We start from the raw sequence: 144179 nt of genomic DNA on the forward strand, positions 1-144179 counted from the left end.
ACACTACAGAGAAACAACTTGGTTTAGATCGACAAACTGCGCTCTGAGAACTACAATGCCACATGTTTCACTATCATAAGTTTATTGTTAATGAACAAAATCAAGGTGGCAGTTTCATTTTGAAATTTCTCACTGCAATCTCCACGCATGACGTCACAAATTTAATTATTTGTCATATTTTTGCGATATTGGCTTGATAAAATTTTTTTCAACTTCGTATGCTAGGTCTACAGCACCCACAGATGACAACATACCTTTATTTTATTGATGCGAACCTATGCAGAACTCACTAGACGCCCTCGAAATTCACGACGTCCCAGTGCGAGTGGTGCAGGAATCTCGAGGAGGAGTCTCCACCCGCATTTCCTTTTCAAGGTTTTTCTTGCTTGCCATGTGTTGTGTCGTGGTAAGAGTGGCGTTTTTAGAATTCAATTGTGAACTGTACTTAGGTTAAGTACCAATGCACATAAAACTGTTTTATTCTGTAGTGTCCCTTTCACCCTTCTGCCACGAAGCTGGTTTCTGCAAAACTGATTTTCAATATGCATGTTAGTTGCATATTGCAAATGACGGTTGTCAGGTACCAATTATTTGCCCGTGCACTGCCGATTGGTACTTCCTGGTTAGTTCGGACTGACAGTGACTGTTCCGGAAACGCGTAGGTCCTGGGTCCGATTCCCAGACCAGGATTAATTTTTCGACAACTAAGCTGTTTTCTTTTGAAAAAGATGTGCACAGATTTCAATGTGACTTCATCCTGGAAACGGACAGCTGTCAATTTCCCTTCCTTATCTAGGCATCTGTTTAATCTGCACCCAAACACTACGGCACAATGAATTGACTTTGTTGTAGTTGGGTCGGGACGCAACTACCAAAGACCGTACACCAGGGTGAATCCACACTAGGGGCAAAGAGAGTTCAACGCTTTTCGTCACATAAAAAAAAAATTTCCTAGGCCACATTTATTCACAGGGTTCAGAATGGCACACAGAGGACCCACTGTTTGCAGGGTGACCCGGGGGGCCACTGCATGCACATTCTTCGTCGGCAGACAACGCTGCAACATTTGGTAGAAAAACAGTTCCAGCACGGCACAACATGCTGGTCTTGCCACCACCCTAGCCAATAATGTGCACAAGACTGAAACAAAAAAGTGAGGAGTACAGATTTCAGAAAAACATGGCATAGCCAAATGCACAACACTTGGCAAAAAAGAATAGGACAAGTTATCTTGACACGTGTACTTACTTCGTTATAAAATTGGTAGTCAACAGTATTCGTATAATGCATAAGTTTCGTTTAGACACCGTCTAGAAACAAAGTTCGGTTTAGTGTAAAGAACAGATACTTCAACAGCATTTGAATTATCAGCTCAATAACAAACACCAATTACAATACGTGGCAGTCATTTCAAAGGGCAGGCAAATAAAAAATACACCCTGCCACGATTATCAATGACATCAGAAGGAACCCTAAAACACACTGATATCAGTTGACACTGACATGTTACCGTAATTACTCGAATCTAACGCGCACCTTTTTTCCGGTCAAGCGAGTTCATAAATCGCATGAGTGTTAGAATTGAGTTCGAAAAAAAAAAAAAAAATGAATACGGTCATTCTATTGCCATTGGCATTCCAAAATGGCCGCCCCCTACGTGCGTTGGCATGGCTCGTCTGCCATTTCTGCCTATGGGTTTCGCATGTATAGCACTTCGTACGTGTGCTGAGGAGTTCATCATCTTGGTGTGCATTAGCATCAAAGCATGGTAGGGCCTACTTCAAAAACTCACCGAGTGCACCACGATGCCACTTTTAAAAGAAAAATCATCACGTGTGCCGAAACGGACGAAAATCGGGCTGCATCGCGGTCGTTCGGAGTTCCCGAAACGTGCATGCGGGACTGGCGGAAACAAAAGCAGAATATTGTCAACAGCAAAGATTCACGCAAAGGCTTCAGCGGACCACAGCAGGGTCGCTTTCCGCAAATTGAAGAGCTGCTCGGCGAGTATGTGATTGAGCAGTGAGCGGCCCGTGACGACAAAACTGCTTCAAGTGCAGGCTATGCAGTTAGCCTTAGAAAAAGGGCTAATGCGGAGCCAGTTTAAAGCGAGCAGGTGCTGGCTAAGTTTATGAAGGGGAAAGGCTTTTCCTTCTGAAGGTGAACGGGCATATGCCAAAAGTTGCCGGAGGAGTACGAAGAAAAGCTTCAGTTTTCAGAGGTTCGTCGTAAACTTGTGGCACAACAACGGCTCCCTGCTTGGACAAACCGGGAATGCGGATCAGACGCCTCTTTACTTCGACATGCCTGGCACCACAACCGTCGAGGAGAAGGGGGCGAAGCAAGTTCGCATGCTGACATCGGGCCACAGTAAAACTAGAGTGACGGCAATGCTCCGTTGCACGTCAGATAGGCACAAGCTTCGCCTGTACCTCATATTTAAACGGAAGACGCTCCCGAAAGGAGTCTTTTTCCCGAGTGGCGTGAATGTGTGGGCCAACAAGAAAAATAGGTGCGCGTTGCAATCGATGTCTTACTTTTTTTTTTCGTCATAGAAACCCGGTGCGCGTTACAATCGAGGGCGCGGTAGAATCGAGTAAATACGGCATTTTGCAAGAAGTTCAGTCTATTTTCCCTATAATAAGCTCATTACTGGAAAATAGTCACGTTACTTTTGACGTTTGCAGAGACACCTCTTGCAACGTCACAGATTCGTTCAACATGATAAAATTCATCTATTGACAAATAATCATGTGGAACCCAAAAGATGTCGCTATCTATGACATTTTGGTGATCTGGTGTGGAACATAAAGGCATTGTAAACACTCTCACTTTCTGGCTCTTCTCAATGCAATAACAGACCGTATTGTGAACGGCTAACCAACTAAGAAAAGAGAAACCATTTTTATGCCCAAAACTGCAGTGCAGGCAGTATGTCCTTTGTCACAGAACAAAGAAAAAGAAAAGAAATTAGAATTGCTAAGGGAACGCAACAAACAGTAACAAATTTGTTTCACGCTCACATTGACCACTCAAGCTTGGGCAGTGATGCTTACAGGCATCAAAATAAACAAGGATGCACAAAAGGTGTGTAGCTGACACGGCAATTGAGCCCAAGAGAATGCTGTTGTCGAGCAAGGTAGACGCAAGTCTGCTGCTCCAAAGGTATGGACCAGTTAATGGCAAAAAAGTGCTCAGCACACGTCCCAGCCACAAATGGTATGAAAACATGATGGAAGATGCGTAAAAGATCAGGGCCAGTGTTACGCCTTGCTTCACCTTACAGCAGAAAGCTGACATTTTAGAGCATCCAGAACATCTTCCCTCCACCTTCCCTAATAATTGCTTGCATCCATTTTGCAAACAGGTTGGAGTTCTTCAGTGCCTCTCGTAGGTTGCGTCCTATAAACCAAATACACAAAATCTAAACTTCCATACTGCAATGCATTTCTATTACTCCTGGTTACGTGAACTGCACACGTATAATGCCCAGTCTTCAGAGCCATCAAACGCAACGTCGGCCCCGGGCCTTCGTCTGTCTTGTCCACACACCATTTGAAAAATAGAACCTGCACTTTTTGCCAATGAAAGGCAGTCGTAACAACAGATCTATTTTGCCCAAACAGCATGCGTAGCCACCGTTGCCTTTTGTGCGTCCTTGGTCTGGCAAAACATTGGGAAGCAGAAAAAAACAGGGCTAGGAGGTGGCAAGTACGGCACAACTGCGGGGCACCCCACACACGGATTTTCCAGCAGCGGGAGGGAAGCCAGTGTTTACGGGGCGCCGACACACCCCCGCGGTGATGTGCAAGCGAGGCCAGTTATCCAAACCGCCTTTACGCCGCAACTCCCTCAGCGTGGACCAGCCGGGCGCTGCTTTCTCGATTTCGCGCGTGTGCGTGTCTCCCAGCGGCATGACACCCAAGGGTGGCGCATGTGGATGCACTCACTAGGACCTCTCCTTGTCCGAGGCCACGCCGTTCTGCAGCGAAGTCTTCGTCGGCCTGAGCGTCTTTTGCAGAACATGAGCGTCCGCTGGTTCTATCCTCTTGTAGTAGTGCTCCTTGGTTTCGACAATCTTGAAGCCAAACTTCTTGTAAAACTCGATGGCACTCTCGTTGTTCACCTGGACATGCCTGCAAGACAGACGCACAAGGGTATGAACATTACAGGGCAATCCTGCAGTTGAACTTTATCATACATGGCAACCTTTTTGTCCCAAAAGCATATGATTATGGGAGACGTCGTAGCGAAGGGCTTCAAACGGTTTCATCTTCTGGGGCTCTGTAACGCACCCTGGCATCGTACCGTACATAAGCCACTGGCACTTCGCGTCTATTGAAATGCGACCGCCACAGCCAGCACAGAACTTGTGACCTTTGAGCGAGCACCTGAGCACCCTAACTGCCACACCACAATGGCAGACTTGTAGGAGAACTTCTGGTGGGCCTACTGTGTTATGCCTACTTCATAAAAAAAGGCTGCGCAGAAAATGACACCAGTGCCCTCACCCTCGTTTGTAAACGTCTTTTTACCCCCAACCTCTTACTTTCAAGTCAGAAATCCTGATTCAGTCATACAAAGAAGCTGAAAGTATGAAATCTGCTTAACTCCACTAGTAATAATCAACAGGAATGCCATTTCTGACTGTGTAATGCAAACGTTCACTACATACGCACAGCCTAGTGGCCACTTGTAATCTCAAGTAGTACTCAAAAACTTTGCATTCCACAAAAAATCTTATATACAAGTACTTTGCACTTGCGAGACCTAACATGTCCGGTTGTTGACAATGCATTAACAATACATGCAATCAACTTCGTATTTTTCGAATGAAGAATGAGCTGGACACCAACAAGGATGCATAAATTACAGATCTGAAGGGCAGCTCGAAGAGGGAACCTTTCAAAATTGCCTAGAAGCTTGTACAGCACTGCTCATCTGGCTTGCTGATGGTTTTTTTTTTTCTAGTGAAGTACAAGGACACCTGTAAGTGTGAGCTAAACGAAGCGACGATACTTACAGGAATATGCTGTCAAAGTTCCCGTCTTTTTTTACATAATTTAGAACATGCTGCACCATCGTTGTGCCTGAAATAAAGCAAGAAAGGCAATCAAGACAACGCATATTTATTGAAGTGGACAAACACAGAAGTAGTCCTCTTTCCGAGCAAATAACTACTACACCTTGTTTCGTCCAGTATATGACAACTATCAGCACAACGTAGCAGTAATCAAATACGTCAACGCAGGTATTGCATGTCACATCCGTGATGTTCCGCTATTACAAGCACATTTTCGCATTAATGTAAGCAACAGGACATCAGAGTCTCGCATGGTCATCAAGATGAAGTATTCTTGAGCCACTTCACTCAGTTGAAAGCAAACAGGTGGCCAGTGTTACCAAGTGCGCTGCCAATATAAAAAATATTCACCTAATTCTGCCCTCCTTCCCCCCCTCGGCTCAAGGCAAGACGCAGTGTGAAACTAAACTACTAGCGCGTTTACAAACAGCCCTCTCTTCCAAACGGCTGTCAGTGGGAGGGAATATCCTTGGTGAAGAATAACAGCTGTACTTCAACCGGTGCGTTTCAGCCTGATTGCGGAAGCTTCTGACAACACTCACCGATGCCTAATCTTCTGTACGGCGCAAGACAGCCCAGGGTCATGATGTAAAGGCGCCTCGTGTTTTCCGATGTGTCAATCCGGCAGCAAACGGCGCCGACAACGATGTCATTGTAGTAAGCTGTCGGCAAATAAGAGAGATTTCAATTGCGTTAAAACAGCGAGCAACGAAATACGAGGTCATATAGAAACGCAGCTTAAAAAAAAACGGAGTCGTTCAAGTCGTAGCTCACCTAATTTGGCTAGCTCTCCGGCCTCCAGAACATCCTTGTAAAACTTGTCGTTGTAGCTGACTGGGAAAACTACTTGGTTTAGTCTCTTTAACTGGTTGATGTTGTGAGGCGTGACATCACCGAGTTCGATTCTACATCCCCTGTCGAGAGAGAGGCACAGGTAAGCAGCGCGCACACGGTACGAAACGACGGGCTGCAAAAGTGATCTTCACCGCACACCATCGCGCAGATAGACGCGTTTCACAAGTCCGCTCGAGAATAACTGCAGTCGAGCGAGTGCTTTACCACGCTGAAACAAGCTAAACTCGCCGAAACGAACGCTCCATCGCCCCTACTCGTATTTAAGACCACGTGAAAAGAACTGACGGCACCGGCTGCGGATCAAACAAAAACACGTAAATAATCGCGGGAGTGAATTATTTCTCGTTTCAATTAAGCCTAACTCTAACGCGAGACTCCTATTGCACATGCTGGCGGCAAAATGACACCATCCGTGTTTGCATATGAGCGATCGTTTATATGCCTCAAAATTATCCGAGAAACTGTTGACGACATGCCGATTATATAATTTAAGAGCGTAGTTTTTATGACCGCGCGCTTTGCGCTTAAAAAGGAGACAGCATGACCTGGTTGTTATGAACCTATCGCCGTGCGCTTGGAGACCGTTATTTCTATTCGCAGCGTTGCGAGATGAAGCAACGTATCGAAATCACGCTCACCTTGACTTTGTCATTTTAATTCATTAAACCACCGGCACTCAGGTTCAAAAGAAACCAAGCGAACTAACACTCGCGCCAACATACAGGCATGTGAGATCGACTCGAGAGCTAGCGGAAGCTGACAAAAGTTACGGAAGTTCATTCATGCTAAAACCAGTATAGCCGCTAGAACACATAAGTTATAGTAAAAATAAAACCCAATAATAAAGTATAACGCATTTTGTTCGAAATTATTTGCAAAAAAAGAGCACAATATTGTAAATTCACGTTCAAACCTAAAAGTGAGTCTATGCGATTCTGGTCATGTGACTGCTCGCTCACTGCCGGCTGCAGCAGTAGAGAAGGTAGAGAAGAAGCTGCAGTCTGCGGTAGGTGTTGTCCGTTTGATGGTTGTTTGGTATTATGTTCTGGTTCTCGTATATGTAAACCGCAGTGGCTAGATGCACCTAGCGCTTGGTTCGATATGCTTAAAGCTTAAGCCGACCTCCGCTGGGCGCATTTGAACTTCGCATCGCATCGTCGTCTACACCTGCATTCACCGATCCGTCAGTAGTGCCAGCTCTTTCGCTCTGTTGTTTCCGCGCCACTGCATGAAAGCTCGCTTTATTAGAAGCGAGCATTTAACTTGAGCTGCGTCGCACCTGTGCTGTGAGCGAGTGCGAACCGGAATTCGTCTGCGACTCGCTCGTTCCGTTATCATTTTATGGCACCGAGCCTCCGCCGCGTTCGTAGAAATTAGTTTTCGGTTGGTATCCCCGCCCCCCCTTTTAACTGCGAAAACGGCGCACTTAACCAATCTTACCTTATGACTAGCCTGTTATTTGCGTGCTTTAGTTTAATGAAATAAGTGCCGAGTGCGTTGTGGGATGCTATCGAAGTCGGCGTAAACGTCCGCAGTTGCCGCTGTCTCTCAGTCATGTGACGAGCCGCTGAGCAAACTGTGCTGCAGTGCGATTGCGCTGAGTTGTAGTACATACGTTCAGTGGGCGCTTGTTTGTACTTGGGTGCCACCCGTAACGGTTATTTTAACAACTTTTTTAAGAAGTGGTCTTTCGAGAGATTCGTGGCTGCGCTGTGCCGCTTCGTGCCGGCTGAACGTGAACTCGTGACTTTTGCAGTAAACGACTGCTGACCTGATCAAGTCGAGATGTCTCTACCAAAGATCCAGAATGTAGAAAAAGAGTCACAGTTTGGATATGTGTATGCAGTGTCCGGCCCTGGTAAGTCGTGTTTATTATTTTTTTTGTCATCGGCATAATTGAAGCCTTATCTTCATAGAAAAGAAATATAATTCTGACTACAGCATAATCCTAACCACTGCATCAGCAAACACTCATGAGTTTATTCAAAAGAGCTTATGGAAATAGGCCCTTAACTGCGGAACCGTAATTCTACGGTAAAATGTGCAGTAAATCAGTGAAAATTGTTGAAAAAAAGAACATATACTAAGCTGTGAATATGAAAATGTTAATAGTAAAATACGGGGCATGCAAACACTGACACCAGAGAAGAGCAGGCACCATGGAAGCTGATGTTTGGGGCGACTTCTTCTGTGTCTGTATTACCGCCCTGTCTCTTAAACATGAATACGTACCAACTACCCAGCTCTGTTAATCTTAGAATATGAAAGACTGTGAATGCAATGTGTTCAATTTCGAATAAATTGGCTAGGCAAATATGGGAAATGTGCATACATAATATCGGACCTACAGAATAGCGTAAATGCAGTTTCCAAATGTAGAACTCGCAAACACCCTCGTCAGCAATGCCCCGCTGCGGTGGTCTAGTGGCTAAGGTACTCGGCTGCTGACCCGCATGTCGTGGGTTCGAATCCCGGCGGCGGCGGCTGCATTTCCGATGGAGGCGGAAATGGTGTAGGCCCGTGTGCTCAGATTTGGGTGCATTCAACTATGCATTCAATAAAAGTAAGAGGTTTGGTCATTTTTATTTGGAATTAACAAAAAAATTTTCATTGAGCTTGCGAGTGCGGTGGGGCTCTGAGGCAAAGTTAAGAGCTGTTCCTTATATAAAGTCCTCTCATTTTAATTATATGTTCTAAGAGCTCTAAACTCTGTAGTCTATACTTTTTATTGTGGCTTAGTGGCTAACACCCCCATATGCTACTTGTGCAGGTTCGACTGTTCGCTATGATCGTGCTTTGATTGGTTGCAACACAGAAAAGCCTGTGTACTCGCCTTAAAGTTAAGGAATTCCAGGTGGTCATTTAATCTAGGATACCCTGCCGTATTGTGTTTCATAATGGTGCCTTGCTTTTATCACATGAGACCTCAGAGCTTTATTTTATACGAGGTTAATAATGGTTTCATTCGCACCCAAGGGACAGCAGCTTCAAGGGAATTAAGTTGTGGTAAGGCATTGCCCTGACTTGCCTCAGATATGTGTTCTGTGGTGTTAATTTGTAACTGCCACCTTGCTCGTAGTGTGAAGTGTCTTAATGTGTTATTTTGTAGCAGCAGTGTGTCTATTGAAGGGACACTGCATTCTAACACGAAATTAGTTTACTGATAAATTATTCTTAATAACAGTTATAAATTTACCCCTTTAGGTTCATTATTGCGATAACAAAAAGACGCTGTAAAATTTTTCCAAGCAATCGTTAATTTGCCTTGTAAAATAGCTTATTGCCTCACGAATTGACTGCTGCAAAAAGTTTTAGAATGCAAGTGCGGGAGGAGTTGATGATTTGTCTTTGTCACATACCTTAAAAGCACACTCTCCTTGCATACCAATGAGAGCGCTGAAAGCTGCCCAAGTGGAGGGGATAGCACAGGGGAAGGAAATGTCATGCATTCGTCAGCACCTTGAGCGCTCTATTTCTTTTTCTTCGAACTACTTCGGCTTACCTTCAGTGTGATTATGCACGTCGCAGCCTCTTGCGGTGGCTGCCTTAACTATGCAGCTCAAATTAGCCAATGGCGGTGGACTTTGGGTTTATGGCATCGCATGTCGAGTGAAGAGGAACCACTTTCTAGCTGGCTTTTGAGAAATAATTGTAAGTTCTGGGCCGCATGCTGCGCCATAATTCTTGGCTTCCGTGTTCTGAGGAGCTTCGTGTAATGATTGGCACCATTTTTTGATCTTCTTGAAGTAGTTTTGCTAGGTCTTTGAACAAGGTTTGTTCTGGAAGATTATGCAAAAATCTCTGCACATCGATGTCACTTTGGTGCACAGATGTCAAGATATTTTTTTTCATGTTTTTGACAGACCGACCTAAGAAAATTTTCCGAAACTTAGCATGTTAGCTCTTTGGTTTTCTTGCAATTCATTTTTACCAAAAAGGGAAATGCAGACAGTGTCAAAATAGGATGTTGTGGAGATGTGGTGCAGGAAGGTCAAGATAGCGCTGCCACGGTTCTTTTTCAGCACGTTTTTTTCTGCTTCCCTAAGCTGCTTTCTTGCAGTGAAGTGATGCTTTTGTTGATGGGCAATACACTAGTACGAGAGAAATCATTTTTCTCCTTGGTGTCACTTTGAAGTTGTGTTTGATGACTGTCACTAATGTTGAGGTAACTTTTTCAGTCGTCACAGCGGAAAAGATGGCTGGAGCTGCCATGTACGAACTTGTACGTGTGGGTCATGAAGAGCTGGTCGGTGAAATCATCAAGCTTGATGGCGACATGGCCACCATTCAAGTCTATGAGGAGACCTGTATCCTTTTCCCTTGCCATTCAAGTCGTCATTACATTCCTGTCTAGACCTTGCTGGTCTTTGTTTGCCAAGGCAGTTTAAAAGGTTAAATTAGTTCCTCATCACTTTATTTCAATTCCACCTGGCTGCAAGATGCTTGGGGCAAGCACAGAGGATATGATCCGTATTCTGATGTTTCACTCTTGGGTAATGACATTGATTATTGTACCTACAAAAACCGGCTGTTCGCCCGCTCTATACGGATGTGCATGCTGCTGTACTCATAACTACACACGACATGCTTAAACAATGGTCATTCCTAAAGTTGCAGTAACTCTATGTACGAACATAAAGCGCCACACCTCGGAGGGTGGTCGAAATGCTTGCAAATAGTCAAAACGTTCTCAGCAGGGCGAATCGCTGCCATTGGGAGAACTTCATTTCTCTAAACATATGACGCTGCAGCTCGAAGAGGTTGGCATGTGACGCTGCAGTTCAGGAAGGCAGAATGGCCGGCATGATTTGTGCACATGACGTCTTTACGGTGACAGTCGGAACGGTATGATGCTCTGAACCTTTGTGAAATAGTGCCGGGGCCACTGCATGGGTTATTGTCCCACACTTCGGGTGAGGCCCCGCCGATCGAACATCGACGTGCGGCAGACTCGCAGGCTTCCACTTTACGCTTAGGCCTGCGACGCCTGAAAGGCCTCGAAGTGCCACATTTCTAATTTATTTGCAGGTTGGTAGACCCGTGCAGGGTTGCACGTGTGGTGATGTGTGGGCCCGACTGACGCACTCATAGAGCAGACACGGAAATTTGATTACACACAAACAAGCATTTAATTAAAACAAGGGCAAAGGCAGGAGTTAACAAAAATAGCAGAGGAAGAAAACTGATTGTGATGAAAAAGAATGGCTATAAAACAAACTGTGTCCTAAAAGAACACTACAAGAGGTACAAAAAAACACAAATACAGGAAATGTTAATAAACTAAAGACATGATGGAAATCGGAACAGATACAAGAAAAATTACATGAAAAGGATCATGGTCGCACTTTTGAATTTCTACGTGCGACGCAGTGCACACAACTACAAATATAAAAAAAAAGGCTGGTTATAATAAATTAACGATTTAAAAAAGTCACAATAAAAAGTTTCATACGGACCAGGCCAGCTCTTGGTGCACGTAGGGGAGTTGACGGGTGCCGCTGAAGATCTCGCCGGCTTGGTAGACGACGAGGGTGCCCGGAATTGCAGCAGTCTCAATACGTTGCGCGGGTCACTCCATGCTTGCCACCTACGCGACACCGGCGACCGCACTTGTTGCTGGCTGTACGTCAACTGCCTGTTCCGATGCAGTCTAAACTTTTTCAGGGGCGTACACGTGCTCCCGTTCCATCTGGGGGTAATTTCCTTTTTTTTTAGACCGCCTGTGCCCCTTTCGGTACAGGTGCAGGGAAGACGAGCCGGCGCCACACTGGGTCGTTAGTCACCGGATGTCGTCCTCCCAACACAAAAGCGCTCTTCCTTGGAAGATGGGGCCTGCAAACGATCCGAAAATTGGAGTCTTTTGTGACAGTCAACTATGCATTGCTATTTTAGTAGACAACTAAGACTTGATTGACTGACGTAAGATGATGTGAGCTGTAGAGTTGAGGGGAGGTGGGCCGGGAAATCTAAATTATGCTTTTTAATGCTGTCAAATGAACTGGGACGATCAAACAAGTCAAGGTATCTTATTGAATCGACGGCCAGGATTCTAAATACGCACATTGAAAATTTCAAAAGAAATTTCACAACCACTCTATTAAATTCAATTTTCGTTTAGTATACATTATTATTGCATCTCATTTGTTGAGCTGCTACACGGAAGGGCAAAGAGCGTACACGAACTTGTTAGTTGTCGTGGCTTCCTTGACTGGGCTCGAAAATCAAGCTGGACTGACTGTTGGTGATCCCGTGTTGCGAACGGGCAAGCCCCTTTCCGTGGAGCTGGGACCGGGCATCATGAACAACATTTTTGATGGCATCCAAAGGCCTCTGCGAGAGATCCACGCACTGTTCAACAGTATTTACCTGCCCAAGGGTGTGAGCACGCCAGCACTTAGACGAGACGTCAAATGGGAGTTCAAGCCGACCAACTTTAAGGTATGATGTTACCTCTCTTGCTTACTTCTTTGGGGCTGTTAGTGCAAATGCATGGAGGTGGTGCTGCATAGTGTGTTCCTAAGTCCTTCTTTTTTAAATGAATCTGGAACATTCTATAAACCTTCCCCCAGTCTGAATGGCTGCATCACTCACTGAGATGGAGGCAAAAAACTGGAGGCCTGTGTACTGTGCGCCGTTAGTGCACGTCAAAGAATGCCAGACAGTTTAACTTTTCAAAGATCTCCACTATGGCATCATTAGTACTTTGAGGAAGTCGTTGTTGGGAGTGTCATGTTAAATTTTGGCTCGATATTTTTGCCAGACTAATAGATACTTCAGCTATTCTGTAACGAAAATTCTCACACAAACTTATTTTATTGTAGTAAATGTACTCAAATTTTTCTGGGTGTTCATACGATTATGACAGTGCAACGTGTAAGGTTCTTTTTGAGCTTGAAAATTTGGTGTTGTAGTCCTTTTGAAGTGCATTTAGATTTCAGGTGAACCTGGTGCAAATTGAAGCACTTTCCCTGTGAGGGCATTTCTTGCTGTAGTTTCCCATCTGAAGCATCTCGTGCTTTGTCGCAGGTTGGCAGTCATGTCACCGGGGGTGACATTTATGGCCTCGTCCAGGAGAACTCGCTTCTGCAGCACAAGATAATGCTGCCACCCAAGTCCAAAGGTACCATCACTTACATTGCCGAACCTGGGAACTATTCTGTGGATGTAAGTATGTACACTTCAGTATGACAAATTAGAATATGAAATGTGTTGGCCAGGCCTTCTGAAAAAGTTGATATTGGCTCACATACTGTTCCAGGGCTCAGTGACACATTTTTTTAGTGCCTCAGTTTTTAAACGGGAAAACGTCATCCTTTATGTGTATTTTTTTTACATATTTTAATGCGAGGGTGTGAAAATGCTTTTCCAGCCGCTATGAACCAGCTTCTCGGCGTTTTTAGTGAATGTTGCAGTCCTTTGAAATTGATGCACGAAGCTGCAAAAGATGGTGTTTTACAGTTTCTCAATTTGAAACTTGAGCTCGCTGAGAAACATTTGTGCTGGGAATATAACGCACATGTAAACCGTTACCTTATCATTCATTCCACTTAAAACTTGTACCTGGATACTGGACAGTCTACTGAAAAAAGTGTTCATTCCCTGGCAACCAGTTTCGGTAAGCAAGTGGAACGACTGAAAACAGCTGGCTATCCAGATTGTGTTCTGGTATCTGTCGCTGTTGGGTGGAGGCCGGCGGGCAGATGTAGTCGAGCTCCGTTTTGTGCTCTATATGCCATTGGCAAAAAATTTCTGACTGAGAGGGGGGGAGGGCAATGTGCCACCCACTGGCGCGGTGTTACCCTTACGGCTATCCGCATTGTCTAATACTTCCGTTGCGCCTGTTTTGTGAGGAAGGTTTTGATGAACTGGTTGTATCATTGTTCTGCAATTTTAGGAAAAGATCCTGGAAATTGAATTTGACGGCGAGAAGAGCAGCTACACAATGATGCAAGTATGGCCCGTGCGTAACATGCGCCCGGTGACTGAGAAACTGGCCGCCAACAACCCGCTGCTCACTGGTCAGAGGGTGCTCGACTCTCTCTTCCCGTAAGAAATAACTTCGTTGTTTGTGTTATTGTATTGCCAAGGAACTTGGAGGGCACCACAAACAGTAGAGTAGAATCTGGATAAGAATTCGAAATATTCAAAAGCACGCAAAATATTCGTATCGTTCCAAATTCGTATGAACCAAAAACAACTTAAAGCTGATCATGAAGGTGAATAAGAACTTCATTGGTGTCAACCAATGAAGTTCTTGTAACTGCAGAAAAAAGTGCACAATGTTCTTTTGAACTTTCCTGCTTTCACCGCCTCTCAATAAAGTGCCGCGGTTTACTCACTTATGCTGCTGGTGGTTAAAGGAGCACTGACATGAAACTTCAGAATCGAGATGTTCCCTTCATTCGATTGCTCGGTGTGCATTGGTCCTCCTGGTCAAATTTGAATCTGGTCCGTCACGTGGAAGTTACATTATTTCAATGGCAAACAGAGTATGAGAGCTTAATGGAAATCGGAGTGCTCCTGCAACATCAACACTAGTGCTACGTGTTTGGTGTGATACATTCCACACATACCTGCCTGAGTGACGATGCGCTAGTAGCGATGACGGGTACGATCAGAGTGTTATTGTGGCGCCGACTGGTGTCAAAGCCTAGAAACACTCACTCGGGATGTATGATCTTCGTCACACCACTTTGAATAATTTTGTGAAATTACCTAGATGCATAAAACACATAAAAGATTGGTGTAAATATAACGCGAGCGGACGCAACGGCGGCGACAAATTTGGCCCGCAGAGCAACGGTGAGGCATGTTAGGGCATGCAGACCCATTGTTGCTGCACCTTCGACTTCTGGTGCTCTCGGTGATCATAATTCAAACCAGGCTCTTGATGAACGCGCCCTTGTTAACTCTTTCGTTACCACGACTATTCAAATCGATCACCGGTGATTGACACTTTTTGGTCATTGATTTTGGCATGTTAAATTTCTTTCTATAGCACCCAGCACTTCCTAGTACTAGTTAGTTCAGCCACTCAACTTTCAGAATTTTTTTGAGTTTGCAGACTTGGGCAACATAGCAATTTTTTTACAGACTTTTGCGCGAACCAATGTGCGTGTGTAGTTCGAAAAATGCACTAGGTTGACGAACTTGACAGAAGTGCGTGCCCCTCGTGATTATGCTACAGTAACATCGAAGTTCTGTAACGAAAAACTTTGCAAGGCCAATATGGAATTGATGTGTTAGCTTCACAATTCGACCGAGTTGAGCATTAATAATTGTCGAAAATTTATGCCAGCTAATCAATAGATAGCTGTTGCTAGAAAACAGGGGAAATAATTTTTACAAAAAAATATTTTCCAAGGTCCGCCGCATGTTTAAAATGTGCAGGTGGCTCTCACAGCCAGTTTCCGGCCACATTAGTATTTCTATCCTTATAGTATCAGACACAGGGTCACATCTAGTGTCACTAGTCACTCCTATTACACGGTCGTCACGCGGGCATGGGTGCGCATCAAGGCTGCAAAACACGTGAGCGGCTTGAAACTGTCTTCCGACCCCACCTGAATTGAGTGAGAACGAGCTGAAATTTCATGGATGACGTCACCTCAGCTTCAAAATTTATGGCGACGATGTTCTGCATCAGCCTGAGACATCCGGAGCCGTTCATGGGTCTGTTTTGTTTACATCCTCAAGTTATCTCTTCTGATGCAGGTGCGTATAGCTTCTGACCTTTGTGCGTAATCTTATAGTTACTCAGGTTACATGCGGGGTGCACACTTCGCTAGGGCACGGTGTGGTGGCACTGGCTGCAGAGCTTCTAATGGCAAGAAGGCTCCCCAGAGCACATCTTGGCCCTGACTACAGAGCAGTGCGAAACATTTTATAACTGCACGCAATATTGTCCTTTTTATTTATTATGATATACGCAAAGATGTAAAGGAATATGCTTGGATGCATATATTGGAACGCCAACCTATGCTTAATGAGGTGGCTCATGGAGAGAGGTGACACTAGATGAAATAGCGAAGTTCATTGGACATCTCATTTATAGAGGGATTATTCACATCACGGGTATTCATTTATATTGGAATACCTGGAGACTCTCATCGCAAGGCAACAAAATTTTACTGAGAAGAGTGTACAAGTACACCTGTCTCGCGAAAAACCAAGCAATGCTTCACCGCATGGCATGAGCAATGAAGCAGCACCTCTGTTCTGATTTTCTTTGTCTATGTGAAGAGAAACATTTTGTACGACTATAATTATTTTTATACTGTTTCTGGGTCATTTATCTGCAAAATGTATAGTTTGAATTTTCTTTGTTTTGAATATTTGTGCATATATAGTGTTTTTTTATTGCACTGTTTACCAGCTGATGATGAAAAATTTCATTTTTCACAATTGTGTTCATTCGAAAATATTTTTCTTGCTCTGCAACATATATTTTTTGGAAGGAGCATATCGTTTTGCAAAGTTTGGTATGCTACGATGCGTGCTGGAGTACTTTTTAAACTGGCAAAAAGGATCTTCCCGAGGCATATGAAAAACAATGATTCTCGTGCGGTAACGAAAGAGTTAAGGCCGTGAGCTTTGTTGTGCTGTGCAAGTAGTTCGCAATTACGCCGACGCTTTTTCCGCCATGCTGAATTAGCAGGTGTTTTTGCAAGTTCGCAGAACTCATTCGCAATACTTGTGTCCACGTGGTTATAATTGTTGATGAATTCGCCCTTGTGCTGTCAATTGCTAGCTTCCTGGTTTGCTCAATTGGTAGAGCGACCACCCCTGTAAAGGCGCTGGTCCTCTAATCGAGCCCAAGAACAAATTTTCGGGCTACCAAGAAGCTTTTCTTTCTGAAAAATTCATAAGGATCTCCTTGTGGTTTCGTGCTACAAATGGGTGGTTGTCTTCTTTCCCTTTCTTATGGCTGGTTGTTTGCATCACGTGGTTTGAGAGCTAGTGCAGCTGGTGTAGCCAAAGTCGCAAAGCAAAAAGGCGATCTGCGAAAGAAATTGGTCTCGGACTGATTTTCCTGGCCACTTAGGCCGCGAAGCAAGGGAAATCCTGGCAAGTTTTGCCGCATTCGCTCCCTTCGAGACCAAGTGTGAATGGCTCTTTCTCCCACAGACAAGCGACGTTGGGCTGTTTGCGTGCAGCGGTCAATCGCGCGTTCCTGTCATCCACGATGGCTGGGAAAACCGTTTGTATAACATCATGTCTCAGCGTATCTATATAATGTAGTTCATGTGAAGCAACCTTAAAATTCGTATCATTGGGAAATTTGCATCAACCGTAATCATATTATCAAGATTTTGCTGTATTAGTAAGTATGTAGTAGGCTTGTGCAAATATTCGAATGCTTCGAATATTCGAACGAATAGGGGGTATTTGAATTCGCTTCGATTCGAATTTGTTGAAAATTTTGAAGTATTCGCAAGGAACGAATAAATGCATACTAATCCGAAAGTACCGCCTGTAAAGGTGGTTTCACTGCGGTGTAGTGTGCTAAACCAGGAAAGAACCTATCCAGGAGAAATTCACTTTGCCGCGAAGCCCCCTTTCAAATTTAAAGGGGCCCTGCAACACTTTATGAGCATTGCAAGAAAACGCTGCTGATCGGTAGCCGAGGCTACCGAGGACACGCTAGCCAAACATTATAGCGCAGCACGCAATGGGCGATTCACAACAAATTCTCAGTCAGCTGAAAATTGCTCTCTTCTCTCGGCAAATGACTCCACAAGCTCAGAAAGCACGCAGGACGTATTTTCTTTTCTCGTGCTATTCCTCCCGGCTTAGCTTCCAGCACTTTCGTCGGGACAAGAAGAGAGAATTCACTTGCAGCGTGCGAAATATCTTTGCAGCTCCATGCGTACTGGAAGGATTCTAAAAATTTGTGGGGCAGTGTATTCATGCGGCAATAAGCTTCTTTAGCGAATTCATTCCATGGCTACTAGAAAAAGTGTCGCAAGGCCTCTTTAAATAAAAATATTACCCTGAAATCAATTCATTTTATGAAGCTTAAAAGCTTGATATGACTGCTTATATGCTCCAAGTATAATAAACTTAAAAATGTTACATACTGTAAGGGTTATGACTCGCATCCTGCCGAAAGTGAAATCCTGCTACTGCTCAGTTATTTCGATTTCTTTTGAACGAAAAAAAAGGCATTTGCATAAAGGCCCTATTTCAATTTTTAAAAAAATATTGTGCAGGTTAGTTAGGTCATGATAAATATGTCCGTTTTTCTTCATTTGTCATGTGTACTCTTCGAATTCGATTTGAAATATTCGAACAAAATCGCTATTCGCTTCGACATTAAAATTCACTATTCGCACAAGCTTAGTAAATATTGCACCTAGAGTTGAACGACATCATTGCGTAGTTACATCTGACGTAAAAAGCCCTTCATTATATTCAGCATTTATTGTAAGCATGTACTGCTCGAAACCTTGTTGATCAACCAGGCTGCAGATGCTGTATGTGGCAGTTGCCTTAATGGCGCACCACGTAGGTTGCTAGGGCTCCTTATCTTGCTGGTAACCTATGGTAAGTGCGAAAGTTAATCAAGTTGAGCTGGCCATTGTTCCCTGTGCTATCTGATCATGTTACTTCAATGTTTTGGAGGCACATCGAAGTGAAAGGCAGTGCAATGAGATGTTTTTTTTTACAAAAAGCGGCTTGTAGGTAAGAAAAATGGGCCTTGAAGTAACCATTGGGCGATCGTTAAAAGCTCTAATTTGCGGTAGTTTCTTCCTGTTCGGATATTTAAAACCTTGCAAAGACTAAGCATGTAGTTCTATAAGCATGCACAGGGTTCCACTTCAGGGAGGGCAAAGGTCAATCGCCGCACCTGCCACCCTATCATTTAAATTGCACCCCCCTCCCCCCGCCTGTCCTCTCTCGTGCAGACGCCTGTATATCGTTTGCACTATTTTTCAATTCAAGCTAAAGGGGGCGCTGAAACACTTTTTCAAGTAACCATAGAATGGATTCACTAAAAAAGCTTATTGCCTCACGAATTCAAAGCGGCAAAAATTTTATGAATTCGTCCAGTACGAGTGAAGTTGCTAAGAATTGCTGCACATTGAAATCGCGTTCTCTCTTCTCTGGTCTCAACGAAAGCGCTGGAGGCTAAGCAGGGAGGGGTAGCAGCGGCAAAGATAATATGTCACACACGCCTCGTGACCTTGAGCACTTTTTCTTTTCTTTTTTTCCTTGGAATGCGCGGCTTCTTTCGTGCACATGCGTTGCGGCCTACCGCGGCGATCCCTGTAACGATTGAGTGCGCCATGTTCAAATCAGTCGATGGCTGATAGATGGCCTTCTATGTGCAATTTTTGAGCCTCTTCTGCATTTCTCGAGAGAAGAGAAAGCAATTTTTAGCTAACTTTGATAATTTATTGTGAATTCCAGGCCGCATGCTGCACTATATAATATTTCGCTCTCGTGTTCTCGAGCCCGCAGGGGCGCCTGCGCAAGTAGGCGTTTGGTGTGTAGCGACACCACGGACCCGAGCTAACGGGAGAGTTTCGACTCCCTCTCACGCCTAGCCGTGCGTGGCTTTGCCGTGTTCGGGGAAAAGGGGATCCTGGGGGTTGAGCCGACGCTGGGTGATTGGACCGTGAAGGCCCCCCGGCAGAGGCAACACACCCCTTTGGCCCCGGCTTCACGTAGACGGCACCCCTGGGCTGACCCACCCAGGGGAAATCGGCAGTCGCCTTTTCCTATCTCTCTCTCCCTATATCTTCGTCTTTTGTTCTCACTTTACATCTTTCCTGTCTTCTCCTCACTTCATTTTACTTCCAATTTTTCCTGGCGGCAAGGGTTAACCTTGTGTGGCTATCCAAACTAGGGTAAACCATATTGGGTTATAGTAACTGCGTACTGCTGGCGTTGCGCAGACATGCCCTCATGCTCTGCCACGTCCCCTTGTTGGACTCCGTGGTGGGTGGTAGGCGCTGTTACCGAAAAATCCACATTTTCCCATGGGATCCTCGACCCCCTCTCTAACTGATCGTGCCTCGAAAAGGGTACGCACCGACGCAACTTTGCTACTTTGGCCTAAAAACAGAGAAACTTTCCCAAAATACCATGTCCTACACTGCGAACAATCATCTACAAAAGCTAGAGCAATCTCACCCTTCCTTGTAGCCAAGTGCTTGAGAGAGACCATTGGAACCGGTTATAAGGCCACGAAGATGGCAAGTGGTGATCTGCTTCTCGAACTAAAAGACAAAGAACAGTACAATAAACTCTCGCACCTTGTAGCCTTTGGTAACATCCCCGTCTCGGTGAGCGCACATCGTACCATGAATACAGTGAAGGGCGTGGTATCGGACGAAGACTTGATGACACTGAGTGAAGAAGAGCTTCTTGATGGATGGAAGGACCAAGGTGTGATACATGTCCAGCGCATCAAAATCAGACGTAACAACAATGAAATAGCAACAAAGCACTTGATACTCACCTTCAATTCAACCACTTTACCTGAAAGTCTCGAAACTGGCTATGTAAAACTCCATGTCCGACCTTTCATTCCAAACCCGAGGCGTTGTTTCAAATGCCAGCGATTTGGTCATGCATCTCAGAGCTGCCGAGGACAGCTGATGTGTGCTAAGTGTGGCACAACCGGCCACAGCGCTGATGAATGTAGTCATGACGAGGTCCTCTGTGCTAACTGCGAAGGTAGTCACCCCGCATACTCCAGAGCGTGCCCAGCCTGGAAAAGAGAAAAAGAAATAATAACTATAAAAGTTGAGGAAAATATCACATTCAGGGAAGCAAGACAACGGGTCTCGTTATCATTAGCACTAAAAACACCTTTTGCCGAAGTGGTGCAACGAGGGGCGGCACCACAAAGGCCCTTGGCAGTTGCCCGGACCGTGCCTAGCGTGCCGAGGCAAACGCCACAAGCCCCCATGGGGGGAGCAGCCTCGGCTGCCCCACCCTCCTTGAATACAGCCCCACCGAAGGCTCCTGTGAACCTTAGCAGCAGCCAGGGCACCACACAAACTAAAGAGGTCCCATCGACCTCTAGCCCGGTGGGGTTTAAGGCTCCGTCTGTCACGACGAAGCCTACAACGAAAACATCATCTGTCGCCTCTCCTGAGGCGATGGACACATCAACTGCACCGGCGCAGACTGCGCCAAAAGAGCGGCGGGGTTCCCTCGACCGCTCTAAAAAAGACAAAACGGTAATTACAGGGCCTTCTAAAGGCTCTGTAAGATAAGTCACTTCTCTCTTTAGACACCAGCCACACTCATTTCGTACACACAGCACTTCTTTACTCCCATAATGGAGACACAAATTATACAATGGAACGTCAGAGGACTACTTCGAAACCTCGACGATGTCCAAGAACTTCTAAACAAACATTCTTCAAAAGTGCTGTGTGTACAGGAAACACACTTAAAATCCAAGAATACAAATTTTTTGCGTCAATATGTTGTCTTTCGAAAGGACAGAGATGATGCTGTGGCATCATCTGGTGGTGTAGCCATTATTGTTAATCGAGGAGTAGCATGTAGCCATCTACCACTACTAACATCCCTAGAGGCAGTGGCTGTTCGAGCAGTTCTATTGAATAAGCTCGTCACCATCTGCTCCCTATACATACCGCCGCAACACCGCCTGGAAAAACATGATTTTCACTCTTTAATAGACGAGTTACCAGAACCTTATTTGGTTCTAGGGGACCTGAATGCGCACAGCGGTTTATGGGGTGACTGTCGATGTGATGCGCGAGGTCGTCTCATCGAACAGTTCCTCTTTTCATCAGGTGCTTGTCTGTTGAATAGGAAACAGGCAACATATTATAACCTTGCAAACAATACTTACTCCTCCATAGACCTCAGTATCGCATCTCCTTCACTTGTACCATTACTTCAGTGGAAAGTCATAAATAACCCATACGGAAGTGACCATTTTCCTTTGGTTTTGAGTACACCAATAATACATGAATGTCCTCCACATGTTCCCAAATGGCTGATAAACAAAGCTGACTGGGAACAATTTCAAAAAATTACTCACTTAAGTTGGACCGAAATATGCGGATTAGGCATAGATGAAGCTGTGCAGTACTTCACGGCCTTTCTTACTGACGCAGCAGCCAAGTGCATTCCACAAACATCTGGACTTCCCGGCAAACGACACGTCCCGTGGTGGAACGCTGAGTGTCAGAATGCGCGAAAAGAACAGAACAGGGCATGGAGGTTGCTGCGGAACTCGCCGACATCGGAAAACCTTGAGAGCTTTAAGAAAATAAAATCTCGAGGCAGGAGAACGCGTCGGCAGGCCAGAAGAGAAAGCTGGCACAAGTTTTTATCAGGGATAAATTCATATACACAAGAGGCCAAAGTCTGGAACATGGTCGGTAGGATAGCAGGAAAACAAGTACACACACTTCCACTCGTAAACACTCAGGGTGATACCTTGGAAGACCAGGCAAACTTCCTCGGTGCACACTTTGAACGGGTATCCAGCTCGTCCCACTATACTGACACTTTCCAAAAATACAGAAGAAGAATAGAAAAGCAGAAACTAGAACACAAATCCACTAGATGCGAGGCATATAACCAAGCTTTCAGTCTAGCTGAGCTCCGAACATCTCTAAACTCCTGCAGTACTTCTGCCCCAGGTTCTGACCGTGTGGTGTATGAAATGTTAAAAAACCTACCAGCCGAAACACGAAAAACCCTACTTTGTTTGTACAATGCTATCTGGTTTTCTGGCACTATCCCTACCTCCTGGAAAGAGGCTATTATTCTCATTTTGAAAGAGGGCAAGGACCCTTCTTTAGCTTCAAGTTATAGGCCTATTGCACTTACAAGCTGCTTGTGCAAAGTCTTCGAAAAAATGATAAACTGCCGACTCGTACATATCCTTGAAACAAACAATTTGCTCGACCCATTTCAGTGCGGGTTTCGAGAAAGCAGATCCACCACAGACCACCTTGTTCGTATCGAGGCACAGATCAGAGACGCCTTCGTCCATAAACAATATTTTCTCTCTGTGTTCCTCGATATCGAAAAGGCTTATGATACAACATGGCGTTTCGGAATCCTAAGAGACCTGTCCCACCTTGGTGTGCACGGAAGAATGTTTCATATAATCGAAAGTTACCTGTCAAACCGGACATTCCGTGTCCGTGTGGGCAGTGTGCTCTCCCAAACATTTGTCCAGGAAACAGGCGTGCCACAAGGTGGCGTGCTTAGTTGCACACTTTTTATTATCAAAATGAATTCTTTGCACTTGTCCATTCCCCGCAATATGTTCTATTGTACATATGTCGACGACGTTCAGCTTGGCTTCAAGTCATGCAACTTGGCCATGTGTGAGCGGCAGGTTCTGCTAGGTTTAAATAAGGTTTCCAAATGGGCAGATGAAAACGGATTTAGACTTAACCCACAAAAAAGCACGTGTGTCTTGTTCTCTAGAAAGAGAGGCATGCACTCGGAACCTGACATTCGACTGAACGGGCAACGTCTGTCCGTCAAAGCCGAGCATAAATTCTTAGGCTTAATCTTGGACAACAAGTTGACCTTCGTACCGCACATCAAATATTTAAAAACAAAATGTTTAAAATCCATGAATGTTATAAAAGTGTTGTCACGTACTACGTGGGGTAGTGATAGGCAATGCCTCATGAACCTCTATAAAAGCCTCATTCGCACCCGCTTAGATTATGGGGCCGTTGTCTATCAGTCTGCTACTCAAAGTGCCTTGAAGATGCTGGACCCCGTGCACCATTTGGGCATCCGCCTTTCTACGGGTGCTTTTCGCACCAGCCCCGTAGAAAGCCTTTATGTTGAGTCAAATGAGTGGTCGCTTCATCTGCAAAGAACTTACATGTCCTTTGTATACTTCCTTAAGGTGAAAGCAGACAAGATGCACCCCTCATACTCTACCATTAATGACTTGTCGAGCTCCATTCTTTTTCAAAACAGGCCTTCAATGAGGCAGCCCTTCTCAGTTCTCCTGAAGGGTCTAGCTGAGGACACTGGAGTGTCACTCGAACACAGTTTAATGGCTCCTGTAGCATACCCGCCACCGTGGCAGTGGCAGACTATAGACTGCGATGTCTTTTTTAGAGGTTACAAAACATGCGCCCATTGCCCATATCCGAACATATTTCCTGGAACTTCAACATAAATACACACGTCCTGAGTTTTTTACAGATGCCTCTAAGTCTAACTCCTGTGTCCTACGCTGCTGTCGGCCCTTCCTTTTCGGATGCTGGCCCTCTACATCCAGGCACAAGTATCTTCACAGCGGAAGCTTACGCGATACTTGTGGCAGCTAAACACATTAAACAATTACAAATACAAAAAGCAGTAATTTATACAGACTCCCTCAGTGTGGTAACGGCTCTGCACAGTCTTAAAAAACAAAAAAACCCCGTCCTTGTCTCACTTTACTCCATATTTTGCACACTCTACACAGTCAACCAACATGTTGTGGTGTGCTGGGTGCCAGGGCACCGTGAGATCCAAGGCAACGTGAGGGCGGATCAGCTCGCTGCATCCGTCCACAAAAACACTGCCCCTACACCCATATCAATCCCGGTCCTTGATCTGAAGCACTCTCTCAAACGAAACCTCAGGGACTACTGGCAGAGCAAGTGGGATACACACACACAAAACAAACTACACGTTATCAAGCCACACCTTGGCCATTGGCCACCAGTATCAAAATCACGTCTAACAGAGGTAACACTAACAAGACTCAGGATAGGACACATATACACGACACACACACATCTTTTGTCTGGTGGTGATCCACCATTGTGTGATAAATGTGGTGAGGCATTAACAGTTCTTCACGTTTTAATTCAATGTAAACATTTAGACACTCCAAGAAGACAACACTTCCCACTATCCTACCGACAACATATACCTTTACATCCTGCAATGTTCGTCGGTAGGGAACCGCTTTTTAGTCACAAATCATTATTAGCGTTTTTAAAGGAAATTCATAATTTTCATATCATATACCCGGGCATACTGTAGCACGACCTCTCTAGAGAGGTTTTTGCTGCGGTGGCTACACAGGAAAGCACTTGCCTCACGGCCCTTGCACGCAAGGGTACTAACGTGTGAGGTACTTGTGCTAATGCCATACATGTCCACCATCGTTTTTCATTATCACCAACTTTTGTCACCTATTCAAACCATGCACACCTTTCACGGCATAGTCATGATTTTATTGCTTGTATGTTTTTACCCGCTTTACTGCGAGGAATTTTATGGCCCTTATACAGCCGCTAATCACAACCATTGTCCACATTCCTGTCTCATGAACTGGCGCTCTTTGGCCATCAAATGGCCCTTGCGCCAAAAAACACCATATATCATCATCATCATCTCGTGTTCTCGAGAGCCTCTGCTACCAATCGGCAGCGTTTTCTGACCATGCTCAAAAAGGGCAGCATAGCCCCTTGAAGAGACAGCATCTTTTAAATAGTTGTGTCGGAAGTGAACAAATAAATTTGATTGCTTGTTGTATCCACTCATCAGTTGCATCCAGATTGCACCTGTGTTCGTTTTCGTTATTGCATATGGCTGCTGACTGTTGTATCTTAATAGAGCAACTCAAGGGAAAAAGACCTCTCCTCTTCTTTTAGTTCACTCCGCTTCGTATGCAGCCTGTTTGCTTAGTCCTATCAATAGAAGTCAGCTGCACTTAGTTTTAAGAGATGGAAAAGTAGTGCCAAGCTGTGTCTTGCTGGTGTTTGTTATGGTTATTAGAAAGTGAACCTGCTTGTTTACTTTTACCCATTGTCTCATAAATGTGGGGACTTCAGCCTTATTGCTTTCAAACCCTATAGACAGTGCTGTTGTCTGCATTAGCAGGTTATATCTCACCAGCCTATGTCAGTGCATATCTGGTGTCACTCGCTGGAGGCTGCCAAAGGTACACCTGCATTTGCCTAGGTGCAACCTATAATAGTGCGAGGGAGTGGCTAATATACCTCGCAAATTTAGACTTTTTCGAGAAATTCGGTTGTATTGGTTCATGGCTTCCTATCCTAAAGCCAAGTCACAAAGAATCCCAATTTTTTTTAGTGGTAAGTCATGCATTGCAGAGTTAGAAAAACAATTATCGAAGGTATCTCTTATTTTTGTTTTGTAAGTGTATCCTGCAACGGTTTTCTCTTTGGATCAACTCAGTAACATGTTGTAAGTTGCAACTTGTCAAAAATTGTTAGTACAAACTTTTGTCACATTTATAACATGTATAGAAGCTTAGGCTAAAATATTCCTGATGCAGTGATTAGATAGCAGGTTGCTGGTTTAAAATTACTAGCTGGCAGTGATTATATCTATAGGGTAGACACGATTTTATCGAATATGAATCGATAATGCTCCCTTCTTTTAATCAGTTTATATTGTAGCAGATGTTCGCGAAGCTTGCTCTAAGTGCATGCTTGCTGATTGTAAGATGGAACTCCTTTTTAGGTGCGTCCAGGGAGGCACAACTGCTATTCCCGGTGCCTTTGGTTGTGGAAAAACTTGCATCTCCCAAGCCCTGTCCAAGTATTCCAACAGTAATGTGATTGTCTACGTCGGCTGTGGAGAGCGAGGCAATGAAATGTCTGAAGTACTCAGGGACTTCCCTGAGGTAACCACCTGCACAAGATCCTCATTCAAGGCGTTATTACGAACTTGACAACTTGTAGGCCGTGCTTGGTGGCCCTTACCACACTCTTATGCACTGTAGCCATTCAGCCTAGCTAACCCAACTAACTTCAATTGAACTTGGCTACAAAACCTTTGAAGAATTACGTTTGATATGGACCTTTAGTTAGTAGCTTTCTAGGCTTAGATCAGGGCACACTGTTTCATTTCGAGAAGTTTCTAGGCAGCATAGTTACACTTTTATTCACCTAACATTGTCGTAGTTTGTAAACATGCGTATACAGTTAGCATACCTCATTGTATTGCTGTAAAGTCAGTTTAACGGTGAAGTTCTGTGAAATACAAGGTGCTAGTGCTACTTCCAAACTGCTCGCTGTTTTCGAGCCGTGCATTTCGATATTTCCATGTGATAACTGTTCATTGTTATTGCTGTTTTTCAGCTCAAGATTGAAAAAAATGGGAAGCAGGTGTCAATCATGGACCGTACTACGCTGGTTGCGAACACGTCAAACATGCCTGTAGCTGCCCGTGAGGCATCCATCTACACTGGTATGCAAGGAAACCACAAACCCTGTCTTTTTTTCTGCTTTTCTTTCACAAGTGTCGCAAAACATTTGCCTTCCTTTTATAAGATTGCCGTATCATTGGCAATTTTTTTTATAACTCATGTGTAGTGTGATGTGCTGTCACATGCGTGACTGTGTAGTGAGAGGTTTGCCAACTAGCTCTACCAACTAGGAATTCATTGCTGGAAACGAAATTGAGATGCTAAGTACTGGAAGTGCTGTTGATGCTGCCGCCCTTTCCTTTTTTTTTACTTTAAATGCAGGCTTTTCCTTCAAGCATAATGCTTTGTACCTGTGTGTGTTTTGTGTTTGCGCTACCGACCTCTGAACAGAGGTCACTGTTGCGGTGGCTACGTAAGAAAAAAACTGCCTCGCTGTTTTTAGACTCGAGGGCTTTGACGAGATATTTGTGCTGATGCCATATCTTCATAGCACTTGTCATTGACACCATATTATCATTATGTGTGCTACAAAGACCCGTGTTATGCGTTAATCGAACCATACAGGCGTGTGTTCAGTGAATGAAACTGGTTCGTGTTGCTTGAGTAGGATGTATTGCTATGAGAGACAAGGGGATTAAAATTGAGCTTGAATCCTCTACTGTGGCCTGTTGTAGAGCTTTATTGCACGCAACCTTATTTTCATTTATTATTTTTTTCCCCCAGGCATTACACTTGCAGAGTATTTCCGGGACATGGGCAACCATGTAGCTATGATGGCCGACTCCACCTCTCGATGGGCAGAGGCTCTGAGAGAAATCTCGGGACGTTTGGCTGAAATGCCAGCAGGTCAGTAAAAACTTTAATGAAAGAATCCTCTAATAGCAAAAAAAAAAACAAAACAAAAATATGGTTATGGTTCACTCTGTCAATGCGGGAAATGTCCCAGAGGAAGGGTGCTATCTCCTTGTACTTTTCCCGTTGGAATGTCCGTCTTCCAATGTGTTATGGAACTGTGTCCCATGGAGGAAGTTCATTTTAGGGACAACGAAGGAGCATCACCGTTTTGTTACAGATTGGTGGAACTGCAACGGTAACTCGTTACATTTACAAAGGAATGGTGTTCCTCTGTAAACGTCTTATGGAATTGAACTGACACATGCACACAGTATCACACCGAACAAGTGGCACTAATGTCGATGTCGCAGGGCAGTCTATTTTCCATTTTTTCTCCTTAGCTTTTCTACGCTGTTTCACGTCTAATGAAAATTACTTCCACGCGAGGGATGCCGTTCAAATTCGGCCAAAAAGACCTATGCATACCAAGCGATCGAATGATGGGCACATCTCGATCTTGAAATTTGATGTCAGTGCTCCTTTAATGAAACAGTTGAGCATCCACCAGTGCTGTGGGAGGCAGAGAATTGCTTCTTCCAGGCACTTACCTACTGGCTAAATAGGTACAAGTGCACTTCCGGCGTGGCACGCAGCGCGGATTGAAGTTGCTTGGGGGGCACCCACCCCGTAGGAAATTGGCGACATGGGACCGCCGGACCTAAAATTAAGGTCCTGTTCTTTTTTTCACGCTCACAGATTAGCACTATTTATTGCATGTGCCAGCAACCCTGTTGAGAATGTGGCACTGCCAGAGTGAATTCCACAGTTATGCGCACTCAATATAACAATATGCCATCCTTGAAGCAGTATGAGAAACGGATGTGAAATAGATTTCACGGTTCAATTGAAAGTGCAGCACATCGAAATCCGAATTTTGTATTCGCATTGCCCAAAGCCCAATACAGTGTTCATGCAAAAATAGGGTATCAGAGAAAAAGCTGCACATGTGCAGCTTGACTAGGCTCTGGTCCCCCGTATAGCAGCAGTGACAGTATGAAACATATTGGTATCAAAATTATTATTGTCCACAATGTTGTAACAAAAAAACAAAAATGGCAAACAGAAACACAGATTAACAACAGAAATAAATTTATATAGAATAATGAAAAAAAAAAACATGAACGTTACAAACTGTTGCTAAAGATACAAGAGATAGAAAATATGGCTAAAAACTACTAAGGAATCATAAGTTGTTCCGCACATTCATATGAAGACATGCATTACAAAGAGAGATCCAGCAAGCTTTTGTTAGCACTGTTTAAAACATAATTTTTTTGGTATAGCTCATTTAGGGTGAATGCGAATACATGATCAAGTTTTTTTCTTCTCCATAATGAGTACGCGCAAAAGGAACATGATATGGAGGGTGATACCTGAGAGGATGAATAGTAACATAGCGCAGCAGCACAGCTTTCTTTAGGTCAAGTTAGGTGTTAGAATGCTTCACGAATGCCTGAGGTGCAAACAACAGCAGCTGGGAATTCTTTGTTACAATATTAGCATGGATACTTTCACAAATAATGCGCAGTCCGACCAGTTCACTGGTATTTGGCTTTTTCGATATCCTCGATTACTTACACTCCCAGCTGTGTCAGTGGTCTGTTGTTGCGGCAGGAAAGAACGGCAAGGCGGCACCGCAAGTGCAGGCACGTGAGTAGGCAGCCATCGTGCGCATAGAAGTCGGCAGTCAGGTGCACCAAGTGAAAGATTCAATTCACAAAAAACTGTTTTCTTTTACTCCCTATATTATGCTAAGAATGTCGCAATTAGTGCTATTTTGGTATTCAACCATGGCAGGAATATCGCTGGCTCATATGCATGGTGTGCCTTATTCTGTTTGCGCCATTTATGCAACAGTAGGCCAATGTCCGGCCTAGAGAGACTGATGACGGTACCGAACCTGAATCAATTGCAGACTCGCTGTGTTTGGACAGTAGCGTTATGAATTATACAGATCGAATGACGCATCAGTTGACAGTGCAGTCAGCCTCCTGATTACTCGGCAGTGTTCTCAGACTCCCAAGTAAATTCTCTCTCCTCACTGTGTCAATGTTTCTTTTGGGTTGCATTTTGCCCTCTGATGTGATTCAGTGAGATCGTTTGGTTCATATTGAAATGTTGCTTTTGAGGATTTAGAATCTTGTTTTTCCATGCAGATTCTGGCTACCCTGCCTACCTGGCTGCTCGGTTAGCATCCTTTTACGAGCGTGCCGGTCGGGTCAAGTGCCTTGGTAACCCCGAGAGAGAAGGCAGTGTCACCATTGTGGGGGCGTGAGTATTGTATTTCTTCTTACATCATTGAACACTTCTGGGTGGGTGAGGGGGGTTTGTAGCAATTTTATATTGGTTCTGTGCGGAGTTATGTAAAAAAAGGAAATACAAATTTAAAACTGCTACTGCTTCACTGACATAGATACTTACCCTCCGACCTGCTATAATAAAGGGCGCAAATGAAAACGTGAGATGGCAGGCAATAATATACCATCCCAAGATTTTGCATTTGCTGACAAATGCTTGAACCTGCTTCTCTTACACAGCGCAGCCCAAGATTATTGGGAAACATGTTTGTTCTGCAGAGGATGTGAAGTAGGCCAACAGTAATGCTTACAATAAAAGCTTGTTAATTCGAACCGCAAGAGGAAGCCGCCTCAGTTCGAACTAACGAAAGTGAAGAACAATAGTACACTGCAAGTAAAGCATAACAATTTATTTTTTGAAAAAATCTGTGATCGTGGTGTGCCTTCTTTCCTTGAATGTCATAGCCTGCACTTTTTTGCTCTAACGAGCGAATTTGGCAGAAGGCCTCTTCTTCGCCTTCTTCAATACTTAAGAAAAGACGGGCGGCATTCAATTCAGCCATGACTTCCGCAGCAGAGGGCCGCACTGGTGCTTCGTCCTTCTTTTCGTCGTCACTGACAGCGACAGGTTCTGCTCTTCTCACCTGACATATTATGTCGCCATCCGTGAGGGCACCACACACCACTGCACTTAAGTCTACACCAACGTAGTCGCCGCAAAGCGGACGTCTTCTAAAATGTCCGCCCATGGGGGCGGTGACGCCGTGTTTGAGCACTAGTGGCTCGTCAACTGGCAGAGCTTCGGTGCTGAAGCCGCAGTGGCAAAAGCAATTTGCTATCGTAAGCGCTGTCACTTGCTCCCAAGCACGCACAAGCATGTGTAGTGCACTTAGGGGCATCACTTGGTACTTATTGCACAAAATAATTCGTTCCAACATATGACGCCGATAAAATGATTTTAAATTTCTAATTATGCACTGGTCCATGAGCTGCAGTACCGCTGTCGTGTTTGCTGGAAGGAAGGCCAGCTCAATGGCCTTCGTCTCAACGATGAGTTTATCAGCCGAACAGTTGTCCACAAGAAGCAGGACTTTGCGGCCACAGCGTTCGAACTTCTTGTCACACTTCCCCAGTCACTGCGCGAACAATTCCCCCGTAATCCAGGCCTTTTTGTTGGCCCCGTAGTCTGATGGGAGAGACCGGATGTTCTTGAAGCAACGAGGACTTCTAGATTTTCCTATCACGAACAGAGGCAACTTCTTGGTCCCGGTCATGTTCGCAGCAACCATCACAGTTATCCTTTCTTCCCTCCCGTGCACTTGTCCCCTTTACACGTGATAGTTTTGGCAAGCAGCAATTTGAAAAGTAAGGCAGTTTCATCCGCATTATGTCCTGCGGAGAATACTTCTCCATGTAGCCTTGAAGCATTTCGGAGCGCCAACCTTCACATGTGTCCATGTTGACGGCGTTCATTTCACCCGATACAGCACGGGAAACGAGGTCGTAGCGCTCGCCGAAACAGTGCAACCACCCATCTGAAGCAATGAAGTCATCGTAGTCTAGCTGCAGGGCAAAGTCCGCTGCCTTTGCCAGTATGACTGGGCCACTCAGTGGAATGTCCTGCGAACACATTTCCTTTATCCAAATGAGAAGCGCTTTCTCGAGGTCAGGATACTTTGCGGGCCGCAACCTCCTCCTTTTGCCTGCAACTTCTGCCTCTAAGGCGTCTTCAATAGTCCTCCTATTTTTTTTATATAAGTAGACAGTCGTTTTCGGTGTCCCATGTTTTTTCGCGATATCTTGCTTAGGCAAGAGTCCGGCGTCCACTTCCCGCAGGATATCGGCTTTCTCCTGAAGTGTTTTGGCACGGTATTTGCCGCGCGCACGCGCCATCAAGTTGAAGAAGCAGAATCGCGACAGATGGGAAGCTACTACCGGTGCTACCGCAACAAACTTTAGCAGAGGCCTAACACCAACACTAAGAATCGCGACAGTCGGAAGCTACTTTCAGTCACAACAACCGAGGTGTACGATGCACGCCCAAGACAGAGACTGCAGATAAGGCTGGGCGAAGCTACGATGCACCAGATTCGCTGTGTGCTGGTCATGCCATCTGTCGCCTAACAGCGACAACTACGCAGGATTTTCAAAGGATCAGAAATTGGTGCTTAAAAAAAAAACGAATCTTGGAGGTTACGTAGGACTGAGAGCAGGCGGCCGCCGAGAGAGAGATTGTGGGGGGAAGGGGGGAAGAGTAAGTGGCGCTATTTTCTGCACTCTGGCCTCCATGCCAGTTTCTCCGTTTTTCTCTTTGCTCCCTGTCAACGCCGCCTCGTAATTTGGCAGCCGCCCTATCGAGTGACGAGATAAGCCGCCGGCGCGATGGCGCATAGTTGAATTATTCCCTGCGGAACCTACTGGCGTTCGAATTAACAGGCTTTTTTATTCATAGGCCTGTATGGAGCTTGGTTGGACCATAACTTACAGTTCGAATTATTCATAAATTTGAATTACTGAAGTTCGAATTAACGAGCTTTCACTGTAATATGATTCTGCAGTGAAGTTCTTGAGAGCACACCTATCCACCATAATGGCTATGGTGCTGTGGTGCTAAGCACGAGGCTGTCAGATTCCTAGTGATGGTGGCTGCGTCTCAGCTATGCTAGTCATACATGCCAGATACCAAACAGTTGACATTCGTATCCCTGCAATTTATGTGAAGAATTTGTCCATTGAGTCCACATTCTACAAGTGGGACAAAATTTTGTGAAAGGACTTGCAAAGTGCATTGCTTGTAGGCACATCGAAGATTTGGCAGGATAACAAAGGGGCTCAAATGTGGTGTACAAAATATTTAATAGACGCCATTAGTGCCCGCAGCCAATGTATCGGTGCCAGGTGTTTACAATGGTTCGTTTTATAGTTAGGTCATCCCAAAGTATTACATGAGCTCAAATAATGTTTGTATATGCTGTACAGTGAAACTAGTGACAGTGCATCCTTTCAGATGAGAACATTGGGGGCACGTTTTCATAAAAACTGTTTATTACAGGAGCAGCAGGCATTGCGGCAAAATTAATTTCTAAATTAATTGGACATTTAAGGTGAGAAAGCCTGGGTTGGATCTCTGGCATTATTCATTGTTCTAAAAAGGTGTTTTCCCAAGATGAGGTGGAAAATGACCAAGAGTGAACAGTTTTTTGCCAATGTTCTGCTAGTTATTTTCTCACCATAACGTAGCAGGGCTGCCTCTAGCATTCATAAAAACGTGTAGGCTTTCCCTATCACCCTTGCATCAACAAGCAAAGATGTGTTGAAGGGAAAGCCATTAAGGCTATTTTCGATATTATCGATATTTTTTTAAGGTTGAGAATAAAGATTTGCTCGCACCTCCTTCAACTAAGTAATGATTTCATTAGCTCCCACTGGCAAGAATAATGTAATCTACTTTCTTTGCAGACGCATAAGGTCGTGCCGTGGGCTTATTAAGGCGGCCAGTACCCGTTTCTTGGGCAAGGCTGAGTGTCACTGCCTGTAACCTTATTTTTAGGATTATACTATGCCCAGATTATGACTGTTTTGCTTGGTTTCCTGAAAGTCGTATAATCAGGGTTTCACTGTACTTACATTCGCTTTCCCCATTTTTTTTCGATGCATTGGGTTTTATCAGCCAGCCCAGTTTATTGTTCCGTTTGCACTCTTTCTGTAATGGTTTGTTTCTGTAATATCACCCAGGGAGGAAATAGTATTAAGGCTTTGGCTACTGTTGTGTAGCTCTAGAAGAGGATGCTTGCATGTGTGAGCTCCTACCTAGTGGCCAAAATCAGTGGGCTGTTGTGCCTGTTGATAGTTTAACATCTTTGCCCACATCATATTTGGCATAAAAATGTGGGGCCATCAAAAGTGATAGGAAAGAGCGAGCGATATCCACATATGGATTGCCTGCCACGTGCGGCAGATTTGTGCACGTCAAAATGTGCCATGTGCATCCCTGGTGTGGGTTATTGGGATTGCACGTCTGTGGTGGTACTGACTGTCGTGCAAATAAGGAACGTTTTCTTGCCGTTTCTGAGATGGTTTTTCTGTAAATAGAGTACAGACGTCCATTCCATGGCTTTTCGATTTGCAGCGTCTCTCCTCCCGGCGGTGATTTCTCGGACCCAGTCACATCTGCGACACTGGGCATTGTGCAAGTGTTCTGGGGACTGGACAAAAAGCTGGCTCAGCGCAAACACTTCCCGTCGGTAAACTGGCTCATCTCGTACAGCAAGTACGCGCGTGCCCTCGACGACTACTATGAGAGGAACTTCCCCGAGTTTGTGCAGCTCAGGACAAAGGTGAGGCATTGCATGCCTATTCCGTGATTGCTTCTTCCTGCTCTGTATAGTGGTTTGTAATGGTTGAATCCCATGGCGGGATTTCAGGTGCGATTGAAGTGTGGCTAATTATATGCGAGCCTCATATTGACACATGCCCAGCAGCATCAGTCATGAAATCTCGCCGCTGTGTGTTACTACTTGGAGCACAAAAAACTCTTCTCATGGCACGTGCACGTCAGGCAATCTCCGTTCAGCGTGTAGTCACATTGCGTTTGATTTCCACAAGCGAGGTCTGGTGGCCCTTCACTCCACTCAATTCGGCGAAAATTTTACTTGGCTGTGCAGGGGTGTTCATTCAACAAAAAACGCCCGTTTGTGAACAAGCAGAGGCCGCTTAACATGCAGGAAGTCCACGGCCGCAGTTTTGCTCAAAATGTTTCTGCTTAAAAACTTTATTAATCAACTTGAGAAAATTAGGCGCAGTCATGACTACACGAAAATTATTTTTAGTGTTCTGTAGTTTAAGAGTAAAAAACTTGCAAAAAAGTCATGCAATTCATGTCACGGGGAGAAATGTTGTCTGGCAAACCAGTTAGCACGGAGTGGAAACACTGCTGCATTTTTTTCATGTGGGTGCTCTCGCGTTCGCAGCATTGTGGGCGTTTGCCGTGGGATGCTTTTTTTTGTCTGTAGGAAAATGTGCCTTGCGATTGTACAATCTACCTTAATAAGGGATGTACCATTGTTGACTTGATAAGAGCTGTGGAACCGCGCCAGTGTGTATATAGCCCTTTAGATACAATACATGACAAGCAGATGTAAGACCTGGTCTTGGCCAGTGGCATTTTCTCTTGGCTTGTGCAATACTGCACTGTCTTCCGCATCTGGGCCTACCGTGTCATTAATTTTCTTATGCTAAAGTAACAAGGGTTTGTTTGTCTTTTTGCATACTTTCTTTTAGTGGGGATAGATTGTACTTGAATTCTGTTGCCAGCAAGCTGAAGTATGGGCTGATGAATGTGAGCGCGTGGCTTTGGTAGCCCGCCATGGCAATGGGGGTGAAACACAAACACGTGTGTGTACTGAGATAAGGTGCATATTATAGAACCCTTGTCAGTCGAAAGTAATGACAAGACTCCACTATTCCATTCCCCATACTTCCATGAATTCAATTTATTGGTGTGAAAATTCATTGGGTCTTTTATGTCTCATAGCCAGAGTTGCTTCGGTACGCTAAACACGGCAAGCCAACCTTATCAGCGATGTTACAAATTGTGTAGAAGACGAGGAGCGAGTCTACATTTTTGTAACTGGCATTTAAGTTGTACGGGACCACATTGCTGTGTTTATGATTTCCTTCTCTTTCCGATCAAAGCTTGAGTCTGCACTGTCGCTCAGTATTCGTTTTGACATTTTTTCAACAGTGCCAGCAGATCCTGCAGGAGGAAGAAGACCTTTCTGAAATTGTCCAGCTTGTCGGAAAGGTAAGTTGAGATTTCCTGACTTGATGTCACTTTGCTTAAGCTGTCGCGCTTTTGTAAATTCAACTTGATGTATGAGATTTTCAGTATTGGTGTACGCGAAGTTCATTTGCTTGGCAGCTTTCATTTGAAGCAAGTAATACGACTGACAATTTGAAATAAGAGTGCATTGCTGTCTAATGGGAAAACTGCTTGCTGATGGAAGCATTTGGTGAATTTTGCAAAGCCAGGAAAGGCTAATCTTGAGTGAAAGAACTGCCTGTGGAACTGCAGGAAAAAAAAAAATTGAGAACAGTTTTTGTCTGTGTGTCTGGATGTGCAATTCATTGCTCTTCAGTTGTGTTGGTTTGCCTGAGGGGCAGCTGGGCGTCTGGGATTGTTGCTAGGAAAAAAAAAAGGACAGTGTGACAAATGTTTCTACAATTTAATGACGGTATACCATGATCTACCAATGCAATAAGTAATGCGACAAAGAAATATAATACTTACTTGTAAAAGACGTATGCTAATTAAATAATGAGTAAAAACTAAAAATATGGTTTCAGAAAAATATATGTTACTGGAAACGTGCTTCGGCATATCAAGAATGTTGCTTCCGGCTTTTTAAAAGATTTGGCCTTTTAGAAGGTTGTCAAACTCAATGTATATAATTTTTTGGACTTTCTACGGTTGGTTTAAATGACGTAGTAAATGGATTCTACTGTAGTTTCATAAGGCAGGGTACTGCAGAATACAAGTGAGAAGCAGTTCACAGTCACCGGTACTGAATACTACTGTGTGGATTCTGCATATATTTGTCGCGTCGTGCATTGTCATGAGCATCAACCATCAAAATTATGTGCAAGTTGATACAGCGTTCTGACGTTGTCTCCTCGCTGTCCCTGCACAGGCGTCCCTGGCGGAAACTGACAAGATCACGCTCGAGGTTGCGCGACTTTTGAAGGACGACTTTCTGCAGCAGAACAGCTACACCCCATACGATCGCTTCTGCCCGTTCTACAAGTCTGTGGGCATGCTGCGCAACATGATTGGTCTGTACGACCTGGCCAAGCATGCGGTCGAGTCGACTGCCCAGAGCGAAAACCGCATCACTTGGGCCCTGATCCGCGAGGCCCTCGGTGACCTCCTCTACCAGCTCAGCAGCATGAAGTTCAAGGTAATCTTTACAGCGGGAGCTGTTACAACAGCCATTTTCGGCTTTGTAATTGTTCGGTGCTGTAGGTGTTCGTAACCGCTATCATGCACCAGGAGAAAAGAAGTATAGGATCGAGTGGGATTTGAATCTAGGCCCTTTGCTTGAGATTTGAGTACTATATCACAGAGCCAGGCCGATGCTTTAAACTACCTTGTGAAATTACCTTATACAGACATCACGTTGAAAAAGGAATTGCATTAACAGATGCAATACAGTTGAAATCACTCACAACAATACTGAAGTGCTTCCAAAATTATATGAACTGACAATTGCCGCACGCAGGTTGCATGAAAAAAAGAAAAGCAAAATAGGCGGACGAAAGGCTGTTATGGGAAAACTGGCTATGCCAACTGACATCATGGATAAGAACGACAAAGCTGCCGATCTTTTTAGACATGTTTTAAATGTTTGGATGCTTTTGCGGGACTGCCGAGAACCCCGGAGGGCTAATGATATATGACGTTAGAAGCTTTGGATGCAGAAACTTTTCGAATTCTCAAATAGGGGTGTGTAAATATTTGAAATTTCTAATATTTTTCAAATAGTGTTTGCTATTTGAATCGATTCGCACTGCAATTTTTCTAGGCTTCTGCGAATAGTGAATTTTTAGTTCGAAGCGTACAGTAAGTTCGAAGCTAACAAAATTTTTGTGGTCGTAAACTCGTTGAAGTGTGGTAATACAATGATTACTTCATAAGGTGGCAGGGGGTCCTTAAAGTTTGATATGGAAGCAAGAGTGAACATATTCAAATGTATTTTGGGGTTATCACTCTAACCTGTTACCATCCTGGTACGATGACCACCACAGGAATACTCAAGCCTGAATTTTTTTAATCCTGCACGGGGATGATTTTTTTGTCCACTAGTTTTATTTCTGTGCAATATGTACAGATTTCTTCTGCAGGGTCGTGGCACAGTCGTGCGGACCGCACTATTTTTCTGTCATGAACATTACTTTCATTAAGTTGATTTGCCATATTGTACTTCATACTCTGTCATAGGACCCGGCAGTAGATGGTGAGAAGAAGATCAAGCAGGACTTTGAGGAGCTTTTTGAGAACATCCAACAGGCCTTCCGCAACTTGGAAGACTGAGGACCTCCCTACTACCAGCACTGCCATGGAGGAGCCAAAGAACTGTGTTGTCGATCGCTTGGCCCCATCAAAGCTTCTGGCGGCATTGTTTCCTTCAACCTCATTCCAAGTAGGCTCGTACCATACCTCGTGTCAGAATGTCCACGGACGTACGGGGCAGACAAGTCTGTGTGTATTAGATGTTAGTGGCCTGCCTTTAGCAGTGCGGAAGCTGTGAGCAGCAATACCATATGTTCTTTTTTTTCTGTTTTCATTGTTTTGGTGCTCGTCTGTCTGTGTACATACCTAAACAGTTCAGTTTTGTATATTTTTTATTCTAAGTTAAAGCAGCCTTTTTCTACTTTTATCATGTCAATTTTGTTACCTCATGTAATGAAGAGGCCTTTTGTGGCGACACTGGATTTGAAAGTGATATATTTGGACTCTTCCATTTACTTTTTTTTTACTTTGTGTCTGATAATGGAAGCGTCAAGAATAAAGTCTATATACGGATGTTGCAAGGCTTTGTGGTGTCTCTTCCATGATGAAAGCTTGACAATTGGTTTGGTGTGTTTACTGGTGGAAACGCTTTGTTCTTTGGGTTTCGGTTTTGTTCAGATCAGGAGTGTAAAAATGCACATGATGTTATTTTACTACGAACCAATTTGCTTGCATTAGGTGTTTAGAAAAGCTAGATTCTACAAAAATATTCCGATAAAAGCTGTTTGGCAGTGTTTTTCGCATTATCATTTCATAATTATGCACTCTGACCGGCAAGCTTCCCCTTCTGCTAAAGAAACCAGCACCATTAAATTTGGTTTCAGTCTGTCTCATTGCATGGTGATGTTGAGTGAAACATGGTAGGTTGCAAAAAATTTCACAAAAAGTCTTCTGGAGTTACAATGGTTTGTTGCAATGTTATTGTGCCGCAGATCGCAGAAATTGGTTATGTCATCACGTGACATCTCTTGGTCAACAGTGGGCCAATCCCGGAGACAGTGCAATGACACATGAGCGGCAGAAGGCTTTATCAGGCAGAAGAATACAGCAGTCTACTGAAGATGTCGAGGCAATTTAATGCCTCTCGCTCTGCAGTTCGTAACTTGCAGGAAATCTGGTCCCTGATTGCGTAACTTGACTTGCCGAGTGTGTAGCAGGCTTGCGCCTTCAAAGTGTTGCAGAAGGCGTTAAAGTTCTGCGAAATATTTGCTAAGGGCTCTAAAAAGTCTGAAACTTCTTTATTTTGTTCATTCAGAGGCGCAGTAACAATCGTCATTAGCCACAACATCCTTGGAGTGTGCAGCTAGGCAAGTGCGCGTATTGTCTTTCAGATGTTTAATGGTACATTGCTAGTCTGCATTCCTTTGAAAAAGGCACACACAGACAAAACTCTCATGAGGCATCCTAAGGTTCGATTAAATGCAAAACACATGTGCTTCCTAGTTGCAGTTAATTTGTCCTTAATGAGTGCAGCGTGCCTTCTGTAACGAGAGTGCAACACCTGCTGAATCTTGATTTATGGCGTATTCCGAATTCATGGTTAACCAAGCTTGATAACCGGCTCATTGAAATGCATTTTGTCTGTGCTTCGTTGACCGAGGAAAAACTGTGCGTGTTAGTGCGGGGAAAATAAAGCAACCTCTCCAAAAAGTGTGCTAACAATGTGGTGTCCTCAAACTTGCAAAGGGCATCTTGTCTGCTATAGTGCGGGCATTTGCAGTCATGTCGCAAATTCGGATGGACCTGTATTGATCCAAGTTAGTACAAAAACCACGAGAAAATTGTCTATCGCACTACTATGCCTGCCCAGTGTGCTTTCTCGCATCGCTTACAAAGGTAGGAAGAGGGAGCTGTGGCACAAGGAGTCAAGGTTTCTGTGTACATATAGCATGAAAAGAGCCACTCAGGCAGGTGTGTAACGTTACTCGGGAAATCGCGGTTCTTTATTTCCAGTACACAACTGTAAGATATGGGGTCGTGCCATGCTGAAACAGTTGCTTCTTGCAAAGCTAAGTGATAAACATCTTTTCAACACTGCATTATTGTCATTTATGAGGAGGAACCAGTGCAGGAAAAAAAGTTTTCCTCAAGGTTGCGGAAGAGAAAAAGGAAAACAGACCCCAGTGCGAAGTGCTGGTATGCATGCACAAATCAATTCTTGCACTGCACTTTCTCAGTGCTTATGTTACATATGTAGGCCATTCACAGTGTTTGTGCCAAATTACATGACCATCGAGTTAAGGCCCAGTGCACAAAGTACACTTTCTTTTACGAAAAAAGGATATAAACTTATTCAAGTTGGGATTTGAACCAGAAACATGTAATTTCACTTGACCTGAATGCAATTCGCACCAGTTTGTAATTATTTCAATTCTACTGGAAGCAAGTGTATCTTAATAGCACGCCGTGGTTCTAGTTGTAAACCCGCTGAGAAGCAACTGACTACTGACATGGCCGCTTGACGAAGACGCATGGTACTGGATCCAACCAAGATTAAACTGGATTTGTTTGGTTGTACCGTAAGTTGTGGATGGATTAAAGCACGGATTGAAAGCTGGAGTTGGACTATAGCTGGTGATAGTGACAGTTCTTGGACATTTACGAAACAGTGCAACGACAATGCGGACGAAGAGAAAAGGGGAGGGACAAACCACAGCGCTGACTCGCAACTAAATATTTATTAATTCACTTGAAAGGAAAAGAAAAAGACTGCTACACCTGTCAAAGGAAAACAAATATGGGGGACCCTTAACCTTTGCCTTTAACAGTTGAATGCAATAGCGATGTCCTGTCCCTAGTGCATACTTCAATTACTTAGGGCATACTTTTTTTTATTGTATGATGTTACTCGAGAACCTTAAATTGGGGATTACTACAATGTGATGATAAAGTTGAAAGTGGCTTGTGTCAGTGAAGCTTTCGCATATGGCTGCATTGTGTGTAATTAGTAGCATGCTTTAAACCACAAACAATTATGCATGTGAAATCTCTTCAAACTTGTTATGCACCCATTATGGTCTAACTAGCTAGCTGGTAGCTAGCTTAAAGATAATATGCAAAGTAACGTGTGTGCCCTTTGTAATAGGTGGCTGGCTTTAAGCCACGAATCTTTATGACAAGTCTGTAGCCCGGAATTTTTTTCGAGGGAGCCCAGGGCACCCTCGCCTGGCTACGAGCCTGCGTTATGATAATCACATGTTCTGTTGCCCTATGGCAATGTGCGCTTGTACCACGCAGTATTACTGCGATATTGCATATATGTTGTATTGTGAAGCGTGCATACTATGCACATGTGTTTGTGAAGCAATTTCACTGCATTTCCAAGCAGAGGAAGTTATTTAAACTGTTCTTCTAAGCAGTCGTGTGGCTGTGTGGTACAAAATCTGCTTGTCATGCAGACCGCGTAGATTCATCACTTTGACCTGGTAATGTTTCTTGTGTATTTTATCTGCATATCTTTCTCGAATTTTCAGACACGCACACAATGATAATCTTTCTCTCACAATAACCAGCGACGCCGACACCGGCATTGCTGTGAAACGAGCTATTTAGCGCTGTCGCGTTAGAACTGCAAATGAAGCAGCAAGCCAGCATTGCGTCTTTCAATGAACATTCAGTTGTGAGTCATTGCTGTGGTTTTTCTGCCCTTTTCTCTTCATCAGCGTCATAGTATTGTACTGTTTCAAAACTGTCCTTGTATACACTTGGTGCTATTTGAATTCTAATGAGATCCTTGACCTATTGTGCTGGAAACTGCTGGCAGCTGGGATACAATAGGTTGATGACTAGCAGTTAAGTAGTACTTATAGTGAATAGTAAGCAGCAAAAGCAGGTCCTGTCTGCACTGTCAAGGGGGCCCTACGATACAAATTAGGTGTGTTGTTTTTATCACTTCTAGAACTTCTTCTAGAAGTGATACTAATGACATTGTACACGTGGCAGTGCATAAAACCGCTCTGTTACATTCTTATTTCGAAGAACAAACTACATTACTTTAGAAATACACTCGCACACAATGGCTATTTTTGAGTTTGCAAGTGACGTTTCATTACATTGGAGTGACGAAATTAAATGAAGGGTAATGAAGCTGCAGGGAGCACTAGTTTGAATGACTTCATTTTGGGATGCATTTCTGGGTAATAAAAAAAGTGACAAAAACTAAAGACATCACAGAGTGATGCGCAAGCTCACAACGTTTTCAGTTCGTGCATCCAATAACTTTTGTATAAGCAAGCTGTAAAACAACAAAAAAAAAACAAGCAGAAGAAAATGAGCATGCAAAGTATATCAGTCTCAGAGTAAAAAAAAAAAAAATCTGTACGCATACCTTCTTTGATGAAAACTAGTCAGCAAATCAATCTTGTCGGCCCACTAGCCAACTTCAAGGCATCGAAAAATTGAAATTTTGCAAAGACTTCATGATTTCACCGCCAAATTGCAAATAACTCAATTTTGCCAAAGCTCTAAGACACTTCAAGGGGATCACAAAACCGAAGATTTCTTACCTCTATAGAAATAGGCGTGAGTAGGGTTCCCCTTCAGGGGGAGGGAGAGGGTGAAAGGTTTTCTCATTGTCCTACACCCCCCCCCCCGTCCCCTACCGAGTCGCATTTTGTCCTCTCATATTATGTCAAAGTGGGGCTGACTTTAGGTCCCCTCATTAGATGACCTGAGGGAGTCTCCCCACCCCCTTGTACACGCCTATGGTTAAAATTTACCTCTTTATTCAACGAGGCCAGAAAACTTTGGGTGCATCAAGGCTGGGACACACAGATGCGACATTTAATATTAAAAAATTGGTGCATAATGTACAGACCGATCTTATAAACACTGTTATCAAATCCATTGCAGTAGCCGAGTGGGTAAGGTGTTCAGCTATAAATCAAAAGGCCACTAGTTCTAATCACGATACTGGTAGTACTATCAGAAAAGAAAGTACCATTCCTTATTTTAAGAAACAATGCACCACCCCTTATTTTTAATCATGACTTGCAGTACTTAGCAGACCAAGTTATAAGTAATGCATCCTGTGCCGTGCTGGTAGAGGAGTGCATTGAGTGTTCAGTTCATTACAGAAAGGTTTGTGGTTCAAATGACAGAGCTGGGTTTCCTGACAGCAGGAAGTCATCCAGATATATACATTACTGCTGAAATTCAAATGTACGTGCTGTCACATAATTGGTGAAACTGGAAAGAAGTAATGCAGAGAACAATATTGTGGGTGGGCCTTATAGCCTATAAAGTTATGGCGGGTCAACCCCACCTTTTTTTTCCTGAAAAAGCTTGTTTTTACAAAAAAAAAAGAAAGAAGGGGGGACCCACACTATAGCGGTATGGAACCGTGAGGCCCGGTGTTCCCATGTCACCAAGTTGCCACAAGGTGGAGTATAACAAAATTTCAGAAAAAAAAGCTTTTAATGAATTTTACTCGGAGATTAGGCCGACAACGGGATTCGAACTACCGACATTCCAGTTATGAAACAAATACTGAACCTCTCAGCCACAGTTACTTGGAACTATTAAACCTGCAATGTTAAGCTGATATTCGTCTTTTAGATATTTCCAAACTGATAACCGCATATTACCGCTAATGAAACATGAAAAACATTGCCTGAACTGGTAAATCGATGCAAATATAGTGGCTCAGACATAAAAACGAGCCATTTAATTTGAACTATGCGCTAAAAAACACACATGTCTAGGTGCATGTGCGCTTCATAAACGGAAGGTCACTGGTTCGAATCCCACTGTCATCTCTATTTCCAACATGAATTCGTTAGAGGCTTTCAAATTTTATTTTCTGAAGTGACTCAATCCTTCTGCTTTTGAATCAAGTTACCTTCGGCAGGCACTAGGTATCGAACCCGGTACCTCATACACTGGAAGGAGACGCTCACACGTATTTTCCAACCTAAATGGTGCCTAGTACGTCGGTTTTCCTGCCAGACATGTCGAAAAGCAGCCGAAAAAGTTTCGGCCCTTATCACCCATGATAAGGCTCAACTTTTTTCTGACGTCACAGCTCAAAACGATGCACCGAACATGCGTAATTTGCGAGCTAAATGTTCCCTGGTATGTCAGCTTTCCCGCAAGACATGTCGAAAAGCAGCCAAAAAAGTTCAGGCCCTTATCACCCATGATAAGGCTCAACTTTTGTCTGACGTCACAGCTCAAAACGATGCACCCAGCATGCGTAATTTGAGAACCAATCATTCCCTGATACGTTTGCTTTCCCGCAAGACAGGTCGAAAAGCAACCGAAAAAGTTTAGGCCCTTATCACCCATGATAAGGCCCAAATTTTGACAGATCGAAACGATGCACCGAGCATGCGTAATTTATGAGCTGAACATTCTCTGGTACGTTTGCTTTTCCACAATACATGTCGAAAAACCGTCGAAAAGGTTTGTAACGCATGCTGGGTGCATCGTTTCGAGCTATGACGTCAGACAAAAGTTGAGCCTTATCATCGGTGATAAGGGCCTGAACTTTTTCGGTTTTCGGCTGCTTTTCGTTCTGTCCTGTGGGAAAGTAAACGTACGAGGGAACATTTAGCACGTAAAGTACGCATGCTATGCATCGTTTCGAGCCGTGACGTCAGACAGAAGTTAAGCCTTATCATGGATGATAAGGGCCTAAACTTTTTCGGCTGCTTTTTTTGACATGTCTTGCGGGAAAGCCGACGTACCAGGGAACATTTGGCTCGTAAAATACGCATTCTGGGTGCATCGTTTCGAGCTATGACGTCAGACAAAAGTTGAGCCTTATCATGGCTGATAAGGGCCTAAACTTTTTCGGCTGCTTTTCGACCTGTCCTGTGGGAAAGCCGACATACCAGGGAATATTTGGCTCGTAAAATACGCATTTTGGGTGCATCGCTTCGAGCTATGACGTCAGACAGAAGGTGAGACTTATCATGGGTGATAACGGCCTAAACTTTTAGGCTGCTTTTCGACATGCCTTGCTGGAAAGCCGACGTACCAGGGAAGATTTGGCTCGTAAAATACGCATTCTGGGTGCATCGTTTCGAGCTGTGACGTCAGACAAAAGTTGAGCCTTATCATGGGTGATAAGGGCGTAAACTTTTCCAGCTGCTTTTCGACATGTCTTACAGAAAAGCAAACGTACTAGGTAACATTTAGCTTGGAGAATGCGTGTGAGCATCTCCTTCCATTGTGGGAGGTACCGGGTTCGATACCTAATGCCTGCCGAAGGTCAGCTGATTCTAAAGCAGAGGGATGGAGTAACTTCAGAAAATAAAATTTTAAAGCCTTTAATGAATTTATGTTAGTAATGGAGGCGACAGTGGGATTCGAACCAGTGACCTTTCGGTTATGAAACGAACATAAAACTAGGCATGTGTGCTATTTTAGTCCTTAGTTCAAATGAAATGGCTTGTTTTTATGTCCAAGCCACTATATTTGTATCAATTTACCAATTCAGGTGAAGTTTTTTCATGTTTCATTGTAGGCCATATGCAATTATCACTTTCGAAAGATCTAAAAGCCGTACATCAGCCTAACGTTGCAGGCTGAATAGTACCATGTGACAGTGGCTGAGAGGTTAGGCGTTTATTTCATAATTAAAATGTCGGTGGTTCGAATCCCGTTGTAGGCCCGACATTCGACTAAAATTCGTTAAAGCCTTTTAGAGCTTTTTTTTTCTGAAGTTTTGTCATACTCCACCTTGTGGCAACTTGGTGACATGGGAAAACCGGGCCTCACGGTCCAATGCCGCGGTAGTGTGGATCCCCTATTTTCGTAAAAAGAAACTTTCTTTACGAGAAAAAAAAGGGGGGGGGGCGCTATAGCTTTAAGGGCCTATAAGGCGCACTCGCATTGTGGCTCTCCGCAATTCCTCTGTCGAGTTTCACAAAATATGTGACAGCACGTACATTTGAATTTCGGCAGTAATGTGCATGGATGAATTTCTGGTGTCAGCAATCCCAGCTCTGTCATTCGAACCACCAACCGTCTGGTGACGAGTTGAACACTGTGCTCACTCGCCTACCAGCACGGCAGAGGATGCACAGTTCACAGAACTTTGCTCACTACTGCAGGTCACGATTAAAAACAAGGAACTGCTTTCGTCGGGTTAGCTTCATTTTCCCATGTGACATTGCGACTTTCTCTTCTGGTAGCAGTACATGCACCGTGATTTGAACAAGTGGCCTTTCGGTTTATAGCTGAACACCTTACCGACTCGGCTACTGCCGCGGATTTGATAATAAGGTTTATAAGATTGGTCTGTACATTATGTACCCGTTTTTCAATATAGAATGGTGCAATTGTGCCGAACCTCTGTGCAAAGGACGTTTTCACGCCTCCTTGAAGAAAGGGGGGAATCTATAGCTGTCGGAAATGTTCAGTTTGGTGTATATTTCGCAATTTTTTTATAGTTCCGACAAAATTAATTTGCAAGTTCGTGTCAAAATGGAAAGGAATTTAGTAAACTGCAATACTTTGGTTTCTTGAAAATTGCTAGCGGGCTGACAAGATTGATTTGCTGACTGCCCTTCACCGAAGAAGGCGTTTGGACGTGTGTGCGTGCGGTGAAGAAAGACAACCAGACGGCGTGGATCCCGACTCTGAACGAACTTTATTCTTGTCTCTTCGCTGTTCTGGCCCTCGCCTTCCCAAAATCGCAAACATTTTTCGAGTGAGTGAGCTCCACGTTTAACGCGAGTGTTAGAGAGCACGCGTTTGGCAGAAATTGCGGCATCATTGGTTGTTAGTGAAAAATCATCTTGCGCGGAACCGGAAATCTAGAAAGATTCAAATGAAAAAAAATAATGAAAAATTCCGGGAGCAACGATCGAATTCAGGTAGTTTGCATGGCAAGCGGGTGTTCTACACCACAGCCAGGCGCCCTTTTTTCCCTCTGTCTCTCACCTAGATGGTATTTATTAGTAATGGGAATAACGTTTACACATAGTGTACAAAATACCCAAGGCTGCTTCGACAAAGGTACAATAGGCATTAAAAACAAATCCTACATTACAGTGTGTGGAACGGTATTTTAGTAGTGCACTTCATGAACTCTGGATACCAGTCCGGCTGAAACTTCAGTTATTATGAATAGCCGCGCGTCTGCTTTGTGGTATCGGGCTTGTTGTGTCCCGTCCGTAGGTAAAGCAAGGACGACGTCGGCTTCATGTCAAAACAAAGAGCAACATTTATTTAACCAAACCCGGTGTACGGCAGGATCGACCCAGGGACGAGCGAGACAGCATTCCGGGCAGCAGCAATCGATCAGCGTGGGTGAAGTCTCCATCCTTCGTGGCAGCCAAGGCGTGTTTCCCTGGGCAGCACGCAGGCTGACCCTTTTGAAGAGAGCAAGTGGCCCACGTGCTCTGCTTATGCGCAACAGGAAACGCTATCTCTGGATAGCCGGTTCGCGTGGACATCACTCATCCCACTCTCGAGAAGGCGGGCAGGGGACCGGAGGTCTGCTGGCTATATGTCCGGATGCAGCTGTGGTGAGGAATAACGAAAAACCAATAAATATTTCTTTCTCGCCACTAACGACAGTATTTACGTCTTGCGCGAAGCAATGAGGTGAACATAACAGCCCAAGGAGAAAGAGAGAAACAAGCACCAAGGGAAGAAATGCGCCACCTTCACAAACCCCTCTTTGCTACGTTACCGCGCACACATATTACAACTTGCTTGGTGTGGGTGGCCAGACTCCGACGAGCAATGTGGGGATCCTAGCAGTTGAATCTTGTGCAAAAACTGTTAGAGATCGGAGACATGAATATGGCCATACATTTCATTAGTCATTGAATCTCAACATGTACGAAAACTAGGATTTCTTTGTTATAAGGGTCGTCTCACCTGTGTGACAGTGAAGCTGAAAAATATTTCAAAGCGTCACTGAACGGGTGCGTGCACTTTAACATCAAATCAGCAAGCGCAAAATTAGTATTCGTCCGACGCTTACATTATTGTCCGCCCTGTTCCATGCAGGACACATCGACGTGCTGTCTGGCTTGTTGTACCGCGTCGGCCAGCTCGTCCCTCAGGTCATCTGCAAACTTTGCATAAGGTCTTCCAGTATGTGTTGCACGTGTCAAAGTCCTGCGGAAAACTCAATTCTTTGCCCAGGTGAAGTTGCGCAGGAGGGAAACCTGTTGACCGATTCACTGTCGTTCGAGTCGCAAATGCGATCTCTGCTAGTTTCAGATGCCAGTTATTGTGACGCTTGGTGTGCGTGACAAGCATATGTATAATATTTCGGTTTGCCCTTTCAGTGATGTTAACTTGTGGGTGATACACAGAAGTGCGCTTGTGACGAATACCCCGGGCGTCACAGGAATCTGAACACCTAGCTGGTGAAGTACGTTGTGTTGTCCATGATCAGCTGGGCAGGGAATCCAACCTGGTGAAGATTTCGAGAAGGCAGTCCCATAGTTTTTTCGCAATCGGCGTGTGCAAAGAAACAATTCGACCAATTTTGTGAAATGGTACGTCAGTGACAAAAAGCAGGTACTGGTTTCACTGTGGACTGATGGAAAACGAACCCATTACGTCACATGCAAATATTTGCCAAGGCGACATACTCAACTGATTGCATTGGTCCTAGTGGTAAACCACCTGGTGGTTTTGCCCTGAACAAGAACGCGCATAGCGTAACATATTCTGTTTCATGCCTGGCCAAGTTTATACATTACACAGCTTCTCGTAAGTTTTCTGCCCTGAAGAGCGGACAGCTAAAGCACTGTCGTGGTAGTACGCTATGGAGGGTATGCAAAGTTTGCGAGGAATAACTAAAAATGGTGATTCTGAATTACCTCCATCAACCTGGGAAAAATACCGGAACAAGAGGCCTTCTCCGAGCAGGTAGCATGCAGTCGGTCTGCTCGTCACTTCCTGTGTCAGCTGGATCACGAGCCACACGCGACAGATGCCATCGCTCTGCTGCGCTGTAAGAAACTCCTGTTTAGTCACCAAATTGCCCCAACGGGAATGCATAGTTTCAGGTGGCGTCGTTAATACACACACTGTTTCCGGCTCTACCTGGGTTTCAATAGACAACGACGCACGTGAAAGTGCGTCATCAACTGTGTTAGTGCTACCTTTGTACGCAGTGACAATTGTTGCGCTGAAACGTAATTGCTCATCGGGCCAATCGTCCGGGAGGGTTAGGTAACCGTTCCAGCCAAGACAGTGCTTGGTGATCAGTCGGAACCAAGTTACATATAAAAACATTCCAAACTTTAACACTAAAATTATTGGCTAGGAATTCCTTCTCTGTTACCGAGTTGTTGTGCTACTCAGAGTACCGGCGCAATCCTGTAAATATACTGCGCCAAGGCCATAATCACTTGCATCGGTCTGCTACAAAAACAGTTTGTTTATATCTGGCAGCTGAAGGGACGCGTTGCTGGTAATCACTCAAAAGCATGTCGAAAGCTTCTTGATGCTCACTATTCCAGAGTAATTCAGCGCATTTCTCCAGCAGTTGTGTTAGTGGTCGAGCGACATCTGCAATAAAATTACGAGCACACTGCAATGAAATTACGACAAACCGTAATCATCTCCAGAAACCTTTGCAAACTCGTAGTGTTTCGGGGCGACGGGAAATACGCTATAGCACAGAGCTTATCTGGGCTTGGCCTTAGTACACAATTGTCAACAACAAGCCCAAGCAGGTTGATCTTAGTAGCTATAGCTGCAATTTTTTGGGGTGAACTGTGAGACAGGCTGCTGACATGCGCTGTAGAACCCTATGCAAGTGTTCAAGACGCTCTTCAAACGTAAGCGAAAACACCGTCATATGATTAAGATACCAAAGTGCATAATTAAACTTTGAATCACCCAAAGCCATATTCATCGTGCGCTGATAGGGACTCTGACTGTTAGAAAGACCAAAAGGCATACGCACAAACTAAAAAAAAAGCCTCTATGGCATGTGAATGCCGTTTACGGGATATCACCAGGGTGAACTTCGATTTGCAAGTACCCACGAGAGCAATCTATAGTGGTGAACTTCGTATTTTTGGCATAGGATAAGAATCCTGCACCATGACCGCGTTGAGCTTACGGTAATCCACACAAAAACGTGCCGTATAGCGTCTTTGGTGCCAGTACAACTGGGAAGGCCCACCGACTTTCCGAGGGTAGACAGTAGGATTGGGCGTGTTGATATAACATGATAAAGAGTGATAAAAATAGCACAGCTCCGGGGTCAATCATATCGTACAGCGCTTTATCGAGAAGGGCTCACTTGTGCTGGCTCAGCGGTTTGTGGTTACAACGCCAAGGCTAGGCGTGTCACCAATGTTGATGCGATGCGCTAGGACGTTGGTCCTCCCGGGACGATCTGTGAACATTCGCGAGAACGGTGTCAGCACGACCTCCATTTGCTTCCGCTGGTGTTCTGTGCCCGTGAAGTTCCCGAGGGTCTGCACGACGGCAGGGTGGTCCGCATGGCTCCACGTCTTCCGTGCTTTCTGTTATCGGCATAGGGTTTCTCCACAAAGGCCGTTGTTTCCCACTGTCCGTGAAGGCGGTAGCTTCTTGTCGAAAAGTCAAGCGAGAACCCCCGCGTCTGCAAAAAAAAAAAAATCACGGCCGAGAAGCATTGGCAATGATAGGCCAGACAAACAAACAAATCGCTGGCGCTTCGTTTTCCCATTAAAGCTTAACCGCAAGCGAATACAAGCTTCAACGTTTGACACGTGGTTTGATGCCATTTCTAAATGAACAGTGGCATTACAAACTTTCAGCTTTTTACCTTTACACTGTTCCAGTAACGCGTCACCGATTAAATGAATTCCCGAGCCATTATCAAGAAGGGCTGGTATATGATAATTCCCGGCGCTAGCTAAACGTTCGTTGTGTGTTCTGGCAACTGCACCTATTGTGCGGCCAACAGTGGGAACGATTACACTGACCACCTTGTTCATCATCGGCATGTACCGGGCAGCGTTCCCCGCTCCTGGCATTGATGGCCATGGGCTGTGAAAAACTGCCAGTGTTAAGTGTCACTGGCCACAGCAGTTTCTCGAATGACCCGTATTCGCGCTACGGCGCTCAAAAAAAGTGCCGCCTCACATAAGCAGTTTACCCGCACTGGTAGCATACGACTTGCGCACGCCTGCGTTGGCCATTTAGTCTAACACTGAATTAACGCCTTTCGGCGGACTGGTCCCCAGAGTACCCTTTCCGGAGCACCTGTCCCAGACGGCTCGCGCGGGACTTGCGAACCCGGCATATCGGGACTGGGGGTCCAGCCGACTATGCTCTTGTACTTGAGTAAGGGCTGAGAGGTGTGCACTATGACGCTGCTCCGCAGAGACCTGCTCCCAGGAACAGCTGACCCCATACGATATCGAATGGGGCCACGCGCCGCCCTTGTTTATATGCAAAGGGGTCTATGGCACGGGAGGAGACAGCCGTGACTGCGCCTGAACTGGTCAGGTCGCATGAGGGACTGGCAACGGGGGCACGCCAAACTAGTGACGGCGCAAGAGCAGATAGACGCGGTGGCACGTAAGTGCTCTCAGCTAACAGGGCGTCCTGTACACCACGGGCCTCCCGTGCAAGATGCTCAAGGGTTCCGAATGTGCGCCCGTAAAGGAATGACCTGAATCTGGGACGCTTCTGTCGAATGACCCGAGCGACTCTGTCTCTTTCCGAGGCATTCGGTGCTGCTCGGGGATACAATTTCTGCATCGTCCAGACGTACTCGAGCAAACTTGAGTCCGGACGCAGGTTTCTCAGTTCGAGCTCACGCTGGACTCGCTGCTCGTGCCCAGGGGGCTGAAATTACTCTCAGAAGCGCTTTTCAAAATCTGACTATGTGGTGAAAGGCGATTGCAGCCTCCGGCATTGTCCTGCGGCATCCCGTAAAGCCAACGGCAGAATTCGAGCCATCACGTACGCTTCCGAGGCGCCAGTAGCTCTAGCATAGCTACTTCGTCTAGAAAGACAGCTACTCATTTTGTGTCGTCATAGCCCGTATATGTGGGCAGCTCAACCTGCGGTAAGAGCTGTGGTTCACGTACCCTTTGTAGCTCCACAGCCAAGCTGTCTACGCTGTCTATGACCGTGGTGAATAACTCAGCGACACGCTGAAACGTGTACAACTGCTGTGCCAGCAGCTGTTTTGCCAGCTGGAGAGATGAATCCGCCTTGTCGCCGGTGGGCAAGATCGTCCCGGAACGAAGCTGCTTGCCGTCTGTCTGCGCCATGGGGGAGAAAACAAAATAACGTGCAATAAAAAAACACACGCACCAAAAAAGTTCCTGTGGACGAAGGCTCGGCAACTAAAACCAAAGTCCGGACCTACGTCCGCCGTGCCATTCCTACGGGTAAGAGCAAAAATCCCTTTGGGTGCCAACTGTGGTTATCGGGCTTGCTGCGCCCAATCCGTAGGTAAAGCAAGGACGACGGAGGCTTCACGTCAAAACAAATAACAATGACTCAGTGGCGAGACAGCTACACAGCGACCATAATTCTGGGCGGCAGCAATCGGCCAGAGCGCGTGACAGTGTCCGTCTTTTGTGGCAGCCAAGGCGTCTGTCCCCGGAGCAGCACGCAGGCTGGCCCTCTTGAAGAGCGTAAGTGAGCCACGCGCAGCGCTACTGCGCAACACGTGGCGCTATCTCTTCATATCCGGTGCGCGTGTTCCTACTGCTTAGAAATTCGGTTAAGATAGCTTACCCTGTTTAGAAATGCAGTAAAGATCAACTGTACGTGCTTTACAAACACACACGCCATGTTGGCTTCAAAATACCGCATATCGCACTAATATTACGTGGTATAAGCGTATACATTACCATCGGGTGTCAGAACACGTGATTGTCGTAACGACTTCGTGGCTTAAAGCCGGCAAGCCATTACAAGAGGCACACGTGTTACTGTGCGTATTCCTTTAAGATCAAGTGGGTGCATAGCAAGTTCGCAAAAAAATTCACTAGCATTATTGCTTGGGGTTTATAGCATGCTACCGATTACACAGAGGACAGCCATATAGGAAAGCCTCATTGACACAAGACTTTCACCTTTAGCGAATACATTGTAATAATGCACAATATGAAGTACTTATAAATAACATCATACAGTAAAAAGTATGCACTAAGTTGTTAAGTGCGCACTAGGGACATGATATCGCTTTCACGTTCAAGGCGAAGCACAGATCCCTCACTTTTTATTGCCATCCTCTTTTGATATGTACACTATACCATTTTTCAACATTACTATGAGCTTTCCATCGGCTTACGCTTTTACTGAAGTCTATTCACGCACACATCAATGGCCTAGCGTTCATGTGTCACTTCAATATCCATCGATGAAAGGTCTGAAGGGGACGGGGGGGGGGGGGCTGCCCGATCAAAACCTGCAAGCTCTTTCACGAGAATTTCTCGATAAAATTATTGTGTGTGAGTGGCGTGCTGCCTGAAAATGTCGTTGCTGAATTGAAATCACTGATAACTCCTATCTGAAGGTGCAAAACCTACAGGAGTATTGTAGAGCACCAATTAAGTGAGATAATGGCGTCGAACAGCATTAGTATAATGGTAGACAGGTAATTTGAAGTTTACAGAATTTAAGTAAACTCACTCAGGCTCAAGTCGAGCCGGGAGTTTGTTGCAATGGTTCGCTCTGTTGCAACGGTTCCGACTGACTGCTCAGGGTGTTCGGGAGAAGTTCCGGATTTCCAAGCCCCAGGAAAATGAGACAGGCCAACAGTTTGCCGCCCGAATCTCCAACTATTTCCACCGCTAGTTGGAGATGGGAAAAATAAATAAAGATATTCGGAGACCTTGGAGACAGCATGGTTGCAGAACAGTTTCTGACATCTTGCCATCCGGGAATCACGGTCTTTCTTAAGCAACGCAACCTGAAGATGGTGGCGGAACTGACAAAGGAGGAAGGAAAAAGAAAAGGAGGAAATGAGTTTGAGCAAAAAGAGCAAAAAGTACAGGCTCGAAGTGCCACCAAATGTTTTCTGTGTGGCAGAGGAGGGCACAAAGTGTCAAGTTGCCAGTTGGGTCGTGCACGTGGTTTATCATCGCAGTGCGACAGGTGTGGACGTTGAATGCATACTGTGGAAACGTGCAGAGCAAGTTCAGACAACAAGGCTGCTTATGTGGTTGCAGGTGACAGTCATGAAAAAGATGACGATGTGAAGCTGGCGGAAAAAGCAGAGTACAGGGACGAGGTATGTGCTGTCTCAACGTATTTGCAGCCGCAACACGCAAACACTGGGATGCCCGTTGTAGAGGGAATTCTGCTGGGACGGAAGTGTCCGTACTCGGAGACACGGGCTCAAACATCGTTTTGACTAGGCAATCCATGGTCCCTGAGGCAGTATTAGCAGAAAGTGAAACGCCGATTCGACTGGCAGATGGAACCGTATGGAAAGTGCCTGTGGCACGAGTACTCATCTTGGTCCCACCGTGGTGGTCTATTGGCTAAGGTACTAGGCTGCTGACCCGCAGGTAGCGGGATCGAATCCCGGCTGCGGCGGCTGCATTTCCGATGGAGGCGGAAATGTTGTAGGCCCGTGTGCTCAGATTTGGGTGTACGTTAAAGAACCACAGGTGGTCAAAATTTCCGGAGCCCTCCACTACGGCATCTCTCATAATCATGTGGTGGTTTTGGGACACTAAACCCCTCATATCAATCAATGAGTCCTCATCTTGACCCCCTATTACTGCGGGTGGACCAAGAGCCGGTGTGCCAGGGACCCGACGCATGACGTCATTCTTGAAAATGTGCCATTGGTTAGAAGAGTAGAGAATTCGTATACGCTCTCAGGAGATTTCAACTAGAGAAATGGCAGTTAAGACGGAACGTGAGGACTGTCAGATGCAGAGAAAATGTGACGAAAGAAACGCGAATCAGCTCCCTGATCAAGAAGTGTATGCAGTAAAAGAAAGTAGGAAGAACATGGATCACAAAGATGCCTGTAGGAAAAGAGCACATAAGAATGGTAAGTTGGGCGAGTTGGTACTGATCCATGATGTAAGTGCGCGAAGAACGTTGGGAAACAAGAAGGAAGAGAAAAGGACAGAGAAGCGCACACTATCCAATGAAGTTTTATTGCAAAAACGAGGCTATATGTAATGCACAGAATATGGTCACATATTTTACCCGCACGTAAAAGTCACACCTAATGGTCACATGGAATAGTGTTCTATCCCTTAACGCTGCGTAGCGGGTGCATAGGAAGCTCGGAAAGATTTCACGCGCGCAATTGCAAGTGGTTTAAAGTATGCTACCCATTGCACAGAATGCAGCCGTATGTGAAAGCCTCACTGACAGAACTAAGTACGCACTAGGGACAGGCAATCGCTATCGCGTTCAACTCTTAACGGCGTACCTCAATGGTCCCCCAATTGTGATATTCCCCAGTTCGAAGCCGCCTTTTTCATCGGCATCATACAATGCGACACTATGATGATGATGCGCGTCGTGTTTTGGGTGGTCCAGAAAAATTTTTACCACCTGGCATTACTTAACGTGCACGCTTTATTCACTAATATATCAAGGTCACTGTCAACGCAGAAGACTTTCTACTTAATTTGTCGTGGTGGAATAAAAGCGTTATTTCAGAGACCATGCAAAGCTGACAAGGAGCACTGTGCATATCTGTGAAATTCAGACTCTGCTGAAAGCAATTGTTAAATGAACCAAGTAACCGATCGCTACGGGCTACTCCCCTCTTCTTCGCATCATGATGGCTTCTCATGAACATTTTGAGGTTTCAAACAAGCATTTGTGTTTCACCGTTCTTTCGCGGTGTTTCTTGAGATTATACCAATCGAAGTGCATAGACGTCCTTTACATATCTTCCAGAGTAGATTTTACGGGGAGTACTTTCGCCGAATTGCCACTTTTTGTGATACTGACTATTGTTAGACAAAGCAGTGCTATAACGAGTTCCCCTTTTGTTCACACAATCAAGAAATAAATGATGACGCGAAACCTGTGCGATTACAATAGTATCTATTAACAGAACAACGTATGTTACCGAGCTGTTATTCTCATATTCTATTATTCTTGATATATGAGCTACTTAGTTCTAACTGCCTTGTCGCGTCACCACAGGTACGCGCCTGTTATCGGTCAATCCGTTGTAATGTCTCTCTGTTAGCGTAGATTCACTCCGTATTCGTGTAAAACGTTGGATCATATATTATACAAACACATAATGGACTTTCTTGAGTCAAACCATATTTTAACCAATGCACAGCATGGCTTCAGAGGCTCTTTGAGCTCCGTCACCCAACTGAATTCACTCACGACATTGCGTACCATTTAGACTAGGGCCATCAAATCGATGCACTTTTTCTCGACTTCTTTAAAGCCTTTGACGCGGTACTACATTCTCATCTTCTGCACAAACTACGCGTCATCAAATTCACGTCTGGTTGATTGGATTGATATTCCTTCATAACAGTTATCAATATGTCGACTTCAGTTCCACAAGGTCATCAGTTCTGGAGGTAGGTTCTGGGGAGCCACAAGGGTCTGTACTTGGTCCATTATTATCTTTAGTTTATATAAATGACCTTCCAGAACATGTATCCTCAGACATTCGTCTTTACGCAGATGATTGCACTTTATATGACGTGATCTTTTCTGCAGGTGACGAAAAGCGTTTGAATGATTCCTTTACCTCATTTTGTGCTTTGTGTGAAAAATAAAAAATGAACATTAATTTCAAAAAGACTGCTGTTCTGTCATTTAAAAAAAGTAATGCCGCTCATTGCAACATACTCTTTCAATGATGTCTCTTTAGCAAGATTTATGCAGTACAAATATCTTGGTGTCAAATTCACTCATGAATTTCCATGGTCTACTCATATTGTCTTAACATGTTCCAAAGCCTTACAGCAGCTAGCATATTTTCGTCGAAAAACGCAAATATATTGTTCGCCCTATTATCGAGTATGCCTCCACGGTGCGGTCACATTACATACATAATCAGACTAGAAGCAGTTCAGAAGAAAGCTGCCCGTTTCATATTTCGCAGGCACGACCGCCACTTCTCACTGTCATTAGCCTTACAGGAGCTAAAGCTAGAACCTCTTTCGGTACGTCGTGACGTAGAATTATTAAAAATTTTGCACAACATAATCAACCATTCATATCGCATTTCAAACACAGCCTTTTTGTCATTTGCTCAGCATTCCTATACCCGTAACTTCCACGCGATCAATTTTGCTACCCTTTTTTGCACGCACAGATACATTCAAGTATAGTTTCTTTCCCCGAACAATACAATGATGGAAATCCTTACCTGGTTGCTTTCGATCACCACCCCTGAATGATTATGTTACTATTGTTGTTTAAAATAATTATGCAACAAAAAATTAATTTCTTTATTGTTACAAATGTGTTTTATTGTTATTTTATGGCTACTTCTTATGTCTCTTTCGGGATTTTTTGTCACTGTATAAACCCATTCATGAAATAGCCTTTTTACAGGGCTGTAGTATGTAAAATAAAACAAAATAAAATAAATATAATAGGTGTGTTTAGATGTGTCTCGTACACTTCAGTATTCTGACCTAAAGCTGTCACGGGAGCACAGAATGAACAGAAATGCAGTATTCAGTAGAATGCCTACAGTGCGAATCCCGCAAGTTACGTGTATCATATACTTCACCACAAAACGGCACGATAAGACCAAGGACCAGTAAAAAACGGATACAAGCGGCCTCTTCCACGTGTGCTTCTTTTACTGATGCTCTGTCTTTCTGCGCTATTTAAAAAGGAAGTAGGTCCCACCAGTGGCGTAACTAGGGGGGGGGCAAGGGGGTACAAGTGCCCCGGGCGCCACTAGGGAGGGGGCGCCAAGCCGAGTCCTCGGGTTGGCGCCCCCTGGAAAGGTTGTCAATGTTTTTTTCCGTAAAACCGCCTGGAAGGGGGGAGGGGCGAGGTTGTAATGTACGACTGGAAGTGGGGATGGTGGTGAAGGAAAGGGTTGCCGCAATGGCTTTTGCATCGGGAAAAGGATCCTCTATTTTCATTTTGCTGCGCTACCTCCGTGCCTTCCCATGACCCTCGGCTAAGCTTTGTTTTGTGCTCCGCAGCACTGGGTTAGATGAGTTTCAGCGAACCCCACCAGCCTCCCAAACCACTTACTGAAAGCTTCCCTGAAACCAACCACGTACGTAAACAAAATAAAATAAAAAAGTTCGAATGCACCTTTTTTGAGTAAGAACAGAAAACTCCAACGAAATAGCCGATCGTCCAACGACTAATCGTCCACGCAGCGGCGGAAGGAAGGGCGAATATAATCCGTGACCTCGGCACCAAAGGCTAAACAAAGGCGTTTATTCGCAGAGTTCTCTGGAGGAAAGACGGAGAAAGCGTGACACGACGGCGACGTTTGTTGATTCCCTGCATCGCGGGCGCCAGCAAAGCAATAGAAGGGCGGGGGTCAACGTTTCCCACATGCCATCCACCGCCATGGGCAGGTTCATCCTTTGGCCCAAAGAACACGCACCTGCGAAAAAAGCGCAGAGCGTAGTGTACCCGACAGCATGTGCCGACTGCCCCGCTTCGTACGTTGGAGAAACCAAGAACTTCCCTGAAAGAATGCGGCCGCACAAGGATGACCTCCATCAATGGAACAGCGAACGGAGCGAAACGGCAGAACACTCCGACCAGTTTAACCCCCATACCAGACCCGAGGGCGCGGTGTCTAGCTGGTTGCTTTGTTTTGTACTCACCCTGCATTCCTTGGGATGCACAAATAGCGCGAAAGCTTAGGTACGAGAAACTTGGGCCTGGGAAGCGCCCGTGCCGTCAAGATTTTTGCAGTGTGGACTGGAAGAGAACAATGACGGGTAAGGGACTTCCGGAAGTTTGAATAAAAAAAGAAAAATACTATACAAAAACGCGGGCGTAGCTCATCGAAATCAGAACTGGTGGCCCTTGGCCTCCGAAATGGCCCGCCGCGCGCCAGTAGGCAATCGCGGAAGCCTACATTAGCGCTTTTAATGGGGGGGGGGGGGATTTTGCACGTTTGTAACACCAGATGTTCCTTGGTCCACACCTGTCGTCCCGTGTTGGCCACCAAAAATCATGGCGCGTGCCTCACCGACGCCAGCGTGCATGGGCAGACTATCTACGCGGAAAAGGCCCATTCTAACAGCGTGCTTCTTCTAGCAAAGTAGATGCGCAAATTGTGTAGTAGTAGTAAATTAATCAGCCTTGCTCGCTCAGGAGCGTGAAGGCCGCCCACAACGCTACATATAAAATTTTTGAAAATATTTTTTTTTTACTTTTTGACCTTCGCACAAATAGTTTTCACCACCATGAGGAACTCAATAACCAGAAACGCAGCTGCCGTTGCATAGAGAAAGAAGCAAAATTTGTTTTCAAGACAGAGTTGATGGGTCTTATCAACTTTGTAGCAACTGTTATGTAGCAACTATCATAAAATGTCGCATAGTGAGACATTTTGCGAAAGTACTTTGCTTCATTTTACAAGTTTCATAGAATGTTACTTTATTGTTATTCAGTAAATTTCTACATACACGAAATTCATGCTCGAAATTTCTTCTTTGTAACGGTAATATTTGTCTGTTACATCTTCATGAACTTTCGAGAACGACGAGTTGTGAAACTAGTCCCTCCGTGTTGAATATGTTCTATATTTTTTGCCTCCTAAAGTTATATAGGCGCTTAAAAAGAAAACAAGGTTCCTTTTCGGGCTGCTTGGTGAGATGGGCATAAAATATAAAATATTCAATCAAATCGAAAATACTAATTTTCAGATCCGTGTCGATCTCTCATGGAATCACCCGTCTACGATAACAATGGTTAGGAGACAAACTGCGGACATGTCTGCCGTGTAGCTAGCATACCTGTAACCGTGGTTAGCCGTAGTGCTCGTGTGACAGAGGTATTAGTGGGCTTTAGTTGAAACTGGGGTATGCCAATCAAAGTACCAAGTAAAAAAACTTTTTTGCGCTACAAGAAAAATTCGAAGTTTTGCATCTCGCATTCTCTTTAAGGCCCTTCTTCCTGCCATGTACTCGCACCTAATGTTGGATCGCGAGTCTGCGAAATTCCGCTGAGGCAGACTGTCGATCGGCAGCGCACCTGTAGGCCGGTTGAAGTTACCGGCTGTCTCCTCGATGGGCCAGGATTCCACAAAAAGCTGCTTATAGTAATCGACCTCTAAGTAGACCACGCGGGAATTGTCAAATTCGATGCGGTTGTCGTTCACCACGCTGTGCTCAGGCAGCTCAGCGAGTGTATTCCTTTTTCACTGAAACTTGCACATGTCGTTTTTATGTTGCCTCAGACTCTCGGGGAAGTTCCCCAGCTGCATCGCCCGCGAAGGGAGCGTAACTATGAGCACGTGCATACCTGCGAAGTTCAAGTATTCTGAAAAAGGTGGGGGGGAGGGATTGCGCCGATTTATCTCCCCCCCCTCTTTTTGCGCCCAAAAGAAAACTGCGGGATCAATTAAATGCAATCTTGCTTTCGTGGCGAGATGTCGCTTTAAGGTATAAAGTCTGCAACCCCCTCCATCGCGGCAATAGCTAAAGCCGCGGCGAAGCAGCGGCCATTTGCACGTGTGGTGAAGTATATGATGCCGCTTTCTAACTCGCCGAGAGCAATCACATGAATGTGTGATTAGAAAGAAAAGGAAAAGGCACGTAATTTCTGCAGCCCTATAGGGAGCACGGCGCAGTGCCCTTCGTGACGACACCGCTTCAACACCGACAGAGTAAGGGCGCGAGAAATTGACCATTTGCAGAAATCTGCAAGGCGGCTTTCCTGCAAGGTTGTTTTCTAACCAAAAAGGAAAAAAAAAGAAAACTATCGTGCCCAGTCTGCTTTTCTCGCCCACTGTGCTTTTACCACTCCTATTCTAGTGAAGGCACGCGAGTGCGACAAAACGACTTTTTCCCCCAACAATTACTGTGTGGTTGTCCCACCTCTAACGAACCCTCACATCGCATGGAGGGCGAGGCACCTGTCGTTCGTAAAGAAGGGAGTGGGGGAAGGCAAAAGCACAATGAGTGAGAAAAGCAGTTTGCGAACGAGACCTTTTGGTTGGAAAACAACTTTGCAGGAAAGCCAGCTTGCTGATTTCCGCAAATGGTCAATTGTGTCTGCTTTTGTTTTGATGAATACCGGAGAGTTCATAAGTGAGAGTGGATCACGTGATTGTGAACAAACATTTGGTTATCGTTGATGCAGCCAATCAGTTGCCCTGTGTGTGTTACTTAGTAGGCCCTCTCACAGGGTGCCGCCATAGTCCTCTTTTCGCTTCCGTGCAACAGCCCAGGAAGGAGGGATTCCTATTGGTACATGCCCTTGGAGGCGTGGTCTTGGTGTTATAAAACTACAATGTTAGGGGTTATGGGTCGATCCAGAGAAGCGAGAAACGAGGGTCAGTCAACCGAACGAGAGTGGTCAATGAGACGTACATTCGCGAGTTAAATTGTTTAGCTACCCCAGAAGCTCCACAGGCATTGAATATTGAGTCTCCGGACCGAACAAGATATCCTAGAGGCAGGCCACAACCAGTCGCTACATGACTCCATTCCTGCAAACCCCGAGTTGAAATCCCAGCTCACTTCTCCAGAGTTTGTCACCACGACGAGGGACGTCTTCGCAATAGAACTTCTGCCTAGGTGTGAGTATTTTTTACCTATGTTATTCTTTTGCACATGGATTATTACCACTACGTTGACACAAACTGCTGAGAGTATAAAGGTGTTATTCTCGGGAAAATATACAGGTTGTCCCAACTATCATAAAACCCGATTAAAAAAATGAGTAACTCCGTTACGCGAAGCAAACCTAGTGTACATTGTTCCTAGTAATTTGGAGCAACCACTTATAATTCATTCATGCATGAGAATAAATTAATGAGTAATCAAAGTATTTATAATTCCGCAAGTACTCACCTGATTATATTCATTGGAGGGCATGTTTAGTTCAATTACTGTACAGCTTGAAGCTTAGAATATACTTACACATTTAGTTTCTCATATATGTATGCATAAAGTGTTATATATGTAGCCATTGATGAGGCTATTCATGTACGATAGTTTGTATGTATGTTCCCCTATGGAACGCCGGTGTCTCCACTACTATTGCTCTTTTTTATTGTAAATGTGCTTGCAATGATTCGTATGCTATAAACACATTTTCAAATTAATTTTTTAATTTTTTTTTGTAGAAGCCATCGCCTAGTTCTTCGTAATGTTATGTTCTTGCATTTCTTATTCCAATGCAGTTGCGTTGTGTGACGAATGTACTGTGTGGTGCTAGAGGCCTAGTAAGGTGACTTATAACGTCGCCTTTAGTATCCTGCGCCACGACAATCATCTACTGTCAAACAAACGAATAAATAAATAAAGTAATTGAATGTTGAAATTACATCTAACTGCGCTATTTTCAACAACGTATTGCATCCACATTTTTTTTTTCCTGTTGATAAAGAAAGCCCACCAAATATGAAAAGTGACGCGTAACCAGACTGCTGCGTACATCAGGAAGCAGTGCCCTCAAACAGGCTCAATGGGAGGTAGCCAGCGTCAAGAAATAGATGCAGAAAGAAAAAAAAAAATGTGCATGGCCCTTTGTGCCAATCCCCGGTCAAAGAAACACGCCGCTTTGAACTTACAGAGTCAGGCCGTAATCAGAACAGTGCTCCGGTCGCGTTATCAGTGGAACGGTTGACCGCTAGATATGAATAATTATAGTGACATACAGTTGAGCGAAAGGAATTCCTGCAAACTTGCAACGCATGTTGGCGCGCCCTGAACACCCTTGTCAAAATGCGGAACGCTGCTGTTTTCAGCGGACAAGAGGCAAAGCGGTTGCTTGCTGCTCTTTTTTTTCTTCCTCAGGGGGGCGCGCAGTCATATGTTATTTTCTGATTTCGCAGGCTTTTTTTATTGGCCGCAAAAATGAGAGCGCAATCAATGCGTTGTTGAAAATGGCGCAGTTGGATGTCGTTCGAACTTGCTTACTTATGTCTAATTGTTATTTTGATAATTACGCGAGTACTTGTCGAGTTATGAATTGAATTGTGACAACTTACTTAAACTACTTGACGAAGAAATAGTGGTGCGTACTATAGTGCACTGTCCACTGGGAATAATATGTGCGAGGTTAGCTTTGCGTACTACCATTTCTCCTTTTTAAAATCATGCTTCATGATAGTTGAGGTTTTTCTACTTGAACAACGTTTTGAGCAGTTGGGTTAACCGCGAGTTAACATACATTTATGGATAGAAAACGGAGCTGTGAAATTGTAAATCCACCTTAATATCAGCAACAATTCTTATAACCAAGGCCGATGATGCCACCGCAGTGGATCATTTGCCGTCACCAACCTTAATCTGAGAATGTACGTATATTGCCGCGAACTATGCCTTCTCGTTTGTGAGACCAGCGTTATCTGTGTGAACGATGTTGGTGGAGAGGATACGGCAAGGTATAAGAACGCTTCCACTAAAAGCGCAGGGACATTCGTTTTCCGCCGTCGTCGACCGGTGGGCTGTTTCTTCACCACCTGTGTTCCTTATCATTTTTTTGCACTTTTGCCGAGCACAAGTTCGCTCTAATAGAACTAGCTTTCCGAAAAACTCTGAATCGTTCCTGGCTACATGACAATACACATACATTGTGTCTTCGGTGACAGCAAGTGTTCAGGCGACTGGCCGCATAGCTGCATTGCTTGATGGCTAAAAAGGCATCTGAATGTATAGTGAATGAACGGCTCAAGGATTTTTTATTTTTTTCAGCCAAGCAAAGCCATGGACCGGGTGACAAAAACAAAAAGAAAAGAGAGCGGAGCTGAAGGACGCAAGAGGAGAAGGCTACAGGCGCAGGAAGCTGAGAAGTCAAAAAAGTTTTTCGCGCCATTTTTTGAAAAACCTGGGGCAAGTACTTCATCATGTCCTTTGGAAGTAGCTCCATCTCCTGCCACTTCATTAATGTCCGTACAACTTGACGAAGGAGTCGTTCACGAAACTTCTAAACACAGTATGCTATGCGCAGACAATCCCGGGGATATTGCAGTAGAGGAGGAGGACAACGGAACCGACATTGGACTTCGGCTGGTTGAGCCTGTTGCTCTGAAGCTAAGCAAACTGGATTCCACGAAGCACCCTCAACCTATCATCTCAGAACTCGTTCAGAAGCATGACCTAGGTCTCTTAAAATTTGACACTGGTACTGGAAAAGCCGTTGTGTCTGACGCTGTACGAACGGAAATTGTTAAACTCGGGGCCATGTATTTCCAAAATCGGGAAGGACCTTTCTTGCCAACAAACAACCGATCAATGACTAAGAGTTGGTTTAAGAAGAAATTAGGTGATGGTCGTGGTGAAGAAGTCACCCGTTCGTGGCTGGCCTACTCTCCTGCCAAAAAGGCAGCATTTTGCATTTGTTGCCTCCTTTTTTCCCGCTCAGATCACCTATCATCTTTGGAACAAGAGGGGGGATTCACCAAATGGAAGGCACCCGAGAAGATCACCCTTCACGAGAATGCAAAGAATCACCGAATGTGTTTCTCACAGTGGAAAGAAATGGAAAGAAATTTGATGCATACTACGGGAATAATTGACGCTGACCTTCAGTCACAGATGGAGAAAGAAAAGCACAAGTGGCGTGAAATTTTGACGAGAGTCCTCCACTGCATAAAATTTCTTGCTACACAGAACTTGGCATTACGAGGGCATCGAGAGAGTTTTCAAACCAGCCGCGAGAACAATGTCGGAAATTTTCTTGGTCTTTTGAAGTTAATTGCCGTTTTTGACCCCGTTATGAAGCAACACCTCACATACGTTGAAAGTCATCCAGGGTCCACTTCGTACCTATCGCCTTCTGTACAGAATGAATTCATTCACATGATGGCTGTCACAGTTCGCGAGTCCTTGCTGCGAAAAATCCGTAAAGCCAAATATTATGGCATTATGTTTGACACCACTCCCGACCAGGCACACCGTGAGCAAATGTCAGAAGTTGTGCGATATGTGGAAGTTGACTTTGATAAAAAATCTGTTTATGTTCAGGAGTCCTTCCTCGGCTTTATCCATGTAAAGAACAAAGACGCCGAGAGCTTCGTTGACGTGATACTTGGCAAGCTGGAAGAGGACAGAATGAACTTACAGGACTGTCGGTCACAATGCTACGACAACGCTGCCGTGATGGCTGGACAAAAAAGTGGTGTCAGTCAAAGAATCGCGGAAAAAAACAAACTGGCAATCTTTGTAAACTGCGACAACCACTCACTGAACTTGGTTGGTGTACATGCTGCTAAGGAAGAAGCCATGATGATGACTTTTTTTGGGACCATCGAAGCACTTTACGTGTTTTTTTCTCGCTCAACGTACCGTTGGGAGAAATTAAAAAATGCAGTGCCTGTTGTTGTGAAATCAGAGTCTGAGACCAGATGGAGTGCAAGGGTCGAAGCAGTGAAGCCGGTCGGTAGATACCTTGAGAAGATACTTGAAGTTGTTCAGGAAATGTCAAATAATGACCAAGAAACGAGCGAGACGAAAAGTGATGCTGCACTACTGCAGAAGCGGATATTAAGTTATGATTTTTTGATTTTGCTGGGCTTTTGGAACAAGGTACTTGTTCGCATAGACCGTGTTCAAAAAAGACTGCAAGATCCTAAAATGAACTTTCACGATGCTGCCTTAGACATGAAAGCTCTCAGAGATCACTTTCATGAAGAAAGGGAAACTCTGGTAAGTGAGTCACTTGGTGAAGGGCTTCGTCTCTGTGAGACGTATGATGTCGACGTTGAAAGGCGTGCACGACGAAAAAAACAGATGCCTGGTGAAAAGTCGAAAGGAGAGGCGTTGACGGCTAAACAGGAAACAGAAAGGGTTATGAAATGCACACTCGATCGTCTTCATTCGGAAATCGACCAGAGGTTTACTCGCCTGCAGGACACCGACCTCAAGTTTGGCTTTCTGCTCGACATCAACAAGCTGTGCTACAGCGAAGACAAAAACGAACTAAAAACAAATTGCAACACATTTGGCAATTTCTACAGTTCCGACGTTAACGCGCAAGACCTCTATGAAGAGATTTTAGATTGTAGGCTGCTGCTTTCACGGCGTATTGACCAGACAGTATCAAGACCGGAGGAACTTCTTAAATTTATTGTGGAGTATGGTGATGATGGCGTATTCCCCAACCTTCGCGTCGCCCTTCAGATGATGTTAACCATTGGAGTTTCCATCGCTGGCTGTGAGAGGTCCTTCAGCAAGCTGAAGCTAATACTCTCCTATTTGCGTGCCACAATGGGCCAAGACAGACTTACTGACCTTGCGCTACTGAGTGTGGAAAGAGAAGAAACTGAAAAAACGAACTTTGACGTCATTATAGAACAGTTTGCTTCATCGAAAGCAAGGAAAGTGCAGCTCTAGTTTTTACGGAGTGTTCCAGTGTATAGTGCATTTTATATTTGTCTTAATATCCAAATGATGTAAATAAAGTGTTTTAAATAAAAAAACGGGTTTTTCTTGACAACAATTATTCACGATCAGCGTTACAGCACTGACGTCATAAAAGGCAACAATATGCGATAACAGGGAGACAACAGGGTTTGCCGGAACGAGTTTTTTAACGCATCATTAGCACTGATGAAAAAATGCAGGCATCATATGCAGATTTGGCGTACGCAATAATTAATTTTGAATGATACATTTCACGGTAATGTAGCGAGAAATGGTATGGACTATTTACATATGCCTAGTTCGTGATTCTATTTTCTGTGCTTATATGGATTTCATGAATTTCGCATATTTTAAGTAAAGCGAGATGACAAGAAGTGACCACCAAGGTCCATTTTTTGTTAAACTTTTTTTGCTACCATTGTGGACTTCTGGTGTGTTGTGTGATGCATGGACGTACAAGGCGGCTATAGTACACTGTAGTACAACAGCAAGAATAATAATAATAATAATAATAATAATAATAATAATAATAATAATAATAATAATAATAATAATAATAACAAACATTATCACGGGCATAATGAGGGGCGCGGAAATATATTTGCCCTGGGCGCCGTCCTATCTAGTTACGCCACTGGGTCCCACCGACTCACCCAAGCAACCACTTAGTGGGACACAGTTTTAATTCTATATTGTTTTATTGTACGCGCTGTTCTCGCGCTACTTTTACACGAGAATTGCGTAATATTTATAACTTTAAGAGAGAGCGATTAGCGGAGAAGAAGGAGGAGAAAAAATATTTTGAGAATTCGACGACCTCGGTGGTGCGGGTAGGCAGGAGCTCTTGGGCCCTGGCGGCGTCCTCGGGCAGCCAAATCGCCCATACCTGTTCCTCTGGGTCTGAGCTGAGCAGCATGGTCTCCCGCAACTCATCATTATCTATTGTGCCACCCTGCCGGACCGCCTTTGGACAGGCGACTCCAAGGTCACAGTCAGACAGTGCTTTGAAATGTGCCTGTTTCTTCGGGAATATAATTCAGCGCCGTTAAAAGCGTTTATCAAGTTTTTCATACACTTGGCTAAGGTATGAGCTCCGCCACAGTGTGAGCTCCGCCATGAAAAAAAAAAGTGTGAGGTGCAGAAACAGCGTGGGTTGGCGGAAGGTCTTTTATAAGCAGAAAGTAATATTATCAGAGCTGCATTACGCCATAAGCAATCCTAGTTTATGAGTTCGGGTTACTGGGACGCGACCACATTTTATAGCACTTTGCTGGTGGTAGTTCTTAATCAGGGTCGAATGCGGCGGGGGATTCTGAGTAGTTTTTGTGCCTCATTTTTTTTTTCACTGTGAAATATGGTTAGGACTTTCTTATCATCTGCGGTAGCAAGATAGTTTTGGTGATAGTATTAGTAACGTCAAAAATATGCGGGAAAGCGGTGTTACAACCAGCCTTAACTGTGTTAGTAGGGCACTTCTCTAACACTACTTTGGAGAGGAGAGCGAAAAAGATTCTTTCATTTATTAATTCTTTTGGGAAAGGTGCTATGCATATTTCAAAAGAAGCGTAGAGTACTTGTCAGCGCATTTCAGTATGCGTTGGATGTCTCTTTAGGTTATAAGTACTAAATATATGAGGTAATAACTGCCACACACAAGAAAAAAACGGAAATAAATGGAACCTACGAAGGTAATGGCGAAATTTTTCCCTTTTGTTCTTAAGCTAGCGCCGCTTTCTCTGCTCGGGGCAAAACTTGCGTCCCGTCTACGACGCGACCTAATGGATTTTGAACATGACACCGGTCTTGAAGAGGGGCAGCACGTATGGTGTATGCGATGAGGTATGTGTCTCAAGACTAAAGCGTGCTCGAAGCTCCCGTAAGAGCCGCTTCATACATGAACCAGTGGGACCCTTGCCGAGGTTTTAAATTGCAGTATAATGCACGCACTTCACATCTACGCGCACGCACTTAACAGGAGCTCAGAAAGCCACTCCCATTTCTTTCGTTTATAATCTCCAAACGAAAAGCAGGAGCACGGACGCAGTCTTTTATGCCGCAGAAGGTCGTGCGAGCGGTCGTTAAGAGGCAGAGAAATGGCAGCAATACATCGCTCCGGCGCCCGGCTACCGCAAGCGTGCTTCTGTTTAGCAATGTCGATTGACCATCAAGGGGAAGCACCGCGACGTGATCTGCGCTTCCTGTTACACGTGCTGGCCCGAGACCGAGTCATCGTGTTATACTGCATTTATATACGATAAATAGACTGCAAGGGGTATGCTTATGTGCACGCATAACATGAACATTGCAGTGGCAGGCAGAGTAGAAAGAACAAAAGGATAGAGCGAAATAAGGAAACTTTGGAGGCAAAATGAGGATCTGCAGGATTGATGACGATAGTTAAAGCTCGTGAAAGTGGTTCGCGGGGACCTCTTTTAAAAAATGGTTATGGCAGCACGCACATGGCGGCTAACACATAGGAAGAAAGTCTGAGGATGTTTCCCTGGTGTCACTGGGCAGGAACTACACCGGTATAAGGGGAAATGAGGACTCCTTCCAGTGACCGGCTTACATGAGATAGACTGACGGAAATGTGAAAGGTTGCAAACGAGAAATATGCTTGAGCTGTGATTCGGAGTGCGTATAGGTTACATGTTATTGGTGATATGTTAATTAGGTGAAATATGTAAGAATAAATACTTTAACCTAAAACTGAGCGGCTTCTTACCGGGCTGCAGTACGCCCTCCTTTTCCCTCCATAAAATTGACAGCGGAACTAATGCGCTATATTATCACAAGCAGATCGTTTCGCCTGTTACTAGCCCTATTCTATCCGGTTATTGGGAACATTATATGTAAGTGGGCGCGAAGCGTGCTGTTTGAAGACAACATGTATGACCCGGAACGCATGCCATCAGCCACAGTCACAACAGGATCCACTTTGCCTGCCATCACAACATGTCTACTGCGCAATAGTAAAAATGATAATTATATGAGTGAATTAAGCAAAATAAACAAGCAGAAGTGCCGGACAAGATGGAAACTTCAAGAGATGAAAAATTCATGAGCACAAGGTATCGCTGAAGACGATGTTTCGGCAAGCGGACTTGTAGTCTTCAACGCTGCCACTATTTTACCCCGTGTTTTGCGTGCATAAGCCATGATATGATTGATAGGCACGCCGCTGTGGAGGGCTCCGTGAACTTCAGTCACCTTTTGTCCTTTCACGTGCTTTGACAACGCACAGCACGCGAACCTCTAGAATTTTACCCCCCTTCAAAATGCGACAGCCGCGCCCCAAATCAAATCCACGAATTTCAGGTTAGCCGCTATAGCCACCCTAACTACCATGCTACCACGGCAACCGAGAAGCAGGCAAATTCATTGCATCACTCTATGCAACGCCAACCTATCAACCGATGAACGGTGGGCAAGACTGTGCGACTCCAGCCGCCATTCTCGCAGCAAAACACGCGCTCACGTAATCATAATTTACAAGAAAGCCCGCATTATCGAGCGTGGAACCAGCCAACGCCGCCACCTGATGATTCTGTGCGATTTATCACAGCCAGTCGAGGCTCGACCGCCAAGTGTTTGATCTGTTGCGTTACGAGGGCCACGTTCGTCAAGCTTACCAGATGTGAAAGCTGATCAGAGTAGTCATATCGAAGCACATCAGAGTAGTCATATCATATCGAAGCAGAAACAGCACATTGAAGCAGAATCTTCTCTCCGGTGACTCTTAGGGAAGCGATAGTTAGCGTGCCTACGTTTCAATAGATGTTACTACATTATACTTAAGTGCCCGGTCGTTGGAAGAAGGAAAGTAAGAGTATAGAAATGTGGAGGAGATGCAGAACTAAAAAGAACAAGATAAAATTTTTTAGCTAGGTGGTATTTGAGCCTGCTTACCCACAATCCAAAGGCTTGAGAGTCTTCCTATGGTACACCCACAGACATGCGTTAAAGAATTGCGTATGTTTTGTAACTGTAAGCTGTAAACAGCCAGATCTTCACAGTTCCGTAGCAATGCAAGCTGCAAAATGAATATTAACAACAAAAGCGGTTAGCTGACGTGAAGCGCCGGTGCTCGCGAGCATCGTAGCCCTGGACACTGCTACATAAATAAACTGCTGCGGATGTCGCCTGCTGCGGATGGCGCGAAGAAGGAAGAGGAGGAGAGTAAGGTCCCTCAGCTCTGTTGTTCGCTCAGTCTTCGCACTACTGGCGCATATAGCTGACCCAATTTGTTTTTTTGGAAGCTCTCCTCCTTGGTAAGCATTCTGAACTGAGCGCGTCTGTGAAATCTGCAACTCACAAAAGCTTACAGTTTCATTTTTGTCAGTCCGCTGCGCTCGATGAAACCAAAGGGGTGGACGATGAGCGGCTTTATTAGCATAGTTGGCTAGTTGTTGGGAGCTGACGAATAAGAATGCAAATGTTCAGCAACTGCTTTATGAGAACAGACAGTGAACTCAGTAAATTCTGCTCGGTAACTTCAGGAAGATGCCGAAACAACATGAGGATTTCGGGCCACTCGTAATATAACTTGGGTTAAAATACGTTCTGTGGAAGAGAAGAAGGATAGACAGCAGAAAAAAAGTACGTTTTGATGCTGTATTATACGCCAGGGGTCGGCCACCTGCAGCCCACAGGCAGCTTTACGCGATTCTCGGCGTGACAGTGAAACCCCTCCTCATTTCCTTATCCCTTCCTATGAAAAAGCCGAGCTGCAAATCTTGACCTAAAAAGGTGCTTTCACTAGTAATACGTTTGATCGCAACTTTGTACACTCGTGCTGAGGATAAACGCGACTTCTAGTCCAGTTTCATGGAATATTCTCATTTAGCCAAATTTTCTTCTCTGCCTATATTTTCTAGATAATCTTTCGATTGTTTTCTTTTCGCTCACAGCGGTTTCTTATAGCAGTTTTTTCGTTTTTATTCTGAGCTTTATTTGTTTAGATCCGTAAAGGCTTATTGCTCAACTAATTATTTTTACCCTACTCTTCGCTCAAGCTAAATGATTTCCTGAAAAAAGCACCACCCGATCCCTCTGGTTGGGTCAGTGGTGGGTCCACTGGGCCGGGGGGGGGGGGGGCGTAGTGGTATATGGGCGATCGCTCATTCCCAAAGCCTGTCAGCTCCCCTCCTCTTCTTTTCAATGATTGCCGTTCACCTGCTATGACCAATTAGGACAAATGAGTGGGACCCCTTCGAGCTTACATTAGCCGTATTTGTGCAATGATAGAGTTTTATTGCTGAAAAAAACAACAAAAAAGTAATGAACACGCCCCCTTCTCCAGTGTTGTTTCAAGCGACCGCCCTAAAGTGAGCGGCTGGATCCGCCCCTTGGGCTTGGTTGCGCCACACGTATTGCAATCTCGCTCCTTCACGCTGTTTTCACATTTAACATTGTTCCTTTTTTTAATTCCTGCTGGCACAATTATTATCCGCAGTGCATCAACTTGCTCTCTTAAATACAATTCTAACGAAACCTATTGTCGGCAACTCAAATAGAAGCTTGTTTTCCGGAAATCTCCAGAAAATAAGTAAGACGTAGAAATATAAAGGGGCAAAACAAACAGCCTTATAATAGTCGCCCAGAAAGAACACTGCTTTATGACCAGTGCCAGTGGGGTACCCGCTGTTTCTGGGAATCAAATTTGATGGGTTCCTCCTTCCACATCACCGTTATTGAGCTGAGGGTGCATACAGGCTTGTCTCTCGGTGGCTGTGCTCTTGTGTGCGGTTCCGCGGTGGTGGCCACTTCCTTCTTCAAGGCGAGGAAGAGATAACGAGTCTCACGATTTCTCTTTATGTTGCAATGATTCCCGGAACAGAGGGCCGTGTGTGATCATTAGAGAGTCCGCGTGATTCGGAGAGCGAGGCTTGCTGAAATAATGCCAATAGCTTTGTAGGTTGCACGTGCCAGGAAAAAATAATAATAATAAATAATAAAGAAAGACGAATGAAGCAAGCTCATTATAGGAAGCCTTACCTAAGAAATTATCCCGGCGAGTTTTCCGGAAGTGGCATGTGGTGCGGGCACTTGATTGCATAGCGGATATTTTACGACGTGAGTATTTGCCCTCATGCCTTTGAACGCCTGGTGCTTGACAGCTTCGCAGCCCTTGTTCTGTGCATAGTGAGCATGCACAGTAATATTGTCACGAAGTCGTGACGTGGCCGAAGGAAGTCAAATACAAATCGAAGATGAAACTATGTTCGGGCCGAACTTGCGGACAACAAATGAAAAGTGAGATTACATCGAGACACCGGCGCTGATAGCGGTGGTCAGAGCGTCGGCCATCGATCAATTCACAAGCGGCAAAGCGTGTCGGCATTTATACCCTTGCTATCGAATATTCTAGCCTTATCGCTAGCGGCGTGGTAAGTTTCAGAAAAATCTGTGACGTTCCCGAAGTGGGCGTAATCTTAACAAAATGATCTACAAAATTTCGAAGCCTCTCGAACATCGTGGGCGCGGTTTGCGCTGAACGTAGTGTAACGGGGTGGTAACAGAACTTGAAGAAAGAAACGTGGCATTGCCCCCCTCTGAAAAATTGATTGATTGATTGATATGTGGGGTTTAACGTCCCAAAACCACCATATGATTACGAGAGACGCCGTAGTGGAGGGCTCCGGAAATTCAGACCACCTGCGGTTCTTTAACGTGCACCCAAATCTGAGCACACAGGCCTACAACATTTCCGCCTCCATCGGAAATGCAGCCGCCGCAGCCGGGATTTGATCCCGCATCCTGCGGGTCAGCAGCAGAGTACCTTAGCCACTACACCACCGTGGCGGGGCGCCCCCTCTGAAAAAGACATCGTCCCGATGCTTTATTAAAAGGTGAAGGTAAAATAATAAAGAGAATAAACAATAAGTACAGCAACAACAACAGAATACAGTCCTCAGGTTCGCGGATGGAATGTCCTGATGCACACGGCATGGACGACTTCAGTTCGAGCACGGCGTTGTTGAGAGTTCTTAATGCCGTCGGGAATAACCTCGCAGTCGACTGGGCCGAGAAGTCAAACTACTCTGTACGGTCCGAAGTACCGTAGCAGAAGTTTTTAACAGAGCCCAAGTCGGCGTATCGGCGTCCGTAGCAAGACACGGCCCCTGGGCTGGTACTCAACGAAGCTTCGTCGGAAATTGTAATGGCGGCTGTCGGTCGCCTGCTGATTCTTGAAGTGCAGGTGGGCGAGTTGACGAGCTTCTTTCACGTGCTGAAGGCAGGTGGTGACGTCGAGGTTCTGTTCGTCAGCGACGTTTGGAAGCATAGCACCGAGTGTCGTTGCCGGGCTCCTTCGACAGACCAACTTGTACGGTGTTTTTTGCGTTGTTTCTTGGACGGCCGTATTGTACGCAAAGGTCACGTATAGAAGGATTTCATCCCACGTCTTGTGCTCGATGTCGACGTACATAACCAGCATGTCCGTGTTTGTCTTGTTTAGCAGCTCGGTGAGACCATTTGTCTGTGGGTGGTAGGCGGTGGTGCGTCAGTGGCTTGTCTGGTTGTGTCTCAAGATTGCTTGAGAGAAATCAGCAGTAAAGGCCGTACCTCTATTGGTGATGACAACCTCTGGGGCGCCATGACGAAGTACGATTTTCTCAACGAAGAACTTGGCTACCTCTTCGGTGCTACCTTTGGGTAGGGCCTTTGCTTCGGCGTAGCGGGTGAGGTAGTCAGTAGCTACGACGATCCATTTTTTCCCGTGCTCAACGTCGGGAACGGCCCCGGTAGGTCCATTCTGATTTGTTGGAACGGTCGGCGAGATGGTTCGATCGGCTGAAAAAAGCCTGCTGGCCTTGTCGGTAGTGTCTTGCGTCGCTGACAGTCTCGGCATGTCCTCACGTAACAAGTGACGGCGGCGGTAAGGCATGGCATTACTACCTTTCTAGTATCCTCACGAGCGTGCGGGGAACACCAAGGTGCCCTGCCGTTGGATCATCGTGCAGGGCCTGGAGGAGTTCTGGTCGCAGAGCTGAAGGCACCACAAGAAGGTACTTGGCTCGAAGTGGCGAGAAGTACTACTTTTGTAGAATGCTGTTTCGTAGCAAAAACGATGTAAGTGCCCGTTTGAATACCTTTGGAACAACGGAGGTCCTGCCCTCGAGGTATTTGATTAGGCTCCGGCGTTCAGCGAAGTCGTCGGCAGTTATTGTTTCCAAGAAGCTGTCGATATTCAGGTCTTCGGGCGGTGGTGGGTCGACAGGGGCTTGCGATAGGTAGTCGGCGTCGGACTGTTTTCTGCCGGACTTGCAAGTGACGGTAATGTATTCTTGAAGTCTCAGGCTACATCGGGCAAGACGACCTGAAGGGTCCTTCAAGCCAGCTAGCCAACACAAGGCGTGGTGGCCGCTCACAACTTTGAAGGGCCTGGCGTAGAGGAAAGGACGAAACTTTGACGTCGCACAGATGATGGCAAGGCACTCCTTTTCTATGGTGGAATAATTGATTTCTGCCTTGTATCGTGACCGGCTAGAGTAACTGATAACCCTTTCCAGTCTATCAGTTCTCTGCACAAGAACGGCGCCGAGTCCTACGCTGCTTGCGTCAGTGTGCACTTCTGTTTTGGCGTTTTCGTCGAAATGCGCGAGTATCGGAGGCATCTGCAGACGTCTTTTGAGTTCCCCAAATGCTTCCTCCTGTAGGGTTTCTTAATTGAACTCGACGTCAGTCCTCGTATAAGGTTAGTGAGTGGCTCGGTGATGCGGGCAAAGTTTCTGACGAAGCACTTGTAGTAGGCGCACAGGCCTTGAAATCGACGCACGTTTTTGTCGGCGGGCGGCGGAAATGCAGTGATGGCGGCTGTCTTCTGCGGATCAGGTGTTACTCGAGACTTGCTTATCACGTGGCTCAAGAACGAAAGTTCCTCGTACGCGAAGCGGCACTTTTCTGGCTTCAGGGTGAGTCCGGAAGTCTTGATGACTTGAAGTAAAGCTTCAAGGCGCTTGACGAAAACACGACGACGTCGTTCAAGTAAACGAGCCACGCTTCAATCCTACCAGTATGTGCTCATAACGTGTTGAAAAGTCGCAGGTGCCGAGCAAAGGCCGAAGGACATGACCTTGAACTTGTAAAGGCCATCTGGTGTTATAAATGTGCTCTTTTCTTGGTCTCTCTCGTCTACTTCGATCTTACAATAGCCTGTCTTGAGGTCTATCGATGGAAAGTATTTGGCATTGTGGAGTTGATCAAGGGCGTCACCTATTCGGGGGAGAAGGTATACGTCCTTCTTTATCTTGTTGAGTCGGCGATAGTCAACGCAGAAGCGTAGTGTTCCATCCTTTTTCTTCCCAAACACCACCGGTGATGCCCATCGACTCTACGAAGACTGAATAATGTCGTCACGGAGCATTTCGTCGACTTGTTTCTTTATGACCTCGTATTTTTGCGTCGAAACTCTGTACGGACCCTGACGGAGTGGCCTGGCATTTTCTTCTATTACGATTTGATGTTTCGCGACAGGAGTCTGTCAAATTCTCGATGACGACGAGAAGCAGTTTTTGTATTTCAGGAACAAGTTTTTGAGCTCCTTTCGAAAGCTGGTTGAAGGGTTTCAGTCGTCGGAGTAGGTTCGGTGGAATCGGTGAGGGCAAAAGCGTTGCTGGCTTCCAGTATCCCTTCGATTCAGGCAGCTTTCGTTCCTTTGCTCACGTGCTTGTACTCGTTGCCGAAATTTGTGAGCTTCACTCTTGCGTTTCCTTCTCGCAGCTCGGCTATTTCGCTGGCGACACAAACTTCGTGGTTGATCAACAGGTGTTGGTCGCCTTCAACGACGCCTTGCATGTCTGTTGATTTTTGAGTAGCGACGGAAATGCTGACGCTGGACCGAGGATGAATGGTGACTTGGTTTTCCAGCACATTCAGGGTGTGCCTTCGTGAGGACGTGTGCAGCGGCAGTGCTTTTTCTGTAGATAGTGTTATCGACTTTGTTCTCAGGTCGATGACCGCACTATGGAGGCTCAAGAAGTGTATTCCAAAAATGAAATCTCTCGAGCAATGCTGTAGTACGTACAGCGAAGCTTGCGGAATCAATGCGGCTGTTAATGGTCACTCTAGCTGCTGTGTAATCGGGGGTCTGCCAGAGGACCGGAGCCAGCCAGAGTCTCAGGGAGATGTCGAGGAGAGCAGCCGGGAGCTGCGAACAGTAACATTTATTTACATTATTTACAGGTAGCGTGTCGCTACATGATGGGGTTAGCATCATAGAAGCCCTCGAGCTTCTGTGAGCATCTCTGAGCTTGTGAGAGCCTGTCGGGAGCGCCTCGGCGCTCGCATTTTATGTCCTGGCCTTCTCAGGATTCCCTGCAGGAAAAAACAATGGAGGCCAGGAATGTCCAATAAAGTTTGTCATCTTCACCTCCGCCCCCGAAAGGGGAAGGTAAAACGCCACCTCCTTCCTAACCCACGAAAGGGGGAAGAGGCACGCTCAGTTCAGCCCATGGTGAGGGAGAAAACACTGCACACCGCGAACAACACAGCACAGCAGGAAGACGTTGAGTCTTGCATGGAAGTCAATTTTGTAGTCCTGACATACTCTAGCCTGACATACTCTAAAGTAGCGTTGAGGCGCGCGCACGCTGGGCACAGTGACAGTACGTTAGCAAAACGCGAGCACTCCATAGTCTGACACCTGGCGCGACCAGCGTCCGTCGGCGCTGCCCGATGGCAACTGGCGCGAAATGCGACATGCTGCATTTTGCGCCCATGCGTTACCCAGACGACACTGCGTCTCCCTCTTTTCGTGACGGAGGGACGCCGGACGCGCTGAAATGCGCATGCGTCAAAGTAATGCATCTAGGCACCCGTCTGCGAGTATATGGCAGGACCGGTGCCTGGCATGGCAACGCCGGCGTGACGCGACGAAATGAACGCCGGCGAGCACGCGCACCCTGTCACGTTGAAATATATTGGCGCCTTGACTGTGGCATGTAGTCATGTTCTAACACGACATGCATGTCATGATTATTATGTTTGCACCAGTCACATACCTTCGTCATTCATTGGCGTCACGTAATACCGAATTTGGCATGTGTGAAGCCAGCGAATCAGTGTGGAATGTAGTCATGCTGTTACATGACATACATGTCGTGATTATCATGTTTGGATGTGTCATTTACCTATGTCATCCGTTCCTGTCACGTAATACCGAGTTTAGTAGATGTGAAGCTTGCGAAACGGCCGCGAGCGCGTCATGAGCGTAGCATGCATTTATGTTGTTACATGACGCGCATATCATGTTTCTCATGCTTGCACCAGTATCATGCCTTCATCATTCATTCAAGTTTCGTAAAGCACAATTTGGTATAACTGAAGCTAGTGAAACGGCCGCCAGCGCATCATGAGCGTGGCATGTAATCATGTTGTTACATGACACGCGTCTTATGATTATCATGTTTGCACCAGTATCATACCTTCGTCATCCATTCACGTTCCGTAATACCAAATTTGGTATAAGGGAAGCAAGCGAAACGACCACGAGCACATCATGAGCGTGGCATGTAGTCATGTTGATACACGACACGCATCTCATGATTATCATGTTTGCACCAGTCACATACCTTCGTCATCTACTCACGTACCACAATACCGAATTTCGCACATGTGAAGCTAGCGAAATGGCCATGAGCGCATCATGAGCGTGGCATGTAGTCATGTTGTTACATGACATGCATGTCATAATTTTCATGTTAGGGCCTGTCGCTTGTGTTCGCCATACAATCATGTTATACCATACCAGTTGTGCAACATTCCATGTAAACGAAACCACCGCAAGAGCTGCAGGACCATGATATGTAAATCATAACATTCATGACGTACATGTTATGATTTTCATGTTATGACTAGTCAGATAAGTTCTTCAGAGAGTCATGTTATACCAAACCAAGTTTGGTATCAATACCATTATCGAAACGGCCAGGACAGCTAAATGTAGTAGGCGGCTAGACAGATAGATACGCTCAATGTTGCAGAAGTTTCCCAAGAAATGCTTCGCATTTAAAACGTTAGCAATTTAGAGTGCTTGGCACTCTACTTTAGGAGAGCAAAAAGCCGTCCCGTGGGCCTCACATTTCACGAGGCTGTGTAGACAAAAGTAAGCCTGATTCAATTTGTTTTCTTCAAGGCTGTACATGTGTTTAGAAAAAATGTTTAACGATTTCTAGTACTTCGAACTCAACTATGGGAGTGCACTGAGCCGTCCCGCTAAAAGCCGAGAAAATTTTTAAAGACTGCCCATTGAGTGGGGTTTAGAAAATATGTTTAATGATTTAGAGTACTTGGTACTTAAGTATGGGAGAGCAGTAAGCCGCCAGGAAAATCGAGTATAGAGTGTTCGTAACAATGCCAGTTTGGTGGTGGTGTTTGTGTTTATTCTTAGGTTCCAACCAAATGCAGTAACGCCCCTGTTGTCGCTTGCGTTGGTATTAAAGCAGTCATCTGGTTGGTTCTGAAGCACTCATTATAATTTTTCTCATATTTAGGCGTTTCGAAAGTTGCAACAACCTTTCATTTGATGGCTCTCATAGAATGATGCTTGACTCATGTTTACCTTAAATTTCATGCTTACTAAAAAATGGCAGCATATCCACGGAGTAAATTATGGAGAGTGGGGCGAAGCATCCGTCCGTCCATTCGTTATTGCTTCCGTCCGTCCATGCGCCCGTCTGTGTGACCGTCCGTGCGTCTATTCACCCGTCCGTGCGTGCGTCTGTTCATGCGTCCGCACGTCCATCTGTGCGTCCATCCCTGCGTTCGTCCATGCATCCGCCCCTGCGTCCGTCCATGCGTCCATCCGTCGGTGCAGCCATCCGTGAGTCCGTCCATGCATCTGTCTGTGTGTCCGTTCGTCCATCTATTCAACACTCCAAGTATACCACCATCTCGCATCTTTTCATCATATATTCCGCATATGCACTGCCATCCAGCAGAAATTCCAAGTACTAAAGGAGAGTTGGCACACGCACACTTTCTTACGGCTTGCGCTTCGTGTCTACTTCCCACCTTTAACCACCTCGAGTTCCTCTTATTATATATAATAGGCCGCTGTATTCCTGGCACTGTGGCCCAACGCTCGCTAAACCTTTCTAAAACCAAAGAGGTTATGGATAGCGAGTATAACGTAGCAATCCTTTCTTGTCAGATAGTGGTCAATGTACATGCCAATGGCTGCTAAGTGGGAATGAGAGACAGGAGAAGTCGGCTTTTAGTTAACGCGCACGCTGCGAAATTTTTATTGTTCAACAACACAAAGAAGAAATTTCTCACCGGCACCACCTTGGAAGTCAAAATGTAAGACTGGTTACACACTACGACTACTACTACGACTACGAGGGATGAACAGGTGCCGCTATAAGGAGCTTCGCCCCTGAAAAAATCTGCATATCCTACGTACAGTGGGAATCAATGATATGCGAAGCACGAAGGAGAAATGATATGCCATGCACTTTCAAGTCGCCACAACGTTACGAGGTGGAGGTAAATTATGCCGTACACGACTTCCGCGTGATGATTATGATGTTTGGATGTGTTGTTTACCTTCGTCATCTACACACGTCACGTGATACCAAATTTAGTATATGTGGAGTTAGATAAATGGCCGCCACCATGCTATTAGCGTGGTATGCTGTAATGTTTTTACAAGAGACACGTGTCAGGATTACCATGCTTGCACCAGTCATATATTTCGTCATTCATTGACGTCACGTAACACCAAAATTGATATATGTGTAGCTAGCAAAATAGCCGCGAGCACATCATGAAGTGCCCAATGTACTCCAATGTAGCGTTGACGCGCGCGCATGCTGGGTACAGCGACGCTACGTTAGCAAATCTCGAGCACTCTATTGTCCTTCGCCAGGCGCGACCGGCGCGACCAGCGTCCGTTGGCGCGGCCCGACGGCAACTGGCACGAAATTCGCTCCGATGCGTTACCCACACACCACTGCGTCTCCCTCTTTTCGTGACGGAGGAATGCCGGACACGCAGAAACGCGCATGCGTCAAAGAAACGCAGCGCAGCGCAAGCCTGCGAGTATATCGCAAAACCAGTGCTTGGCGTCGCAACGCCGGCATGACGCGACTAAATGAATGCCGGCGAGCACGGGTACCACCTCACATTGAAATGTATTGGCACCTCGACTGTGGCACGTAATCATGTTCTCACATGACACGCATCTCATAAATATTATTATTGCACCAGTCACTTCCCTTCGTGAGCCATTGACGTCACGTAATACCTAATTTGGCATATGTAAAGGGAGCAAAACGGCCGCGAGGGCATCATGAGTGTGGCATGTAGTCATGTTACGTGACACGCATGGGATGATTATCATGTTTGGATGTGTCATTTACCTATGTCGTTCATTCGTGTCGCGTAATACCGAGTTTGTAGATGTGAAGCTAGCGAAACGGCGGCGAGCGCATCATGAGCGTAGCATGTAGTCACCTGGTTAAATGCCATGCATCTCGTCTTTTTTCATGTTTGCACAAGTATCATACCTTCGTCATCCATTCACGTCTCGTAATACCAAATTTAGTATAAGTGAATCTAGCGAAATGGCCACCAGCGCATCATCAGCGTGGCATGATTGATTGATTGATTGATTTGTGGGGTTTAACGTCCCAAACCACTATATGATTATGAGAGACGCCGTAGTGGAGGGCTCCGGAAATTTTGACCCTCTGGGGTTCTTTAACGTGCACCCAAATCTGAGTACACGGCCTACAACATTTCCGCCTTCAGTGGAAATGCAGCCGCCACAGCCGGGATTCGATCCCGCGATCTGCGGGTCAGCAGCCGAGTACCTTAGCCACTGGACCACCGTGGCGGAGCATCAGCGTGGCATGTAGTCATGTTGTTACATGACACGCATTTAATGATTATCATGTTTGCAGCAGTCACATACTTTCGTCATCCATTCACGTACCGTAATACCAAATTTGGTATATGTGACGCTCCCGAAACGGCCGCGAGCACATCATGAGCATGGCTAGTAGTCATGTTGTTACATGACACGCATGCCATGCAATCATGTCATACCATACCAGTTTTGCGCCATGTCATGTGAACAAAACCACAACAAGAGCTGCAGGACCATGAAATGTAAATCATGACATTCATGACATACATGTCATGATTTTCATGTCATGTGTAGTAAGATATGTTCTTCATGCAGTCATGCTATGCAATGCCATGTTTGTTGTTGATACCATTATCGAAACAGCCAGGAGAGCTAAAAGTCGTAGGCGGCTAGATAGACACATCGATACGCTCTAAGTCACCGAAGTATCAGAAGGACGCACTTGAGCACTATCTGCCTGCCAAGTTAAACTCACTGGGGGTAACCTCCTTGGTTTTAGCAAGGTTTAGCGAGTGTTGGGCCGCAGTTTCATGAACTAGAGGCGGCGAAAGGTGGGAACTAGACACAAAGCGCAGGCCGTAAGAAAGTGCGTGCGTGCCGCTCCTCTAGTCCGGTCGTGCCACCTCTTGTTTAGTCCTTGGAATGTCCGCTGGATGGCGGTACTTCTCTATAATAAATATATGACAAAAAGATGCAAGATGGTTGTACTTTGAGTGTTCTCTAGATAAACGGACGGATGAACATACGCATGGACGGACGGACAGACAGACAAACGAATAGATCCTCAGGCACATGGACGCACGGACGGTTGCATGGACGGAGGTATGAATGGACGGATCAACGCATCGACGCACTCACAGACAGACGGATGGACGCACGGACGGACGGACCGATTGACACAGGGACAGACAGATGGACGCACGGACGGACAGAAGCAAGAACGAACGGACAGATGGAAGCGCCGACGGACTGACGGATGCTTCGTCCCACTCATCATCATGCACTGCGTGAATATGCTGTGATTTTTTTTCTTTTTTTGCGAATCAATGAAGTGCTATATACACGTTCGTAAGGCAACCCGCGAATCTATACAGCTACTCACTTTGGTAATTATTTTTGATGTATATCGAATATGTCTGAGCACTTTGTAGTGGGATTAACTTTATCCATAACACCAACTCGTTGCTCAATTCACATGTTTTGATGCATGGCGGGATTCTACATTTTTTGCGGCGCAATATTACACACGTGCTTCTCTCGCTGCACGGAATTCATATAGTGTTTTTTTAAAAAAGAAGTTTCATGCAATAGCGTGCCTTTGTGGCAGAACACAAGCTTGCCATGCCGAAGGAAGGCCTGAGTTCGAATTTCACTCCCACCAAATAATTTTATTGTTTATTTTGTCTGCAATTTTCTATAGGCATTAGAACAGCGAGGCTTGCGAGGTACCCTAATTTCGTTGTAGATGTAGATGCCTCAACTTTTTGCTAACACCCACCCTGGGGTGATTGGCCAACAACAGGATAGCTTAAAAAAGGAACCTAATTAAAAGAGAATACTTTCGCGCTTTGTACAAACAAAAAGATATTCCAAAATATTCTTGTGGGAAATGTGAGATAAATAATTCATACTGAAAAAGAAATAAATTACTGATATAGAAGTAAATTTGCTGTAGCCTACACTAGTTAACTAAGGACCTTTGGAACTGATGTTATTGTGTAAATCTCTCTGACCACCTAATGAAATCTATCATGGCCTTGCATACTTTCCCGTTGCCGTGCACAAGGGTAAGTGCACCTGAGTCTCGATCTCTACGCTGTTGCCTGGCTTGCGCTTCTGCACAAAGCGTTTCGTGGCGTGCCTGCCTGGCAGTCGCCTTTTTGGTGCGCAAATCGGCGTTAGCTTGGCCGCGCCGGCGCTTAGATTCGACCACTCGACCACCCTAGCACGCAAAGCAGAATTCTGTTGGCCTAGACGTTCTAGCTCCGCTACTCATGCTTTAACCGCAAGAGTCTGTTTCTGGGATGCTTTGTCCTGGCGTTCCGCATCCTCGCCAAGCTGCTCATCGTCTTCATGATCTTCACGTTCACGTTTCTGAGGACTATTATCCATGTTTTGTGAGTAGCCCTAACCAATCTCAAGTGGGAATTTTACAGTTGGTTATTAACGCGAAGTGTTTTTTTCTTGCTCCCCACGTACCTTCGGCGTTATGTGCCCACCCGAATTTTGAACTCAAGCGCAAGTTTTGTTTTCGCTCCGGCGCCGAACGAGCGTATAGTTGTTATGGGTGAACAAACGTCGGGTGATGCTCTTATTGCTCGCTGTAAGTCTCTGGTTGCCTCATGCCCTCTACTTCTCGAGGTGCTTTCTTTCTCACAGCCGAGAGCTCATTGAGTCCACATCTCCTCGCAGCCACTCATCATGGACACTTTGAAAGCGAAGGCAGCGGCGCGGTGAGCTCGCAAAGCTGCTGCCATGCATCGGTGCTGAACCGAATCCAAACACGGTCCATTTGTGCTCGTGGGAGACTTCAACTTGAACATCATGGTGGTTGACGAGCGCTGGCTATAGTCTCGCACATGATGTCCCGTTGCCGTCTCTCGTGCAACTCGCGCGACCACAAGCCTCCCATGACAATTAGAGGGACCGGTATCTACATTGCCTTCTCCAACTTTCAACTACATCCTCTCATCCCAGATCCTCTCATCCCAGATCCTCTCGCCACGCACTTGACCGACCACAACGTTGTAATCTTCGAAGGAAAACGCGTCCCACAAATTTGTTATGAATAATGTAATCCTTGTATATAGTTTTTTCAATATGTACCTGACTACATCTTGTGTGTTTATCAGTGCATACAATTCTATCTATATGCAAACAATAAACATCGTGCATATAAGTGCATATACAATAATCCCTACAACATCGTGTCAAGTTTTTATATGTTGTCTGGTGAATGTTTCGTGGTTTTACCGATAAGCGTTGCAGCTAATCATTCACTTCAATCGTTAACTCATCATCGTGCACCTCGTGAAGAAAGAGAGAGAGAGAGGAAACTTTATTAGAGCTTGGCCGGCAGCTTGGTCTTGGTGGCCTCAGATGGCGGCGCTGAGTCCCTGAACTCGGGCGGCATCTTCGGCCTGCCGGACAGCCCAGAGCTGGTCGTTGAGCTCCGAGCTTCTGAGCGCCGCCTCCCAGCGGCGGCGTCGCCGACGGAGAAGGTCCCCCGCGGCTCCCGCAGACGGGACGGCGGCGGGAACGAGTGAGCTCGAGGCTTCCTGTTGCCTGGTATTGGCAGCCGCCATAGGCGCATCGCGAACGGCGGCCGTTTCTCGACCATTGTTACCGGCGCATTCCCAGAGCATGTGGCGCAGCGTTGCTCTGTGCCCGCATGCTTTACATAGATCGGTAATGTGTAAGTGCGGGTAGCAGTGGCGTAAGACGACCGGGCTGGGGTAAGAGTGGGTTTGTAGTAAGCGATAGCTTACGGCATCGTGTCTGTTTAATTTGTCATGCGGTGGCGGGAACTTTCGCCTTTCCAGTCTGTAGTGTTGCGTAATATCTCGGAACGTGATGAGACGATCACCCCACGACCGTTGTGGTCTGTGTTGTCGCTGCGTGTCTGTCGAAGTGTCTCGATCCGGCAGATCAGAAGCCCCGTTCTCGGGAGCGGAGGCGGCGGCCACGGAATGTGCCACGGCTCGGCGAGTGAGACCTCGAGCCGCGGCGTGGGCCGCCTCGTTGCCCGGAAGCGGGACATCGGTGTGTGCCGGGGTCCAAAGGAGGAAGACTGTTAAATTTTGTTGTGGCGATCGCGACGCTGAGTCACCATCACCGCACATCTTAAGGATGCGGGCCGCTTCCCGCGAGACGCGGCCGCGCGCGAAGCCGCGGATTGCTGCCTGCGAGTCGCTGATTACGATCGTAGCGTTCGGCACCGTGGCGATTGCTAGGGCTATCGCGGCTTCTTCGGCCGCCTCCGTATGTCCCGTGGTCACCGTGGCGCTCGCGAGGCATTTGCCCGCACGGTCAACGACCGCAGCGGCGTGTGCGTGTCTCCCGTCCCCATATCTCGCGGCATCTACGTACACAACTTCGTCGCTAGTGCCGTACTTCTTTTGAAGGTCTCTAGCTCGCTGGTTACGGCGCCCGACGTGGTGCGTCGGGTGCATATTCTTAGGAAGCGGCGGAACAATTAGGCGGTCGCGAACCGAGGCAGGAACATCCGCTTTTTCTCCCTGCTGAGTGTGGTACCGGATGCCAAGTGACTCGAGGATGTGTCGACCCGTCTTAGACCCCGACAAGCGTTCGTTTTGCGAAACGACATGGGCCTCAATTAACTCTTCGAGTGAGTTGTGCAGTCCAAGTTCTAGTAACTTTTCAGTGCTCGCATTCAGTGGAACTCCAATTGCTCTCTTGAAAGCCTTTCGTATTATACATTCGATTTTGTTTTTTTCTGAGCCTAGCAATTTGAGGTAGGGGGCAACGTATGTTATACGGCTTATTGCGTACGCCTGCACTAGACGGATCGCGCAGTGTTCGCGCATACCAGTACGTCTGTTCGTGATACGACGTAGGAGTCGGATCGTGTCGTCTACCGAACGACGTAGTCTTCGCACCGTCTCACCATTATGGCCGTTTGCCTGCAGGTGTAACCCCAGAATTCTAATTTTGTCTACGTGTGGAATGGGAGTGCCATCTGCCAATAGAACGCTTATTTTGTAGCACTCCCTTTCCTCGTCGCGCGGGGTTTTGCGACCTCTACTTGTAGGTTTGTAGATTAGAAGTTCCGACTTGGTTGCCGAGCATTCGAGGCCCGTTCCTCTCAAGTACTCCTGAACTTCGTCTACACCTGCCTGGAGCGTACGCTCGACGTGACCATCACAACCTCCGCCGGGAACCCAGAGGGTGATGTCATCCGCGTAGATACTGTGATACAATCCTTGTATGCCTAATAATTTCTCGGGTAGCCCAATTAGAACTAAATTAAAGAGTAATGGCGAAATTACGGAGCCTTGTGGCGTGCCCCTCGAGCCCATCTCAAATTCTTGCAGTTCCACATCTCCAACGACGACGCGTACGCGTCTGCCGGCAAGGAAGTCACGTATGTAATTATATGTTTTTTGTCCTAGTCCTAATGTTTGAACTCTGTTTAAAATTGCTTCGTGTTTAACGCTGTCGAAGGCCTTTTTAATATCTAGGCCAAGGATCGCCTTGGTTGAGCTGGTAATGTCATCAACAATGTGGTGCTTCAGCTGAAGCAACGCGTCTTGTGCGGAGAGATTGCGGCGGAATCCTAGCATGGTGTGCGGAAATACATCGCGGACTTCGAGAAAGTCAGTCACGCGTTTGAGGACTGCGTGCTCCAGAACTTTTCCTACACAAGACGTGAGCGAAATTGGCCTTAGATTATCAAGCGCAACCTGCTTGCCCGGTTTAGGAATCATGATAACTCGAGCTCTTTTCCATGCTTCAGGAAGGGAACCGCGTTGCCAGCACTCGTTGACATAAGTCACAAATCGGGAGATTGACTCGTCATCTAAGTTGCGGAGAGCCTTGTTCGAAACCCGGTCCAGGCCGGGCGCCGATCGGGTGTTTAGTTCAAAAAGGACTGCCCGAATTTCCGCTTCGCTAAATTCGGCGTCTAGTTGCTCATTAGCAACGCCGTCATAATCTGGGTGTTGGACGCTCTCTGCCGACTTAAAGTAACGGTCACGTATTGCACCGAGAAGGTCATCGCCTTTATGATCGTTCACAAGTCTCCGAGTTTTATGGCCTTGAGCGGCACGAGTATCTTCCGGATCCAATAGGTGCCGGAAAAGGCGCCAAGCACTCGCCCCGCGCATCTGTCGCTCGAGGCCGTTGCACAGGTCTTCCCATTGTGACCTACAGACTTGGAACGCATGTTCCTCAATTTCTCTGTCTAACCGTGCTATGCGTTTTCTCAACGCCCGGTTATGTCTTTGGCGCTTCCACCTCTTGAGTAGGGCTTGCTTTGCTTCCCACATGTGTAGGAGCCTGCTGTCGATTACTTCGAGCTTCGCTTCGGGCGGGATGTGGCACGTTACCGCGTCTACGTCCCGATTGAGCGTCGCGGTCCACTCGTCTATATCCGTGATCGGCTCGTCGCCTCGCCCGCCTTCTGCTCGCTTTTTGCGGAACGCGTCCCACTGCACTAATTTGAGTTTACGGCCTGTGCTTTCAGAGTATGTTCTACGAACGCTCAGGCCCGTGTCTACCGTAATCTCTATCAGAGAGTGGTCACTCCCTAAGTCCTCCTGCGTGTTTTGCCAAGACGCCGCGGTGACATTCGACACGAACGCGAGGTCCGGTAGCGTGTCTGCGCTCACGCTGTTACCCCGGCGCGTCGGATCGGCGGGGTTCACGATCAGTTCAAGCCGTTGGTCTTGCGAGTCTTCCCAAAGGTGTTTGCCCTTGAGCGTTTCACGCGTGTATCCCCAGGCCCCATGGGGCGCATTAAAATCACCTGCAACTAGCAGAGGTGCGCCGTTGGCGGCCGTGCTTGCTCTCCGGAGCAGCTCCCCAAATCGGTGCTGTAGCGTGGGTTTACTGTAGACGTTAAGTACAAACAGGCCTCGGCCGCGCTTAGAAATTAATTCTACAAAAACATGCGGTATCCTTACGCACTCAAGTTCGCGCTGCGCCACCGTGATGTTACGTCTAACTAGCACGGCGGCGACCGGCGCCGGACGCGGCGGGGGCGACGACAGCGACCGCGGCCGCGCCGACGACGAGAGCGGATCGCTCCGCCTTCGGCGACCCGCGGCCGCCCCCGGCGCCCCACCACGCGCCGAGCGCTGTGTAGCACGTTTTTCTTTCCGCCTGTTGTCCGCCGCGGCCGCATTTATGGCTTTGTAACCAGCTAGTTTTGCCGGATAATTTGTTTCCTGCAAAAGGATAATGTCCGGTTTCGTCTCACGGCTTCGAATAAATTGGTCGAGATTTCCCCGCTTCCTCCTATATCCCCGGCAGTTCCACTGCCAGATCGTGTACTGTTGTTTGTGAGTGTTAGTGTGAGTGTGCGCGTGTCTAGCCATGGTGATGCTTGTGTTTAATTTAGCCCATCGCCGTCGAGGCGACTGGGGTGCGGCTGAATCTGCGGCTCGGCGTCTGGCAGCGCGTTCTGCTGCTGCTGACTCTGTTGCTGTCTAGCGTAGGGCTTACTCACCGTTCTAATCGGTCTGCCCGCAGATGGCGGGAGTCGCGCTTCAATGTTTTCTATGCGCGCCGTGTGCGCGGTGAGCATTTGTGTCATTTGTTCAGAGAGCTTAGCTATCGCACTATTGAACATGTCATTCATCTGAGCCACCTGTTTAGCTAAACGTTCATCGAGGCTGGTCTCTATAGTATCGATTTGTTTCTGTAGCTTATCATAACGGCCAAACCGCTGTGTGGATTCGTGCCTGGCAGGATCTAGTGCTATCCTTTTCGCGGTACACGGGCGGTCTTCGCGTCCGCCTGCCCCCTCTCCCGAACTGCTCTCGTCATCCGTCTCCGTCCCCGCCGCCTCGGGTCTCGACGGAGTCGAAGACCGAGGCGTCGGTGGTGGCGGCGCCGTCGACTGTTGCTGCGGTTGTTGCATTCGTGGAGCCTCTCCTTTCAATTTGGAATTTTCCGCTCTAAGGGCGGCGTTCTCGCGTTTCAGCTCTGAAATTATCGATTGTAATGGTCCTAGGCGTTGTTCTAGCGCTCGCTCTACCGCTAGCTTGAGCTCGCTCCCACCGCCGCCACCGACGGCGGGACCGCCAGGACGTCCCGCCAAAACAGCGCCGCCGGCGCGACAGGCGGCTACATCCGCCCATCTCACCTGCTGCCATGTGCACATGGGACCTTGTTGTTGCGGCTGCCGCCACGTCTGATGCTGCTGACTTTGTTGGGTGCCTTGGTTGACAGCTGCGGCGCCCGGAACGGCGCCACCGCGCGTCTTCGACATGCTTCTCGGCCTTGGTGCCCGGCTGCGAGAGCGGGACCGGGATTTACCGCCGCCGCCTCTCGCGTCTCGGCTTGTCGAGCGTCCTCTTCGGGTGGCGTTGGATGAATGACTGTCAAACGCCGGATAATGATTGTAGTAACCTCCGTTGCCTTCGGTGCTAATGCCGCTGTTGTAGATGCTGTCGGACGCCGCGGCCGCTTGCTCTTCTTCACGCCGCTTTCGCTCTAGGCGGCGACGCTTGACTATGTAAGGAGTCTTGTATCTCGCCTTGCAGACGCGGTCACCCGTGAGATGATCCTCGCCACACAGTTGACACCGCGGCTCGCAGCGATGGTCAGAAGGTGGGTTACTGCTTCCGCAGCCACGGCAAATCTTGTCGGCAGGGTTGGGACACACGTCGGAGCGATGGCCCAGCCTCCCGCACGCGTAGCACACGTCGATGTGCTTTCTGTAGAGGGAGCATCTCACAAGCATAGGTCCATAGTATACGTGTCTGGGAACACGGAAACCGTCGAACAATACGATGATGTTGTCCGTGGTGCCCATTCGCTTGGCATGCAGCACGCTGGGGTTGCGCTGCGTCACTAGGTTGTTAACGATGTCCTCCGGGCTCTCGTCTTTGGAAATGTTCCTAATCAGGCCCTTGGAAGTGTTCTCCGGGGCGGCCTGATAGGCGTTCGCCTCGAACTCTCGGTTCCCGATGCAAAGCTTGCTGATGGCTCCGTAGCGTTTGGCTCTGTCCGCGGACGGAGTGCTGAGCACCACGACGTTCTGTTTAACGTTGAGGCAGATGCTGTCCTCTCTAGCCGCTTCTCTACCGATACCTGCCGCGTTACGAAGGCAGCAGTAAATGCGATCTATCTTGTATTCAGCCCCGTTGAATCCGCCGCGGGGGCGCACAATGATCCTGTAGTCATCGGGCGGTAACTCTGGCATTCGGCTCGCCTTAGCGAGGTGCTGCAAGTAACGAGCACACTTCTTTTTATTCTGCGCCGCTGTGGCAGTATCCGGGGCAATCCCTGTAGTAGCCGCGGCAGCCGCCTGTTGCTGCGTCTCCGTCTTCTGGTCTTGCGCTGTCTCGGACGCGCCGTCGGCCTGTTTCGTTCTCTTTACGCTGCACCATCCTGCTCCCTCGCCGAAATCTTCCGGCCGTATGTCCTCTCCTTCTACCTCTACGACATCCATTTAGCCCTGGCAAAGGCCTTGTACGCTGCCGTCGGGGATCGGGAGCTCCGAGGAGGTCCGGCGACACGTTAGGCTTGCAGGCCCCACCGCCGCAGCGGCCGGCCTATGGCGTCGTGCGCAGAGACGCTGGACTTGGCGTTCTTGCTTTCGTGGTGGAATAAAAGGCGCCAATACGTGGCTAAAAAGTGGTCCCACCTGGCAAAACTTGGTGTCAGGGAAGTCCTTGAAACTGCCGTCGATCGATGGTGACAAGCGTTTTCCACGATAAATTCGACAATCCACCAAAAACATAGGAAAATTGCGGAGCCGACGCGCAACACGTCCGCACTCCGTGGCCCCCTAGCGGTGTTCCTCGTGAAGAAAGAGGATTTTTTTTTTGATCCGGCGCTGAGCGAGCTCAAGCGCACGCGCGCGCGCACGCTTGCACTGAAGCACATCGCTGTGCCGGGAGCTTCGACGGCGGGGCGCGGGCCTAAGGAGCTTCGCTGCTAATAAGAAGCTACGACCAGGTCAATCGTAGTCCTGCGAAAATTTATACAGCAGCCACTACCACCGTGATTATATGACATGTGCAGAATCGTGAAAACTATAGAGCACCTATACGCTTACTACTATGGAAGAGCTATGAGCGGTCCCGCTGAAGATGGCAACATGACAGTCCACTGACAGTCTTAAGCTCTTCGCGTGTGTTTAGTAAAACTGGGTAACGATTTAGAGTAGTATAGGCACTCTACAACGAAGGAGCACAAAGCCGTCCCAAGGGCCTCACACATCATGAACCAAAAGAACTAAGCGCGTGTTTAAAAAAAGTGGTTAACTATTGTTAGTACTTTGCACTCCTCTACGGGAAAGCTGTTTAGAAAAAAATTACTGTCACAGATGTCAATAACATTTCAACAGAACAGTTTCTTTTTAGACATACAAAAACGATGATGACAAAACAGACTTAATTTACATGAAAATGGATATGAGATGACGTGAAAAGAAGATCTACATTCGATGGCTCACTCAAACACACCCACACAAAAATGTTTCACAAAGGAGAAATTCTCCAAGCTGTTTAGAAAAAAATGTTTAACGATTTCGAGTACTTCGTACTCAACTATGGGAGAGCACTGAGCCGTCCCGCAAAGCTCGACAGGAATTCTCCAAGCTGTTCAGATTGGTCTTTTTATAAAATTTATAACCACTCGCAATACTCCGGTCTTTGAAAGTCAGAACTTCTAACAGGGCCGCAGTATATACTCCGGCAGCGTTTAAAATAAGATAGAAAATATGTTGCGTCGAACCTCTTTCTAATGCTTGTTCGCATTACTAATTAAGTTGAGACTTTTCGAAAGCTTAACTGTTATCTGGCTGTTACAATAACAATGTTGCAAAGGCGCATATAGGGTGCCGTACACTCCTCCTTTGAGCACCAGCAGCAAGCAAATAAATGTACTGCAAGTTGCATGATGAACTGTAAAATCCGTTCGGTTGTTTTTAAATGCGAAGCATTTCTTAGCGAACGTCGGCGACATTGAGCGTATCTATCTATCTATCTATCTATCTATCTATCTATCTATCTATCTATCTATCTATCTATCTATCTATCTATCTATCTATCTATCTATCTATCTATCTATCTATCTATCTATCTATCTATCTATCTATCTGTCTGTCTGTCTGTCTGTCTGTCTGTCTGTCTGTCTGTCTGTCTGTCTGTCTGTCTGTCTGTCTGTCTGTCTGTCTGTCTGTCTGTCTGTCTGTCTCTATCTATCTATCTATCTATCTATCTATCTATCTATCTATCTATCTATCTATCTATCTATCTATCTATCTATCTATCTATCTATCTATCTATCTATCTATCTATCTATCTATCTATCTATCTATCTATCTATCTATCTATCCGCTTATGACTTAGCTCTCCTGGCCGTTTCGATAATGGCATAGATACCAAACTTAGTATGGCATAACATGACTGTATGAAGAACATATTTTATTAGTCATAACATGAAAATCATGTGTGTCATGAATTTCATGATTCAGATTTATTGGTCCTGCAGCTCTTGCGGTGGTTTCGTTCGCATGACATGTTGCAAAACTGGTATGGTATGACACGATTGCATGGCGAACACAAGCGACAGACCACAACATGAAAAACATGTTGGGGTCTGTAGCAACATGTAATCATGTTGAGTATGTAGCGACATGTAGTCATGTTGCTACATGACATGCGTGTCATGTAGCAACATGACTACATGCCACGCTCATGATGCGCTCGAGGTCGTTTCGCTAGCGTCACATATACGAAGTTTGGTGTTACAGTACGTGAATGATGACGAAGGCATGTGACTGGTGCAAACATGATAATCATGAGATGCGTGTCATGTAACAATTTGACTACATGCTACGCTCATGATGCGCTCGCGGCCATTTCAATACCTTCATGTGTACCAAACTTGGTATTACGCGATGCGAACGGACGACACAGGTAAATGACACATCCAAACATGTTAATTATGCCATGCTTGTCATGTAACAACACGACTACATGCCACACTGATAATGCGCTCGTGGCCGTTCCGCTAGCTTCACATATGCCAAATTCGGTATTACGTGACGCCAATGGATGACGAAGGTATGTGACTGTGCAAACGTAACAATCATAAGATGCGTATTGAGTTAGAACATGAGTACATGCCACAGTCAAGGCGCCAATACATTTTGACTTGACGCGGTGCGCGTGCTCGCCGGCGTTCATTTCGTCGCGTCACGCCGGCGTTGCCACGCCAGGCACCGGTCCTGCGATATACTCGCAGACAGGTGCCGAGATGCATTACTTTGACGCATGCGCATTTCAGCGCGTCCGGCGTCCTTCTGTCACGAAAAGAGGGAGACGCGGTGTTGTCTGGGTAACGCATGGGCGCAAAATGCAGCATGTCGCATTTCGCGCCGGTTGCCGTCGGCCAGCGCCGACGGACGCTGGTCGCACCAGGTGTCAGACTATGGAGTGCTCGCGTTTTGCTAACGTAGCGTCGCTGTGCCCAGCGTGCACGCGCGTGGATGCTACATTGAAAAAGAAATGGCATCATATGCACGAAGTGAATGATGGAGAGTGTGTCGAAGCATTCGTCCGTCCATTCGTTCTTGCTTCCGTCCATCCAAGCGTCCATCTGTGTGACCGTCCATGCATCCATCCGACCGTCCATGCGTGCGTCTGCTCGTGCGTCCGTCCTTGCGTCCTTTCATGCGTCCATCCATGCATCTGTCTGTGTGTCTGTTTGCCCATTTATTCAACACTCTAAGTACCACCATCTCGCATCTTTTCATCATATATTCCCCATATATAGAAGCACCGCTATCCAGCGGACATTCCAAGGACTAAACGAGAGGTGGCACGCGCACACTTTCTTACGGCTTGCGCTTCGTATCTACTTCCACCTTTAAACCTCGAGTTCATGGTATATACTAGTTCACTGTATTCATGGCACTGCGGCTGAACGCTCGCTAAACCTTTCGAAAACTAAGGAGGTTACACCCAGCGAGTGTAACGTAGCGACCCTTTTTTGTCAGATAGTGCTCAATGTACATGCCAATGGCTGCTAATGGGGATTGCAGCGTTTGCGTTAACTAAAAGCCGAATGCTCCTGTCTCTCATTCCCCATTAGCAGCCATTGGCATGTACATTGAGCACTATTTTTTATTGTTCAACAACGCACAGAAGAAATCTCTCACCGGCACCACCTTAGATGTCAAAATGTCATAGTTGTTAGACACTACAACGGCTACGAGGGACAAACGGGTGCCGCTATAAAGAGCTTCGCCCCTAATATCAGGCCCTTCATGATGCGGGGCCGTCACCTAGGGGATACTACACGGCGGTGGTAATATATCAAGGAACGCAGGTGGACGGCCTCACTTTCAAAGCCACAAGCTCAAGTAAGGCGGAGGAGGTGGCCATTGCACTGGCAGTATGCCATCCAAACTCAAAACTAATAGTTACAGCCTCTCGAAGAGCCTGCGAGAGCTATCTTGCATGAGAAATCTCTCAATTGGCTAATAGACGTTTAAAATTCAGCATCAGGAACCGTAATCCTACCCCAAAACGTCTTATATGGACTCCGGGACACCAGGGTCTACAGGGTAACCTGGCTGCATATGCAGCGGCCCGCGTGCTTACTTCCCGGGAAACTCCCCGTTCCCCTGATAGACCTGAACGTCCCACACCTTTAACACGGTTTCGAGAAATCAAAGAATACTACATTGAGCAACGCCGCTTGTATCCCGCACCAGCGAAGGGACTCTCGAAAACGGAGGAGTGAGTCCTGCGGCCCCTACAGACAAATACGCTGCTCTGTCCAGCCATACTCAAATATTACGACCCAAAAATAAGTGGGCAGTGTCAGTACTGTGGGGAAGTGGCCAACACTTACCATATGGTCTGGGCCTGCCAAATGAACCCAAAATTAACCCCCTTTCCCCCCCCCCCCAAACAGGACTGGGAGACGACCCTACTCAATAGCTCCACACTAGAGGAACAGCGAACTCTAGTGCAGCGGTCTCGGGTGGCGGCCTCTACTAATGACGTCCCGGACTAGGGATGTCAACCAGCCTGGTAAGGATAAGGGCTATCTGGCACAGCAAGCATGAATAAAGGTTTTTTCCTTCTCCTCCTCATGATGCGCTCGCGGCCGTTTTGCTTGCTACACATATACCAAATTTAGTGCTACGTGACGTCGATGGATGACGAAAGTATATGGCCTGTGCAAACATTATAATCGTGACACACGTGTTATGTATGAACATGAAAACATACCACGCTCATAGCGCGCGTGCGGTCATTTCGCTAACTCCACATATACATAATTTGGTATCAGGTGACGTGAACAGATTACGAAGGTGAACGAGACATTGAAACATGATAATCATGACACAGAAGTTATGTACGGCATCATTTAACTCCACCTCGTAACGTTATGCTGATTTTAAAATGACATATAAACCTTTCTCATTCATGCTTCGCATATCATCGATTCCCACTGTACATGGGATCTGCCAGTTTTTTTCTTCAATCAAATGTAGTAAAATCATTCTGTAAGAGCATGTGCGAATAATTTGCAAACAATTGAGTTGTGAATACTTAGCTTACTCTGTAAAACTGGTCAGTAATTTTATTTACCACGGTTTAACATTGCCAGAGGGTGCTGTAACTGAAGGAAAACGCACAACGAGAAAATCGTACGCCGCTCCGCTGTAGCTTAGCGGGCGAACTAGAAATTGGAGGCGCGCGCTTTTTCGAGCGCTCGTATGTGACAAAACGTAATACTAAACTGTTTTGTTTTCTTGATAAGTCCGCAATTTCCAGATAAAATGGAAGTTTTCAAGAGTTGTGGCATGGTGTGAGCCACCTAGCGAAAGGTGCGATTAGACATTTCCCCGTACGGAAATGTTTACTTTGGTTATTACTACTGCATGCTTGCCGTATCCGCACATAAAAAAAACAGATTAGCTTTTATCCATCCAACCTTGGTGTGTGCGAAGACGAAGGCTATCATCGTATAATTTTTCTATCAGCTAGATATATTCAATTACCAACGTCTCTCTCTAAAACATTTCTGCGACATAAGGGGTTTCGCATTGCCTCAGGAATCGGCGCACAATTAGCCGAGCATTTTTTGCATGCGATGATCTCACCGTGTGATGTCACATTCAGTGACGTCACAATGACGTGATAATCATGTTAATATATTTGTCTACTTGCGACGCGATATGACGACGTTATCACACGATGCGATCTCTTTGGACCGCTCGTGTCTACGCCACCGACTTGGTACCATGACGCATGACGGTGGCGTATTTTCGCGTTTGATAAGGCGCTCAAGGCTTTTACCGTAAAAGAGAACAATCATGTCCCCGAAATTTTTCAGGAATAAAAATAACCTAAAAATCTTATTTTAGTAACCTTACAGTGAGTCTCGTCTTGCCTGCATCGCAAACAGAGTTTTTTTTTCTCCTGGTTTTGTGTAGGCAGCAGAAATAGAAGGGAGAAAAAATAGCACGAGGGTGCAGTGTAATCAGTCGCCATGAATCAATACGATGTAAACAGTCCAATACCCCGCCGCGGTGGTCTAGGGGCTAAGGTACTACGCTGCTGACCCGCAGGTCGCGGGATCAAATCGCGGCTGCGACGGCTGCATTTCTGATGGAGGTGGAAATGCCGTAGGCCCGTGTGCTCAGATTTGGGTTTACGTTAAAGAACCCCAGGTAGTCGAAGTTTCCGGAGCCCTCCACTACGGCGTCTCTCATAAATATATGGTGGTTGCGGGACGTTAAATCCCACATATCAGTCAATCAAACAGTCCAATATAACTTGTGTTAAAAGAGTAAACACACTCACCTTTCAGTTTCCGCTTACAATTAGATCACCTCACCGTGCTCCGTCATTGCTGTACTGTGATTCTCGAAAGCAATTTGTTTTTGTGTTTCGCGTACTACACAACATGTGAATCTACACTCAATTTTGCAGTCAGTATTGAGCTTTGGTTCTAGGAAAATTTCCGAAGAAGGCAGTTAAGAACAACAAGCTCAATGGGAGAAATTATTCATCGAAAAAAGAAATCACCGATAGTTTATAGAAAATAGTTTACACAAGCAAAAATAAAAAAATAATATATTCTTGATAAAAATAAAATCCGCAGATATATTTCTGTTCTCGGAAAGCATTAGCAGAATATGTTCACGCTCATAATGTATTGTCAATAAAAACATCATACAAGAAGGTTCGTTGTCGGTATTGAGAGACGTGGCTGTACTATGTGAATTTGAAAAAAAAAAGAATCCTGCAATCTTAAGTGAATTTGTGAAAAAAAGACATGTCTATTGGAAAAAGAAAAGAAAAGCATCGTCTGAAGACTACAACGGAATGGTCTGCTTCTTTTCTATTATTTGATATCAGTGACAGTGGTAAATCTCATTAAACTAAGGCATCAATAATAGGCTATACTTTTGTAGCACCGGTTTGCAGACTACCAGCATTGCAGGAAGGCGTATTTTGAAATTGAATCAGCGAAGTCCCGGCTTTCACTTCACTTTGTTACGACACTTGCCTCCAATTTTATTGAGAGGCATCTAAAACAGACAACCGAAACCTCGAAAGCTCCGCTGCTTGATTTTTCTTCCATGTCCGGCGTGTTACATAATTGAGCTGGTGGGCTAGCTGCCTTTGCATTTATAGTTCGCAAAGCAATTACGTACACAACGGATCGTCGCCCAGCCGTTTCTTGCATATTACAAATTCGATCAGCTATGGGTTCTGCTTCTTTGAAGTACTGCGCTTTGCAGGTCTCCTTTATTGACTTGTAACCGCCGGAATTATCATACTCCGAAGTATTTTCTTTTAAACACCCGCTTCATGCTTGTGCCCCCGAAAGAGAACCTTGACGGTAATAAATTTTGTTTAGAATGGCTGCGTTTCGGAGTTTACAATAGGGGAATGAATTCGCGAAGCTTGTCTTGACTGTTTTAAAGACGATAGTCTTTCTTGGGGGCCTTCGACGCAAAAAATGTTGGTCTGTCTGTCTGTCTGTCTGTCTGTCTGTCTGTCTGTCTGTCTGTCTGTCTGTCTGTCTGTCTGTCCGTCTGTCCATTTGTCTGTTCGTCCACTCTTACCGGCATCGGGTACTTGAAACGGCCGAGCTCATCCGCAGCGACCATTAATGTTGCTCAAGGTTGAGCGTTCATGCTTGTGCAATTGTCAATTAAAAAGCAATTATTGCACATGTCTGGACCACCATAACAACACGCATATATTCTGCATATGCATCTCTTATTAGAAAACGCATATATAAGTAATTTTAAGGACCGTAGCGCTTATCACGCTGCGCTTACCATGCAACGCTTGCACGGAACGGGGAGTGTTTCTAACGCTTTGCCAAGACGAGATAGTGGTGGCACCTACCCGTCGCCTCGCGTTCTACGCCTTATCACCTCTGAGACGGGCGCGCATGGCCACGCGCTTTGTTTTCCAAAAGAAACTGCCAGATAGCGCTCATGTCTCACGTGTGACGAGACTTGATGCGCTCGTTCGCCTCCGCTGCACGCTCGAGGTACTCTAACGCATCGCCTCCGGAATACCATTCACCGATTTTTCTTGCGCAGAGCATCAAAAAAATGTTTTTTTTCACTCTCTCCACACGCAAGACTATCGTCTTTCGACAACATTTGCAGATTACATGCAGATACGGGGACATTTTTTTTACTTTTTATTCGGGTTGAAGCCTCTGTGCAATATGGCCAGTATCATTATTGCTTATGATTGTCCCATACCCGCAGGCTTGTCGTGTGAAGAGAATATTAATATTATTTAGGGCTTAATGTTCCAAAACCACCATATGATTACGAGAGGCACTGTAGTGGAGAGCTGGGGAAATTCAGACCACCTGAGGTTCTTTAACGAGCAGCCTAATCTGAGCGCACGGGCCTACAGCATTTTCGCCTACATAGAAAATGCAGCCGCCACAGCCGGGATTCGATCCCACGACCTACGGGTCAGCTGCCGACTGCCTTAGCTACTGGACCACCGTGGCGGGTAGGTCGTGAGAAAAGTTTCTAGATTTGGAGCAGCTCTTTGATTAGCCTGTGTAACGCTGTCCCTCCGTACGAACGCGCCCGCACCGCAGGTGTTGACGTGGTACCAAGTAGGTGACGCCACTGCTGCGCGTACTATTTGACAAAAAATCGCGTCTGCAGCTTTCTGCTGACGCATTCATGTGCTTTAGTCAACCGCTTGTGCGGAGGTGAACAGGGCCTTCGCTCTAGTCTATTATAATTCAGACCACTAGGCCATCTCTCGCGGACCTTCTCAGAACGGGCGGCTCACCTGCCCAGCTGACGAAAGCTCAAACATTCGGGTGAGCTCCCTCGTTCCCAGGATTCCCTAAGTGTGCTGGTACTAAGAGGATTTCTACTTCCCGGATTTCTCGTCCCGTAGCTCCATTCAGCCATCCTGCGGGGTTACCGATATTCCGCCCCTCGCCAGATTTCCGATAAAGACGGGGCTAAAATTGAATCCTCATTCTTCGCTCTGACGTCATGCCCAGCGGTTCTGGCATGTGTGTTTGCGAAATCATAAACCAGTCGTGAGTTTGTGATTGAAGTGTGAGATCGTTTATTACGTCTTTGTGACTCATAACACAATTTTTTCTTGACTGGATTCACCGAGGACCGATATTTGCGAACTGTCATGTGAGCCTATCATAGTGGTGCTTTATACCGAGAAGATGCGTTGAAGATGCGTTATGTTAGCTTTGCCCGATTTGCCCTCTACAACATTGTTTTCATTTTGTGGAAATCAGGCATACTGTACTATACTAAAAGGGCGAATGACACTGCTGTAGATGTTTCATACAATATCGCTGGCAGTGTCTCCCCCCCCCCTCCTGACTACCACCCCTGAAAAACCTATAAATGAAATAAATTGGTTTCCCACGTTCATGGCGTGCTGGGAAATACTGTATACACATAGATAATACGAGCGTTTCCTTACCGCATTCAAAGACGGGGAAAGCCGCGAAATGAGACAGAATTTAACACCATTTTCTCGTAGCACCCTGCAATTAAAGGAGCCGTGATACAACATTTCGCACTTTGTTTTTTTTTTGTTACAATAGCTAGCTCATCATCCACTTATCGCGGCTGGAAATCTCGCTTGTTTGAGTGCTGAGCGTTTTTTTTATTTCCATACATTTTTAGACTACTTCGTGGCAGTTTCGCATTCAAGAAGCACCGAGCTAGGCAGAACCGGTTCCGGCAGCAAGGTAAACACGCAAAACTGTGACGTGGGCGCCACACGCGAAATCGGGCGCGAGCGCGAGGCACGTGCCAGCTACCAGCCAACAGAAACTGGTGACGTAGTAGTTTGCATCGTCGTCGCGTTGATGTCAGCGTCGCGAGGCGCGGCGCGTCTCGCTCAATCGGACGGAATGTGCTTTAATATTGATATTAAAAATACTTTCTAGGCTATATTTGCCCTGATTATTCACAGATGTAGTGTGTATTTTCATAAATCTGTTATACTCATTATATTGTCTTCGAAATTTTGTGTCGGTGCTCTTTTGATAAGGCCTGTTCATTGTAGTACCGTGAAGAATATGCCTGGGAACACATTAATGCGTTGCAAATATGCTCAAACCCCAATGTGATTGACACTCGGATGACACTCTTTCGCTAACTATTATCACTCCCACGCCGCACATATTTTGCGAAATGTGTGACACAGATAACACCTTGAGATATTGTTTCAGCTGTTTTCGTGCTCTCAAGCACACCAGGGTAGCAGTGTCTCTTTTTATTCCTATTGTTCTGCATCTCTCTCTCTCACACACACACGCACACGCACACACGAGGACACACACACACACACACACACACACACACACACACACACACACACACACACACACACACACACACACACACACACACACACACACACACACACACATACACACACACAAAGAGTTAACCGTGAGTGTCAGCAGTGGAACCGTGGCATTTTCTCTGCCTTCCTGGCGAAAGTAGCTGCCACGAATCACCCTACGTTGGCTCACGGCAGGCCTTTCTTTCTTCGAGGCGACTTGCTACGCGCTCGCGTGTTCCCATTCACATTGCTCACGATGGTACGTGCTATTTTTGTTACCACCACGCATCGTTTGTTTTTTTTCCTATTTTTTCTAGGAAGAGCGAAATTCTTAAAGCTCGAGGTAAAACGTCGGATGTCAGCCAAAAAGCCTCCACGTCATTGATCATCGTCCGCGCCCACCGACGGCACAAATCAGTGCAGGCGCCGCGCGAACAAGTCACGAGCGACGAAAGGCCCTCGAGTCTACCAGGGATGCCGCATTCAACTTTGCAGGTTAGTTGTGCCACTGGAGCTAGGGCATTGTTGCATGGTCTGTGACCGGCTATGGTTACACTCTATAGCTTGCTTACACCCAAGAGAGACCTAGCTTCAGTGAAGAAGGCCAGATTAAGCTTCTTGGCCAACCAGCTTCGCTGCTTCCTAAGCTTTACATGGCTGGTGGAAGCTTCTCCCTCTTTAACACTTCCTGACTTCTGTCTCTCTTGTTCTCTCTTCGTACATTGATTCTCTGAGGTGGTAGAATATCTTCGAAAAACAAACAAACAAGAAGTTAACTTTAACAAGTAAGGTATACGAAGCTTCCAGAATGTCCATCTTTTCATAGACAAGATTACGTTGTGTTGCCAAACAGCAAGTTGACGATAGGAATTCAACTAAACGCATCCCCGGCGCGTCTAAGATTTGCTAAGTTGTTGTGCCTCAATTCTTGTCTTGAATGTCTTTAGTACAATAGGAATGTGTAAATTGATCTCGTGAGCTAGATTTTACGAAAACAGGTGAACAAAGAATAAATAGCAAGGTCAAAGGCTATTTTCGGACCTCGGACGGCACGAGTTCTCGGCGTTTTGCAAGAATGAACTGGCCTTTCAGGAAGACACGTGGGCACAAAAAGCACGGAGGCGGTGCGCCACATGCGCCCTTTGTTGATGTAACTTGATCAATTTCATGCCCTTGTTGTATTTTTAACGTACACGTTTTTTTTTTCAAGAAGCCAGCTAAACGTTTTTTTTACACTTCGAGGAAATTCGATAGTGGGGGATGAATCTGAGAGGGCAAGTTAGTAGCGAATACAAATATCAGTACAGCTAACTCTACCGCACGAACAAAAGTCACGCATTTGGAGGCCATGCTTGACAATAGAGCAAAAAGGGACGCTGTTCTTTTTTAGGCCGAGCTGGACTTGAATCGAAATTCTTTAAGCTCCTTTCGACGAGTCCACTGAATATAGGTGCGTAAATATTAAACGAAACAAACTTTAATTGAAGCGGCGACTTGTCCGGCTAGATGAGACGGTCTCTTGTTCCTGAAACACCCGCGCCATGGATTACCCGCTGCCCATGCAGGCGGCAAGTTGGCACTGACAGGCCTAGTCCGGCTTGGAGATCACCTACTCCCACGTGCCGAATTGGGGTCGCATACTCAAGCACCTGCACAGTGGCTGTAAAAGACATTGAAACGTGAGAGCACGTGTAGTCAAGTCCTTCATAAACATGCACAAAAACTTTTGCTATCTTCCTTCTTGCGCCTGCTCAGCTGAATACGTTCACTGCTAACGGCTGGTATAAAAAAAGTGGAAAGAAGTGTTTCCTGTTTGTTTACCATGCTCTGCTCCTCTTTTATCATCAACTTCTGCTGTTATATTAAATCCATCGTGAGGGCAATTCATTATCTCGACTCTTGTTTCACCTCTAACAATGTCCTGAGCATGCGCGTCGTTGTATTTTTAAACTTGATGTGGTACATGAAACTGACTGGATCTATGGGCGCAGGGCTATATTTGTAATAAGCCGAAGAGAGTTTCGTTTAAATCAAGAAAAACAAAGTGTTCGTTGTTGTTATGCATCGAAGTCAGGTAGACAAAAACACGAACAATGTACCCTTTTTCGTCATCTCGATACGATCACTTCCAAACAGGGAAACTTTACTCCGCACACAAAAGAACCCAACTTCTCTTTCGACATTTGCTACACGCGTGTTTTCAAAAACAGGCGCAGTTTTTGTGCGTGAAGAACAGTGTTATAGAGTGCTCGTGGCTAAACTTTTTAAACTTTGAGGCTTTAATACCGTCGTTTTGTGCAAACGTGCGCTTATGCTGGGTCCTCACGGTCTTGAGGTATTCTGAAGACAATGACGGCGACAAACATGACCATTCTAAGATTTCTGGATTGTATCCATGGTTGCTTGGGAAACTGGTTGATTTGATTTATTTGCGGGGTTTAACGTCCCAAAACCACCATATGATTATGAGAGACGCAGTAGTAGAGGGCTCCGGAAATTTCGATTACCTGGGGTTCCTCAACGTGCACCCAAATCTGAGCACGCGGGCCTACAACATTTCCGCCTCCATCGGAAATGCAGCCGCCGTAGCCGGGATTTGATCCCGCGACCTGCGGGTCAGCAACCGAGTACCTTAGGCACTAGACCACCGTAGCGGGGCCTTTAATACCGTCGTTGTGTACAGACGTGCGCTTATGCTGGCTTCTCACAATTTTGAGGCACTCTGAAGACAATGACGACGACAAACATGACGATTCTAAGATTTCTGGCTTGCATGGTTGTTCGGGAAACTGGTTCGTGTTACGGATTCTACAAAAATGATATTAAAAGCTTCCTAGAACTATGGAATGAACTGATTACCTTTTCGTTCTAATTATTAGGAGCACGTTCCTTAATTATACGCATTGATAAACCACTTGAACAGACAGAAAATGATACTATATAAAAAACGTGATAGAAGCTAGATCGTCAGCGACAACACCGCGTGACTTCAGGTAATGAAGTCGAGGAAATAATATGTGGAGGTATATTCGTACTAACTGCAAGAAAATTCATTAAGAACATCATACGCAAAATAGTCTTGACTAAACAGAGTCCTTCGGTGTCTAGCACTCACTAGCCTTCTGTTTTTTTATACTGTCTCTTTTTTGCACTATAGAATATTTCATAGAAGGGAAGAATTACTTAAGTAAACGAAAATGGAAGTACAAATACTGACTTCTCTGTCGCACGCGTTTAACAATGTACTGGAGCGAGGTGTGGGAGCAGGCTAGAATTTATTTGATGACACAAAAACGAGGCAAATGCGTAGATAACGCGCATTTGCACCCGAACAAAGCAGTGCTTTCAGAAGATCATGAAACAAGTTGTTGCTAAAGGGGCCCTCTAACGTTGCTACAAGCTGGGCTATGGTGTGGGTTTATGGCGTGAAAACATCGCAAAAAGAGGGCACCATAATAAGAAGAATGATACCAGATCAGTGCCTCTCCTGTTTTGTTGTTCTTCTTGCATTGCTTTCCTTTAGGAGCTTGCTCCTCATGCTCAGGGCTTGCGCATCGCCGTAGCCGCTAGCTTTCATTGATCCCGCTAAAGGCGCAGCTGTTACTCTGATTTCAAGGGTGCTTTTCAGGTGGCGCTTCGCTATAGTCATGAACACCCAAAGAAGCCAAGGCAGCAGCTGTGAGAGCTCGCAAGAGAGCAGCAGCGCAGGCTCGCCACCAAAACTTTGCGATGAAAGCTTGCAAGGCTGAAGAAAGAAGTCAGCGTCGTGCGGACCCAGAGATAAAAGTCCGCGATTCCGAGGAAGTGGCTGAAAGAGAGCCTCGAAGGGGTACGGGCGTGGGATTCAGCGGCCAAGCAGCGAAAGTGGTCGCTACCTGAAGCTGGTGGTTCGACAACAACCTGATCACAATCGCTATCATCCCCACTGAGCGATTGTACCTCTAAATCATTGCCATGCTGCAACAACGCTTGCCTTCCAAGTCATCGACCGACTACAATGAGCACAGTGTTTGGTCAATTTGCAAAGGCTCTCTGGTGGCCGGAAAGATTCCTGATATGAGTGTTACGCACGGGTATCGCTATCCTCCCAAGCCCGATGCCCTGCCCACGCTCAACCCAGCAGAAGAACGCGTGGTTGCTCCTCATGTACTATTAACGAGTATCAGGCATTCGCCTCTCATGTCACGTCTTTGTGTGATAACGATTGAGCAGATGTACGGATAGTTCACGGTTTACCGTACGATAAGAGTAAGAAAAAACGCATAACAGGTAAACGAGGCCAAACCTATAGTATGCGCCATCACCTCCTGGCTCGAGTTCAGTGTTGCCTGAGCGGAAAATAAACGATCGCCTAGATGTTGGGCATATTTAACTAATACGCCGTTTTGGCGTAGCTTGGCGTAGAATGGCGCAACTGGCTCAACACCCCCCGTTTAAGGAACATGTGGTATTCACAAGGGGAGATGAATTGAGATTGGGCGTGATAGTTTTACATTCCCACATTTATATTGAAATTTATGGCATTGTGAACATTGGAATCTTGAGAAGCGATGTTAAATTTAACGCAAGTTATGAAGTTATAGGCAAGAAAAATAAAGAGTCTATCGCACCAAGGTAAGAAAGCTGGAAGAGAAATTAAAGGTACGATTGTATAGAGTACGTTTTACCGTCATGAAATCGTTTTTATGCCCTTCTTATAGTTAAAACAGTTAAAAAAAACCGCAGTATCCCCATTTCAGCAGTAAAAAAGAAACAACGAGAGATGCACACAAGAAGCATTTCGTCTTCATGCAGCACGACCAAGACGGGCTGGTGTGCACTTCCAAGAAACAATCTTGATTTGCAGTTTGCGCATTCATTCGAAAACGCTTTTGGGCTTCAGTGCTCCAGTCTCCCCCGTGTTTCATTCGCAGAGACACCGACTTGCAGCACATCCGCTTTGCCATTCGTTCGAAACGCATTGGCTCAGAAAGACAGAAGAAACGCCTCACGGTGCGTAATCCTTGTTTACACCCAGGGTACGTTGAACGTGACAAACAGCCAGCTAAACTGCTGGCAGGGTGCGTCGCGTAGAAGACGACAAAAAACCTTTCCATAGGTGTACGCCTTCTTACGGGGAGCCCCGTTCAAAAAGTTTCTCACACATTTTATTATTTTTTTTTTCGGGCGTGTGCCCTACCATATCCAAAGCGTGATGCCCGCTCGAAACCGTTCGCGTAGAATTTGCACGAAGAATTTTCATCCTTAACCTGACGCTGTCGTATCCAATGGCTCGTGTATCCTAAAATCCCTCTTCTTTTACTCTCGAACGCACAGTGACGTGTTTATTTTGCCTATATCTCTGCATCTGTACCTTTTCCCAATATCTCCCACTGTCAAAAGCAGTTTGCAAAAACGTCGCTGGAAGCGAAGTCATCTCTAGTTTCTCCATTATAGCGAATCGAAATGCCGCGCTCCTGTTGGGTAAACAAAGGGAAGCGGACATGGGCTGCTTGGTCGGGACCCGGAACGGCGAGTCAAGAAACAGACTTTGCAGCTTTCAGAGAATATTTCTGCGGGAATTAAACGGATCGTAATCTTTCCGACAAGCACCGATTGAGCACACGAAACGAAAGCTGTATAGTTGTGCTCGTTCCTAAAAGAAAAAAAAAACGAGGGCATGTTGAGAATTTTACGGATGGGTCAGCAGCGATGATACCTAGAACGTTGTCTTTAGAAACCATTGCGAATAGAAAAAAATGACTTATTCAAAACGACGCAAAAAATGAGTGAAGACTAAACTAGAGGGCTCTAAAGCCTCTCCTTTAGGAGTTGAACGCTATAGCGATATCCTGTTCCTATAGAGCGTACTTCAAACAGAGCGCTTGAAACCTTTTCGAACTTGCTACGCCCCCACTACATGACCTTAAGGGAATAGACGCCGTAGCGTGTGTGCCTTTTACAGTGGGTGACTGGCTTTATACCACAAAACCATTTTGCGAATCACATGTTCTGATACCCGCTGACAATGTGCGCTTGTACCACGCATTATGAGTGCAATAGTTCGTGTTGCATTGTGAAGCATGTATATGGGATGCATGTGTTTGTAAAGCATGAAATCTACTTTCACTGCATTTCCAAGCACAAGAAGTTCTTTTCACAGTAATCAGAAGCAGGCGCATACGTCACATTGATCTGTTAAATCAGATGGCACCACAGTATCGATGGCCAATTGCTACACTTACAGGGAGGATTGCAGCACATTTTTTACCACATTGGTACCCAAGCAGTGCCTCCTTTCCTAATGCAGTGCACAGAGTGGAAAGTTTGTCCCTAGGGTAATGAACCTATTCTTTTGCAACCTATTTCCCGGTCTCTCCTGAAGAAATTCGACATGTGGAGAACGGCACCTCAAAGTCTTCTGTTTGTACTATTGCAGCAAAATAAAGTCATTCAAATAGATCCCTTGTTCGGGCTTAGCCCATATAAGTCATCGACAGGAGTGTTTCTTTCAAATTCACGTGAGTATTTACCTTCAAATTGTAGAAGTTTAAAGTTTTAAGCGCCTAGCTACGTCAGCTTAATTTCGAGATCACCTGTTCTTGTATTTCTTCTCCAAGTTCACCTAAACAAAGGCAAGACAGGGAAGAGTAAGTCTTCCTCGAGAGCGGCGAGGTGTGTAATAGTGCCAGCCACATAAGCCATGCCTCGTGGAACAATGCTGCGTTGAGAGTGGATAGGGCGAATGGATTTAGGGATTGAACGGATTTAGAGAGAAAAAAGAAAGACCTCTTAGAAGTTGTGATTGGGAGAAACAACCACTTGATCGCAAGGGAATCGGTGCTCTCCCACACTTGAGTGACCGAAACAGGATTGGGTTCTCACGATCAAAGAATTCGTGTATGAAAGGATACGAGGATTCCCGGTACTAGGATATATACTTACTGCGCTTCACTTTACGTGGGATGATGACATGAGCAAAAAGAGAGAGCGAGACGATCACCGGGGAGCTCATGGTTAGAATAACGAAGACTCAAACAGTCTTCAAACTATATAGGCTCATAAAGACAGGTTGTTATGCACTTGGCTTATTGAGATGTCTACGTGATTATGTCGTCCATGAGCATAATACCGTTTTCAGAAAACGGCATCGAATGTTTTCAAGATTTGTGCATCTGATTTTAATGATGTAAATGTCGCTCCTAAGTGAAGTGTCTTATACGTTAGACTGCATGCCCACTTCCAGTGCTACATAATAATAATAACATGAAAATTGGCCAATTGTACGAAGGGTTCGTTTTTAGTGGGCGAGACACATCACGTGCGAGGCTTGTCTTGTGTCTGTTGTCACTGCTTCATTACAAAGGCAACACTCGGGTAACGTACGGCATAGTCTAAACGTATATGCGAGACATGAAAAAGGATGTAAAGTGAAAATCATTACAATACGGATAAGAAGGCATAAATAACTCCCGATATCGTGTCTTCGGCTTAAGAGTACGTTTGTTTCACTATGTACGAGAAATGCCACTCAGCAGCCGAGTGTCTTGTCCGTTGCACTAAACGGAACTCCGGCGGCGCAAAGAAACAGTCCAGTGTCACAATATAAGAAAAATGACACATTAAAAGAAAGGATTTCAGCGCTCAAAGAGGGAAGCAGAAGCATGAATGTTGTAAAAAAACAACGCACTTTCCCTTAATTTAATAATTGATAGAGGAGGATGACGAAAAGGAGGGTCTATAGGTGTAAAGGAAGAGAATGCAGAATAGATTATGTACAGCGTCGTGTATCCTGCATAATAGTTATGTTACAGTGCATTACACCATGAATGACTGCGAAAAGAATAAATAGATCGAACGTACGTTTGATTGTCTCTCTAGACATTCACATTTGAGTGGTAAATAACAAGAGGCGAGAGTGAGATAAATAATTGGAGAGACGTTGACAGAAGACAACGTGTCATTCAGCTACACACACATTCTCCTATTCGTGACATGCACACTTGGATGTGGGTGCTATACAGGAAGAACTTGCGTGTTCAAACACACACACACACACACACACACACACACACACACACACACACACACACACACACACACACACACACACACACACACACACACACACACGCACACACACACACACACACACACACACACACACACACACACACACACACACACACACACACACACACACACACACACAAACGTGTGGTGCTTGATAAACGTCGCAGTTGCTCGTCAGCTCCATTTCGTTTCTTTAAAGTATGGTGCCATCCGTTCGCGCTAATTGTAATGACAAGATGTATCAGAAGCTTTCCCACCTAATTCATTTGTTTGAGAATAACGTTACCTCGCGAAGAACCACACACTATACGTTTATAGCGACTTCCTAGCTTTTTGTAGCATATGATTTGCCACAATATACAGTTTCACCACGTGGGTGTGTCGAGTACGAAGAAAAACGTTTTGCTTTTATCCTTAGTGAATAAGTCGTTCATAATTAGGAAAGAAAAGACAGACCTGAAGCACCAAAAAATAATATGAAGTGTTTGAAAGTCCTCCTCGTAATATCAAGGAAAAGGAGGAGTTCCTTTTTTTCAAGTTGCTGTTAATGAAAGACTGTGGAGTGTAGCGAAAAAAAAAAACGGACTGGGAAATGTGATGCTGCTTCCAAAGCACGAGCTTCTTAGAAGAACTAGCGAGCTCTGCTATGTGGTAAATGTAAAAAAAATAATAATGGGCACGTGGCTCAAAAGTCCCAATTCGCTTCCACGTGGCGCGCTCTGACGAGCAAAATATGTGAAATCTGTAAACCAGGAAAATTTTGAAGCGAGCGCAAAGTGCACCGAGGAGGAGGATGAAAAAAAAGCAGAGTAACGTTAAAAATCGTAGCAAATCTACGGAGTAAATTATGATGAGCGGGGCGAAGCGTCCATCCGTTCATACATCCGTCTGTCGGTGTGTCCATCCGTTTATGCATCCGGACGGATGAACGATCGGATAGAGGCACGGACGAATGGGCGAACACACTATTTCCCACTATTTCTGTCCTTTATTTCTACTTTTCTACCACCAATAATCTAACCGTATTTTACTTGCTTCTATCGCGGACGTGTTCAGCATTCCATGTTCGTCCCTGAAACCCAACGCCTCATGTAGGCTTGTGCCCACACGTACATACATACATACATACATACATACATACATACATACATACATACATACATACATACATACATACATACATACACACACACACACACGTACGTACGTACGTAAATACATACATACATACATACATACATACATACATACATACATACATACATACATACATACATACATACAGTTAGATAGATAGAAACACGTAAATTACATCGGGTTTGCTAGGGGGTTTTAGAATAGCGTGCACTAAATTAGTGGTCCTTATTGTCGCCCGCTATTTCTATCACGAACGGGCATCCGCAAGAAGTTGGCGTCTATACGATGCATGCGAAGTGGAGACGAACTCTAACGCAAACCTTTGCTTGTGCTATTCGAAAGCTGCTTTATTAGTAATGTTTTGGTCTTTATGAAAGGATCACTACATGCCGCTGAATATTGCCTGAATTCAATTCCCGACTGAAAAAGAAATATGCAAAAAACAAAAGTCACGTGGTGCCGACCACCTCCGTAAAGGGTCTCAAACAATCGTGTTTGCCAACTCAGCTAGCCAGAAGTCCACAAGAAAGATGAAGGTTCACAAGAACAGGAAAATGTAATTTCTGCCATTTTGTGTGTGTTTTATAGTGTTCAAGATAGAGGATGCTTTAATAGCTCACTGCTTGTCAGTCACATTTAAGTGGAACAAAATATATAGTGCGCCATAAGAAAGTGCTGTAACTTTTGCGCAATGTACATATCGCACGGTTGTTCAAATATTTGTCAATTGCGGTATAACGTTATATATAGATAGCAAGCATTATAAAGGTCATCCATATTAGATACGAGGTCACTCGAAAGCGCAGGGTCATCCAACATTTTTACAGGCTGACATAAATTTATCTACGGCCACCAATTTTTGTAGTTTTACAGTTGGAAAGCAGCCTACGACGATGTGAATTTTTGTGGCGGAAATTTGAACGCATCGTCCTTCTTTGTATTCGCCATTTTTGAAATGGCACAAAGAGCCATTAGAATGTCATGAAAAATACCAAAGAATGCCTTGCGTTTCAAACTTCAAACTTTCAAGAATTCTTTATATAAGCCCGTGTCCCACATTGCATGTGATCTGGGTCATCAAAGTTTGAAAAAGAAAATAACAACAACAGCAAATATAGAAGCGCAGTAAGCGTGACTCTACTTTCAGCGTGATTTTCGTTTCGAACTTTCAAGTCTTTCATTTTGCTTCGTGATGTGGAATAAATAGCTCTGCGCGGGGATTATAGGCTCTTACAAAGAAAGAGGAGCATTAAAATAGAAAAATGAACCATTGCTCCTGAGACGTTACTCAAGCCCTGTCTCAGACTTGGTTTTCTTATGGCATGTTTTGGCCATGAACAAAGTGAAATTCCTTTGATGTAGTTAGTCAGGCCAAATGATTACTCAAAAGCTTTGTTCTCTACTGTGGCCGAAGCACTCGCCTCGTCACCTCTAACTTTTTTTACTTTTTCCCGCAGCATATCTGTTCGTAAAAGAACGTCCCAATGCGCTTTACTGTCTGGTGCGACCTTGGCAGGAAACATTACCTTCGACTTCGCGTTTGATGGAATCATGCCGCCGTTTTTATGCGAGACCGCTACGTGAAGCGCGTCAACCATAAGAATATCCGGAATAGTAGAACATCTATCTATCTATCTATCTATCTATCTATCTATCTATCTATCTATCTATCTATCTATCTATCTATCTATCTATCTATCTATCTATCTATCTATCTATCTATCTATCTATCTATCTATCTATCTATCTATCTATCTATCTATCTATCTATCTATCTATCTATCTATCTATCTATCTATCTATCTATCTATCTATCTATCTATCTATCTATCTATCTATCAATATCTATCCATCTATCAATATCTATACATCTATCAATATCTATCTATCTATCTATCTATCTATCTATCTATCTATCTATCTATCTATCTATCTATCTATCTATCTATCTATCTATCTATCTATCTATCTATCTATCTATCTATCTATCTATCTATCTATCTATCTATCTATCTATCTATCTATCTATCTATCTATCTATCTATCTATCTATCTATCTATCTATCTATCTATCTATCTATCTATCTATCTATCTATCTATCTATCTATCTATCTATCTATCTATCTATCTATCTATCTATCTATCTATCTATCTATCTATCTATTCGAGTAGATGACTAGATTTCAACCTGGACCTTCCGCCCAGCTGGCTAGTATTCTACCGAAAAGCCACGCCGGTGCTTGAAACTCCTGCACAAAAAAAAAATGCCCTGTAAAAACGACATGTCGGGTAATTAATCACGTTTACCTATGTAATATAGCATGGTAGAGGCAAAATAATATCCCAGCGAGACAGAATGAGAATTGCGTAAGCAGTGGGTTGTTTAAAGCTTCAAACACATTACAATGAGCTCCAACGTAATTCCCTATCACTATGCCACTGAGATAACGAATCACACATAATACATTACAGATGTGGAGCGGGTACCTTGGTTCTCTGCAGAATGACGTATAACGGAATAGTAGATGTTACCCTAGTTCACGAAAATTATGATAGTTTAAGGCGTGGTAGGTACTTTGCAACTGTATGTATGTTTAGAGAAATTTATCTTCGTGAACAGTGAACATCAATTAAAATCCAAATGAACATCGGTACGAAACACAATATGCACAGACACACCAAAAATTGTTCAAAAATATATGTTTAGAGATTTAGATTACATGGTAAGCGAAGAACACAGAAATAAAGCGTAAATATTTATGTTACGTATTTACACAGTATTCACACGGTATTTCTGCCAGTACTAAACAAATATCAACCTAGAGGAACCAGGCAGGCCTAAATACAATTTTCACACGTGCTTGTTGTATTTGCCCCCAGAGAGTTTGCAGGGGGCTCTAATTTCTGTATTTGGACTTGGGACATACGTATCGTGTATGTGACAGCCGATTGTTTCAATCTGAGAATCAACGCAGAAATAATATAGCAAGACCTATATAAGGTCGAGAAACAGCCTAGGTACAGCAAGAATATTCATGAAAATTATCGAAATTTCGCTATTTCGAGCATTTTGTGACTTGGCGAAAGCTTCGCACATCTTGTGTGTGGTTTTCATGCGCAATGGTTAACAGACAAAGTAATGAATGTGACGTAAGTAACTAGTTTGTACAAGCTTGGTATTTATGGATAGTTAGGTACTTAGGTAGCAAGGTGACACCTTTTAGATTCGACGCACCTTACGCCGGCGGCTTGTGTCTTTTTTCCTGCAGCGTTTGCACCCCCATTGCGCAAGCACATCCCTTCCTCCATTTCTCCTATCCTACACTCCCCCCTCTCTTACCTCGCAACGCCAACGCAAGCCGCGTCATGTATCAACCTTCATCATTCGTGCTTTGCTTATCATCAATTCCCACTGCACGTGGGATCTGCCAATATATATATATTTTTTACCAAAGTATGTCCACCCAATTTCCTGGTTTTCAGAGTAGATGAAGGCTCATTATCAAGGCCAGAATCATCACTTGGTGTTGGTACTTAGAAATAAAAACTAATAAAAAATAAAGGAAAGAGAAAACTCGTAAAAAAGTCTGCATTATCCTTTATGTATGTTGCATAGTATACGCTTGCCCAACCATACGTACAGGCTTTTGTTGTTTGCAAGAAATTCGAGTGGCCCTCTTATTCTCTCTTTTTTATTGTAGCTTCGTGGTTGAAAACGTGTGTGTTCCAATTCCTGTTTGCTGATTCAACAAGACTCGCGTAAGCTTCATGCAATGAAACATTAAGCACATACTTCATGGTGGTATAGCATCGAGCTTACTCAGCCGTGTCGGTACCTCCTTTCGGTGTTAGTGTCATTCCTCCGGCGAAATGTATACGAAAAGAGCCATGCCATTTTCGTTTGCTATGAGAGCACTCACTGGTACACAAACTAATTCTCTCTGCGCTGTCAAGCAGGACATAGATGAAAAGAATGTAGCTAAAAAGGCAAGATTACATTGGGAAACTCGGGGAATGAAAGGGCAGGACAAAAACAAAGAGGCAAAAAAATCCATGCCCATTGCTGGAACAAAGAATTGTTGTTTTGCCGTGCAGAAAAGAAGATATTATCTCTTTTGTGGACCGACAGAACTCAATTCGACTTCGGCGTTCCAAGCGCGGATTAGAGTTGCCGAGCCTCGGCATACGCACCACGCTACTGCGAAGCGGACGGTACGACGAGTCTGCGACTGTTGATCTACCCGTACACGGATTTCTCTCTTCTAATATTCCCCTGAAAACTAGTTCTACTGGCCGCACAGCTCTGTCACGTACTTTGCTCTTAATATTTTCTCCGCTCCTCCAATTTACTTTTTCGTTGCCTGCCTGTAGTACATTCACCGCCTGGTGGTGTTTCCGCCGCCACTGGGCTTTGTTTACTGGAATGGCGAATATGTTGCTTCCATTCGGTCTGTCCTCTTCACTCCGCAAACATTTTATTCCTCCTTATTTTCTTTCACTCTTTTCGCCCTTCTTGTTTTGGGAGCTTTGCACGAGAGTGCCTCTATTCGTGATGCATTTACAGCGATATTAAGTTCCATTATCTTGCTTCTACAGCCCCCTCCTATACCAGCAGTGATCCAGGCAGCCAAGTTTATGAGTGGCCTTAGCTGACGTGTGTTTTGCCGTCGTAACTGTGCGTTGCTTCGTGTTGGATTGTTTCGCGTGTAACTTGTGTTGTTTTGAGCGCCCGCTGGTGAAATATCGAATTATAGAGGCTTCTTCCAAAATTTCGAGCTCGCTTGGCAAGGCCACATTCCGGTGAGATGCGTAGCTTGCCGCACTTTACATGCTTTCTACAAGCAAATTGAATCCGTGCGAAGGGTTGCGTAGAACCTCCGTTTTACTCCCGGAGTATTTTCTATTCTGCGAGAGAGACGTAAAGCTGCCATTTTTTTGTTTATTGACACGAAAATAAGTAGAGAAGTCGACATCGTTACCTAACAACCGCTACACGTTTGCGCATCGGTATTAGTAAAATCAGCCCATATACAGGGTATAGGGTAAGCTTGAGATCATTAGGAGCTACCTTCCTCCTGTACTGCGCATACTGTACGTCAATATTGGTAATGATCATAATAATGATGCCGATTATTGAAAAATAATTTACCTCTTTTACGTTTAACCTATACTTTAGGTGCTGTACAGCAGCCCTATATTGCCGTGTTATTGCGTCACGTGACTTTTTAGCCATCACTGCTATTTGAGATGGAGCTTTTTAGGAAGGCACGTGATAGGAAATTTCCAAGAAGCGCAGACATAACAACCTTCGCAATAATAGTTTATTTATTGGTGTATATCATTACATTTTTTATTTATTTATCATCATTTATTTATTGGTGTATATCATTAGGTTTTCGGAGGCCTAGAATGGGAACAGTTAGGGATAAGAGTTAATGGAGAGTACCTTAGTAGCCTGCGCTTCGCCGATGACATTCAGAGAGAGAGAGAGAGAGAGAGAGGAAAGGCAGGGAGGTTAACCAAGCTTGGCTCGGTTGGCTACCCTACACTTGGGGTGGGGGAAAGGGAGAATAATAGAAAGGAAAGAGAGAAAAGAAGAGGAGTAAGAAATTGCATTGGTGAGTAACTCAGGGGACAAATTGCAACTCATGATTACGGAGTTAGACAAGGAGAGCAGAAAGGTGGGTCTTAAATTAAATCTGCAGAAAACGAAAGTGAAGTACAACAACCTCGGAAGAGAGACGCGCTTCGAGATTGGTGATAGTGCATTTCAAGTTGTAAAAGACTATGTCTACTTAGGGCAGGTAATAACCACGGAGCCGAACCACGAGAGTGAAGTAACTAGAAGAATAAAGATGGGGTGGAGCACATTTGGCAAGCATTCTCAAATCACGACAGGTAGATTGCCACTATTCCTGAAGAGGAAGGTATATAACAGCTGCATCTTGCCTGTACTTAGCTACAGAGCTGAAACCTGGAAACTTACAAAGAGGGTTCAGCTTAAATTGAGGACGACGCAGAGAGCAATGGAAAGAAGAATGGTAGGTGTAGCCTTAAGAGACAAGAAGAGAGCAGATTGGATTAGGGAACAAACGGGGGTTAAGGATATCATAGTTGAAATCAAGAAGCGGAAATGGACATGGACCGGGCATGTAGCCCGTAGACAGGATCACCGCTGGTCATTAAGGGTAACTAACTGGATTCCCAGAGAAGGCAAGCGGGTTAGGGGGAGACAGAAGGTTAGGTGGGCAGATGAGATTAAGAAGTTTGCGGCTATAAATTGGCAGCAGCAGGCTCAGGACCAAGTTGACTGGCGGAACATGGGAGAGGCCTTTGTCCTGCAGTGGACATAGTCAGGCTGATGATGATGATTATGATGATTATGATGATGATGATGAACCTGATGGCTCATTGCTCGAACGACAATGTTACCGCTGCATTCCAACGAGCCTTTCTATCGCGTGTCTCCCTCTCTATGTGCGTGTGCATGTGAGTGTGGTTGTTATGCGTATTTTAATAATAATAATAATAATAATAATAATAATAATAATAATAATAATAATAATAATAATAATAATAATAATAATAATAATAATAATAATAATAATAATAATAATAATAATAATAATAATAATAATAATAATAATAATAATAATAATAATAGTAATAATAATAATAATAGTAATAATAATAATATATGGGCCTTTGTCTTACACAACCATGCTAGTCTGGCCCCGTGTACGTGCAGTATGGAATTACTTTCACCAAATGCAATTAATGGAAACCAGTAAGAATGGAAAGGATAAGCACGAACAATTAGACGTAAAGTATTAGCTCCCGCATTCTTTTACAGTGTTGGATAATGGCTTGCTTTAATCTGGACGATTCCGGAAAGAGATGTCAAAAAGACAGTGTCACATGCATATTTAAAATCTATGTGTGTAGAGAATGTTGATGCTTTTACATGACACCGGCCAGTCATCTCAACCTTTTCATTTTTTTGTTCGTCTTCGTGACACTGTCATTTTATTGTGTGTTGTTAGCATGTGACCATATATTGGTTAAATTTGCAAAGATCCCATAAAAATGTTTTCTTGTACCCCTATTATTCGTTAACATATAACATATTATGTATAAACAGATGAACAAAATAACCATAAATATACTCTATGAAAATGTTACCGGTACCTATGGAATCTCACAAATATTTAGTGCACTTCACAGATGGGCAAAAATTTCCAGCAGGAGTATCCGTGAAGCACGTTTGCTTTCTATAGATTCCTTCTATACCATGCGTTTTTATATAAAGTTTACCTTTTGGCAAGTCGCCAAAAATGGTCTAGCTTCTAGTCAGTAAACGCCATAAAGCTAAATATGAAAAAGAAGTAATGACAGTTATGTATGCAAGTTTAGTGTATGCAATTGATACTCCTTTTAACAGAGTTCTTGAGGTTTTTTTCCCATTTCATTGCGCATTTGCTGAGTCGCAGTATCACTCCTTACCCCTCTCTTATGTAGGGTAGCAAGCCACGTCATCTAGCTAACCTTTAGGGTCTCTATTCTAGTTCCTTGTTTTGATTTTACAAAGGAAATGCATATTATATATATTGTAGTACTTGATACTTCAAGAGGAAATAGATCCTTCGTATTTGAGAGGGAGATGTTTTGACATTTGAATCACGGTTGTAAATAAGCAGGTGGAGGCGAGTGGTTACAACATGAATAACTACGCATAGCGCAAGATTCTGCTACAGTATGAATGCTCTCGCTGATGGGTCATGCACCAATGAGATCAAACAACCACACGCGCATCCACACTGAAGGTTACATGGCGTCATCTGACATCCCGAGGATGAGAGATGAGCGCCTTTCATCTCATACAAGTGATCCGATGCAACGAATAGATGTATAAAGAGGAACTGCCGTCGCACCTATATAGAATAAACGCCGTAACTTCCGGGATCCACAGTGTAATGTAGTCGGCAGTGCTTCCAATGAATGCACTGCAATAAATCAAAGCGCCGAGCTCTATTGATGGTGGAATCTGCGCGGTTCCGTGATATCGCTTTGGTCCGCACCTTCCTGTGCGTATAAGTTTTCTTCGGAGTGGCTGTTCTTTCATATGGCTTCTCGATAGCCAGACCTTCTGTAATGAAATCAATTACATGTTCCCTGGAGAGATACGATAACGGCAAGATATATCACTCCTTGCCTTGCAATGCAGTAGTACACTGCGAAACCACGGCAACAACATACTCGATCCCATATGGCTTCAATTATAGTTTTCTAATTCACTAGCACCTCGCATCGCCTTCTACAACCCCCCTTCTCTCTCTACCGCAAAAAAAAAAAACCGACAGTACTGCTTTGTTTACAGCTCGGAGAAGCAGCGATGGAAAGGCAACATAGAGTGGATGGAATCTTGGTGTTGTCCCGGTCGTCCGAGTGTTTGTGTACATTTCGTACCAGCTGCCGCCGGCAGCAGCGACGTTTGCTCACGCTAGTCTTCAGAAACTAAGTTTTGCAATTACAGTGAATGTGCCGCCACAAAGAGAAAGGTCTGTTCACCACTGTCTGCATTACGTGTTATTTGTTCTTTAAACTGATAAATCCAGATATGGGCGAAGGGGAAAAAGTCAGTATGATATATAATTTTTAGCGTGCGTGACGTTCGATATAGGAATGGTCAAAACGTGTTTTTTTGCATTTTCGTTCTCCCGTTTGTGTTTTTTACGTGCCCTTTATAGCAACTCCTTATAATGTGGCATTCAATGAATTAACAAAGCTAACGAAAAATGGTAATTAACAGGTTCGGACCACATTTATTTTTGATCGAAATAAATAAAGGTTTTTCCTTGTTAATTACGCAGTGAGCATGTTATGGGGACTTGACCTTATAATGAAATAATCCGCGCTAGTGCTGTGAAAAGTGCACCCATCCTTCTGAAAAACAAAATACAATCAAACAAGGAGAAAGAAAACACGTACGCCCTATAGTTCAAGCATAGTGCATAAAAAAGAAAGTAAATGCTACATGCGTGGTCTGAGACGAGGCAAGCTCAAGAAAAAAAACACTACACAAAAGTAAAAACCATGATAAAGTTACCATAGAACAAACACACTCAGTCGAACAAGGCGTAGAGTTTTCTAATAGTATACTAGAGGAAACTATGGCGTTAGTGTCTATGGAAGCCACAACGCATGGCGCTTCAGTCAGCAGGGGAATAATGGGTAGCTCATGGATTTGTCTAAGCTTCGTCCTTTCGGCTCCGTTTACCTCTACAAGGTCTGGAGCCGCTTTGTCGCAAAAGATGAAATTCGGCAAATATACACCAGCTTCACATCGTAACCTTAGCCTTTTAGGCTCCCCAATTCAAATTGGCTTAAGAAGTTCACATCAGTTCCCGCTTTCATATATACGAAACAAAACCAATACATAACAATAAATAAAATCATAAGTGCGTTTGAATCCTGAAAGTGTGAAGAATAGGCAAATATGCGTACTACTCATCATTCTCATGGCGGCTGGATGGTCGCAGTGCCGGATGGTCGAGTGCAGCCGGACGGTTACAGTTCTCTGTAATGAATTCTAGAAAACTCTATGACAAAAGGAATGACAGTTCTGCTTGATAGCTATAAGGAATATTCCCCCCCCAAAATGGCAGCATATCCTCGGAGTGAATGATGGATAGTGGGACGAAGCATCCGTCCGTCCACTCGTTCTTGCTTCCGTCCATCCACGTGTAGGTCTGTGTGGCCGCACGTGCGTCCATCCGCCCATCCGCGCGTGTGTCTCTTCGTGCGTCCGCACGTTCATCTGTGCGTCCGTCCCTGCTTTCGTCCATGCATCCGCTCCTGCGTTTGTCCATGTGTCCATCCGCCCGTGCAGCCATCCGTGCGTCCGTTCATGCATCTGTATATGTGTCCGTTCGTCCACCTATTCAACACTCCAAGTACCACTTTCTCGCATCTTTTCATCATATATTCCCCATATAGAAGCACTGCCATCCAGCGGACATTCCAAGGACTGAACGAGAGGAGGCACACGCACACTTTCTCACGGCTTGCGCTTCGGGTCTACTTCCCACCTTTAACCACCTCGAGTTCATGGTATATACTAGTTCACTGTATTCATGGCACTGCGGCCCAACGCTCGCTAAACCTTTCTAAAACCTAGGAGGTTACGCCCAGCGACTATAACGTAGCAACCCTTTCTTGTCTTCCGTGCGTTGTTGAACAATAAAAAATTCGTAGCGTGCGCGTTAACTAAAAGCCGAATTCTCCTGTCTTTCATTCCCCCTTAGCAGCCAATGGCATGTACATTGAGCATTATCTTTTATTGTTGAACAAAGTACAGAAGAAATCTCTCGCCGGCACCACCTTGGAGGTCAAAGTGTTATACTTGTTACACACTACTACAACGGCTACGAGGGACAAACGGATGCCGCTATAAGGAGCTTCGCCCCTAAAAAACAAGAAAATATTTTAATTGACTGAATATAGGAGTCAACATAGTGTAATCCTTGTATCGAAGTAAAGTGTGTGTAGGGTGGTCCTCTAGTAGAAGCCGTTACTCCACAGCCTCTCCCTCCCTTTTTAGTCAATCAGTCCAGTGGTAATGAACATAAGAGGTGTGAAATAATGAACATAAAAGGTGTGAATTATTGAACAGTGAACGGTGTTTATTTGTAGCAAAAAATACCAATTTCTCTGCAGGAGGCAAATACTAAGCATGATGAGGTCTTGACCTCTTGATAAAAATGCGGTCTACATCAGTAACATAGCAGTTATACACATTTACACACCAAGAACATACAGATATACATATCGGGTACGTATTTTACACGTACTGTACTCGCTTCATTGGTATGGGCTTGGATTTATACGTTATATTTTTCTTACGTATACATAAACGATCAATATATTGACATGCTTTTTTCGCTTGCGTACAAGAAAATGTTACACCTTTCATAGCACATTTCTTTCAACTTATTATAGATACGGAATTCACTCGGTACTAAACAGAAGGAATTGTTAGATTCAAAGAATTTCGTATAGTATTATGGTTAACAGCAAAAAAAAATAAACCAAATAACGAATTCAAAAAGAAACAGAGAGCTGTTATGTTCCTGTAACAATGACATGCCTTTTACCTCGGCAAAGGTAGACATTAAACAGTTCTTGGAATGCAAGGCCAGGTGCCCTGGGCAGCAATATTGATAAAAACCTACCTATTTATTGCCTTTCATCTTAAACAACGACGAAAAAGGTCCTACTGAATCAGGCCAAGGGCACAGTAAAAGCCTTCCTTAAATAATTAAAAGACCCCTTCCTTTACCCCGCGGGCCCTGTGCCTGCGAAAAAGTGCTGTCTTGAAGGTGCAAGCTAGTGTGACCGAAACTCAGCATAAAGCAAAATGAATGCAGAAGCAGTTTATGTTAATGCCTTCAATTAGTGGTTTCCTCACTACCATTTATTGGTGAGAGAACGGCGTCCTGCTCTTCTACTACACTTAAAGCATAATTTGCTGGCGTCGTGTGGAGCAGCAGTTATTCTCCTGAGGTTAGTGTCATCCACTCAAACCTCAGGTCAAAGACGGCACTATGTTGACTTGGAAAAACCATCCCAAGTATCACACTCCTGCAAGAATGTTGTAGGATTAAAAAGCTCGCAAGATAGGTCGGGTTATTGATGACTCTTGCTGTGCAGAGTTCAGCGGGCGTTTCTATATGGCATCCAGCAGTCCTAATTTCGGAGCCTTCCCAAGCTGCCTTAACTCTATTCAACATCGTGGTGAATGGCCCACTAGCAATGGAATAATCGGTCCAGTATCGACGAGAGCGGTGGCATTGGGGCCGTTGATCAGGACACCAGGGTCGTTAGCAATTCGCCGTTTTGCGTTGTGATTTGGTCACGGCGTCAGATCATGGCTACCTCGGCTTGTTCCGTAGCTTCGACGTGATGTTGTCCCTTCTTCTGGTCGCTAAATTACGTCGTGCATGCCCCGTCTGGCTTGCGGCTGTTCTTGAGGCTTCGTGGTTGCATCGTCCTCGCTGGCAAAGGAACTTCGGTGTTTTGCCATACAGCAACCGCACCTACATTGTTTGCTGGCACTAGTTTACCGGATATAGGCTTGTGCAATGGCTACGAGTAGAATCGGTGTATTGGCGGCGCTGCGGTGGCATGTAGCAACCAGGTGATGGTGATCGAGATGGTCGTCGGGGTGTTCACTGCGCTCGTGCAAAGTATTTAGCGATGTCACGCGTCCATTTACCACGCTATATATATATATATATATATATATATATATATATATATATATATATATATATATATATATATATATATATATATATATATATATATATATATATATATATATATATATATATATATATATATATATATATATATATATATATATATATGAGAGAAAGAAGTGTATACCTAAGGGCTCGTTTTTCGTTTTTCCGTGTTTTGAAACATTATCAATGAGATAGAACAGACAATAACGCCAAGAAATGCATAGGGGTAGTTATTAGAACAAATGTAATGTAAATAAGAAAGAAAAGTGGGTGAAAAAAATAACCAGCCGTGAGCAGGAATCGAACCTACGACCTTCGAATAGCGCGTTCGCTGCTCTAACCACTCAGCTATCACAGCGGCCTCCTCCCCGACCACTTTTTTGGGTTTATATGTGAATTTAGACGTGGGAGTGTCAGTCAGCACCATCTGTAGCCAAGCGGCGAGTGTGAAACACTCTTTTATGCGCCTGTGTGGCGTCACGTAGCACGTGAACTTATTACGAGCGCGCAGCTGACCAATAGTCCCTCGTATACAACCTAATTAGAAGGTCGTAGGTGCGATTTATGCTCACGGCTGGTAATTTTTTCACGCACTTTTCTTTCTTCTTATTTACATTACATTTGTTCTAATAACTTCCCCTATGCATTCCTTGGCATTATTGTCTGTTAGATCTCATTAATTTTTGTGTCAAAACATGGAAAAACGAGCCCTTAGGTATACACTTATTTCCCTTATTCATTAACGAGAGTCTCGTACTGGCAGACTTGGTGTCATTAGGTTGTATACGAGGGACTATTGGTCCCCCGTATATATATATATATATATATAGACGAAAGCGCTTTAGAGGTGCTCCTAAATCTGGTACTTAAACATAATAACTTTGAATTCGACCAAAACCATTATCTGCAAGTAAACGGAACTGCCATGGGAACCAAAATGGCCCCAAATTACGCAAATATTTTCATGGCCTCGTTGGAGATTCCTTTCCTCGAAAATTCTCCATTCAAACCTATATTTTACCGACGCTTCTTCGATGATATATTCTTCGTGTGGGCCGATAGTGAACATAACCTTTCCAAATTCATTTCCAGTTTCAACTCCGTGCATCCTTCGATAACATTCACGGACACGTATTCGCAGAAGAGTGTTCACTTTCTGGATGTCACTGTATCACTCAGTGGCACCACCATATCTACTTCCCTGTATAAAAAACCAACAGACCGCCAACAGTATCTGCATTTCCATAGCAGTCACCCCCATCACTGCAAAACAGGTGTTCCTTACTCTCAAGCCCACAGATACAGAAGAATTTGCTCTGAAATCACGCAATTTGACACCCACGCACAGGAATTGAGAACAGCCTTCTTGCGTCAAAAGTACCCCGAAAAAATAATTGACAATGCAATTGAGCGCGCTCGCTCTTTGGACCGAGAATCAACAATGGGAGAAAAAGGTGGGAATAAAGATGATATAACTTCAGGGGCAAATTTAATCCTCACATACTGCGCCGCCGCCCCTCGGGTGAATTCTATACTAAACCGCCTCTTCAACATACTTAAACAGAGTAGTCGCCTCTCTGCCATTTTTCAGACTCCGCCCAAGGTGGTTTACCGAAGAAATAAAAACCTGAGAGACCTACTGGTCAGGGCGAAAACACACAAATCCGACCACCATCAGGGCTGTAGACCGTGCGGGAAACCTCGCTGCAGGGTGTGCACACACATGGTGACCACAGATACGGCCGAAGCTTCCTGTTCAGACTATGTGTACAAAATTAAAGACGACCTAAACTGTGACTCAGCCAATGTGGTATACAAAATTCGCTGTGAGGTGTGCAAACAGGAATATATTGGACACACGGAAACCGCGTTCCGTTTGCGTTTCAACAACCACAGGGCACACGTAAAGGGCCTCCCCAATTTGCCGTTCTCCAAACATATCAATCTTCCTGGTCACTCTTTCGAACGCGTAAGTGTCATACTCCTACAATCCGGCTTCCAGAACACACGGGAGCGCGAACAGCGGGAGTCATACTTTATAAAGAAATTCAGATCACTTACCCACGGAATCAACGAGAGCCCTGGGCGACTGACGTGTCTCCGCGACGTTTCGTGAAACACAGAAATCGAATTACTCAATTAATTTATTTATACATACGTGAAGTCGCACACGCAAGTTGGTCAATATAGAGAAACTAAACGAATTCGATGCTACGTGAACCAAACGGCGTGTGTTAGTACTATTAGACTTTATTTTCATTTCTGAGTACTTTTTTTAGTATTATTTGTTTTTATATATTTTTCATTTACGTTTTTGTTTGTTCATCCTTTACAAGAATACCCATTCATTTATTTTCAGTATGACTGGTTGTACATTTTTCTGCAAGAGAGGGCAGGTGGAGGGAGGGGGAGAGGGCACATTAGCTTTCCAACGTGGCCATGATTTTCCGAAAGCTGGAGCGGGTCGTATGCTTCTTGTGTGTGTGTGTGTGTGTGTGTGTGTGTGTGTGTGTGTGTGTGTGTGTGGCCCGATGCCGCGGGCCAGCCGCCGAACCACGTGAACTTAAACTTGATCCATGTGTGGGATGCGAGTAAGCAAAACATGTTCCACATTTTTCCGTTTTTCTTGGTCGCCTCCGCTGGCGGCGCGTCTTACCTATACTCAGTAACAATGCCAGAATTACCCGCTCGTTTCCGGCGGCTCTCCGTCGCTCCTTTCTAGTTCCTCTCCTTCTTCTGCTTCTTGTTGTCTGTTGCTACCTCGTTCGCCCGCTTGTCTCTTTTTTTTTTGTTGGAGGGTCTTTAAACTGTGAGGGTGACCCTCTGCTACGGAAACTTGTATCATTTCACTTACATCCTCCGAAGAAGGCTGGTCCACCAGCCGAAACTGTTAGGAATAAATAAATATTTTATTGTTTTGTTTCCTATACTGCACTATTCTCGAAGTTTATAACTTTTATTACGGTAGCCGGAAGAAACTCTGATCATCTATTTAATCTGTATATATATATATATATATATATATATATATATATATATATATATATATATATATATATATATATATATATATATATATATATATATATATATATATATATATATATATATATATATATATATATACACATGTGGACAAAGTGAATTGACGTCGAAACCGTCGAATCCTATCTGGCGGTACAGGGAGTGGCGAGTGTGATTGGTTCCTCGCGGTGGTAGTTGAGAGCGTGGTCATCACGGACGCAAACATAGGTTTTCCTTGGCTCGCCGCCCTGTGCAAGAGGTGTATGGTATAGCGTAGGCGGCGATGTCTGGCGGCGGAACTGCGGTGGTGCAGTGTCATCACGTGTGCGTGGAGAGGGAGTGTAGTGTCAGGCTGCAGCATCGATGCTCAAGGCTTGCGGTTGAGTCTGTTGCGGTTCAGGTGTACCAAGCGGCTGTGCGATTTCTCCGGAAATGGTGCCTGTAAATAAGGCAACTCAGCGCTGGCACGACGGGATCAATTAACGAAATTCTTCGCTCACCACGACTCTTCTGGTCTTGGGCAGGTCATCTGATCATAGCGATTGAATGTCAGCGTAGCCTGACGTCTAGCGGCGATTGGAATGCTAGGGGCCCATTTTCACTGCCTTCTCAATCGTGGATTTGATGGACAATTATCAGGGAATTCCTCGTCAGACCACCAAGAGCTCCTGCTTGACTGTCGCATGAGGAAACGAACTGTGTTTTCCTCAGGAATGTAAACGTCGACGTTGCGGAACAGGCACGTCCTCTCCTCCGTAAACATGGTAACACTTTTGTTCGAAAGCTGGACCCATGCTTCCAGCGAAGCGGTAATCTTTTTCTTTCGATCGACAATCCTGAAATCCGGTTGATATCCAAGGTTCATAGAGTGGAACCAGGCCCCTAATGCATCTTCCAGGTAAAAGTGCACGTGCCGCAGTTTGTCATCGGTGTTATAATTATTGAAACCTGGCTTCAGACATTTTCAAAGTGTCAAGGCACGTTTCTGGGTCTTCCCTGGCGATTCATGAAACGTCGGTGGCTCTCCGTGTGGCGGCACTCCAATCGCTGTGGGAGGCACTGCGGCCGCTGCCCCGCCGTGGTGGTCTTGTGGCTAAGGTGCACGGCTACTGATTCGCACGTCGCAGGATCGGATCTCATCTCCGGCTGCTGCGTTTTCAATGGAGAGCGAAAATGCTGTAGGCCCGTGTGCTCAGATTTGGGGGTACGTTAAAGAACCCCTGATGTTCGAAATTTACGGAGCCCTCCACTACAGCGTCTCTCATAATCATATAGTGATTTTAGGACATTGAACCCCACATATCAATCAAATTACCTGACACTGCGGCCGTCATCGTACCTGCCATCTTCGTCACCGCGGCCCTTGTATGGTAAGGTAAAGGTCCGACTCCGGTTGAAAACCTTGCAGCCTGCGGCTAGCCCATTAGTGCACGAGAACTTGTGTCTTCACGTTCTGGGCTTGGCTATCGGATATTTGTCGGTGCCCGGTACACGAAGCAATCAGCCCTTTCACCAGATGTGACGGGGTCGTTACATTTGACGAAGGCAGCTGTCAATTATTTCAATACTAAATATTTTATTTGGGTGAACGTGTGCCCCGAAATCGGAACACACGCAATATGCTGAGGGCGACGACCAGAGCGTGTGTCTACGATAATCTACGAAGTGGTGAAGCACGTCGGCTTTTATACATATGCTTTTGAAGATTCCAGCATTATGTTGATGGCTGCGAAAGCTTTGGACTATTCGCGCGCTACGCTCAATTATAAAAGAATGATCTCAAACTATTATGACGCTTCTCAAACACTGCTGCATGACCTGCGCTGATGGTTGCTTACGGTTTTTACGGGAGAAACACGAATGCATCAAAATAAAACATGCGTGACCATACCTTCCTGAAGTAGTAATGGTTGGTCAGCTTAGATGTTTTAATAGGCGCCTGACAAACTCGCACGGCCAATCATCCACTTGCTGATACTATACAGTGTTCGGGGATATTCTACCAATTGGCCTTGATCTTGCGCAGATGTTCAATGAGGAGGCGTAAATCTTCCTTAAGAACTACTCTGAGTGCGCAGAGACGCTCAGAGTTTTTTTCCTGTCCAGCAGAGTGTTAGTTTCGCTGGTAAAGGGCTGCGCTTTCAGGACATTGTCTTTTTCACATTTTAAGCATAACTAAATAACGAGTCATAGAAGTAAGACAAAAGGTGCGTATAAATGTATCTTAAAGTTAAAATCCCTTTTTGTTGTGGTTGATGGTAGGTAAGGCTATTATTTAAGAAAAGTAGATCGCTGCCGGAAAAGCCCCGAGAGGTCTATGAATGGGAAAGGATTGGACGACACCAGAGCGAGGTATGATACGCTTCGGCATCCGCTACTAAGGATGAAGAGACGCCGAGGGTGCATCTAGTTTCAGAAGATGTTGCGCGCGTGTTGGCATTGGCCGCAAGTGACGCTGGAAGGGTTGTTTTTACAGATGTATTGACAGGCGAACAACTTGCACGGAAACATCAAGTGCCTATGTTGTGAAGTGCACAATAGGGTTGTACCGGAAAACAATAGGCATGAACACAGTCGTCTGATTGCCGCGCAAAGGTTGCCACCCACCGAGATAAACAACTACTCATAAAGCTCTGTCGGAGAATAAAAGCGGTATTGTCTCAATGCCATTAGCACACCTTGTCCTTCCCAACACTTTCTTTCTTCCACGAACTTGATAACCATTCACTGCGTCTTGTCTTTCAGAGTCGCAACTCCACTCAGGTGTTCCCAACCAGCTATTCAAAGAGAGCTCTCAATAATCAATGCTACCTGTAGCATGGCCATTCAAACACGTTTCACGACCTCAACAACGTTATTGAAACACGCCCTGCGTCCGTACAAAAATGCGAGCACCTCTATCATGGATCTTTTCGCACCACCTAGTAGACGTACCATACCGTGTTAGGAACAAAGACCCACCCTTTTGTGGCTGTGTGGGGAGCACGGCACAACACATGCAGCGACTTGAGATCGATTACTTGTTCTCCCTTTAGCTCTTATGAATGTGTTCTTGGAGAGCGATGGCGACCCTCTCTGGAGTTACAGTACAGACCTTCCTCGCCTTTTGTTGGAACTGCCGGATCTTTTTACAAGTTCCGATAAAGGCACTGTTCGATCGCCGCCGATGTCGAGGTGCATATACTCTTGTTTTCGCCGTGTTTAACTTGCAAACAAGTCGCTCCAGCCTTTGTCGCGCACATCGGCGCAACAGTTTTACCCCTCAGTGCAGAGCCGTGGGAGTCGGTATTCCACAAAGCTTCCATACTGCGCAATCTTAGTCTTAACTAAATTCTCGCTGAGTTATCAGGAACTTCGCAAAATTGACCACATGCAGAACTGACACCCAATGTGGCCAGGAGGGAACAGAAGAGACAGGAAAGGCAGCGATGTTAACCAGGCTTGAGGGAAGGGGACGTTGTTCATCGTATTGAAGCGGGTGGGGAAGTTAGAGAGGGAGGTCACGCACACATAAAGTCACACATCGTACGGTGATGATAATGCCATTAATCTATAACCGCTGGTGTAAGTATTTTGCAGAAACACACCGAACCTCTCTGTCGTGGCACTGGCGTGATAAAAAACACCTTTAGCGGCAAGGAAGTGCATGTCACCGCCTATCGCCTAAACGCGCATCGAACACGACTTTAAGCGACCTTTATCCTCTGATGAGCGTGAAATTGCGTGCATCAGCGCATTGGCCAGCTTAGCTTAACACACAGGATTATCATCCTTTACCTCACAAGTATGCTTTCAGCCACTATCCACAGCTGGAATAAATGAAGGGATGGCTGCTCACCTGACCACGCGTCTTTACACATGAAAGATAGCATGATGCATGTATTATTGCTTGGTCATGCAAGAAGAAAGTAAATGGACACATTGGCACTACCTAATCGCTTAGAATAATGACCTGATGTAGTAGAAACATCTTTTCGCTATGTCACGAGAAAGATGTGACACCCAAAACTCTGCCTGAACCACTGCTTACTTTCTTATAAACTGACGATTCTAAAATATGATCTAAGACTAATAGACATGAGAATTTATGAGGATGGCGTTCTCTGACTGACTACTAGGAGGTGATGGGCTCGGCTCAAGTGTTGTGTGAACACCACCATGGCTCGAGCATTTTCGTCAATGGCGATGCCGACGCAGGATTCTGGCTCAGTGTTCTCTATAGGGGAGCTATTTCTGAACACTTGCTTGAGGACAGCGACTTCTTTCTAGAGTCAGGAACATTTTTTTATAAGCTGTTCGCAGCACAGGGACAGGTATGCGCCACAACAGGTATATTTCAGTGCCGCCACGGGTAAAGAGATTAAATTGGCCAATATTACTGAAACAAGTAGACGACGACGTTAGCGGAGTGAAATGTCTTTCCCTACATGTCATTCATTTAGGGGCGAAGCTCCTTAAAGTGGCACCCATTCGTCCTTCATAGTAGTGCGTAACATGTCTTACGCTTTGACCTGCAACGTGCTGCCAGTGGGAGATTTCTCTCGTGCGTTGTTCAACAATAAGCATTTCGCAGCGGTGCATTAACTAAAATCCGAATTCTTTTGTCTGTCATTCCCCATTAGCAGCCATTGGCATGCACATTGAGCACTATCTGACAAGAAAGGGTTGCTACGTTATATTCGCTGGGCGTAACCTTCTTGATTTTAAAAAGTTTAGTGAGCGATGGGGCTAGTATATAGGACTAGTATATACCATGAACTCGAGGTGGTTAAAAGTGGGAATTAGACACGAAACGCAAGCCGTAAAAAAGTTTGCGTGTGCCACCTCCCGTTTAGTCCTTGGAATGTCCTCTGGATGGCGGTGCTTCTATATGCGGAATATATGATGAAAAGTTGCCAGATGGTGGTACTTGGAGTGTTGACTAGATGGACGAGCGGACACTCGGACAGATGCATTGATGGACGCACTGATGGCTGCATGGACGGATGGACGCATGGACGGATGCAGGGGAGGATGCATGGACGAAAGCAGGGACGGACGCACAGATGAACGTGTGGACGCACGAAGAGACACGCGCACGAATGGGCGGATGGACGCACGGACGGTCACACAGACGGACGCATGGACGGACGGAAGCAAGAAAGATTGGACGGACAGATGCTTCGCCCCACTCTCCATCATTCACCCCATGGATATGCTGCCATTTTTTTTCAAGTTTTCTGTTTTGAAATTCTACAGGATTAAATTATTACCTCTCATGCCTAATGAATTTAACACTTTCCTTCAAGAAGTGAATGAATTTAAACAGCAAGGCACCGTCCAATACATGGCCTCTCCCCCTGGGTGGGTTGCACCAAGCTGTTGAGGAACCAACCAACCAACCATTGGAAAGTGAAACAGAGCACGTAGAAGAAGAAGAAGAAGAAGAAGAAGAAGAAGAAGAAGAAGAAGAAGAAGAAGAAGAAGAAGAAGAAGAAGAAGAAGAAGAAGAAGAAGAAGAAGAAGAAGAAGAAGAAGAAGAAGTAGTTGGGTAGGCTGCATTTCGATCCAGTTTTTAGGCGACGTTAGCGGAGCGGAAACACCTTTCTCTACATGTACAGACTTGGCACCACCTAGTGCGCCGTCAAAAAAAATCTCTCTCAAGATCCCACATTCTTGGACCTTCTTCATATTTCTCGTTGGTAGAACTTAGACCCCTTTTCCTACATATTTTATAAAACTCGAGGGGTGGTTGAGGACCACTTTAAGGGAGAGGCCGAAAATAAGCAAAATCAGCTATAATTTGCTGTATTACATAGCGCCTTGCCTACGTTGGTTTGAAGTATGAAGTTAAACAGCCATAAAAGGGTATATAGAGCACTACTTTCAGCACTATATTCAAGGTAAGCATGTAAAGCACCAAGAATCAATGTCTCTTTCGTGGCGCCCAAGCCGTCGTGCTACAGTCGCGTCGAGCCATATTGTCGTCATGCCGTGAGTCAGTGTTGTTGCCATTCCGCTGTTGCGTCCTTCATTGAAATGCAACATTAGGCTTAATTTCAAGCTTCGCATTGAGGGTAATCTTCTGCCTTTATTTTAGGCAAGTCGAACACTACAGTTTTAGCCAGTGCAAGACAGCAAGTACTACAATATTGCAAGTTTTGTTGCTTGCGTTACGCTGAACAGACATCTTCGTTTCGCGTCGATGCTGCAACTGCGTTCGCTTGCATACCTAAGCGCAGTTTGCAAGCCACCGCTGGTAGTCGGAGAAAGAATGCTGAAGGAACTGGTCTCGCAAAGCCGATTACATCGTCCCAACTCCATTCAACGCGTTTGGGTGGTGGGCCTCTTCTTTTAGCTTGAAGTGAAAGCACCCACTGTGTTTATGTTCTTACCTAGAGGTGTGCTAGTTATGAGAACAGTACACTGTACCACTGTCTATTCAAACTGCTAACAAGAATTTGAAAGATGCACTGATGAATTTTTATGCTGTACGCCACCAACGGGAATGAAAAAGACAGCTGACGCAGCGTAGTAGTAGTTATCCAGTGTGTTGGCGAATTACCTAGTATAAACTGGTGTTCGTGGGGGATTTGCCTACTACACGGCAGTCATTGGCCGAGTGTGAGAGTGCTTCACTCAATCAATCCATGTCTGCCGAAGACAGATTAATGGCCTGTTTGCCTGTTTCATCCGTATCTGCCCATTACGCCTTGGCCGACGGTAGTGATGCGCCGCAAGCAGGCGAAGTCAACATCATCACTTCCGGCATCCCGGCCTACAGCCCAGGAGGAAGTGGGTGTACGCCACCGGCGGGAATGAAAAAGACAGCTGACGCAGCGTAGTAGTAGTTATCCAGTGTGTTGGCGAACTGCCTAGTATAAACTGGTGAAGGGAACTGCTAATCTAAATTGGGTAATGACCCACGGGACTTTCCACTGGTTGTAAGCTCCCCCAAGAAATTAGCGCGTGTGATATGCGCTTGTCTTGGTTCAAGTTATTCTAGCCTTATCGCTTTTTTACAGCAAAGGCTGTGTGTGGCTAGGAGAAACGAAAAACCGTCCGGCAGCGGTGTCACGATTGGTCTCCATTGGCTGTGTTATCACTTACGTTGTTCACAGCGTCGTACCCAAGCACGCGCGCCATTGGCTGCTTTGTGAGTGACCTCGCCCATCCCATCAAGGCCGTAGCGCCCAGCACACGCGCATCAGTTTCTCGTGAACCTTCTACACGTGTATGCCACGGACAACTCAATAAGAGAGAGAGAGAGAGAGAGAGAGCATTCACCGGGCCGATGGTGCAGTCCGGGCACAAAAACAGGCCCGGGCGGCCGAGAGCCGGCAGCAACTGCGTACCGATGTACCGGCAGCCTTCACACTAAATCGCGAACGGCAATCCAAGCGGCGGTGGCGGGCGGATCATGCAAACGACGCCACCAAATTAGCTCGCGATGTGAAAAGCTTACAACACAACATTTAAAACGGCTAATTTAACGTGCTTAGATGTTCACTTTTTTACGGCACGGTTGAGGTATCCCCCGAAAACTGAATCCAGGTGACCGATTCAGAAGGCGATCTGCAAGCCGCCCGTTTACGCCGTCACATTTTAGTCTTGAAGGCGAAGGTGAAGCGTCCCCCGAGATTCTAGTACAACAGAGAATGTATATTTCCCTACGCCGTATACTGTACACATGAGCGCAGAAAATATGAATATTTATTCGTTGCTACAGTGGTCACAGCCTGTGTTTTCACCCGAGGCTGTGCGGAACGCGCCGACAGGGGTAAAAGCGACACCCAACTATACGTCATCTAAATGAAACGAAGCAGACATAATACGTGGTTGACTGTAATCCCTGGACGCAACTTTGTGCCTATGGATTGCAGCAATAGGTTTTGTAAGGCAAACGATGATACGACATAATAAATAAAACGTTATTCATAAGTCGTGCTTCCTCAAGCGTCCCATATCGCTTCAAGATACCTATTCACATGTCATTTAATTTAATGAAAGGATTAAGCTATTTATCTACACAGGCTAAAATGTGCGCACATTCGGAAAAGGAGGGGAGAATAGCCCACGCTGGTGCCATAGCTTTCTGAACTCCCACTTTGCTCCTTTGCATCGCGTTTTCGCCGAAATTCATAAGATTGAAAGGTACAACACACACACACACACACACACACACACACACACACACACACACACACACACACACACACACACACACACACACACACACACACACACACACACACACACACACACACACACACACACACACACACACACACACACACACACACGTTTGGCGATTAGAAGTATTGAATACATATATCTTCTTATGATTTGCGGCTTTCGCACTTCTGAGAACAAAAGCCTAAAGTTTGTTTTCTCAGTTACCGTGGCGTGACTGCAAGAATATGCGTGCTGAAAAAAAGAACTTTGAATCTTTACGTGCGTTGAAGTAGAGAGCTGCGCAATTTAATAAGGTTGCAAAGCGGTGGCGGCTGATGACATGCTTTCTTGTTTTAACTTTCTATGTCAGCTCTTTGATATTTTGTTCAACCTATATGTGGGCGGCCTTGACAAGTGCCTAAGGCCAAACATCAAAACATATCGCAGTGCAACACGTGGGGACGCAAGGGCGCCATACTTGTGGAAACAAATATGTAGAGACGTGACGTAGGTTGCCTGTAGGCAGAAGATAGTAGGAGAGCAGCGAAATGTACGTCAGCACACGATGAACGCTGGAGAGAGAACATGGTTTTTATTGTGCGCGGATTGCGCCACGCGCAGTCCAGGCGCTGTAAGCGGGAGTGCACTAAGGGCACCGCTCGAGATTTGTGGCGCCGTAAGCGATAGTGGGGGCGCGTCACTACAAGTACAAAACGAATGTGTTTTCTGAAGGTGGCCAAGGAGGGATACTAATCACACTGCCAGTGTGCTCACTGCAGCATATCTTTTCTTAAATTAAAGAAGCGTCAGTAGGAAGGAAGGGTGAATGAACTTTGCTATAATTTCGAAAACCAGGAAGGCACCCTTCTGTCATCTTCGCGAACAAATCGCGTCGGTTTAAAACAGGCATGTGCACATTCTTCTGTAACGGGAGCTCCTATTTTGTCAAGTCAAGGCAAGATCCTTGACGATGTGGCGCATACCCACGCTGGGGCATTGGCCAAGAACCGGATAGTTTTCATAAATTTCTTGTTTAATAACAGATTAAGATTAATCCATTTACGAGTCATGAGAGAAAGATGCAAGAAGACAAATTTGATGGTTGAATTGTAAATAATCTGTAGTGTAATGCAATAAAGCGTCGTATTTGATTTCTCATGAATTTGGAAATTTCAAAATCTACCGAACAATGATTTCAACACTTAAACCTCTTTGAACTTTTGACGAACTCCTGCAATGCGTCAACGATCTTCCCGTCGCTGTGGCCTAGACACAAAGCCCCGAAAAAAAGCACATTTTCAGTATTTAAATCTATTCTAGAAGGTGGCAAACGGCTCCTAAAGTGTTTTTTACGTAAAACAGAGAATCTATTACAAAAAATGAGATAATGATCAGTTGACTCATTTACTCCATAAACAGGACAATGAGGGGAGGCTGCCAAATCAGCTCTGTGTAAATATAAATTCAGCTGTGGAATTTGACAGCGCAGTCTAGTGATTGCGACTTCCGTTCCTCGCGTTTGACATATTTTACTATTCCAATGGTATAACAAGTGCTTGAGTTCTGGTGTGGCTGTTAGTGAAGGTGTAGGAAATTCCTCTAATAGTAGTTTTCTTCTTAATCTAGTGCCTATCAAGAATTCAGATGCCGGTAATACATCAATAACAGGCCCATTTAAAGATGACTTGGCGAAAGCATCTGCCATTTCATTCCTATAAATGCCCTTATGTCCAGGAACCCAGACCAGTTTGATGAGATTGAGATGCGAGGGAACTAATGCTTTGAAAGCGTTCTGAGCATGCGAGTTCTTATTTGCAGTAAGGGAGGCACATACTGATAGTGAATCTGGTAAAATTATTGCGGTTCTTACTGAAGCAGTTATTTTACGGAGAGCTAAATTTATCGCAAAAAATTCTGCTTCAAATATGGGCACATAATGGGGAAGGCGAAGCGAAAAGGACCAGTCTAGGGCAGGAGAAAAAATACCAATTCCACATTTTTCTTCCCTTTGTGACGCATCAGTTGCTATGACTGCTTGTATTGGCGTATGTTCCAGGTAATCTCTTAATATAGCTTCTAAAAACTGAGCGGCATCAATTTGAAAGTTTTCGGAAATATATCATCAAACTGTCATCTAATAGCACTGTTATTGGTACTGATTAAAGGAACAGCATCAATTTGAACATCTAAATCATCTAGAAAGTGCTGTATAACCATAATTTGTGGTATACGAGATCTCGGCCAGTATTGTAGCGTATAATAACAATAGTGACGATGATGGTATGAATGTTCTACTTCTTTTGCTTTCTCACTACTACATTGCAATGGTGATGACTTGTATATGCTGTACAATGAAAGCCTTTAAATCAGAATAAAATATTCCGCTCGTTTGTTTCTTTTTGCTCCGATGCGTAGAAAGCGTCAGCACTGCAGAAAAAAAAAACTAGAAAAGGCCGCTTTGTAATGCCTTAAATTCAAGTCAGTAGTTCTTTAACTAAACTACTTAGAAATGGAAAATAAACTGAACGTCCCGTATTGCAGATATCAGATTTTGCCTTGCTCGTTCATTGCAACGAACGTCATAAAACACTACTACTATACGACTACTTCTGCTACTACGACTACAGCAACAGATAATAATAATAATAATAATAATAATAATAATAATAATAATAATAATAATAATAATAATAATAATAATAATAATAATAATAATAATAATAATAATAATAATAATAATAATAATAATAATAATAATAATAATAATGATAATAATAATATAACAGTAGTAATAATAAAATAATATTAATGCTCCAATAAGCATTGTAATGGCTCATTTATTTGCTAGCACCATCAAAGCAACAGGTGGCGGCTCCGTTCGCCCAAAACATCTTCGCTAGCACGTACAGGTGCGCCGAGTATACCTTGGCCACCCATTCCCTTCTTCCATTGTTTATTTCGACTGGAAGTTGTATAGAAAGAGTAGAGAGCGATATCCATGCCTGCTGCATGGTCTTACTGCGAGTTTTTTACAGAATGTCGTCAAAGTCGAGGTTTACCATGTGTCGTATATAGAAAAACGATCGTCACCATCAATGGACACACTCTTTTTTTATTCTCTTCTTCACCTTTATCCTCTTCCTTATCTCCTGCTTTGCTACCCGAACAGCTGCGCTGATTTGTCTAGCATGCAATGCAATAACCCTGATTATTCAGAGGATGAAAGACAGAAAAAGTGAGAAATAAAGAGAAAATAAGCAAGAAAATTATGGCGAAGAAACTTTCTGGGCGAGATTCAAACTGGCTGGAGCCACGATCTAAAGGTGAGTGTTGTAAGCACTCGGCTGCGCAGACGCGCTAGCAGAGCATAGTATGAATTTGCGTGGCATATTACAGCAAAAGTAGTAGTAGGAGAGCAAACTAGGAGTGATGAGGAGAGACATGGGGGGCGGGGGGGAGGATGAACAGGAGGACGGAGAAAGCCTAGCCTAGCAGAGAAAGAAACAATGAATTGATATGGTGGTTTTGGGTCTAACGTTCCGAAACCACGATATGATTATGGGAGACGCCGTAGTGGAGGGCTCCAGAAATTTCGACCACCTGGGGTTCTTTAACGTGCACCCAAATCTGAGCACACAGGCCTACAACATTTCCGCCTTTAGGACCAGACAGGCACCCATAACCTGTGTTGGGACGCAGCATTGCCCGAGTTTGCGCAAGCCGCGCTAAACTTGATCCAAATACGCACAATGATATACAACACGTTAATTCGGTGATTTCATGTTGCCTGAAGCATTTGTATAGCGGCAAAGCTGGCCATAGACAAGCGAACACCATGTGGTGCAAAAGTCTCGTATATAGAAAGTTTTACCTTTTGTCTCTCAACTCTTTCAAAGCTACGCCACAATTCTGCGTTGGGCATTGCGTTCAGCACAGTAGGCAGCACAGCGTCTTCCTGATCCCTCGATAGAGGGCTCCACGGCCTCATAGGTAGTAGTGTTTAAACGTAGGTGGCAATTTTTTTTTTCATTGATTCTGATCTGCCTCCACGCATAAATGTGTAGGAACATTGCAGGAAAAGCTCGTTTCACTAACCACTTAAATATGAAACCGCAATTTTCGTCAGTAATCTTCTGCATCATTGCATTTTCATGTTTGCTCCTGTGCACGCGATATCAACCTAGGAATATTTTAATGAACCCAATTTTAATTATTGCATACCTGTTTGTCATTTCACAAACGTTTTCAAACTCTTGAACATTTGCGAAGGGAAGACAAATAAAAATAAAGTAATAAAGAAACCTGCTTGCTACGTCTGCGTAGCAAGCAGGTGGTGTAAATCCCACAGCCACGCTCCAGCTTGAACATACAGTGAAAAAGACTTCCTCTGCTGGGAAATTCTGAGTAAGTAATTTTCATGTAATATCGGAGTAATAATGCGGGGTACAGTTGTGCATTGCCGTCTGGCGTCAGAACATGTGATTGTTATGATTTCATGGTTCAAAGCTGACCACCCACTACAAAAGACACGTTACTGCGCCTATGACCTTAAGGATACGTAGTGAGTGCATAGATGCTCGAAGAAATTTCACGCGCACAATTACACAGAACGCAGTCATTGCGAAAGCCTCACCGACATGAGCCACTTTCAACTTTATCGATTGGATTTTAGCAATCCACAATTTAAACTTCTCGAGTAACATCCTACAATAAAAAGTGTGTAAGTGGCTGAAGTACATGAAGTACGCACTAGGGACAGGATGTTAAACCAACACCCTCTAGAAAAATATAAAAAATCCGCCCCATCGTGTGATGTGACTCCGAGAGAGTTAAGGCCTTCATATTCTTCAAGAGGGTGTTGGTTCAACATTGGTCCTATGGCCCACATGTATTGGGAAAGGGTAGACTGGTCAGTTTAGCCCTCCCCCCGAATTTTCGAATAAAAGAAACCTCAACCACACAACATTAACGGAGTTCGCGATGATCGCATATTGATGTGCGGCTTGTTTTGCGCAGACGTGCGCGGGAACAGTGCATCGGGGACGAGAAAAACGAGGCCTACTGCATGACTGCACCACGTGCACACGCGGTGGGCGAGAAGCGGATCACGTTCCGAGGCGAAGAAGCGCCCATGTCTCCTACGTCCCGAGAAGCCTCCGCGATGAAAAAGGTCAGCGCAGTCTCCGGCCGGTCGGAAGACTACGACGCCATGATTCAAACGGTGTGGAAGAGAACTGGGGAGACAGATACACAATCCGAGTATCATACGCCACCGGACTCCTGCGACAAAGACCTCACTCTTACCAGAGTCCGGCTGCGATCTGCCAAGCCATCCAAGCAACAAGAAGCCTTGTTGCCCGACACGAATGACTACAGCGATTGCGACCTCTGGCTCTACAAGGACCATAAAGGACGTGTGCATGGACCCTTCTCTGGTGCCTGCATGTTCTCCTGGTTCGCCTCCGGCCACTTTCGCGTGTCGTTGCCCGTGAAACGCACCTGCGACCGAGACTTCCAACTGCTTGGCCAGCTCATGACTACCCTGGGTAGACTGCCGTTCGTCGCTGACCGGACCTCACCAAACGAACCAAGCTACAGCGCTGACAGACTGCAGGCGGCAGACACGACGCTGGCCGCACTGTCACCCGACCCTGGGAATAGAAAGTGGCCCTTGGATTGCAACAGCAAGCTTCTCAAAGACGGTCAGACTTCGTTAATAAATTCACAAGAAAAACCAGTGGAATCAATGAAAGTGGTACACCCGACTGTAGAAACAGCCCGAGTGGTTCTACCGGGCACGCGAGTTCACCGTGCCGAACGCCTCAAAGCTGAACGTGGATTTCGCGGCAATCCAGAACTGCTTGCCGAGGACACCAGCACGAAAGGAGGAGCCCAAGAAGTAGCGAAGCAGCACGAAGGAGCCCGGGGCGGCTTCGAAAAGTACCGAACAGCACGAAGCTTCGTGTCGGGGCTAGAAACGCAACCAGCCGAGTCAAAGAACGTGATCTGCCGCCGTACATCTACCGCTGTAGTCGACACTCCTGCTGCTCCAACGGCCTGCGCCAAAGTGTGCCTGAAAGTGCCGACAAAGCCTCAGTGCGGGTACGAATCGGGAGAGCCAGTTCGCACACCGGAGCCCGTCGACATCGAAAAGATGACGCGGTTCGCATCGCTCGGTGGCAAAGATTTCGCGAACGCCTCCCAGAACAAAACTAGGGACCAACATCAAGACCCAGCATGGATCCGACGAGCCGCCGCGGACCAGGATTTCACCCGCTGGTGTCACGACAGCCTTGGGAGACTCCCGTCATACGTCCACGTGCCAACTTTCTTCGAGCTGCTGAGGGAGGTCGACTCGAGCTCCGAAATCGAAGAGTATGTTTACCAACACTTCGGCAATGGAGAAGGGGCCTCGCGCTTCGCCCGTGAGTTCGTGCAGCGACGGTTGCAGTGGAAGCAGCTGACGGGCTGGAAGAGTCCTGCTGAGCTTTGCGAGGCTTCCGCCGGCGTTGACATGGCGCCGAAAGGCAAGAAGAAAGTGCAAAAGTTGAACGGCGACGCTCTAGGATTTGTAGTGGCGGGAAAAGCTTTCAAGAAAGCTTGAAGGATGTCATGAGCTGGCACACTGGACATGCTTTCTTCTTCCTCTTCCTTCTTTTTTTTGCTTGTGTAAAGCACACTGAAGAAATAAAGGGTTTACGGGAGTTTTTAGCTACTGGCGTAGTGCTTATACAACGGCACATAATTACCAAGGGTGTGTTTTAATACTCACCGTAGACCACTATACAGACAGTTACGCAGACGGCGGCCATCGAAAGTTCGATTGTAATTCTCACGTAGCCGGCAATTCAACAGCTTCACAGCTTAGCAGGCGCCCTTCCACGAAAAGAGCGCTTGCTTGGCGGACAGCGCGCTGAGAGCATTCGCACCAGCCGTCTAACTCAACCTAAAATTATTTTAACGAGTACGTGTAACGTTGGCCCATGGTAGCAAAGACCATGGTTTTTAGCACTATGGAGGCTTAGTCAAAAGTCGGGCTAGTTGGTTTTCACTCAACTTTAATTGTCTTTTACTGCTACAAACACATCTCGGACAGCAAAGAAGCACACACGTGCAGCGCTGCTTATTTCTCTCTAATCTCCTTTCTCTCGACAAGTATGAGCTCACAGAAATGTATACACGCACAAACTACTCAACATGGTAATTTTCATCAGCGAATCGCAGTTCGTTGAGCTACTCTACATTAACTGTTTACCATTTGCTGTTTGCAATCCAGCGCTTTGAAAACTTCTTTAAAAATGCAGTGAATAACATTGGAGATATTTTATATGTAAAGATTCGTGTCTTACATTATTCCTAATAAATATTTTATTCCACTTTTTATGGAGGACTGTGCTGGCTTTGAGACGCTGTAGATATACCGCCGCGATGGTACAGTGGCTATGAAGATCGGCGGCTGGTGACCCGAAAGGCCGTAAGTTTGGTATCGGCCGCAGCAGTCGCATTTCCATGAAGGTAAAACGATACAGGATCTTGTAGTGCGTGATGTCAGTGTACCTTAAAGAACACCAGGTGGTCGAAATTTCTGGGCTTCTTTCCGTGGACAACATTATAGCTTCGTGGATCGACATGCAAAAGCCCAGATATATTTAATAATAACTTAAAAAACAAAGAAATCCTTTACCAGCGAGCATTAGAATGAGGTTATTTTGGTGGTGCTTCTTGTTTTGTTGAGCACTTTTATGAACAAAGTGAAGTGATCGGCAGATAACGCATGCTTGATTATGTGTGTATATGCGTGCTATATACACCTTCTAGAACGATGACCTTGTAAATAAATAACCATAGTAATTTCGGGTGTTGAACTTACCAAAACGAACATATGAATATGAGAGATGCCGAGGTGGATATATGTTGAATACCGCTATTTTAAGAAATTGGAACAATTTTGTTACCCTAACCAAGGAGGGGGTTTCGCAGTGATGTGCAAACGCAGTCCGACGTGAGTCTTGGTTACGTGTTCACATCAGCTGCGTCATCGACGGTTAGTTGCACGTGCTGCACAGAAGCGACGTCGAGGAAAATGTCCTCCAGCTAATCCGACAGTGACTTCGGCGATTTGGATCACAGGCAGGACACAGAGTTCGCGAAACCGGCGAGCTGTGTTGGCTCAAGCTGATGTCCATTGCAATGGGGCTGGCTTACAAATGCCGTGCGACTAACGCTTATAAATCAGACCTAAATATTTCATTCGTGGTTTCGAGCTACAATATGTGGAAAACGTCAGCATTGCTGGCTAAGGGAACTAGAAAGAGCCGCTTTGCGGTGCTTTAAATACGAGTCACTACTCTTTTAACAACTTTTTAAAAACGGAAAACAAACTGAACGTCTTGAATTGCTGTTATCAAATTTGGCCTTGTTCGTTCATTGCAACAAACGTCTTCAAAACATGCGACCCGTTGCCGAGCAAAATAATTTGTTGATTCTTATGTATTTATATTGGAGCCAGCGAGAATTAACATTTTTTATATTTGTGGAGAATTTGACGAATGCTGCCTAATAAACGCCCCATAAAATGTTTTTAGGGGCGAAGCTCCTAAAGGCGTGGGTCTGGTCATCCCTCGTATGTATGTACGTGATGTAGAGGTGCTGAAAAAATTCAAAACGTATCGCAATAAGCTAAACGCCGACATACGCAAGGCTAAGAAGATTTATTATGAATGCCTATTCGCCAAGATTTATAATGATCCTCGTAAACTGTGGAATGAAGTGAATAACCTGGGACAATTTACCGAAAGTAAAGTGCGTATTAATGTCAAAGCCTTCTCCCAAGATATGAGCGACGAAGCAGCTATCACGGCTATGAACGAATATTTTGCCCATTCTGGTGATTATGTGCCTCTTTCAGGACATTGTACGCAAGAAAGGATTACCCGTAGAACGAGAGAGCCTAACACAATCAGTCTAAGTCCAGTGACACCTTCAGAGGTACACAGCTCGATAATTAGACTACGTAACAATGTCGCAAGAGGCGCTGATGACTTAAGTGCAGCGCCCTTGAAGCACGTTGCGGACCTTATATCGGAGCCCTTGGCTCATATTATTAATTGCATGTTAGTTTCTGGTATTTTCCCCTCAGAACTCAAGCTTGCGGGTGTATGTCCTGTGCACAAAGGCGGTGCTTTGAATGACATTTCTAATTATAGGCCTATCTCTGTTTTACCAGTGCTATCGAAGGTATTTGAGAGTGCCATAAATTGTAGACTAAGGAACTTTCTTTCAAAGTATCAAATAATAAACCCTGCTCAGTATGGTTTCCAGAAAGGAAAGTCCACTGAATTAGCCCTATTAAACGTAAAAGAGGTCATACTGAACAATTTTGAAAAAAGACTATATACAGTAGGACTGTTCCTTGACCTGAGGAAGGCTTTCGATAGCATAAAACATGACATTCTAGAAGAAAAATTATTTGACTATGGATTGCGTGGCGCTGCTCTTAAACTTATTACGAATTACTTATCTGATAGAAAACAATATGTTACACTCGGAAGCTTAGCGTCAGAAGCAACAGAACTTAAGCAAGGCGTTCCACAAGGTTCTATCTTAGGACCCTTGTTATTTATACTTTATATAGATGATATATGTAATATCCCATACACAGAAAAACTAGTCATGTACGCAGATGACACGAATGCCTTTTTCAGTGCTGATACAGTGGCCGATCTTCAAGTTACTGTAACTAATTATTTAAGACACCTGGAACTGTGGCTCCATGAAAACAAGCTTGACTTAAACGCAAGTAAAACAAAATATGTTATATTTAGGCCTCCTAATAAGCCATGCATTACACTGAATTTCTCCTTTCAGGGCACCACGCTGGAATGTGTTAAAACGCAAAAATTTCTAGGAGTATGGTTTGAGGAAAACATGTCATGGAACACACATATATCAAAACTTGTCTCTGAATTAGGTAAAACTGTTGGCTGCATGTATAAGTTATCAGACCTTGTACCATTATGGCTTAAAAAGGCTATATACTACGCCCATTTCTATTCTCGGTTATCTTACTGCGCACTAGTATGGGCAAAAACGTCTGCTCAGAACCTCAACAAACTAGAGACGTTACAGAAAAAGGTTCTTAGAATATTTGAAAAATTTTATGGGCTTCCTAGCGAACTACGTACTCATCAGCTCTTTATAAATCATGATCTTATTAAAGCAAGTGACCTTTACACATATAAACTAATACTTTATATTCAGAAAAACAAACTTCATCAGCATTCAATTGACAGCTCCTGTCGATACGCTCTCCGAAATCAACTAAGACCAGTTCCCTTTT

General features: G+C 45.2%; 4 protein-coding genes and 1 long non-coding RNA gene across 10 annotated transcripts; 3 read left to right on the forward strand and 2 right to left on the reverse strand.

Moving 5' to 3' along the window:
• Positions 1 to 936: 936 nt before the first annotated feature.
• Positions 937 to 6723, reverse strand: san (Probable N-acetyltransferase san). Its single transcript, XM_037423097.2, has 6 exons — positions 6577 to 6723; positions 5858 to 5997; positions 5626 to 5745; positions 5024 to 5090; positions 3951 to 4136; positions 937 to 1140 (listed from the first exon to the last, which is right to left on the reverse strand). Exons 1-6 carry the CDS (start codon positions 6588 to 6590, stop codon positions 1119 to 1121), a joined length of 549 nt encoding a protein of 182 aa, XP_037278994.2. The 5' UTR covers positions 6591 to 6723; the 3' UTR covers positions 937 to 1118.
• Positions 6724 to 6844: 121 nt separating this feature from the next.
• LOC119172104 (V-type proton ATPase catalytic subunit A-like) lies at positions 6845 to 38863 on the forward strand. 2 transcript variants are annotated; one of them, XM_037423096.2, is made up of 14 exons: positions 6845 to 6944; positions 7695 to 7796; positions 10117 to 10245; positions 12165 to 12376; positions 12965 to 13102; positions 13833 to 13984; positions 26396 to 26558; positions 27016 to 27124; positions 27807 to 27929; positions 30134 to 30248; positions 34404 to 34611; positions 36018 to 36077; positions 36964 to 37230; positions 38271 to 38863. In XM_037423096.2, exons 2-14 carry the CDS (start codon positions 7724 to 7726, stop codon positions 38361 to 38363), a joined length of 1842 nt encoding a protein of 613 aa, XP_037278993.2. In that variant the 5' UTR covers positions 6845 to 6944; positions 7695 to 7723; the 3' UTR covers positions 38364 to 38863. The 2 variants fall into 2 exon arrangements, with proteins under 2 accessions (XP_037278993.2, XP_075749076.1); XM_075892961.1 differs by lacking the exon at positions 6845 to 6944 and adding an exon at positions 6956 to 7121.
• An 8627-nt stretch (positions 38864 to 47490) lies between these two features.
• LOC142814310 (uncharacterized) lies at positions 47491 to 70850 on the reverse strand. 5 transcript variants are annotated; one of them, XR_012894919.1, is made up of 6 exons: positions 52632 to 52857; positions 52352 to 52528; positions 50569 to 50892; positions 49133 to 49264; positions 48177 to 48720; positions 47491 to 48074 (listed from the first exon to the last, which is right to left on the reverse strand). It is a non-coding gene; the product is annotated as an uncharacterized LOC142814310 (long non-coding RNA). The 5 variants fall into 5 exon arrangements; XR_012894917.1 differs by lacking the exon at positions 52632 to 52857 and adding an exon at positions 70664 to 70850 and having other exon boundaries at positions 47491 to 48720; XR_012894918.1 differs by having other exon boundaries at positions 47491 to 48720; positions 52352 to 52524.
• On the forward strand, positions 62855 to 66810 carry LOC142814309 (zinc finger MYM-type protein 1-like). Its single transcript, XM_075892964.1, has one exon. The coding sequence runs from the start codon at positions 64052 to 64054 to the stop codon at positions 66722 to 66724; it is 2673 nt and encodes an 890-aa protein (XP_075749079.1). The 5' UTR covers positions 62855 to 64051; the 3' UTR covers positions 66725 to 66810.
• A 68055-nt stretch (positions 70851 to 138905) lies between the features above and the next one.
• On the forward strand, positions 138906 to 140456 carry LOC142814374 (uncharacterized). Its single transcript, XM_075893102.1, has one exon. The coding sequence runs from the start codon at positions 138906 to 138908 to the stop codon at positions 140442 to 140444; it is 1539 nt and encodes a 512-aa protein (XP_075749217.1). The 3' UTR covers positions 140445 to 140456.
• Positions 140457 to 144179: the final 3723 nt, after the last annotated feature.

This window comes from Rhipicephalus microplus, chromosome 4 (genome assembly GCF_043290135.1).
Source record: "Rhipicephalus microplus isolate Deutch F79 chromosome 4, USDA_Rmic, whole genome shotgun sequence".
In the NCBI taxonomy this organism is placed as follows: domain Eukaryota; kingdom Metazoa; phylum Arthropoda; class Arachnida; order Ixodida; family Ixodidae; genus Rhipicephalus; species Rhipicephalus microplus.

Bases quoted from the DNA above. Each gene is read 5' to 3' on its own strand.
- LOC142814374 (XM_075893102.1), top strand. From the start codon at position 138,906: ATGACTGCACCACGTGCACACGCGGTGGGCGAGAAGCGGATCACGTTC.
- LOC119172104 (XM_037423096.2), top strand. From the start codon at position 7,724: ATGTCTCTACCAAAGATCCAGAATGTAGAAAAAGAGTCACAGTTTGGA. The intron at 7,797-10,116 runs GTAAGTCGTGTT...TAACTTTTTCAG, and splicing joins GTATGCAGTGTCCGGCCCTG to TCGTCACAGCGGAAAAGATG. The intron at 37,231-38,270 runs GTAATCTTTACA...ACTCTGTCATAG, and splicing joins TCAGCAGCATGAAGTTCAAG to GACCCGGCAGTAGATGGTGA.
- san (XM_037423097.2), bottom strand. The intron at 5,746-5,857 runs GTGAGCTACGAC...ATTTGCCGACAG, and splicing joins CGGAGAGCTAGCCAAATTAG to CTTACTACAATGACATCGTT. The intron at 4,137-5,023 runs GTAAGTATCGTC...TCTGTCTTGCAG, and splicing joins AACTTTGACAGCATATTCCT to GCATGTCCAGGTGAACAACG.
- LOC142814309 (XM_075892964.1), top strand. From the start codon at position 64,052: ATGAACGGCTCAAGGATTTTTTATTTTTTTCAGCCAAGCAAAGCCATG.